At 42.1% G+C, this 144,179-nt stretch overlaps 3 long non-coding RNA genes across 6 annotated transcripts; 1 reads left to right on the top strand and 2 right to left on the bottom strand.

Annotated features, from left to right (window-relative positions):
* Positions 1–12,909: 12,909 nt before the first annotated feature.
* On the bottom strand, positions 12,910–93,383 carry LOC133258481 (uncharacterized). 4 transcript variants are annotated; one of them, XR_009740042.1, is made up of 10 exons: positions 93,059–93,383; positions 92,651–92,795; positions 86,226–86,515; positions 83,641–83,824; positions 83,062–83,292; positions 44,498–44,671; positions 42,274–42,514; positions 25,231–25,443; positions 19,137–19,952; positions 12,910–12,997 (listed from the first exon to the last, which is right to left on the bottom strand). It is a non-coding gene; the product is annotated as an uncharacterized LOC133258481 (long non-coding RNA). The 4 variants fall into 4 exon arrangements; XR_009740043.1 differs by lacking the exon at positions 12,910–12,997 and having other exon boundaries at positions 17,964–19,369; positions 19,830–19,952; positions 93,059–93,378; XR_009740040.1 differs by lacking the exon at positions 12,910–12,997 and having other exon boundaries at positions 17,964–19,952; positions 93,059–93,376.
* Positions 19,231–27,003, top strand: LOC133258482 (uncharacterized). Its single transcript, XR_009740044.1, has 3 exons — positions 19,231–19,272; positions 20,083–20,261; positions 24,927–27,003. It is a non-coding gene; the product is annotated as an uncharacterized LOC133258482 (long non-coding RNA).
* A 135-nt stretch (positions 93,384–93,518) lies between the features above and the next one.
* Positions 93,519–116,270, bottom strand: LOC133258485 (uncharacterized). The gene is made up of 3 exons (XR_009740045.1): positions 112,822–116,270; positions 96,989–97,173; positions 93,519–93,913 (listed from the first exon to the last, which is right to left on the bottom strand). It is a non-coding gene; the product is annotated as an uncharacterized LOC133258485 (long non-coding RNA).
* Between the last annotated feature and the right edge of the window lie 27,909 nt (positions 116,271–144,179).

Raw genomic sequence — 144,179 nt, forward strand, 5'->3', positions numbered from 1 at the left:
ATCAGCATCTCCAGAAACCTGTCCTACTTAATGGCCACAGTTTCTGATCCCTCAGGGCTTAGAGCATGGAAAGGAAGAAAAGACAAGGAAAGAAAAAATTTTGCCCAGTTGGCACCAATCTGAAATTTGTTTCCACAGAGATTGGCTGGTGTTTAAAATGGATTCTTTCTCTCATGGGTGTCTCTTCATAGATTCTTGGGCAGGATGCTCTAGGCCAGTCCCAGGTCTGTTTGCTGTCAGATTCATTTTTATCCCGCCTGTCCTGTATTTCAGCAAGCTGGTTTCTTTGGGTTTGGCCAATTAGGGCACTAAATGGGGACCAGAAAGGGGCTGGAGGGAGAAGCCAGGATAATTCTCCTCATGTCACTTGACCTCCAATGTCCTCTTCAGAAATAAATGGCTGTGCTTCCTCAGAGAGTCCATCCTAGCAAAGAGCCCCACTCTGATTCCACCTTCTTTCTGCTGGTCCCAGCCCATGGACTGCAATAGCACCATTCCTAACTGTTCTCCACCCTAAGGATGTAGTGGTTTCCTGCTCTTTCCAATTTCTGGCTCACCTCTCCAGCCCCTGTCTGGTTCTCAGCTCCTCTATCACCTGCATAGACAACTCCCCACATTAAGTTTCATTCACTGGAAATACAAGAAGGTATTTTTTATCTGTTTTCCTAGTTAGACCCTGATGATGCTCTTCAACACACACACACACAAACACACACACACACACTGTCTCCCCCAGTACTGGGACCTCATCTTCAATTCCCAGACATGGACATGTACTCTGGGTAGGCACTTGCAGTTCCTGCCTCCTTCTGATCCTTGAAGATACTTTAGTATCTTTCAGTTGAGACCTCCTTGCCCTCCTTTCCTTTCTTTCCTTGGCCAATGGCCATCTTCGATGGGATTTAAGACAGATCAAGCAAATCTGATTTTTAAGAAAACAAACTGTAGGAACTGTCAGAGAAAATCCAATTACTTCCTGTTTTAGCCTGGGTTCCCCTAAAAGCAGACTCTGAGACACAGGTGACTGTATAAGCAATTAATATGGGAATATGATCCCAAGGAACAGAGTAAGGGATGAGGGAATGAAACACAGATGCTCTATTAGTTTTCTGTTACTGCTGTGTCTTAAAACAATGAAATTTATTATCTCACAGTCCTGAAGTCAGATGTCTGAAATGGGTCTTACAGGCTAAAAGCAAGGTGCTGACAGTGCTGGTTTATTTTGGAGCTTCTGAAAGCAGAATCCATTCCCTTGGGTTTTTTATTTTGTTTTATTTTTTTCAGATTCTACTTAGATGCTGCCAGTATTCCTTAGCTCCACAACCCCTTTTCCACAAAACTCCAGCCTTTTGTATCCATCATCATACCTTCTATTATCTCTAATTCTACTGCCTCCTTCTTTTTTATTTTTTATTTTTACTTTTGGCTGCACCATGCAGCATGCAGGATCTTAGTTCCCTGACCAGAGATTGAATCCATGCCCCTGCAGTGGAAGCACAGTCTTAACACTGGACCACCAGGGAAGTCCCCTACTGCCTCCTTCTTACAAAGTCTCTTTTGATTACATTTGGTCCCTCCAGATAACTCGAGATAACCTACTCACCTCAAAATCCTCAATGCATTCATATCTGAAAATTCCCTTATGCCATAAGATAACATATTTACAGGTTCCAGGGAAAGAACATGATTATCTTTGGGGTATCATTTTTCAACCTACCGCAGATGCACTGGCCACTCCTATGTCAATTCATTCTGGTAGAACCTTCTAAGTAGTCATGAAATCCATCTCAAGCCACCCAGCTAGGAGAAGAAAGGAAGACAAAGTTCTCTGGCAGCTGCTGCTGCTGCTGCTGCTACTGCTGTCGCTTCAGTCGTGTCCGACTCTGTGCAACCCCATAGATGGCAGCCCACCAGGCTCTGCCTTCTCTGGGATTTTCCAGGCAAGAACACTGGAGTGGGTTGCCATTTCCTTCTCCAATGCATGAAAGTGAAAAGTGAAAGCGAAATCACTCAGTCATGTCCGACTCTTAGCGACCCCATGGACTGCAGCTTACCAGGTTCCTCTGTCTATTGGATTTTCCAGGCAAGAGTACTGGAGTGGGGTGCCATTGTCTTCTCTGGAGGCATCCATCCCTTATTGATCAAGGTTGTGCCCTGGGTGAAAACTCCCCCATAAGTCCAGAAGCTACTGCATTAGTGTGAAGTGGGGTCCTACAATGTCCTACAATATTCACCACAGCTTCAGAAAAACCACAGCACAGGAAGCAAGAGGTTCAAGGTAAGATATAGTCAATTTTCACTTCCCAAAATAGACTGAAGCCTGAATGGCTAAAGTAAGAGGTGAAACTAAAGAATGTGAAAAGATTAATAATAGGCATCCAATTCACTTCCTTGCTCTCATGGCAATTTTAGCCAGTTTGCTTCCCTTTCTTGGGCATCAGGCCACTCTTTCTTCCTTAGAACCCTTCTCTCAGGGCTTTAGGTAAAAAGGAAGCATCCCATGGCCACATCTCACGGGGGAGAAAAGCAGTCAAGAGTACCAACTCTTCAAAAGCCTAAAATGAAAGAATCAAAATATATCTCTAGTGACTATCACAAGGAAGTGACACAGAAAGAAACTCCCAAAGATTGCACTAAAGCACAAGAAAGGAAATCAAAGAAGTGTGGTTCCCTCTAGCTAGAGACAATTATTAGAGTTCAAACTCTTCTCAGAGAGAATCAGGGAGAGAGCATTTGTGTCCTGAACTGGCATATTTCTAAAATACTACCAAAGTGACAGAATCAGGAGGTAAACAAGATTTACGCCTTTGGGGTCATCCGTGTTCTCAATGACAATTCCCTTTAATGAACAAACATCCAGATTTCTTGCAAACCTTAGGGCTAACTTCACTCTTCTACCATCAGAAATGGGAGGAAAGTATTGGCTTGTGTATGGAGACTGGAGGTGCAATGAATAGCAACATGGTCACACTGATAATCAAGAGTGTGAACTAAGACCATACTGTCTTGCTTATCAGATGAGCAAAGATCCGGAGGAGAAAATAAATATCGTTTTGAAGAAAGGATGAAATAATGAATATTCTAAAAATGCAAAGTATAAATTGATAGTTTTTTGAAAGGCAATCTGGCCTTATCTATCAAAATATAATGGGTGCTAGTCATGTGACTCGTAATTCTACTCCAGAAAAAATATCTAACAGAAATACATAAACAGATGAGCAAAAACGTATATTAAGGCGTGCTTATTACAACATTGTTTTGAATAGCAAACCATTTGAGAAGCTATCTTAGAAAAAAAAAGAATGAGTTAGTTCTTTATGTACTGATGTGAAGGGGTTCATAATCTATAAAGAGAAATAAGCAATTTGCAAAACACAAGGTGTTACGATCCAGTTTATATATATATATATATATATATATATATATATAAAATATTTGCACTTGTGAAAACTTAGGTAGGACTTCACTATAATGTCACATCCTTAATATGTTAAAGGACAAACACTGTTTATATTGTCCCTATCATAGCCAACATCAAGTTCACGGAAAAGAAGCCGTGAGAGCTACTTCCTGTCTTTCAGAAAAACTCTTTTGCTTCTCAGAAGAATGGTAAAATGGGTGATCAAGATGAGAATAATGAATATGAGCTCTGTGTTAATGAGAGTGCTAATATCAATAAGAAAAGAAAATCTACTCTCTTGAACAAAAACTGTATATAATCAAATGTTAGATGTGCCCAAGGGTGTTTACATTTTGTTGCTATTCTTTTCAGAGTTACTCAAATTCTTAAAGATAAAAAAAAATTTTGTTTTAAAATTCCAAACTCTACAGTTTCAACTCCTTTTTCTTTTGAAATAATTTATTAAGTGAATTTTTAAAAAGCCAGACAGACTTCCTAAAGAAGAAAATAACAGCAGAACAAGTTTATATATGTTCATAAAAATCTAAAAAGTCTGAAGACTTCAGGCTAACATGGCAGATGGAATGTGAACATAACTCCCTTGCAAAACCCACTAAAATAAGAGAAGATATCAAATCAAGATTTAAACCCACCCCTGCAGTATCAAGTTTTATATAAGTTACATCTGAGGGTGTATTTATTTTCATTTTACTTTTAGGAAGATTTATTATATCTATTCAATATTTCTTCATATTGATATGTCTTTTTATCATCAACTTTATGGCTGTGATAGTAAATAATATGTTAATTGCTTTTATATACTATTAAATAACTTAGGCACAAAAGGCATGAAAATTAATGTTAAGCATTTATGTACTTTTGAAGTTTAATAAAAATTAATAATGCATTTGGAAAGAAGATTCACAAGGACTAAGAGAACGTAAGAGATAGTAGTGAAAAAGCAGTGTTGGGACATCCCTGGTGGCCCGGGGTTAAGACTGTGTGCTCCCAGAGAGGGGCACAGGTCAGGGAAGTAGATCCCACAGGCTGCAACTGTGAGTGCGAATGCTGCAACTAAAGATCTTACATACTGCAACTAAGACCCGGCACAGCCAAATACACACATACATTGAAATATTTTAATAAACACATTAATGAGCAGTGTCAAGACATTTTGGAAGATGGAAAAGTATTCAAGTTACCACAAGCTGAACAAGTGCTCCCAATGAGCACTGGAAAGGGAGGAAGAAGGGAATGAAGCAAGTGACTTCATTTCACAAAAACCCAGAGACTCAGGCACTGGCAGGGGAATAGTTGTCTCAAAAGCTGGGCAGAGAACCACACACAGAAGGAGTGTCTGAAAGCCTGCTACACTCCAGGTCCCCTTCCTCATCTGTCACCTCCAGACAACAGCTGCTGATCAGAGCTCAGAAACACATGGCTGTCTTGTTTCTGCATCCACAAGATACTGAAACGCCTAGATGAGAAGCAGGGGTAAGATAGTTTCTGGAGGGAGAATGGCAGAAACTTGGGACTACCGCCTGCATCTTTGTAATCCTGGGGAAACTGCCACCATTCCAGTAGGAAGGAGGAAAAATCCAGGAAGGAGGAAAAGGCAGAGGAAAAGTTTGAGATCTTGTAAAGGAGAAAAACAAACCCTTCTCCAGGCGAATCAGAATTGAATTCCAAGACTGAGAAAGTAAAACTGTTTAATGGACATGATATGAGAGGATAGGCTGCCCCTTTGTAACTGGTTTTCCCTCAAAGCAGCACGCCACAGTTTTCAGAGCACTTTTTTTAAAATGACCATTGTCTGCCCTGGAAGAAAGGGAAAAAAAAAGTTTAAGATGGCTGAAGATATCAAATTTAAATTCCAGACTTGTATCCACTAGAGTCAGCAGAAAACCCTGCCAATATAGACAGTTTATTTGGGAAATACTCAAAGCAGCAAAACTTAGAGAAAGTATGCAGAGATTTCTTGTCCTTGGAATGAGACAGAAAGAAATCCAGGGACATATTGTGGTGACCCACGACTTCAATCAGCATGCACAAGCCCATGACATAGTGGTTAGGAAAGCACTCAGAACTATCCAGTGTGACAGGAGAAATATTGTTTCACATATGTGATTTCTATCCAAATCCACTCAGATCCAGAGAAGGGGATAAAGAAGTGTTCATTAACTCGGATTACAAAGGTCTAAGACCACTCCCAAGAAGGCCCACAACCTGAAAAGTTCAATGAATTTAACTCAACTTATTGGTGACAGTGAACTTTGGGTCACCATCCAGTCCCAACTGTATTAGCTATTTCTTGCTATGACACCTTTACATAAACACACCACAAATCTTAAGTGACTCACCATCTTAAACATTTATTTTGCTCACAAGTCTATGGGCCATTTGGATGACCCTTCTGCAACGGGACAGGCTTAGCTGATGATGGCTGGACTTGCTCATGGATCTGAGTCAGCTGGGGTCTGGCTGTCTATGGCTTCAGTATACAGCTGGGATATCTCCTATCCCATTCATGTAGTTCCTCTGTTCAGCAGGTTAGCCCAGCCTTGTTCTCATAAAGGAGGCTGGGGTCCAAGGGAGGGAGCAATAGCACCCCAGGCTTCTTGGGATCCAGGCTTGGAATAAGCAGATCTTGATATCGGCTGCATTTTATTGGCCAAAGCAAGTCACAACATCAGCCGGATTCAAGAATGGGGAGGTAGAGCACTTCTTTATAGGAGATGCTAAGATTTCACATTGCAAGGAGCATGGATACAGGGAGGGGTCATCAATGAAGGCCATTAGGACAGCTAATCTACCACACTAGCAACTGATGTAAGAGAATTAGTTTTGTGAGTAAATCAAAGGAACTTGGTTAAAGACAATGTGATATCCTGGCACAGCAACAACAAAATCATATTGGTGAGAAAACTACTGAAATCTGAATGAAGTCTGTATTTTAGGAAAGAGTAATATTAATCTCCTAGTTCTGAAAAATTCATCATGATTATAAGATGTCAGCAAGAGGAGAAGCCAGGCAAAGGACATATGGGAATTATACCGTCTTTGCAATTTTTCTGTAAAACTAAAATTAATTTAAAATAAGGAAGCTTGTTTGGGGGCTTCCCTGGGTCTCAGCAGTAAAGAATCTGCCAACGCCTGGCAATGCAGGAGACACGAGTTTGATCCCTGAACTGGGAAGATCCCATGGGCCATGAATCTAAATTCATGCAGCTCAACTATTGACCCTGTGCTTTAGAGCCTGTGCTCTGCAACATGAGAAGTCAACGCGATGAGAAGCCCACACACCGCAAGAGAGTAGTCCTCGCTTACCGCAGCTAGAGAAAACTAGCCCTCGCCCCGGCCCATGGAGCAACAAAGACCCAGCACAGCCAAAAATAAATAAAGAAAATTATTAAATAATAATAAACGAAGTTCAGTTATAAAAAGGAAGGGAGGGACGTTATAAAAAGAACCTGGAACCTAAACCATGTCGGTGTGCAGCACCCTTACCTGGATGCATCTCTGAGAGTCACGGTGAATGCTCTTAACCCATATTCAGAAACCTCAGTGCTCTGGGAAAATTTGGCAGTTGGGGTAGGGGGGCAGGCAATGAAAAGCCAGAGCAGGTGGTTTGGCCAGGGCCACATCTCTGCAGACCTCCCAGGAGACAGCTACACTGAGCCTCAGGCTTCGGCAGGGGAGGTTTCAAGCTCAGCGGGGCCAGTGGTTGTGCCAGGATCCTTTCTCAGTATGATGGATGGGGTGGTGACCCCACTGGCACTGGTGGTTACAGCACACGGCACACGGCCATGAGGCTGCAGCGCTTAGGGAGTCTCTTTCCTTCCCTTTTCAAACAAATGAACTCCAGACTGTACCGTGGCCTCCTGACTTTGTGGGAGGGACAAATTGTGATCTTCTTTGCCATGCTGTAGCTCTGAGTCTAACACAGAGTCTCAGTGAGACACATAAACACACAATTACGGCACAATGGTTGTACTTGGTTGTTCAGAGCAACCCATCCATGTGGGCATTGAAATTGGGCAAGGGAGAGGCACATGAGTGGAAGACTGTGATTTCACCATTTTAAAGCAACTTCCATGAGGATAAACCCCATCTCATTATCCCAGCCTGTTCCAAGAACAGGGACCAAGAGGGAAACAGATAAATACATTGCTAAGAAACAGGAACTCTAAGTGGGCTGATCAGGCCTTCTCCACCACATTTGAGACACGGTCTCTGGGAAAAGAAGAGTCTTCTTTCTATGGTGCTAGAAAGTGAAAGGGTCAATTGCTCAGTCATCTCTGACTGCTAGAAGCAGTTATAAAAATATACACTGAAGCTAAAGACTACCAAAGAGAAGAGCCAAGATATGGAGAGAAAAAAAAAAAAAAACTCATCATAAGGTAGTTTAGGTCCCAGGATGCAGCCAACCCTGAGGTCAGAGACACCTCTTGGGTTTCCATACTTCTAACCATAGTCTAGTTTGAGTTGGGTTTCTCTAACTTGCACCCACAAGAATTCTGCCTAAAATAGCAATCAGTAGTGGGAAGTGGGGTGTTGAAACTGACAGGCATTACAACATGAGTCTGGTTGAAAACAAGCAGGATGCTGGGCAGTGAGAGTGGCCTTTTGTTCCTGGGAAGGTGACAGTACTGGGTAAGTGGTAACAAAGCAGCCTGGCAGATTTTTCCTATCTGTGTTCTGGGACTCAATCTAGTTCACTTACTTGTGTCTGGGGAACCAACCATGACAAAGTTAAAGTGGGTTGACTGTGTTTTAATCTTGCTTCAGTGAGGTCCTAGACGTTTCAGGCCAAGCTCACCCTCTGATAGGAGAAGGGAAGGTCCACAGAGTCTCACCATTTCTTCTTCCAGCAATCTTTATGTGGACACAAGAACTTATTTTTCTATTTTGAAAGGAAATCATATGGGAAGGCAGGAAGAGCTAGAACACCGAGGAAACCAAATTTCCCCAGACCTCACCAAGTACTTCAGGCTATATGCTCCCACCTGAAATAGACTATGATGTCATCATTTTAAAGCAACTTCCAGGAGGATAAACCCCATCTCATTATCCCAGCCTATTCCAAGAACAGGGACCAAGAGGGAAACAGGTAAAGACATTGCTAAGAAATAGGAACTCCAAGTGGGCTAATCAGGAACTCTGAAAGCAGGTTGGATTCAAGGATCAGGCTGTGGTATGACTGTGTCTTAGTTGCTAGCCTATTGGATTTCCAGACATTGAATAGGCTGACCTCCCTCTGAGATTTTAAGGAAGTGTTATTTCCAGAGACTCAGCAAGCCCTGCAAACAGGCTTGTGATTGATTGCTCAACCCCTGAGGCTGTCCCCAGGCCCCGTCAAAACCTCTACCAGAAGTTCTCCAGCAGCTCTTCCTGAACTTTATGGGTAAGTTCAAGGCAAAGGTTCCAGGAAGTCATATTTTAGCCCGCCTCTGGCCCAAGCCCCAGTGCAGCATGATCAGTAGTGAGCCGAACACTGCATTTTCATCTCCATCTGGCTTGTGTGTCGAACACACAATTGATTCTGAATCTGGAAAGGAAGAACGGTAAGTAAGCTTCTGCCTCAAACCCCAACACCGAGGAGCTGGTACTTTATCCCATACACTTTGGGAAACAGTAGGGACTTATCACCAGTTTTAAGCAGGCTTAAGGCAGATAAAACTTGTGGTGTGTTTTGTAAAGGTAACTATGGCAGCATGGTGGATTGGCAGGAAAAGGGTAATATTGGGGAAATGAACCAAAAAAATTAGCAAGCGATAGCAATAGGAAAACTTTTAAGGGCTTGAAGAGTTACAATGAGTAGGGGAAACACTGAGGGAGGCAGGAAGATGAAAAGCTAGCTGATGCAGGAAATGCAACAGAAGGAATGCATCCCAGCCAGTAAAGGGAGCACCAAGGTGAAACTCTGTGGCCTGTAAATGGATACAAGTCACTCGCTTTGTTTTTGCTGGAGGGAAGGAAGAAACCGACAGCTGGAATTCTGTTCGCAACAGAAGGGAAGATTTTTAAACCCCTGTTTATTTTACACTTGAAAAGGATTCATCCTGAAAACTGCCCGGCGGTAAAGATGCTCTTAAGGGATTTTGGCAAGATGTACACAAAAGAAACCCTCGGTTAGCTACTGAACTGTTGCCCCCTGGGACCTTCAACCATAGCAGGCACTCAGGAGTCTCCAGGTCCAAGGCACAAAGTTTGTGGTTAGATAATAAGGCTGAATGACATTCATTTTAGATCCCCTTTACCCTGGATGAGAGCATTGTGCTAAGCGATCCTCAAGGCCTCAGCAGACTATAGAAAACATGCAGACCAGAAAAAACTCACAACACACTTCCGTGATTTAGAAAGGCTCGAAGAGATGATTACTTGCCCAAGGGAGTTTAGCATCAGTCCTGTTTCGTCAACATCCCTTCTGTTAAACACTGCATTTCTCACTGCTGTGCCTTTCCTGCTTTGTCACAGCTTTATTTTAGTCCCTAAGTAATTCTACTAGGGGCACTGAATAAATACTCATCGGTCTCTGAGGCAAATGTAGATTCTGTTTGGCAGTTAGAGTTTGTTCATCTTGCAGGGTTTATGTGAGGTCTATCAAGTGGGCTGAGTGCTAGCTTAGATCCCGCCATATAGGAAGAAAATATGGCATCTATCCCCAACTACACAGAAAATTGTGGCTTTAGCTACAAAACTGTTTAGCAAAAAGACACTTTGCTATTACAAATATCTGGTAACCCTTCCCTGTTTTCACTCCCATCTGTACTTCCTTCCCCTTTGATGTTTCTCCAGAATTACATTTATCACAAGAATCCAGAAACTTAGTAGGTTACACTAAAAAAGAAAAAACTTAATGGTAATCAAAACACCACTCAAACATTCTTTGGCTGGCCCCGAGGTTATTATTCAACAGCATACTGCTTCTAACTCGTCACAAAGACTAAAAACTGTTTCTCATCATCAGTAAGAAGACTTAAGTTCTTTCCCAGAAACAGCTTAAAGTTCTTCCCCAACTTGGCCAGCTGCACTTGAATTCAGGGTTTCCGCCCTAGAAAGAATGTAGTTGTGTCCAAGTGGCATGAGTCACAGAATTCTAAGCAGGGGAGTTTTTATCTCTTTAAGAGGGGCAACGGTGAGTTGTTTTTTCTGGTGAAATAATGCTTAAAGTGGACCAGGACTCGAGCCGGCCCATCTCATAGCTTTTATCCATGCCTGAGAGATGTAAAAGAAAAAACTGATGAGAAAGAGAATATTTGAACTCTGGCTGTGGGCCAATCAACTTTGCAGATTTACCAAGTAATCTTAGCCAAGAGCAAAGGTTCTTGAGTGGCGGTATAGACGGTATGGCGGGCAACAGTCCATGGGGTCACAAAGAATCGGACATGACTGTGTCTGAGTACAGCACATGGAAGATTAAGCCCCTCTGGGATGCCCATTAAGGGCTTGCTGGCTGTCTGTAGGGAGCCCTATAGTCTGCTGAGTCCTTAAGGATCACTTAGCACAGTGCTCTCATCAAGTCCTGCCACCCTATTTGCTGCTGAGAGCTCCAAAGACAGACTGCATCCCAGCTTCACCTTCTTTGGACTTTCATCTGGAGAGCTCCGTCATTGTTTCTGAGATTTGCAACAGTTCATCATGACTGGAACATCATTTACATAAAGATGAGTTTTTATTCACAGAAAGAAAAAGTTTTCGGATGGACTTATGATTATGTGACTCATGCAGGCTTTTTTTTTTTAATTGCTGAGGATGGATCCATTTAATTTTACCGAAAGTCTTCCATACAATATTTCGGATTTGAGAAAGATACAATAGATAATATCAGTTCTATTTGATAGAATCACATAACACGCATGCAGCAAACACCTACTAGAATGTGAGCTGCTCTGCTAGAAGCTTTGGGAAATAAAAAGCTGAGTAATGCATAGGCCCCACTCTCTGATAGCTCATAATCAAGAGGCAAGACAAAGCAAAGGCACATGTAACCACAATACAAAGTGGGCTGTGAAAAGCTTTTGGTTACTTTCCATAGACTAATGGAAACGCACTGAAGGACTGCATGCAGGACTGTAACTGCATTTTACAAAGATCATCTGGCCAGCAGAATGGAGAACAGATTTAAAGGGAAGAACTGAAGCAAAAAGCATTAGGAGTTATGGCAACAATTGAGGTACAATACAAAGGAGACTCAACCTAGCACATGGAATACAGAGGAAATGCATGAAAAGATTTTAAGCAGAAGAAATTAATAGGATGGAGTGGCAAAGGATCAACTGGTGAGGGATGCTGAGGGAATGTAAAAACGAACAGCTAGGCTTCTGCCTTCAGCTGCTGGGTGGAAAGCAGTGTGTGCACTGTAGGAGAACACGGCAGAGTGAGAAGGACAATCAGGCCAGGCTGAGACGAAAGAGCCAGGGGAGCCCTAGGGAACCACGCCACCCACGACAGAGTAGGTGCCTGCCGTAGCTTCACAGCAGACCCGGTCGGGAAGGCAGGCTCTGGGCCACGGATGCCAAGCACAGAGTTGGACTTTAATTCAGCGAGCTGGGGAGAGGCTTGAAAGCAGGAGAAAAACAAGATTGAAGCAGTTCTCCTCTAAAACTAACCTAGTCAACAAAGAGACAAAGATTCCAAAAGGTGAAGCGGTATGAAGACACCTAGTTAGTGTCAGAGACAAATTAAAAGGCAAGTCTTTGGACTCCTGGTCCAGTCTGTGCAAAGACAAGGAACCCTGCCTGCTTCTCAGAACTCTATGTCCTCCTCTAGAACAGCACTGAAGCATGTATATTACCATATGTGAAACAGATGACCAGCCCAAGCTCAGTGCATGAAACAGGGCACTCAAAGCCAGTGCACTGGGACAACCAGAGGAATGAAATGGGGAGGGAGGTGGGAGAGGGGTTCGGGGCAGGGGGGACACATGTACACCCGTGGCTGATTCATGTCAATGTATGGTAAAAACCACCACAATATTGTAATTAGCCTCCAATTATAATTAATAAATATGTTTTTAAATATATAAGAAATACCAAGTGAGAAAAAAAAGAAGTCCTTCTCCCTTAATCTATCCCAGCCATGATATTTAGCTTGGACTAGAACATTTGGCACATTAAGAAAATGAATGGCTACTTCCACTATTTTTTGGTAACAACCAAAGAGCCCAGTCCAGTGTTCTAATAAAAAAAAAAAGCTTAAAAATACTGGTGATTATAAATGCAGATAGTGGCAATGCTCTTTAAGACTCTTTCAAAGTCTAGTGGGAATAAAAAGGGTAGAAAGACACTTTAAAAAACACTTTAAAAATAATAAAATGGCTTCCAAACACACATTAGTATAGTTGCTGTCGTTCAACCATCAAGTTGTGTCCAGCTCTCTGCAGCCTCATAGACGACAGCACGCCAGGCTTCCCTGTCCTTCACCATCTCCTGGAGTTTGCTCCAACTTATGTCCATTGAGTCAGGGATGCCATCCAACCCTCTCATCCTCTGCTGCCCCCTTCTCCTTTTACCTGCAATCTTTCCCAGCATCAGGGTCTTTTCCAATGAGTCAGCTCTTCACATCAAGTGGCCATAGTTCCCAATTGCAGCAAAACTGTTTGGGAAGAAGAAGTTCCTATTACCCAGGAAATAAAGATTGAGGAGGAGGGCAGAATGAGAGGTGAGTGGACTGTCATTAACTTCATTTGTCTTAAATAAGCACTTTGATGAACAAAAACAATCACGAAATCTCAATACACCAACTTCTAGTCAGCAGATGTGTTTCAGGCACACGTGAGTTTGCGTGCAGGCATGCACTCACAGTTCATCTAGAACTTGAGGGGAAACATTGGAAATCCAACAGCCAAGGTCAGGCTGAAGCAGTGGACGTTCCAGTGGACTTCCCAGAGCTATTATTTTCATGACATAAAATGCTGTGCATTTGTTCTCCCTTTTTATTAAGGCCTTTGGGTATATTTATTTTTTATGGTTGTTATTATTTGCTAAAGTGAACTTAAGAGAGAAATTCCATGAGAACAAAAGGATGAGTTTTTTAAACAAATACTTTGTAATATAACTTTACCTCAACAGCTCTCTTTACCATGTTTATTCATGAGCAGGCAGTGAATTTTAAATCTGCTCCTTCTGTAATCCATCTCCTGAGAAGAATGAAAGTTGAGCTTGATGAGAGAGAAGGCTCACAGGAGAAAATTTCTTACTCTGTGCTAGGCAATCATCCTAGTTGAGAACAGATTATGGGAAAGAGGAGCCATAAAAAATATCATGATCAAAGTAGCCTATGGGAAAGGAAAAAGAAAGAAGCAGAGTGATAAAAGAAAATAAAAGCAAGATGATTAGAACCCGCAAAAATTGATTCTTTTACATGTACTGATCCTTTTCTCCATTGCTTCACCTAATATTATCAGTTTCATAGTACTGTCTGGATTATATCAAAAGTGTTGGCCCACTGCAACATCAAATTTGGGAGCCATGTGGTCAATCCCATCAGCAGCAAAGCAATTAATTATATACAACTACTTCAAGGGTGGCTCAGGCAGTAGAGAATCTGCTTGCAATGCAAGAGACCTGGGTTCAATCCCTGGGTTGGGAAGATCCCCTGGAGAAGGGAATAGCAACCCACTGTAGTTTTCCTGCCTGGAGAATTTCATGGACAGAGGAGCCTGATGGGCTACAGTCCATGGGATCACAAAGAGTCAGACACAACTGAGCAACTGACGCTTTCACTTTCACACTCCCAAATAAACAAATGCTGATTCAGAGAAGGGATGTAGACAGAAGTAATGGATGACAATAGAAAGAAGTGGGGAGGAATGGGGGCAGGGGGGAAATCACTCAGAAGCACAAGACGTGATTCCTTTTGAAAGAAAATGCATGTTTAAATTTTATATTTAAAAAAGAAATGAACAGTAAATCTCAAAAATGTTATTACTACAGCTATTCAAAACTAAAATTAAACAGATATGATGCACACTGAAACTAAATATTAATATATTCAAAAAAGAGAAAATGGGGAATATAAACTAAATCCACAGATGATCTCAATAATGTACTGACTCAAAAGACTGTAAATCTAGATGAACACTTAAAGGCAATTTATTCAAGAATGGAAAAAAAGAAAGTGAAAATGCCAGCCACTTAGTTGTGTCCGACTCTTTGAGATCCATGGACTATGGCCCACCAGGCTCCTCTGTCCATGGGGCTGACTCTCCAGGCAAGAATATTGGAGTGGGTAGCCATTCCCTTCTCAGGGGATCTTCCTGACTTGGGTCTCCTGCATGGCAGGCAGATTCTTTACAGTCTCAAACCTAAAGGAAAGGTTATTTATTTACATGACAGAATTATCTGAGAGCTTATGAATACCACTGATCATGTTTTATAAGTGAGACCAATGTATTTAACAGAAAAATAAAAGATTTGTGCACTTAGTGTGTCAAATGAATTGCTAAAAAAAATTTTTAAAGGACTTGGTCTAGGATCACCAAAAATATTACAAGAAATTATCTACCATAACTCCTTCTTTCTTGGTTTTTCTATAAATAGTAATTTTACATTGGAAAACTTGGGGAGTACTTACCATTGAATCATAGATCTGGAAATAATCTCAGGAAGTTGTCTAAAAACCTACATTCTTCCGGACAGTAATGATTTCAAACTAGGCTAACTTATTCCTATTTAAACTTTTCTAACAAGGCTCAGAAAAGGAGATGCTACAATCAGCCTTGAAAATGCCCATTGGTCAATTCCCAAGAACCTCAAAAGACTGTTTTTAACTCTATCATGGAACAACAAAAATAATCAAGTTTCAGAAAAGACATTTTTCCTAAATATGATTGTCTTTGGGGTAGTATGTTGCTTTCTTCTTATGACTAAAAAGTATAAACTAAATTAATTTAGTCTATTTTGCTAAAATAAAAAAAAAAATTATTTAGGTTTAGAGCCTAGGCAGTCCAAGGAAGAGCCTGGGAAAGACCCAGACAAGCAACAATCTAGCTCCAAGGAGACCCCATGTCCACGATGGGCAAACTATATGACATGACTGGCCCACTGGGTGAATCACAACAGCGTATCTATGTCTGGAAATGACAATGCAGAAGTAATCAACTTTTGCGCACTATTTGTGGTTGGAATCTTCAGTCCTAGCCTTGGAAAAGGCCCTCCACATCCCCCCTTCCTTGTAACAAAAATGAAAAGCTAAGACAAATTTTCCTCCCTTCTTAATCAATGTCCCTAATTTCAGCTTGGAGCCTGTACAAAAGCAAAGTGTTGGTACCTTGGGGAAGTCACAGCCTCAACAACAGCAGTGCCCCTTTCTGGATCCTGCCCATCTCCTTTCACACTATGCCTCTTAGCCCTTTTTCTCAGCTTGCCACCCTAGAGAAACCCACAAAAATATCTAAAAATACAGAGGAAAACTCCCACTTCTGCAAAACATGGGCAGTATCACAACCACAAATCACACATCCGAGAGCCAACCTGCAGGCACTGTGCAATCTGGACTGAGTCAGTTAGCTGCGTACGTGCGCAGTTTCTCAGATGTTAGGTGAGATAAAGGCATCCCCTACAGTAAGTGAAGGTCGCAGCCAGTAATCTTTGAACTGAAACCATGTGTTCTTGACATGAAAACAGATGATGAGAGAAGCAGGGAATGGTCCCGGACAGTCATAGAGCAATATCACAAAACTGGAGAAAGGAGAAGGAGCTCAGAGTGAAAGCATGTCACCTTATCTTTTCTATGGGATGATCCAGCCTCTTACCCAAGGGAAATATGCAGAAGTGAAGCAGAGTAGAGGGAGGAGAGGAAAGAGTGATGGGCAGAGAACAGTGAGCCTGTGATCCAAATGACTCTGTTCACTATACTATTCTCTATATAGGGAAAAAACACAGGAAAATTGTGTCCCTAGGCAAAAAGGGAGTGTCAACTTTGGGAAGGGAGAAAGTCTCCAAGACAAGAAACCCTAAGGCGGTCAGCAGGTATCCATGACTTACTGCACCACTGCTACCCATTCAGTGTTACCCCCAACACCCATTCTCTACATACACACAAACACGCACATACGAACTAGGGCCAGGAGTAAGGTGAGGCAAGTAAGGAGCCCAGGGAGACCCTGAAAGTCTGTTGCTCTTGAATTTTGCACCCCAGGCACTTTGCTTGTCTCACCTTAACCCCAGTTCTGACACACAAATGCATCAGTGTGTCAGGAAACCACTGGCTCTATTCAGTTATGAGGAGTGAGTAGGGGAAAGAAAGATAATGAAGATAAGAGACAAACAGCTCTCCTTGGCCTCATAGAAAAGACAAAGTCATCATAACAGTACAAACAAGAGCTTGTTAAATTATAGAAGAATATCATATCCAAGAAAGCAGAGCTCAGAAAATAAATGGAAGTGGAAAACAACATTTCAGTGGTAGATGCTACACAAGAAGAAATTAAGAAAATGGAATAAGAACAACTGAAAATATCCTCAGGGACATAATAAGTAGTCTTGAGAAAATTAAACAAAATGAGATAGAAAAGAGGAATAATATACTTAAAATGTCTAGAAAAAGTGATACATAGGGAAGCTAGATTTAAAAATGAACATACACATAATTGTTGTGAAGACAGAACAGAAAAATGGAATAGAAGAAAATGTACAAAGATATCCTAGAAAAATAAATAAATTTCCTTGAACTAGATCCTTCCAGGTACAAATTATTAGAGTAAAACATGCAGTTGTAAAAACATTATCAGTATGATCAATGGCAGTATACATCCTGGAAAAGTACCTGGCTGCCATTAAAAATTAACAAACATTGTTTAAATCTAGGCATAAAAAGCAAGTAACTAATCAGATAGATTCCAAATTTTTCCACAAAATTTCTCAATTTCAGATAATATTTATAGTCTTGAGAGTCAGTTTGGGTAAGAACTTGGAAACTCTATAACCCATAAGACCTGAAAGGAAAGAAAAATGAAAAACTGGGAATTCCTTGGCAGTCCAATGGTTAGGACTTGCCACATTCACTGCTTTGGGCCCAGGTTTGATGCCTGGTCAGGGAACTAAGACCCTGCAAGTTGCTCCCCCCAAAAAAATTTTAATTTAATTTAAAGATTTTTTAAATATTGAAAGGTAAGATCCAGTCAACATAAAAATGAACAAAAATAAATTACTTTGGAAAGAACAGACAGGTGGTAAACATCGAATCAGTGTGTACATCAGATCAGATCAGATCAGATCAGTCGCTCAGTCGTGTCCAACTCTTTGTGACCCCATGAATCGCAGCACGCCAGGCCTCCCTGTCCCTCACCAACTCCCGGAGTTCACTCAGACTCACGTCCATCGAGTCAGTGATGCTATCCAGCCATCTCATCCTCTGTCGTCCCCTTCTCCTCTTGCCCTCAATCCCTCCCAGCATCATAGAACTATGCATAAACGTAAATCTCAAAAATCTTGAAAACAGAAAAATTATAATATGAATAATTTTCAAAACTGGCATCCAGGTGAAAGCTGGAGGGGGGAAGTGTGCTAATTTTCTAATATTCAGAGCAATAGATACTATCCAAAATTTAATTCTGTAGTTTTTAAAAAAAAGACTACATTCTCTGTATCCTCTTAGCAAGATACCTTGAGAACCAATTTGCCTTACAGTGAAAATTTATCTGAACTTCAGCAATACTTCATTTAATTCTGTTTCTTCCTTTTTTTGGCTAAATTATTAACAAGATAAAATTTAATGCATATCACTTTCAAGTAGCATATGGAGAATAACTCCATTTTTTATAAGTATTTATATCTCTATGTATCTATCTTTCTAATATATACAGAAAGGTGTCTGAAATAACCATAAGTTATTTCTGGTAGGTAATTGAAGATATTTATAATCATTGCAGTTTTATACTTTTCAGCATTGTGTGATATTTTATGGTGAGCAAGTATGATTTTTTTTTTAAAGATAATGTCAATATTTTTTATGTGACTTGTGGCTCTGTGGGTACAGAATCCATTGGCAATGCAGGAGACCTGGCTTCAATCCCTGGGTGGGGAAGATCCCCTGGAGGAGGTCATGACAATTCACTCCAGTATTCTTGCCTGGAGAATCCCCATGGATAGAAGAGCCTGGCAGGCTACCATCCATGGGGTTACAAAGAGTTGGACATGACTGAGCGACTAAGCACACAAAGAGAAAGAAACAGGAGGCGAGTGAGAAAAGAAGGGAGGGAGGTGTGGAAAGCAAGAAAATTTTCACCACATACACTCAAGCCAAGTGCCTTCTTTGAGGAAAACATGACTAAGCCACATTAAACAATTAGTGGGAATAACACTTCACTTGGGATGGAGTCCAAGGCAGAACAGCAATAGTGATGGGCAGGAAGAGGGTGTAGTAACCAGAGTTCTGCTGTTACCCTCTCTCTATCAAGGAGCCCAGGATTGCTTGTCTGCTTATCTCTCTCTCCCAACAAATACAACCAATTGCACTTCTTCATTTTGCTCTGATAATAGGGGCCGATGGGAAACAATGCACCCTTGTGTTGTTCACCCCTCCCCTTGAAATATGCCCTTGGTTAGCCTGTTGCTGGGCATAATGCCTTAATATAAAGCGCAAATTCCAAAGGTGAGAAATTTGTCAAATCAGTGCTAGGCAGTGGCAGGGACTTCGTCAGGAGAATTTCAGTTGAATTAAGCTTCTCAGGCTAGCACTTATCAACTGTTTGTCTATACCATCCTACCAGAAACAAAACTCTTTAACTCACAGTGGGAATTTTTGATGGTAAGATTCTGACATGAGGACATTTGTGACTTTTCCTCCATTCAGAAATATTACTCCACACCTGAGCAGTTCAGGAGAGGAATGGGATAAGCTCATGACTGGAAAGGATCCAGGATAAGGTATGTAGAGATGGAGTGAAGTATCTACTGCACACATTGTATAGTGATTTCTTTTTAAGATGGAAATTTAACATTCGTTTTGAAGGTCACTCTTGGCCTATTCAAGAGATAACTGTTTGACTCTTCATGCTTAAATGGCTTTCTACATCTCTGCCTGCGCTGGCTGTGGATCTTGGCAGGCTGGAAATTGCTCTGGGGTGGGCGGGGACACTCAATGACTGGGGGAGAGGAGTAGATGGATAAATACTCTGCAATAAGAGGATTCGGAGATGTGTTCCACAATCCTTCAGAAGCTCCCCAGAAGCACTGAGATCCAATTCCACATAGTCCAGTTCACTCATGACCACACTTTTCACTGGTTTTCCTTCCTTCTTTGTCTCACAGCCCCACCATCTCACAGTGCTTTCTGGCACCTCATGCCGAAGAAACTACTGGTGTTCAATCCCTTATCACAGGTACAGTTTTTTGGCAGAAATCATCTATGTTAATCATCTCAGGTTGCCATAACAAAATAGCATGGACTGAGTGACTTAAACAACAGATATGTATTTTCTCACAGTACTGGAAGCTAGAAGTCCAAGATCATGGTGTTGCGAAGGTTGGTTCTAGTGATGCGTCTCCTCCTGGTTTGTAGATGGCCATCTTCTTGCCATGTCCTCACATGGCCTCTCCTCTGTGTACTGGCAGAGAGAGAGAGATCTCATATCACCTCCTCTTCTTACAAGGATACCAGACCTATTAGATTAATCCCTACCCTTATGATTCATTTAATCCTTATGACCTTCTCAGAGGCTCTGTCTCCAAATACAGTCATGTTGGGAGTTGAAGCTTCAACACTTGAATTGGTAGAAGGAGAAGACACAATTCAGTACATTAAGACATCCTGACATGGGACTTTCCAGGAGGGAGACATCAATTCCAAGATGCTTCCGCAGGGACTCTCCATCACAAGCGTGAGAGCTGCTTAACCTCAGTCAAGAGAAGGATGGGTAAGTTGTCCCCTTGTCCAACTATAGGCTTAACCAGGTTTCAACAGGTGTTACCATCAGAAGCTGCAGGTGAAGTTTCAGAATGGCAAGACATCATGACCTGGAGGTTTCCAGCTCTTCTTGCCATCTTAGTTGAGATGAGTAGCAACCGAGTAGTGGCAGTAGGGAGTGTAGGATGTCAATATACTCACAGAAGGGAGGAGCTGACAATTTCTCAAAAGAAATCTCACAGCCTTGCAAGTCAAGTTATAGAAACCTTACACTTGACTCCAAACCCCAGATACCCAATAAATGAAAGACATAGTTTAAAAAATTACTTATGGCCCTTATATATGTTTTCCTAAGTGACAGAACCACAGTTTCCTCCTTTGCAAAACAGCAATAATAATGCTGAATTGCAGGGTTGTGATGAATAAATGAGATCGAACATGTAAGGTGTTTAGCCTAGTGTGTGGCACTCCATAAGTATGACTTCCCTTTCCCTTTCCACAAATACGAGCATCCTTCCTTCATCCCAGGAAACTGGGACATATACTGGTCTCTGGCTTCACTCCAGGACATTAGTCACACTTATTTTACTATTGTCATTAGGAGTTTTTAAAAACCACCTCTGGGTTCTTGTGTTTCCAATCAAATGATGTTAAATGAAAACAAAATCTCTTTTTCTTGGATTCCTTAAGCCTTCTGGTTTCTACCAATGTAAAATTCTGGATGCAAATCTATCTTTAACTGATTTTTTTAAAAAATCAAGCTTACTTTAAGTATGTTATCACTATGGTTTATCCACCAGGTTCCTAGATTGAAACAAGGAATATCACAAGTGCCTACTTCTAGAGCTTGGAGGTTGGCAGTAGACCAGATAATACATCTTTCAACAAAGGAGAGTTCTATTTCATAGGAAAGAAGAGATAAAGTTATTTCCATTGCTTCTTCTCTTACTTATTCAATATGCTTTGTCTCTATAAGTCAAGTTCCTTTTCAAGTTCTAGTTCTTTGATCTGTAAGCATCCAAAGAACATCTCTTTTTCTTCCTCTCCCATTTCTGTGTTTCAAATTCTCATCCTACATTGATTCCACTCCTTTCCTCTCAGTACATCTATGTATTTCTCATACCACTTCTCTCACTCTCCCAAGCTTACACTTGCCGTTTCTTTTCTTCCTATTAGCTACAACAAAACCATCACAGGAAAGGATGTCTATGATGCCTTGTGACAGAACAATGAAAGCCTCCAAGACAGTCAGGTCCTCAGACAACACACAGGTCCCAACTGATGTTCACACCATGCTCAGGGCTTACTGAGAAGGTCTATAGCTTTTAGGGGCTTCCCTGGTGGCTCAGGGGTAAAGAATCTGCCTGCAGTGAGGGAGAGATGGGTTTGATCCCTGGGTCAGAAGATCCCCTGGAGAACGAAATGGCCACACACTCCAGTATTCTTGCCTGGAGAATTCCATGGACAGAGGAGCCTGGTGGGGTCCATGGGGTCGGAAAGAGTCAGACACAGCTGAACAACTAACACGAACTAACTATAGCTTTTATAAGTGTTCTTTGACAACCTCCACAAAGGATTCCCAGGTGGCGCTAGTGGTAAAGAACCTGCCTGCCAATGCAGGAAACATAAGAGATGTGGGTTCAATCCCTGGGTAGGGAAGATCCCGTGGAGAAAGAAATGGAAACCCACTCTGGTATTCTTGCCTGGAGAATCCTACAGAGGACCTGGTGGGCTAGTCCATAGGGTCACAAAGAGTTGGACATGACTAAAGCAACTTACCATGCACAAATGCTTTGACCTTCACCTTCTCAACTTCTCTCAAGTTAACAAGAGGAAAGCTCTTGTGATCCCAGTGGAAAAACAGGGCAAGTCTGGTGTCAATAAACAAATTCCCTTATGAGTTGACCAAACCAAATATTCAGCCCCAACTTGCTGGGTGCTTCTCCCTGCTACCCGGTGTTCCAGTGCAGATTTGCAGACTTCCCTGTTGGCCACCCGGGACCTCAACCTCACAACTCACAGTACACAGGAGACAGGGGAACCCACAACAAGAAATGGGTTCACAGCCTTAAGCCATCGGAAACGCTCAGTGCAGACTACCATCAGCGATCTCAGTAACATCCTGCCTTTACGTCAACTAGCAACTTGGAGCTCTCCCCATATCTCATGCACAGACCACAGACACCATCCCCCATGCTCTCACCCAGAAAAAGAACTCTGTTTGTCATTTTCCAGAAGTCTAGTTGCTCAACCTTTGCTGGACTATTTCTAGAAGGCAACAAACCCAACAAGCCTGAAGGAACAATGTGGACAGAGTTTGCTCCCTCTTTCACATCTCATTTTAATCTCTTCTTCTGCAAAATAAACAGTCCAAGGCCCTTCTCTCATTCCCTGTTTATGGATACTTCAGTCCCTTAGTTGCCCTGTTCTTATTACATTTGGGTATCAAAGCTAGTTTCACCAAGGGTGTTTACCATCATCACCAAGGGTGTTTACAATTCTAGTTAATATTATTGATAATGTTATTGACACAGTACTACAGATAATGTATTATTTATCACTTGTCTCTATAATGGGAGGCAAATGCCTGGGCCTTTAGGAGTGATTATTTACTTTCCTCATTACATACTGGAGCACATAGTAACCACCACTTAGCTGCTACTTTCTGATTTTTCTCAAATAGTTGGGGAAGGGGTTTTTAAAAAATCACATCCATTTTTCTTTCAAAATCAAAAGATAGCTTCTAAAAGTCAAATTATTTCCCACGTATTTTTAAAAATTTAATATGATACCATTCCTGGAAAGAACCATCAACGAGAACTAAAGAGCAGTGAGATTTAATTCAATGAGGACTGGAGGGAAATGCATGTTAGAATATGTGGAAAATCTATGTGACACTGAAGAGTCGAGCTAAATATAGAAGCCAAATTTTTAAAAAATTCTGAGTTTGTGTCCATAAGCTAAAATGCTGCTAAATACGTCAATATTAAAGAAAGCAGCAAACCAAGGCCCACTGTCCTGCTTCCTATATGAAGTGGGCAAATATTAAGAAGACACTGGGAGGTCATTATACTTTAGAATCACTGCATAGCAGGCTGAGAATAGTGTAGCAGGGAAGGAGAAATGGAAGGCAAGAGGAGAAAGAAGGAAAAGAAGGATTAAATCTGTAACAGAATAAGCCAAGCCTATTTGCCTCTACAAATACCATTTCTGCCAAGAGGATAGAGGATGAGAATAGTGTTTCATCTTCAATAATCCATCTAACAACCTCTCATGTAGCTACTATAATGATTTATGCAGTAATTTGTAGAAACCATCCTTATCTGTATTATCTAACATGGATTTGAAAAAAGAACATCACGTATATACCCTGAAATAAGAAAACTTTAAGAGACAAGCACACATCCAAAGCTACTATTGAAGAGAGAGGAGTAAAAAGAAAGAATTGTTCTTTCCTGACATCAAAATGTGGCAGGTTTAAAACCAGGAGGAAGTTATCTATGGGTTTGTGCTGTTTTGTTTTGTTTAGATGATAGAATCTGCTGAGAGACTTTTAGAAATGGAAAGAAAAGCTACAGCAGATGCAGCTGAGACAACATGAAGAGCTGTCTTTCCTGAATCCCAAACAGCAGCAGATAAAAAGCAGAGAGTAAACGAAAAGGTCATCTCACACTCGTGGCCTTCTGAGTTTGGGGTTTTCCTTTTTCCTTTGGCCACTACCTTGCCAGTCATTTCCATGTTGTTTTTCTTATTTAATCAAGAAAAACAGGCAAGACAAAAGGGATTATTTTCCAGAAGCTCTGCTTGTTTAGCGTCATAGGAATTTGAGGTTGTTATCTAGTATATTTGGGATGATTCTTCAGGGGTAACAGCGAAGTCTACAGTGTTTATGAATTTATTTCCTAGTGTGATATTTCCACCACCTTTTACTCTTCCGGATGGGTTTCAACTGCATCTGTTTGCTTTTCCTGTTGCTTGTGAAAGTACACCTCGTGATCACTATCCACAGCTGCTTTGTATGAGCCTCAGAGAATTCTATGAGCAGGGAAATTTTAAAACATACGAGACCAGAGTTTTTCATAAAGTCTTATTAATCATATTTTGAAAGGGATAAACGTCTTGCCAAATTTGTCTGAATTTCTGGTCAAGTAAAAGGCAGGTCTTCAAACCATCAGACAAAATGTATTCAGTTTATATCTAGTGTGTCCAGAACTACACCCAGCTACCACATGGGATGTGGCACTTTTAAAATACAAGACATGGTCCTTGCTCTCCTACATGGTTTAAAGTTTAACTGAAACAATTTAGAGAGCAATGAAAAGGTAAAGCAGGAGGAAGAGAGGTCTCAGGAGGAACAGAAATGCCAGCAAGACCTTGAACTATTTAGGATTCGTGGAGAGGTAGAGAGAGGGGACTCCAGTCCAGGAATAGCAAGATTAAAGATATACAGGAGGGTTGCTTTGAGAATTTTCAGGAACACTGAGTAAGCCTGTGAGGAAGCAAGCAGAGAAAGCCAATTGACATGTTCAAAAAGTTTCAATTATTTCATTTCAGTTATTTCCAGGAAGGGGACATTTTTATGCTCATTAGAGAATTAAATGCTTTGATTAAATGGGTTTTTATCCCCATTTAAGTTCTATTTCCTTTAATGCACCATATTTTTATTTTTTTGTAGTAAACTAAATACAGGACCTGAAATAGTGCTTCTTCACAACCAAAGTATGACCTCTTCCCTGAAGAAACCACGTGTTAGCAGCACATGTTCCTCCTACCACCAGCCCACCCTACTGCCAACCTGGTGATAGTTGGGGGTGGAGGGAATAACAGCATGAGTGCCTTAGGACTGGGCTTGAATCTTCTGTTTTGGGGGTTTGGTGGGACTTGTTTGTTGGTATTTATATAGTGTTATACAGATAACATTCTATTAATTACTTAAGTTCAATTCCCCTGGAAATGGAAATGATATCAGAAACCCATACCTGGAGAGAAAGAATAATTATTTTGTTTGGCTTTGGTAACATCCATGAAAGAATCTCCTTCTTTCTCAAAGCAGTATATCTCAGAGGAGGCAGCCTATGTTTCTGTGTTCAATTAATATCCAGTAGATTACTGTGAAACTCTTGGTTCTGCTGTTTAATTTTAAAATTCCCCTTCAATTTCCCTCCTTCAATTGAACTGATGTTCAGGTAAAGCTATGAAACAATCCAAAGACAAATAAAAGGAAAGACAAACAGCAGTAAGTACCATTTGGTGGTATCTTTCCCATGTCAGATGTCTGCCAAGTGCTTTACCTGCATTATCTTATTTCATCTTTCCCACCATCCTATGAGATTGGCATTATAATCCCCATTCTATAAACAGGGAAACTGACAGGGTGGGTTGTTTGCAAAAGTCCCATTCTAGTGAGTGATAGAGCTAGGATTCAAGGCCTAGCTCCAAGAGGAGCCTGGTGTGCTGCAGTCTATGGATTCATGGCCTTAACCACCATGCAAATTTTAATATGGAATGTGGAAAAAGTGAAAGGGAAGAAGGGCTACAGAAGAGAACTGAAAGATGATACTGGGTGTCAAAATGACTGATCATTCTGAAGCAAGAAGGTAATTGAGGAAGTACTAGGATTAAAAACTTTAAGACTACTGAGAGATACAGAACTGATGAGCAATACCCGGATAGTTAATGTTTAGCCTCATCTATAAACACTCTGAACTGCTAAAATGCAAATTGAAACCACAGTGAGATACCACCTCACACCTGTCAAAATGGCTATTATCAAAAATACCACAAAAAACAAGTGTTGCCAAGGATGTAGAGAAAAGGAAAGCCTGTTAGTGGGAATGTAAATTGGTACAGTTACTAAGGAAAATGGTTTCCTTAGTATGGAGTTTACTCAAAAAATTAAAAATAGAACTACCATACAACTTAGCAATTTCACTCCTGAGTATTCATCCAAAGAAAGAGAAAATAGTAACCTGAAAAGATATAAACACCCCTATGTTTATTGCAACATTATTTACAATAGCAAGACATGGAAATAATCCAGGTATCAACTGAGGGATAAATGAATAAGGAAAATATGGCATATCCATATGGTGGAATATTATTCGGCCATAAAAAGGAGTGAAATCTTGCCATCTGCAACAACATGGATTGATACTAACAGTATTATGCTAAGTGAAATATGCCAAACAGAGAAAGACAAATACTGTATCAACTCACTAATATGTGGAATCTAACAAACCTGAACTCATAGAAACAGAGAGCACACTGGTGCCTGCCAGAAGCAATCTAGGGTGGGAGAAGTGGGTGAAGAAAGTCAAAAGGTACAAACTTAAAGTTACAAAACAATTAAGTCATGGGTATATATAATGTGCGTATGGTAATTGTAGTTAATAATTGTATATTTTAAAGTTGCTAAGAAAATAGATCTTAAAAGCTCTCATAAAAAGAAAAAAAATGTAATTATGTGAGATGAGGATGCGACAGAGAATGAGACGGTTAGATAGCATCACCAACTCAATGGACTTGAATCTAAGCAAACTCGGGGAATAGTAGAGGATGGAGGAGCCTGGTGTGCTGCAGTCTATAGAATTGCAAAGAGTTGGACACAACTTAGCAACTAAACAACAGCAATGTAAGGTGACATGCTAACCAGACTTATTGTGGAGATCATTATACATGTGGCAATGCATACAAATATTGAATCTTTATAAAACTAATATATGAATTACATCTCAATAAAAAAGATAAACTGAGCTCCTAAATGCTCTATTTTAACCATAAATTATCTATGTGGGATCTGCTCCATATGAATATAGTCAAAATGAAAGAAGACCTTCTCAGAAAAGCCAAAAATGGCATCTATTTTTACACTTGGGTGGTAACTACCTCTTATGAGGAAGTAAGATCAACAGAAGAACCAAAGAATTTAGGAATAAGTTCTGTCAGCAATATCATGTTTATCTTCAAAGCACACTATCTGGAACATTTTGTTATTTTTTAGACCACCAGTGTTGAGAAGAGATTATTCAGAAGGATAATAATTTAAATGTAACAGGATGCTGTTTTGTAAGCTAGACCACCAGTTGGGTTGGACCAGCATGTGGATTTAGGCAACACTTCTGAGAGTACTTATGATCTTCCCTAAGACCCTAAAAAATGTATCTTTCACTGTCACAATCCTCAGAGACATGCAAAACATGGAAAGGGCTCAAACTATGACAACGATGATATTCAGGTACATTAAAAATATGACTTCTGGAAATGTCCAGAGGAAACTAGATGGCAGGAAAGGACAGCCAAAGGAAACATTGTAAACAAGGAGAGAATGTGGGAGCAAATGAGAAGCCAAACAATACTTAAGTATCCAAAGCTAAAGTGCTGACTGGCCCAGAGCAAGTTGATACACTGACACTCACACTTTTCAGGAGTTGGGGATAAACATGTACACACTGCTGTATTTAAAATGGGTAACAGATAAGGACCTACTGAATGGCACAGGGCCTTCTGCTCAATGTTATATGGTAGCCTGGATCCCCTGGGAGGGGATTTTGGTGGAGAATTGAACACAAAAATCACTGCAGATGGTGACTGCAGCCATGAAATTAAAAGACGTTTACTCCTTGGGAGGAAAGTTATGACCAACCTAGATAGCATATTCAAAAGCAGAGGCATTACTTTGCCAACAAAGGTTTATCTAGTCAAGGCTACGGTTTTTCCTGTGGTCATGTATGGATGTGAGAGTTGGACTGTGAAGAAGGCTGAGTGCTGACGAATTGATGCTTTTGAACTGTGGTGTTGGAAAAGACTCTTGAGAGTCCCTTGGACTGCAAGGAGATCCAACCAGTCCATTCTGAAGGAGATCAGCCCTGGGATTTCTTTGGAAGGAATGATGCTAAAGCTGAAACTCCAGTACTTTGGCCACCTCATGCGAAGAGTTGACTCATTGGAAAAGACTCTGATGCTGGGAGGCATTGGGGGCAGGAGGAGAAGGGGATGACAGAGGATGAGATGGCTGGATGGCATCACTGACTGGATGGACGTGAGTCTGAGTGAACTCCGGGAGTTGGTGATGGACAGGGAGGCCTGGCGTGCTGCGATTCATGGGGTTGCAAAGAGTCGGACACGACTGAGTGACTGATCTGATCTGATATGTGTGGCTGGGCCTTCTCAGGTGGTGCTAGCGGTAAAGAACCTGCCTGCTAATGCAGGACAGGTAAGAGAACTGGGTTTGATCCCTGGGTCGGGAAGATCCCCTGAAGGAGAGCGTGGCAACCCACTCCAATAATCTTGCCTGGAGAATCCCATGAACAGAGGAGCCTGGCAGGCTACAGTCTGTAGGTTCACAGAGAGTCAGACACAAATGAAGAGACTTGGCACGCACACACGCATATGTATGACTGAGTCTCTTTGCTGTCCACTTGAAACTACACAACATTGTTAAGCAGCTATCCTACAAAACAAAACTAAAAAAAGAAAACTCAGTCTCTTGATTGGGTTTCAAGCAAAAGGAATTCACTAAAGAACATCTGGGCATCTTTGTCTCTTTTAAACCAAGACTCAGAATTTAAACACAGTCCATAAAGCCTACATATCTGCTCTCATTATTCATGTTGTTCAAGCCTCAGGGAAATTTCACATCTCTCATCCTGTCTTTGAAAGGATGACAACTGTATCCAAATGCCATGAAGGTTTGAGGGCTATGACCCTGCCAACTTCAGAGACTGACAATGCTTCAGAGTACAGGGAGGGTGTTAGCAGCTAAAAGTGCTTAAGAAAAGAAAACCATAATAAAGAATGTGTCACACTCACCCCCCAATATTATGAATATAATAACTTCATGCATAATGAGGTATCATTTCCCATTACTACTGAGCATTCAGTCTTCCTTCTTTTTATGTTTCAAATTGGGGGTCCAGAGGCACTCACAAATCAGCACACTGGTTATAGAAGTTGCATGTGCAAAATGAGTAACATTCTTCAATATTAAATAGTTCACATGACTCTTAAGTTATACATATATAAGTTCACATTTTAAAACAATGCATAAAGATCTAAACAAAACATGCATGAAGCAAAATATCTTTACAGTGGCAACTAGATGGACTTTGAACACCAGAAGTAGTAATAGTTTTATTTTTATAGATATATTTAAATTATTTATATCCAGAAAATTAAATATCCAGCTTTATTTTCAAAATTGATTAAAATTTATGATATTTACTAATTCCCACTTGAATTTTACATCTTAATTTTCAATAGAGTTTTTTTAATATTTCAGGAAAAAAATAAAAGAATCTTTTGGAAAATACAAAAATATTTTATTTTTCCATCTTTACATCTATTTTAATTTATGTTTTTAAAAAGTGTCTTCAAATTTAGTACACTATACTTTAGATCATCAAGGTTGAAAACAAGACAAAATTATGATAGAAAATGAGAAATGAGTTCAAAAAATGTAAAAAGGCTGAAATTTTTAAAATGGAAATTTCATTGAAATAAAGGGACATTTGTCATTAGGAGAATAAGATGTATTTTATATAACACATTCAGTTCAGTTCAGTTGCTCAGTCGTGTCCGACTCTTTGTGACCCCATGATTGAAGCACGCCAGGCCTCCCTGTCCATCATCAACTCCCGGAGTTCACCCAAACTCATGTCCATTGAGTCAGTGATGCCATCCAGCCATCTCATCCTCTGTTTTCCCCTTCTCCTCCTGTCCCCAATCCCTCCTAGCATCAGAGTCTTTTCCAATGAGTCAACTCTTCGCATGAGGTGGCCAAAGTATTGGGGTTTCAGCCTCAGCATCAGTCCTTCCAAAGAACACCCAGGACTGATCTCCTTTAGAATGGACTGGTTGGATCTCCTTGCAGTGGTTTGCTTGATTTATACTCAAGTATTTAGACTTTTACATGTGCATCTCCATTTTTTTACTCTTACTCTGGGCCTCAAAAATGTTGAGGGCAGGACTGCCTACACACCTTAGAAAAGAGAGAAATATGTTAAAAAAAACAACTTTCTTTAAATGTGCAAACCTGTCACAGTAAGACCCTAAGCCACTCTGCTGTATGAATTGCCATTTTGCCACTGGAGAGCTCGTAACATAACTGAAACTCATGTTAGCTCTTAAAGTCTGTTATGAGGCAGTCATTACTTCCAACCCACATGCTCAAGAAGGAGAGACCTGGACTCTAGAAGGAAGGCCATTTTCCCATTGACCAAAGGGTGAAATGAACAGCTTAGGTCAGGAGGCAGAATTCCAGACCACAGCAACTCAGGATAAACACTCCAGGCCACTAGAGGTCAAGAGCAAGCTGCACATGCCAAGCAGAGAGGCAGCAGCCAACCCACAGGACTAGAAAGGCCAAGCCAGGCAGCCTCTGCCCTCTCCTGTACTTCTGGAGGTTTCCCTGAATAACACAGTAGCCACAACGAATCAGGGCCTGCCTCTCAGAAGAAGTGGTCACTGATGGATGCAGTGAGAGGACTACTGCTGTGGGAGTCATCTCAGCCTGGGGACTTAAACAAGCTGGTGGAATCTAAGAACTATTCAACTTCTATTGATACAAGGGAAAATACTTGTATGAATATTATTAAGTAACAATATCCCAAGTTCAGTGCTTAAGTAATGTAAAACTTAGAAAAAGGACATTACTAAGTAAGACTAATCTGTTTAAAAAATTTCCCTAAATACAATAAAATACTATTTTGAGATATATATTTAAAAATCTAGAATTTTCAACTTTTTTTGTCTCAACCTTAGACTACATAATATAATACATGAGGTACTTTAAAAAACCAAAAATTCTCAAGAGATAACTTGGCAAACTTTAGATTGGTTAGTTTTTTGACAGCATAATTGATATGTTACACTCTTCTAGGCCATAAATGTCATAGGCACCACTTAACCAAAAGAAATAAACATACTTGAAAGAGAGACTCTCTGTTCTAAATAAAACATAGCAAATAAAATGCATCAGGAAAGGATTTTTCTCAAAGAGCTCTAAACACTATTATAATCAGCTTTTTCTGGGAAGATGATTCCATTCTTTTGCAATAAGCAACATTTCCTTGGAAAACAAACGGAAGTTACTCTCTTTGCTTGGGATATTTGCATCCAAGGGACAATTTTACTGGGGAATTTATCAGTCCAGTCACTGGTGAAAATGTGAGAACACTCCAGAAGAACCTGTTCTGTAAGCCTCCCATCAGGAGGAACCTCTAATGCCCTCAGCCATGTTCAAGCCTTTCTGGTGACTGAAATGCTGTGCAGGAGTCAGTCTTCCCAGATAGGGCTACTCTAGGCAGATGAGAGGAACTGAGGCATAATGTAATGGAACTGTCCATATAGTTAATATTTCTGTCTGCTACTAAGGGAGACTTTCTTCAGACCATTTAAATACGCATGATATTCACCACATATGTTAACTGCCTAGAAATATTTTTTTGGAAAATTCTTCCAACTGACCTCTTTTAAACAAATTATGCTGCTTTGTCTGTAGTTGGAAAAGCAGCCCACACCCAAATATCAGCTTCCCACTTGGAATACATAGGCTGAGGAATTTTCCCATTCATCTCCTCATTTTATTGGCTCTCTTATGTTAGCTGTGTTTCACTCTAAGCTATTAGGGCAAGAACTTAATGATCCAGCAATCCCAGTCCTCAATGTAAATCTGGAAAAGATGAAAATTGCAATTCAAAAAGGTGTATGTCCCTCATTGTTCATAGCAGCACTATGTACAGTAGCCAAGACATGAAAACAATCCAAGCGACCATCAACAGACAATTGGCTTAAGAAGTGGTATATACACAGTGGAATAGTATTCAGCCATAAAAAGAATGAAATATTGCTACTTGCAGCAATATATATAGACCTAGAAAAAATTATACTAAGTGAAGTAAGTCTAATAGAAAAAGACAAATACTATATGATATCACTTATATGTGGAATCAAAAAAATAATACAAATGAATCTATATATGAAACAGACTCACAGACAGAGAAAATAAGCTATGGTTACCAAAGGGGAAAGGGATCAAGGAACAGTTAAATCAGGACTATGAAATTAGCAGATACAAACTAGTACACATTAAGTAGATAAGCAAGAAGGATTTACTATCTAACACAGGGAAATACAGTCAATGTCTTACATTAACCTATAATAGAAAATAACATGAAAAATATAAATATACAACTGAATCAAATTACTATAAACCTAAAGCTAACACAATATTGTAAATCAAATATACTTCAATTAAAAATTTAGATAAAATAAAGTCACAAAAAGCCAGTATTTAATGAGCATTCACTACATGTCTGACACTGGGTTGTAAGCTATCCATGAATTATCTCACTTAGTCTTTTTCATAACACTGTGAGTTTAGAACTATTGTTATTATGCTCATTTTTCAGATGAAGGTGCTGAGGTTTCAGTTCAGTTCAGTTGCTCAGTCTTGTCCGACTCTTTGCAATCCCATGAACTGCAGCATGCCAAGCCCCCCTGTCCATCACCAACTCCCGGAGTTCACCCAAACTCATGTCCATCGAGTCAGTAATGTCATCCAGCCATCTCATCCTCTTACGTCCCCTTCTCCTCCTACCCCCAATCCCCCTCAGGATTAGAGTCTTTTCCAATGAGTCAACTCTTCGCATGAGGTGGCCAAAGTATTGGAGTTTCAGCCTCAGCATCAGTCCTTCCAAAGAACAGCCAGGACTGATATCCTTTAGAATGGACTGGTTGGATCTCCTTGCAGTCCAAGGGACTCTCAAGAGTCTTCTCCAACACCACAGTTAAAAAGCCAATTCTTCGGCACTCAGATTTCTTTATAGTCCAACTCTCACATCCATACATGACCACTGGAAAAACCATAGCTTTGACGAGATGGACCTTTGCTGGCAAAGTAATGTCTCTGCTTTTGAATATGCTATCTAGGTTGGTCATAACTTTCCTTCCAAGGAGTGAGCGTCTTTCAATTTCATGGCTGCAATCACCATCTGCAGTGACTTTTGGAGCCCAAAAAAATAAAGTCTGACACTGTTTCCACTGTTTCCCCATCTATTTCCCATGAAGTGATGGGACCAGATGCCATGATCTTCGTTTTCTGAATGTTGAGCTTTACGCCAACTTTTTCACTCTCCTCTTTCACTTTCATCAAGAGGCTTTTTAGTTCCTCTTTACTTTCTGCCATAAGGGTGGTGTCATCTACATATCTGAGGTGATTGATATTTCTCCTGGCAATCTTGATTCCAACTTGTGCTTCTTCCAGCCCAGCGTTTCTTGCGATATATTCTGCATATAAGTTAAATCAGCAGGGTGACAATATGCAGCCTTGATGAATTTGTTTTCCTATTTGGAACCAGTCTGTTGTTCCATGTCCAGTTCTAACTGTTGCTTCCTGACCTGCATATAGGTTTCTCAAGAGGCAGGTCAGGTGGTCTGATATTCCCATCTCTTTCAGAATTTTCCACAGTTTATTGTGATCCACACAGTCAAAGGCTTTGGCATAGTCAATAAAGCAGAAATAGATGTTTTTCTGGAACTCTCTTGCTTTTTTGATGATCCAGCAGATGTTCACAATTTGATCTCTGGTTCCTCTGCCTTTTCTAAAACCAGCTTGAACATCTGGAAGTTCACGGTTCACATATTGCTGAAGCCTGGCTTGGAGAATTTTGAGCATTACTTTACTAGCGTGTGAGATGAGTGCAGTTGTGTGGTAGTTTGAGCATTCTTTGGCATTGCCTTTTTTGGGATTGGAATGAAAACTGACCTTTTCCAGTCCTGTGGCCACTGTCGAGTTTTCCAAATTTGCTGGCATATTGAGTGCAGCACTTTCACAGCATCATCTTTCAGGATTTGAAATAGCTCAACTGCAATTCCATCACCTCCACTAGCTTTGTTTGTAGTGAAGCTTTCTAAGGCCCACTTGACCTCACATTCCAGGATATCTGGCTCTAGGTGAGTGATCATAGCATCATGATTATCTTGGTCATGAAGATCTTTTTGTACAGTTCTTCTGTGTAGTCTTGCCACCTCTTCTTAATATCTTCTGCTTTTGTTAGGTCCATGCCATTTCTGTCCTTTATCGAGCCCATCTTTGCATGAAATGTTCCCTTGGTATCTCTAATTTTCTTGAAGAGATCTCTAGTCTTTCCCATTCTGTTGTTTTCCTCTATTTCTTTGCATTGATCGGAGGAAGGCTGTCTTATCTCTCCCTGCTATTCTTTGGAACTCTGCATTCAGATGCTTATATCTTTCCTTTTCTCCTTTGCTTTTCACTTCTTTTCTTTTTCACAGCTATTTGTAAGGCATCCCCAGACAGCCATTTTGCTTTTTTGCATTTCTTCTCCATGGGGATGGTCTTGATCCTTGTCTCCTGTACAATGTCACGAACCTCTGTCCATAGTTCATCAGTCAGTCAATCTATCAGATCTAGGCCCTTAAATCTATTTCTCAATTCTACTGTATAATCATAAGGAATTTGATTTAGGTCATACCTGAATGGTCTAGTGGTTTTCCCTACTTTCTTCAATTTAAGTCTGAATTTGGCAATAAGGAGTTCATGATCTGAGCCACAGTCAGCTCCCACTCTTGTTTTTGCTGACTGTATAGAGAGAGATTAAATAAACTGCTCCAGAAATCTGATACCAGAATCCAAACTCTGAAGTATTTAATTGCCCTAATTCTAAAAGGCATATTTTTTTCACATTTAAACATCTCTGAAGTCTCTGGGGTTACCTGACAACATTAAAAAAAATACAATTAAAAAAATTTTAAAGATACAGTTAAAACTGGCAGTGGTTTTCTTCCTTAATGGTACATAAAATACCACTGTTTATAACCTATGACGTCTTCATTTCTCTGGCCAGTCTTGGTCACTTGTAATTTCTGTCTTAGTCATATTCTTGCCCCCATAGGACCTGACCCCATCCAGTACAGGGTAGATATTCAATAATTCCTTTCTTATCTTCCTCCTCATTACTGTTTTTCTCTCCATTTTACTGAGATATAATTGGTATATAAATTGTATTAGTTTAAAGCATACACTATAATGATTTGATGTATGTTTATAATGCAAAGTGATTACCACAATAAGTTTAGTCAACATCCATCACCTCACAATCAGTTCAGTCAGTTCAGTCGCTCAGTCGTGTCCAACTCTTTGCGACCCCATGAATCGCAGCACGCCAGGCCTCCTTGTCCATCACAAACTCCCAGAGTTCACTCAAACTCATGTCCATCGAGTCAGTGATGCCATCCAGCCATCTCATCCTCTGTCGTCCCCTTCTCCTCCTGCCCCCAATCCCTCCCAGCATCAGAGTCTTTTCCAATGAGTCAACACTTCGCATGAGATGGCCAAAGTACTGGAGTTTCAGCTTTAACATCATTCCTTCCAAAGAAATCCCAGGGCTGATCTCCTTCAGAATGGACTGGTTAGATCTCCTTGCACTCCAAGGGACTCTCAAGAGTCTTCTCCAACACCACAGTTCAAAAGCATCAATTCTTCGGCGCTCAGCCTTCTTCACAGTCCAACTCTCACATCCATACATGACCACAGGAAAAACCATAGCCTTGACTAGATGGACCTTTGTTGGCAAAGTAATGTCTCTGCTTTTGAATATGCTATCTAGGTTGGTCATAACTTTCCTTCCAAGGAGTAAGCATCTTTTAATTTCATGGCTGCAGTCACCATCTGCAGTGATTTTGGAGCCCAAAAATATAAAGTCTGACACTGTTTCTACTGTTTCCCCATCTATAGGATTCTTTAATGTACCCACCCTTTCAGGGTGATTCCAGGTCTCTCTTTCCATTGACCAAGTTGTCCTGTGATTTCAGGGTAAAAGTTGGGACATCCCTAGTAGCTCAGTATACTAGCTTGCTAACTGGCACATGAAGAACTAGTGTGTAGTCATATTTATAATTCTGACCCCAGAAAATTTCACATACCTCATATAGCTCAGAAAAAAATGACAAAATAACTGGGTGACGTGTTGTCTGTAGATCAAATGAGCTTATCACATTGCATCTTCTCTTCTCATGAAGCAACAGAGACCACGTGCTGTATAATCCTTTCCATCACCAGTTACTCAGCATCCACACATTATCTTCCGCATGGGCAAAGATCCCACACCCATCAATGTTTGCAGCTCCCTAACACAATCCTTTCAAATAGACTTGAGCAGCATCTTTTCTGGCCCCACGAAAACTTCACAGGTGCCCCACCACTCCTGCCTTTGAATGACCCTTATGATAGCTTTCATATAATTCATGTTAATATAATTCATTTGTTCTTATAAAGAAAGCTAGACTAAAAATCCAAGGCTTTCTTTGTGGCTCAGCTGGTAAAGAATCCTCGGGCAATGCAGGGGTCCTGAGTTTGATCCCTGGGTTGGGAAGATCCCCTGGAGAAGGGAAAGGCTATCCACTTTAGTATTCTGGCCTGGAAAATTCCATGGACTCTATAGTCCATGGGGTCACAAAGAGTCGGACAGGACTGAGCAACTTTCACTTTCGGACTAAAACTCCAAGCCTAAATATAATGAGAATAACCTGCAGTACCCCTCATTTGCATATCATAAAAATATCTGAAGGACAAACAAAATCATACTAACTAATTTTTAAAATAGAAGTGTTTATCTAGAGTAAGGTAGTAATTGCATGCAGCTGGGTTGAAGCCAAGACCAAAATTTCCGGTGGTGCCAAAGGTAAATCTGCCATGTATATACGGGCAGCTCCTTTTCCAGCTCTGGGTTTATGAGGCTTTAAAAGCAGGTGACACACACGTACCCCAGCACCTCCAAACTATCTGCCTAAATTTACATTTATGGAGGTTGCTGTCAGGTGAAACTTCTGCCCAAACCTAAAGACAAGCAAGCATGTCAACTAAATGGAAACCTGTAAAAAGGTAAAAAGGAAACAGCCCCTGAGGGGAAAATGAACAGGATTCAACCTCATTTTCAGAAACTTCACACACCTACTCAGACTCGCAGGCCTGTGGAGCATGCTCTAGTGCATATGGTGGGTAGAATGTCAGGGAGTGAAGCCAGCGTTCATTTGACCTCTGTGCCTGTCACCCTCCTGACATTATTTGAGGCTCTCTCCTTCCCCCAAGTTCTTGAGATACATCAGATCAGATCAGTCGCTCAGTCATGTCCGACTCTTTGCGACCCCATGAATCATAGCACACCAGGCCTCCCTGTCCATCACAAACTCCCAGAGTTCACCCAGACTCACGTCCATCGAGTCAGCGATGCCATCCAGCCATCTCATCCTCTTCTCCAGCCAGTCGTCCCCTTCTCCTCCTGCCCCCAATCCCTCCCAGCATCAGGGTCTTTTCCAATGAGTCAACTCTTCGCATGAGGTGGCCAAAGTACTGGAGTTTCAGCTTTAGCATCATTCCTTCCAAAGAAATCCCAGGGCTGATCTCCTTCAGAATGGACTGGTTGGATCTCCTTGCAGTCCAAGGGACTCTCAAGAGTCTTCTCCAACACCACAGTTCAAAAGCATCAATTCTTCGGCGCTCAGCCTTCTTCACAGTCCAACTCCAAACCATAGCCTTGACTAGACGAATCTTTGTTGGCAAAGTAATGTCTCTGCTTTTGAATATGCTATCTAGGTTGGTCATAACTTTCCTTCCAAGGAGTAAGCATCTTTTAATTTCATGGCTGCAGTCACCATCTGCAGTGATTTTGGAGCACAGAAAAATAAAGTCTGACACTGTTTCCCCATCTATTTCCCATGAAGTGGTGGGACCGGATGCCATGATCTTCATTTTCTGAATGTTGAGCTTTAAGCCAACTTTTTCACTCTCCACTTTCACTTTGATCAAGAGGCTTTTGAGTTCCTCTTCACTTTCTGCCATAAGGGTGGTGTCATCTGCATATCTGAGGTTATTGATATTTCTCCCGGCAATCTTGATTCCAGTTTGTGTTTCTTCCAGTCCAGCGTTTCTCATGATGTACTCTGCATATAAGTTAAATAAACAGGGTGACAATATACAGCCTTGATGTACTCCTTTTCCTATTTGGAACCAGTCTATTGTTCCGTGTCCATACATAGTCCTCACCTTTCTCATTGGCCCTTCTTTGCATTAATTTAATTGGTTAACTTAATACATCTCATCTTTTCCATCTTCAACAACACCCCCATCCCTTCCTGTCCCCACAAAGTACACTATACCTTCAGAGCTTGAAATGTTCCATTTCCCCTTCCATGTCTTCCCTACCAAACAGGCTCTCTTCCTTTGTCAAGAGAGCCACTAATCCTTTAAATCCAGGAAACAGAGATGCTGAGACATTGCCATATTCTCAGAGTAGGCTAAGTAACTCCAATCTTAATAAACAACCCATTAGTCACTCAAAAGACTTCGAAGCCAAAGACACATGAGCCCTACTACATCTGCCAGCACTGAAGTCTGAATCACACAGAAGCGTGAGTGAATTAGGGACTTGAAGTCAGCTTGGAAGAGCAGCCACACTTGGAATCTCCATGGTTTCCCATAGCTCCAGTTAAAGATTCCTCCAGCAGACCAAAGAATACATGTTGAAGCCTCAGTCTGGGATCCAATGGGCTTCTGAATTGGTCAGGGCTCTCTAAAGAAACAGAACAAATAGGATATACGAAGTGAAAGTCAAAGTGTCAGTTGCTCAGTCGTCTCTGACTCTGTGACCCCATGGACTGTAGCCCACCAGTTCTCCTCTGTCCATGGAACTCTCCAGGCAAGAATACTGGACTGGGTTGCCCTTACCTTCTCCAGGGGATCGAACCCGGGTCTCCTGCCTTGCAGGCAGATTATTTCCCATCTGAGCCATTAGGGAAGCCACTAATACGATGTGTGTGTGTGTGTCTGTGTGTGTGTGTGTGTGTGTGTGTACACATAGACTTATTTTAAGTGATTGACTCAAATAATGGTAAGGGCAAGTCCAAATTGTGCAGAGCAGACTACCAGGCTGGAAAGTCCAGCAGAGTCAATGTTGCACCCTTGAGTCCAAAGGCAGACTGGAAAGCTGAATTCCTTCCTCTTCCAGGGACTTCAGTCTTTTCCATGAAGGCCTTCAACTGATTGGATAAGACTTCCCTACATTATGGAGGGTAATCTGCTTTACTCAAAGTCCGCTGATTTAAGTGTTAATCACATTTGAAAAATACCTTCACAGCAACACAGCAACGTCTAGACTTGCATTTGGCCAGACAACCATGGCCTACCACCATGGGTTCCAAGAAACCTAATCTCCCCCCAGGATCCTCTAAGCATGATCCCCTCTTTTCCAGGCACTTAGCCTGGGAGCTGATCCATTCTCCATCGTATAAAGTCACCCCTTTGACATAGTCATATCCCAAACATGAAAGATCCCAGAGGCCCAGAGATTTCTCAGCCATCCCAGATTTCAGGGGCAGGTCTCTCCCCTCCAGAGCTCAACATTGTGTCCAAACATGTAAAGTGGGGTTCTTCTCTCCACATCCACAAAGATCAAAATGGAGCCTCCTCACTCTACCAAGAGAATTGAACTGGATGGTTGATAGAGTCCCTGAATCCACCTGTCACATATTTCTAGACTGTGTCTCTTAAGCATCCAAACCGAACACTCTTAAGTATTTATCCTTAAATCACTCAGAGATCTCTAGATTGGTATCATTTTACTTAAAAAAATGGGCATTTTTCATATATCAAATTTTATATATGTTAGGAAATGTGTTCATTTAATCTGTAAACTTACTCATAATTTCAGAAGTAGACTCATTCCTTACTGTTTTTGGCAATAGAAATTATAGCTCTGAGAAAACACAAATAAAAGAAGATACACCCCAGATTCAGAGACCATGTGAACTGAGTTCTTGAAGCCACAGAGTAAGTTAGGAGGCAGAGATCACTGAAAATAAAGCATGGCACCAGTTGGCATCACTTTTATATGCAGAGGCTTTGTAAAGAATTCTGGAAGCAAAGGGAGAGGAATGTCATTTAGCAGAGGGAAAAAGAAAATATGAGCAATAGCACCTCCACCAGAGAGTAGATTTTCCAAACACTTCTTCATTCTCTAGCCAGACAACTGCAAGCAACTGTAGCATCCTAAAATGAGTTACCTAAGAGCCTAGTAGCACTGTGGAAATGAAATTAGTTCCTCTATTCTTAGTACAATCAATCATTCAAATGGAGATGGGTGGCTGCAGCCAACCCCATAGAGCCTTGGGTTCAAGGAGGAAGTGGCCACCGTTTCTGCTTCATGCTGGTCTGTTCCTTCGCCTCAGAAGGAAGTTGGATGCTGTGAACAGCTGATCTTATCTGCCCTGTTAGCATCATTAGTATTTGACATTTACCCGGAATAGATAGTACGTAAGGGTCTGGCAGAGACTAAAACTACACGGTGGGCCCTCAGCCTGATTTCAACCCCAAAATGTCAAAAAGGTCAACCACCAAAAATTCATAACAAGAGGGAGGGGACTTGCCTCGTCAGACCGAGAATTGGCCAGATTACAAAACAGGAAAAAGAAGCAGCCGGGAAAGAACTTGAAAGAGGAAAGCAGATTTTTGGAAATGTGTCATTTCTTTCCTTCACTCATTGACCTCTTTTGTAGGACTTTTGCAATGAAGGGATAACTATTTACAGAAATAGTTTACAGCCATTTAGAGGAAAGGTAAGAAAATTATTACAGATTTCCTTTTGAATAGAGGAGGTTTTGATTTGGGTGAATATAAAAAAGTTCTTCTTCTTACAAGTTGTAGTTAGTCACAGGAAAACTGAACATTTACAATAGCCATGGTGCCACAAGTCAAATTTGACATACAAAGAAAATGTCCTTATAACAAATAGGAAGTGCTCATTTCTGTTTTACAGTAGGTCTTTTGGGCGTGAGTCAAATTTTTGGCATACTAGTCATGTGACTTTAAACTCAACTTTTGTGTCTCTGTTTCAACATTTGTAAAGTAGAGATAACAATGAAAGTAGTCTGAAAGTGTTATTGTGAAGATCCAGTGAAATAACACATATGAAACCCTGGAATGTAGTAGGTACTCAATAGATATTAACTACAATGTGAGAGCTCTTCACAAACCTCTAGTGTGTCACAAATGCTGGTCGCCTTATATAACTTGAATGGTTACAGAATCAGCTTTTGTTGTTGTTGTTCAGTCACCAAGTCATGTCTGACTCTTTGTGACCCCATGGACTGCAGCATGCCAGGCTTCCCTGTCCCTCACCATCTCCCAGAATTTGCCCAAGTTCATGTCCACTGAATCAGTGATGCCATCCAACTTCTGCCTTCAGTCATTCCCATCATCTGCTTTTAATTGCTTCCAAATAACATGTTTGCCTTCTGTAAACAGACCCATGTGGTAAGAAGTGTCCTGTCATGGTGTTTCCTGTCTGACTAGAGGCCAAAGTAACAGAGAGGTGGCCTCCTGAACTGGGGAGGAAGGTGAGGGAAGAGGTACTGATTTCAAACTCTACTTCTGCAATGCTAACTGGGCTGCAAAGTCCTTCTGTTGCTGGTGCAGCAACATTTTTCATCTTCTATGCATGTGCATGCTAATGTTACTTCAGTCATGTCTGACTCTGTGTGACCCTATGGGCTGTAGCCCACCAGGCTCCTCTGTCCATGGGATTCTCCAGGCAAGAATACAGGAGTGGGTTACCATGCCTTCCTCCAGGGGATCTTCCTATCAGCGGAGTTTGTAATTTCCTCAGTTCTGTCTCACCACAGCAAAAATTTGAAGTGACAGATAGACCAGTGTTACAGCTCAATTTCATTTGGCAAGCAAAGGAAAATACATCCTCGAGGTGTGAGGGCAGGCCAACCCAAAAGAAACGAAGAGAAGAGAAGCCTGTGGCTCAATTTTGGCTCCTCCTTTTGTATTTTTTTTTTCTCCTCTTCCTGAGCCTGCCCTATGTAAATTGGGCTAGCCAGCAGGGCTGTTTTCTTCACGTGAGTTCTCACCCCAGTCCTTGGACATTCCTTTCCTACTTTTGTGGGCTTTTTCTTTCTTTGTCTTTTAGCCACCACTATTTTAGACTCCTTTTTCCGATTCTAGTTACCTAATATTCCCCCCTCAAAAGATGGGAGGCCAAATTCTTTGGGAATAGGGGCATCAAGGTCTCTCTTGCTACTTCCTGCTGAACTGGGACAGCAAGGGACATTGGGCCTCTCCCTCTTGCTAGTCTCAAGCTTCAGAGTCCTTATAGTGGTGTCCATCTAAGGGTGAGTGATATCTTCCATGGTCAGGTATAGGTTTATATATCCTTGTTGAACTGGCACTGCATGTTGTAGCTTATGAACCTGGGCAGAGACAAAATGGCTTAGACAATTGACAATACGTGGAGCAATCATAAGCAGCATCAATATGGTGATAACAGGGATTAGTAAGGGCATTAACCAACTCCAAATTCCTGCTTGCCAGGAGAAAAATCCCCCAAGAGAGATTGTAGCCACCCCAAGAACTCTCCAGGTCATTCTTTGAGATCCTGTAGGATCTGAATGTTTTTCTTGAGGACTATGAGACTTTTTTTTAACTTGGCTGGAGGTATTTAGCCAGAAACAACATGTCTCATTTGACATGGCTCAAGTCCCTCCTTGTTTAGGGATCAGGAGATCTGTCTCCTGTCTATTTTGTGTTGTCCCTGCCAAGCTGTGTTGGCTCTTTAGAGCTATCCTCAGAAATCTTATCTCCAGAAACTTAATTTTGGGGGTGTTCATTAGAATGGCACTCATTTGTAGTCCTGAATAGGTATCTGAGATCTCCCAGGTGCTCACAGGTGTATTGAGTGTCCTCTTCTGTTTTCTTCCATGGCTTGACTCATGAGTAGTGAATCCAGGAGTCATGTCCTGGTACCTTAACTGCTGTGGGGGGTAGAAAGTATCAGGGTAGGGGCCCTTCCACATAGGCTGGAGTTGAGCCTTTGGGGACCCATCTCTCCAGACTTTAATCAGGGCTTGAGTCCCTGGGTAGCTCTTTAGAATCTTTTGGGTCCTGGTTGACGCCCAACAAGTATATATCTTGTTGGAATTGCCCAATGGCCATGGTATAAGACCAGAGGATCTGAGCCTCTGAATCTAGGAAAAATCATTAACATAAACAAAAAGTCTCCCATATAGCATCTCATAAGGACTAAGACCAACCTGTTCCTTAGAGACAAGATGGGTGTATTGGTAGGAGGAGAGCTATTGGTAAAGCCTCATTCCATCCCAGGGAGGTCTCCTGGGTTTTCTTTTTTATCACTGATTTTAAGAATTGGTTGGCTCTTTCTACTTTTCCTGAAGACTGAGGCCTCCAGGCACAATGGAGATAATAAGCAATGCCCAATGCTTTCGAGACCCCCTGGGTGACCTTAAAAGTAAATGATGTCCCATTGTCAATTTGAAATGACCTGGGCAGACCAAATCTAAGAATGATTTCATGGAGCAGTTTTTTTTTTTTTTTTTTTTTTTTTACCACCTCCTCAGCCTTCTCAATCTGGGTGGGAAAGCCTTCAATCCATCCTGTGAATGTATCTATCATGACTAGTAGGTATTTATACCCTTGAGAAACTGGCAACTGGGTAAAGTCCATCTGCCAGTTTCCTCCTGCGTAGGTCCCATGCTGATGGAGGGGCTGGGCAAGCTGGGGTCTTCAATCTCCTTGGGGGTTGTTTAATTGGCATGTGGGGAAAGAGGAGACTACTAGCTTTACAGTCATATTGGAGGCCTGTTCCTCTGAAGGACCTTTTTAGTAATCTTTGGAGGGCGTTTTTCCCTAAATGAGTGGTGGCATGTAAGGAGTTAACAAACTTCCATTGGAGGTTCCCAGGCAGAAAAAGAAGTCCCTACGTCTGGAACCACCCATAACATCTTCTTGAAAGCCCTCACTCTTAGCTTTAAGAGTCTCACCTTCAATATATGAAGGAGTTTCTGGCAAATTAGTCTGCAAAACTAGGGTGGCAACCCCTGTTAGGTCATTGTTCTGTAATGCTGACCTCTTAGATGCCTGATCTGCTGCTTGGATCCCTCCTGCCACTTCTGTGGTCCCTTTTTGGTGTCCTTTACAATGGGAGACTAAAAACTCAACAGGCAGATGGACTGCCTCAAAGAGCCTAAGGATTTGATTGCTATATTTGATTGGGGACCCTTGGGTGGTCAAGTGGCCTTTTTCTTTCCAAATAGCAGCATGTGCATGTAGCACCAGAAAGGCATACTTGGAGTCAGTGTAAATGGCTACTCTTTTTCCTTTTCCCAGCTCTAAAGCTCTAGTCAGGGCTATGAGCTCAGCTAATTGGGCTGAAGTACCTGGTGGCAGAGGCTTAGCCTCTATGGTCTCAAAATTGGAGACTACTGCATACCCGGCTCTTCTTTTTCCATCCAAGACAAAGCTGCTTCCATCCGTGTACCAGCTTTCCTCAGGATTGGTCAGAGGATCTTCTGACAATCCCTCTCAGTGTTTTGTCCAGTGGTCCAAGGTTTCTAGGCAAGAGTGAAAGGGGAGAGAGCCCTCAGGGGTAGGCAGGAGGTTAGCTGAGTTAAGAACCTCACAAGGGGATATAGTCAGGCCTGGATTTTCCATCAGCAGTATTTGATATCTGAGGATCCTTTGATCAGACATCTATAAATGGCCTTTCCCATTCAGGGGTTGTTTCACTTGGTGGTTGGTAAAAATAGTTAATTTGCCCCCAAGGGAGTTTTAAAGCATCTTCTATCAGAACTGTGATAGCTTCAAGATTTCGAAGGCAGGGGAAGATCTCTTCCCAATAAGGGAGTAGGACACTCAGGGGCCACCAGAAACTGGTGGAAAAATATTTGTCCACTCCAGCAACAAAGAAGAGCTCAGGTGAATCTTTTTGTAATTGTTTTTCCTGTAGCACCCAAAATGGTACAGGTTTGAGAGGAGAAGGCTCTGGAGTAGGAAGTCAGGACAGAGTAGGCAGCCCCTGTGTCAACCAAGAAATTCTCGGGCCTACCTGCCACATCCAGTTGCACCCTTGACTCCATCCCAGTGATGGTTATCTATGACAGGTGGGCTGGCTGGAGCAGGCCACTTCAGTCCTGTTGAACCATTGTGAGGGAAGGCTTGGCTCTTGACCTTGAGGCTCTTGGGACCTGAGGGCAGAGTGCCTCCTAGTGTCCCAACTGATGGCATTTATAGCAAGCCATTTTAGGATACTTGTCACAGTTTGGACACTCTTTGGCCCAATGTCACACCCGTCTACAGATTAGGCATTTGCCTTGCGCCTTGTCCTTCAAAGACTTGGGGTTTGCCATAGGGCTTCCCTGGAGTGTGGCCAGCATCTGGGCATACCTTGTCTCTTTCCTTTTCTCCCTTTCCTGAGCCTTGGCTTCCCTCTCCTGTTCTCTGTTACAAAAGTTACTGGTGGCTGTCTGGACCATCTTGTATAAAGAGGCAGCAGAGTCCTGCTGCTTTAGCTGTTGTAACTTTATCTTGATGTCTAATGCACATTGGGACAGGAATTTGTCCTTTAAAATCACCTGTCCCTTGTAAGAGTCTAAGTCCTTTAGTAATCCTTTGGAGGGTCTCTTTTAGCCTTTCCAGAAAGGCAATGGGGTTTTCAATGGGCTCCTGAGTTATTGCTGAGACGCGGCACAGTCCCACAACTAATAGGCTTTCTTCTATTTTTATGGGTGGACTTCCTTAGGAAGTGAGTCTCTCTGAAGCTTATCCTACCCAGTACTGTTGTAACCTGACAGCTGGGCATCCCCAGGTCAGGCACAGACCCCTGGGCATGCTGAGTCATGACAGCCTCCTGGAGTTTAAATCCCCGGGCAGGTCAAGGCATGTCAGCCTCCTGAGAACTGGGTCCCTGGGCAGGTCGTGGCCTGTCGACCTCCTGGGACCCCTGGCCTGGAGTTGGGCATCACCAAGGTCTCCAGTGTGACCAGTGCTGGGTAGGATTAAGGGATTGTAATCTTAACTTATTGCCAGTTTGTCCGCCATGGATGGAAATAGATACCATGATGTAAAGCAATCCAAGTGGAACCTGGTGAAACAGCCCTAAACCTTACCCTCTTTTTGTTCTGAGAGGATGTAAGTCACTGATTTTCTTCCCTAAGCCTCCATAAGAACAGTTTACAATGTCTCCAGTAGTAAACATTTCATTGTCAGAGACCCACTCTAGGTAATAACAGAAGCAATGACAAAGGAATGGGTTATCTGGTCCTGTTAGGGGCCTTAAGAGTATTTTAATAATAAGTGGGGTGGAATGATGTTGCTTATAAGGAGGCAGGGTCCTGGCTGTAGGAGTTAATAAGTGGCTTAAGAACAAATTGATAAGAAGCAACAAACCAGATGTTCCATAAAAGTGGAGTGGAGATTTGATCCAGGGGTATGTTTGTAACTTTAGGAGAAGAATGGTAAGGGTTTGGGCCCAAACAGCCTGCAGGGATAATTCCCAAAGTGGCAAATGTTATCCCTGGAAGCCCATTTTCCCTTGGAGGGATGCCACCAACAGATGGACTTCTAACAGGCATTGTGTGCCTGTTACCTGCCCTAGTAAGTTCACTTAGAGTTGATGTTTTTGTACATGTTGTTGGAAACATGGAAGATGAAGGCCTAAATATCTAGAGAGATTGGATATTATACAGTTATTTCCCTCTCAAGGGCCAGCTATTTTCTGGTTGTCCCTCCAGAAGATTGTAGAGACAAAATTGTGGGCCCAGACGGGGCTCAGGAAAAGAGCATGGAACAGGAGGGAAGGGGAGAGGGGACAACTTTTGAAAGAATGACATAGCCCAAGGGCATAACATAAACTAAAATCAAATGGGTCCAAAATGACAAGTCAACTTTAACTAAACCTTGGTCCTCAATCTGTAAGCTAAATGATGCACCCAAAGGTACCAGGACAGTTCCAAGGCACTGTCAAAAGGTGGAGGAGTGGGTGGTTCTCCAATTGTTGGATGACCCTCCCACTCATTAGCATATGAAATCACCCAGCTTGCTAAAACTAACCACACCACATTCCATGGCACCTTCACTCCCTTCTGTGATGGCCCACACTCTTGGAGTGTGGTTCTCTCTGAATCTAAACCTCCTACCTATCCCTGTGTCTCTCACTGATTTTTTTTTTTTCCCCAATGAGACATCAAGAACCTGAGCTTCATTAGGACCTGAAACCAGGCACTGTGGGTTTTGACCAGGCTCAAGTCCCAGTCAGATGCAACTGAGTGACTAAGCATAGCACAGAGTCCCTGCCATGTGGGTTTGAGTCCCAATCTTAGATAATCAGTTTCAAACACAACTTTAAGAAATGAAAAGATGATGACCTGCCCAATACTTTGTAAGCCATGGCATAGATGGAGAGAGGAGCTGAAAGATAGGAGGAAACAGTGGTGGGGAAAACATGGTGAGGAATCCCCTTCATAACCTGCTGGAAAATCTGCTAAATACCTGACCTGTGCTCATAGTTTTCATTGGCCTGATCCTCAGATCAAAGAAGATTAAGGACAGAAGAATCCCCACCCACCTGGGTGACAGGTACTAAGTAGCCCCTGCCAGAGTCCCTCAACTGCACCCACTGCTGCTCGCCTGTTCACAGAGAGTTTGAGGAAAAAAGAAACGAAAGATTGTAAAGGAGTTAAGATTTTGTTAGCCATATGTCCTTCCAGCCATAGGGGCGAGGACTTCCTATCCCAACCGGAGGTCTTCTGGAATCTGAGACTGAATCACATGAGCTTTCTGCTGAGTTTGTTTTTGCTGTCCTGATTTCCAGCATGCTGGGCTTCTTGTCATTTCCACTGTGCAGGGTTTTCTTCTCATTCAGCTTCCACCACAGGAGTCTTTGCTGAGTTGGGCTTCTGCTGTGCTTGGCCTCTGCCTTGAGCTGAGGTTATTTCAGCCAGGTTAAACCCCAGAAATGGCACCATATATTTCGGGGGTAATTTCCTCAGTTCTGTCTCACCACAGCAAAAATTTGAAGTGACAGACAGACCAGTGTTACAGCTCAGTTTTATCTGGCAAGCAAAGGAAAATACATTCTCGAGGCATGAGGGTGGGCCGACCCAAAAGAAGCGAAGAGAAAAGAATCCCACGGCTCAATTTTGACTCCTCTTTTTATATGTTTTTTTCTCTTCCCCCTGAGCCCACCCTATGTAAATTGGGCTAGCCAGGAGGGCTGTTTGCTTCACCTGAGGCTCTTAACCTTTGTTCTTCACCTTTGCTCCTTGGATGTTTCTTTGTTCTATTTTTGTGGGCTTTTTCCTTTCTTTGTCTTTAAGCCAGCACTATCTTGGACTCCTTTTTCCTATTCTAGCTACCTAACATTCCCAAACCCACAGCCCTTACATGTCCTGCATTGGCAGGCAGGATCTTCACCACTACCATCACCCAGGAAGCCCTCTTCTATGCATCAGTCGTCAGTCAGTTCAGTCGCTCAGTCATGTCCGATTCTTTGTGACCCCATGAACCGCAGCACACCAGGCCTCCCTGTCCATCACCAACTCCTGGAGTCCACCCAAACCCATGCCCATTGAGTTGGTGATGCTATCCAAACATCTCATATTAACCTCTAAAATTAAGTCCACTGACAGAAAGGGTAACTCCTGGCAGCATTCGATTGGGGAGCTGCCATGGATCTGCAAGAATAATGTATTCCCCAGCCCTCACCCTTTTTCCGTTTCCCCTCCTCTACTCGGAGAAGGTGATGGCACCCCACTCCAGTACTCTTGCCTGGAGAATCCCATGGACGGAGGAGCCTGGTGGGCTGCAGTCCATGGGGTCACGAAGAGTCGGACACGACTGAGCAACTTCCCTTTCACTTTTTACTTTCATGCATTGGAGAAGGAAATGGCAACCCACTCCAGTGTTCTTGCCTGGAGAATCCCAGGGACGGGGAGCCTGGTGAGCTTCCGTCTATAGGGTCACACAGAGTTGGACACGACTGAAGTGACTTAGCAGCCTCCTCTACTCACACCCTCCAGTGGAGCTCTGGAGCTCTGCACAGAGCTGCCATTTCTGTCCATGGGAGGCAACCTACTGTGATGCCACAATGTAAGCCATGGTCAGACCACATGGATTCAAGTGCCATGTACCTTTGAGAAAGTTACCTTGGCTCTTTTGTCCTTCAAGTTTCTTGTCTCTCAAATGCAAATAATGGAAATGCTTACACCAAACATTTGTTGTGAGTATTCAATGTAATAATATATGTAAAAAATAGGTGGTCAATAAACATTCTCTATTAGAATAACCATCTTCATCCCCATCTTCTTCATCATCATCCCCATCATTACCCTATTATTATTATATACTCCTCTCAGAATATTCCTCACTCTTCTCAGAATATCAACCCTCAAGTTTGACAGTCCATCGTCCTCTCTGTGAAAGGATTAAATCATCTATGGCAACCAGTATACTAAGTAAGGAGAATAAGAGGACAAATGCATAGGGGCCACAAATACACTGCCACAGCCTGAATTAGACCAGCATGAGAGAGGCACGCTGCCACAGCCTGAGTTAGAAGAGTTCATCAGCATGAGAGAGGCCAAGCACTGAGTGCAAAGTTGAGTGGGGAATGAAACAGGATATCCTTGAGATCACTAAATGTTTCATGTCCAATACAAGGGAGCATTCTTTAGGAATGACTCATCTGTGCTTCAGGCCCACTGCCTGGTTTCACGGATGAGGAAAACAGGGTCCAGGAGGAAATGGCTTGCCCAGGGAATTCACATCAGAGACCAGAACCCAAGCTTCCTGATGTCCAGCCCAGCTCTCTTCCATGGCTCCCCGGCTGACTGACAAATTGTACCAATTCTTATCCAGGTTGAGGGGGAGGGGAAGGCAGGCTAAGTACTGGGGCCTCATTCATCGTGGACAATTCCAGTTGCATCTACCAGTAAGTTGACTTTCTTCCCATCCTGTCCTTATTTCCTTGTTGGTCAGTTCCTCTTTCTCTCCCAGGTCACAGTCAGGCTTACAAGAAGATTCAACAGTCACAGTTCTTAAGCAATAAAATGAAGGTTCTCAGGGTCAAAACCCTTCTCAGGCCCCTCTCCTCCCTCTCTTACTGACCACACTTCCTCTGGGTTCTCATCCTTTCCATGTAGGCCCTTTGACAACTAGTCCTAGAGTCTCTCCCTCAAAGCCCTTATTTCCCTGTTTCTCTGTCATCTTTTCTCTCACCCTCTGCAGGAAATCCCTGTCTTCCCCCTTCTATCCAGTCACCTGGCTAGCCCTCCCTCCTGTAAATCTCAGTTCTGTGCTCCCTAGCTCTGCATCTTTCTGAATCACTCCCACCCACCACCAGATGAGCTCCAAGAATCTCCCTTTCTGGTTCCTGAATGTGTTTTTCCATCTCTGGCATTCTTGGCCTTACCACACTTTTTACAGTTTTGCTTCCCTAGTACCTACAGTCCTTCGAGGGCAGTGACCATCTGCTCTCACATCCCTGGGACGTAGCATAGTGCCTGATCCAATAGTGGATCTCAGCAAGCATTTGTTTGAATGAATGTAGCACAAGTGAAGCTCTCCCAGCTATGCCATTAGGTCCAACTGCCCCTGTTTGCATGTCAGTGACTTAAAACCCTTTCATGAATTCTTGAACACATTACTGATGAGGGGATTTTTGCAGAAACTAACCTGGGTGACCAGCTTGATTCGTTATGTAAGTGAATATTGAAATGTTTCTGGTCAATAACATTCAGGTAACAAAAGATGTATTATAATAATGTTTATGGTCAATATGCTGTTAATTGTTGAAACAAGCAGCAGTGTTGTGTTCTCTTCTCCTGACTGATTTCCAAACCTCCTCTAATGAGATATCCCCTCATTTCTTTTTCTTTTTTTCCCAAAACTTACCATTTCAAAATCATCCTTCCAACTCAAGTGGTCAAAACAGACTTGCGATTATGGGGGTTGCACAAATTGTGGAATCGTTGAGCAAATAGGAAGTATAATTTTTGCAATGACAAATACACAGAACTAGTGGTAGGGAGGTCTCACTGCATCAAGGCACATGCTATAGCTGAACACAGGTGCCCTGGAGAACCACACCTCCACACTTGGTCACTCACTCACTTCTCGCTGCCCAAGAAACTCTCAAGTTGCCTCTGATGCATTCCTCCTTCTGATTTCTACTTCCTCCTTTCTCCTCAAACCTCCAGCCCGCCTCCTCATTCTCACCCTCAGCAGCTGTGACCTTACTTACCCTTTCACTGGAAAGAGAAGCCACCCAAAGGGAGCTCCTGCAAGCTTGCACCTCTTCATATGTGCCCACCCTGTGGATACACTAGGGACCCTGGACCCTCCTCCTCTCCTGGAAAATGCAAAGTCTCCCACCCATGCACTAGATCCCAACCCTTCTTACCTCTTCTATGACATTCCTCCAGCTGTCTCCCCAGTCTTGTGCAACACCCATTTTTTCTCCTTATACTGAATATAGCCACCAGAAAACAACGTGTTCTCTTGTACTCATCTTAGGGGAAAAAAACCTCTCTCCCCAATTACTTCCACGTTTTCTCCTTCCCTTTATAGCAAGGTTCCCCAGGATCTGTCATGAGAAGTGTTCTCAACTCAATGTTCTCTGTTGTGACTTGAACTGACTCCAGTCATACTTTTGCCCTCCAAACTCCATCAACGTGAGTGCCCTCCACATTACTACAGCTATGGCCCAAACTCTTGTCTTCAACTCGCTGATATGTCGCAGCATTTGAGACAGGTGATAACGGTACTTTTCTGTCACTTCCTTCTATGGCTTTAAGGACCCCTCACTCTCCTGATTTTCTTCCTACCTGTCTGGATACTCCATTCTGATCTTTTTTTTCTGGTTCCTCTTCCTCTCTCAAATCCCTAATTGTTGGAGTATCCCAAGCTTAGCCCCAAATTCTCTATCTGTACTCAGTTCAGTTCAGTTCAGTTCAGTCGCTCAGTCGTGTCTGACTCTCTGCGACCCCATGAATTGCAGCACGCCAGGCCTCCCTGTCCATCACCAACTCCCGGAGTTCACTCAGACTCATGTCCATCGAGTTGGTGATGCCATCCAGCCATCTCATCCTCTGCTGTCCCCTTCTTCTCCTGCCCCCAATCCCTCCCAGCATCAGAGTCTTTTCCAATGAGTCAACTCTTCACATGAGGTGGTCAAAGTATTGGAGTTTTAGCTTTAGCATCATTCCTTCCAAAGAAATCCCAGGGCTGATCTCCCTCAGAATGGACTGGTTGGATCTCCTTGCAGTCCAAGGGACTCTCAAGAGTCTTCTCCAACACCACAGTTCAAAAACATCAATTCTTCGGTGCTCAGCCTTCTTCACAGTCCAACTCTCACATCCATACATGACCACAGGAAAAACCATAGCCTTGACTATATGGACCTTTGTTGGCAAAGTAATGTCTCTGCTTTTGAATATGCTATCTAGGTTGGACATAACTTTCCTTCCAAGGAGTAAGTGTCTTTTAATTTCATGGTTGCAGTCACCATCTGCAATGATTTTGGAGCCCAAAAAATAAAGTCTGACACTGTTTCCACTGTTTCCCCATCTATTTCCCATGACTCCCTTGGTAGTCTTATCTAGATTTATAGTTTGAAATACCATTTTCATGCTGACCACTTCCAAAGATGTCTAATTGGCATCTTCAACTTATCATGTTTAAACTCTTGATTTATACCCCTAACATAGCTCCTTTAATGCTAACTACAACTCAGTTCTTTCAGTTACTCCAGCTGAAACTTTTGGAGTCATCTTTAGCTCCCTTTTCTCTTTACATCAACTTTGTCAGCAAATCCCATTGACACCACTCATTTTCTGCCCCCATCAGCATCTTCTATTATTATTAAAAACTCAAAGCCTCACACAACTACAGAATTCAAAAGGAACCACAGATGCTGTCAAGAAGGCCAAGGAACATAGACAACCTTTATACACAACTCTGCCAGACCCTCAGAGCCTCCTCATTCCCCACCTACACTGACACTTCTGCCCTACCCTCACGTTAGCTAATAATATTGCTTAACTTTTTTTGTTTAGAAATATTTACAGATGTACAGGAAGTTGCAAAGTACAGAGATCCCACATAATTTTTAACCCACTTTTCAATGATGTTACATCTTACATAACCACAGCACATTATCAAAACCAGGGAATTGACATCTGTGTATATGTATTGCTCCATGACATTTAATTAGGTGGTGGCCCCTGTAATCACCACTGCAATCTAGAGACAGAATAATTCCATCATGAAAAAGAAAAAATTTCTCACGCTACCCCTTTAAAATAAAAATTTCTCATAATCCCATCATCCTTAACCCCTACAAAATTGCTAACCTGTTTTCCATCTCTTTGATTTTTTTCATTTCTTTAATGTCATATAAATGGAGCCAATAAAGTATGTGATCCTTTGAGATTGGTTTTCTCACTCATCGTAATACCCTTAAGGTCCTTATTGTATGTATCAATAATTTGTTCCTTTTTCATTGCTAAGTAGTATTTTGTGGTACAGATAGTCTGGAGTTGTTGAACCACTAATTTATTGAAGGCCATTTTGATTGTTTCCAGTTTTTTTTTTACCATTACAAATTAAGTTGTAATGAATAATCCTGTACAGGTTTTTGTGTGAATATACTTATTTCTCTGAGATATTGCCCAGGAGTGCAACTGCTGGGTTGTATGGTAAATGCATGTTTAGGGTTTTATGTCTGTTTGTTATTTTTGCTTTGTTTTAGAAACTGCCAAACTATTTTCCAGAGTGGTGGTACTGTTTTACATTCCAAAGTGTTTCCAGAATCCAACCACTTGTCCTGCTCTCTTCTCTCCCAGGGATCACTTCAATAGCACCATGACCACAGCTGCTCCTTGATGTTCTCTGCCCTACCCCTTCAGTCTGTTTCAATCCAGCAACCAGAGTGATCCTGGAGAAATGAAATTCAGATTGGGTGACTCTGTCTGAGACCATACAATAGCTTCTCATGTCACCCTGAGAAAAGCCAAACCCCTTACTATGACCTTGATAATGTGTCAGTCCTCTGACTCTATTTCCAGTTACTCTCCCCATCACTCACTCATTATCACTCACTCACTCACCATCCTTCCCAGCTAGGAAAACAGCCCCCTTGCCCTGCCCTCCACTTTTGTTGATTTCACATTTGCTGTGCCCTATGCCTGGAGCAGCCTTCCTACACACCTCATTCCCAAAATCCTTGGGTCTTAATTCAAACACCCCTCTCAGGGAGGCTTCCCCACCCACCCTACCTCCCTACCAACCTCCCCTGCTATGTTCTTCTCCTCAATATATTTATCACCCCCTGATATGCCACATGCTAATCTCACCTTCTTACCTCTCATCCTTCAAGCATCCTGAAGGCAAAGATATGTGTCTCTTTTGTTCTTGTGTTTACTGCTGGTCTAGAATAATGTCTAGAATAAAGGCACATGATAGATGAACAATGAACATGTTTTAGGGGAATGGAGGGATAAGTGAGTTGCCGGGAGCAAGTGTGAGGAACTCTGCCGTGGCAAAGGTCATGAGAAAGGAGGCTCGGCATACGCAAAGGTGGGATCGAGCCTCAGGAGTCCCCCTGGAAATTCTCGAGCACCTACCCCCAAAACCAGAGTCTGCCTACTTTACTGCTTTGTGCTCTCACCTACACCTCTGACTTTACAGGGGGCTGTCCCCCACCACCTCTCTTTGAAAAACAGTTAACTTACAGCTCCAGTTAATAAAGTTCCTGGGCGTGACAAGAGTGTTTCAACCTAAAAACTCCTTTGGAAGTCCTCTACCCTGCCTGAATAGGTTCTTCCGGCCACATGTGATTGTTCACAGCCTCCCAACCATGAGAGGCATGAGATGTTCTAAACTGTCTAAATACAGATTCCTTTGAGCAGTTAAAAGATTGATTAGAAATTGTATTGGTGAAGGGTTTTTCACTTTTTGGGCCAATGTTTGCTGCTAAGTTTCCATATCCCTTACCTACTGTGTCCCTGGCAGTGTATTGATGAATATAATTGGTGTATAGGAATGTAAGTAGTAGCTTTAATGTTTGTAACCTTGGACCCTTGAATTAATTCTTTTTCTTGCTATAGCCCACCACACCTTTGCCCTATAGGAATGCAACTTTATCTAATGCTTTTGGAGGGTGGCGCCTGACTTTAGAATAATCACCTTCAGAGAAAAATAAGTTTTCTAAAGAAAGGATCATAAAATGTTAACAGGCCTCTTGGCCAGAACATGATGTAAATCACCTAAACTTTTGCATATGATAAGTTTGAAAGCCTGGCTTCGATTAGGATCAAGGACTGCTGTCCTTGCATGACTCTACCCCTTCCCCCATTATCCTCTATGCACAACTTAAAGTATAAAAACTACTTTGGAAAATAAAGTGCGGGCCTTGTTCACCGAAATTTGGTCTCCCCATGTCGTTCTTTCTCTCACCTTCCGGCTGAATTCCCATCTTGAGCGTGGAGGCTCGTCAAGCCTACTAATTTTGCCTGGGCTTCTAAGATCTGACCGGGGAGGCCTTAGTGTCTCCTCCCCTTCAGGAAGACGGGAGGACACCTGCGGCCTACGTAGGTGACACAAATTCCTTTTTTGGAATTTTATTAGCTTTCCACATAAAGCAAGTTATTCAGCCTCTTTTCTCCACTGAATTTCCTCACTGAGCTATCCTTATTTGATCACTCTTTATATCTTTAATTCTATCGTATCCTGATGCTGAAGCCATCTCCCCTTCGAAACCTCTGACTCCACCGGGGCTGGACCCCAGTAGTGAGTCATCAGTCACCAACTGCAGAAATATGATTGCCAGCATTTCATGTTTGTTCACAACATCCCTGGGGGGAATGCCACTCAGAGCACATTGAAATGAAGGTCAGAATAAAGCACCAAGACCATTTAAAAATGTTCCTGGGAATTAATGACAAATATATGTTTGTAAATGGAATCATCAGTAGTGTACCTGGCCACTCAGCTAGAGTCCTGTGCATTTCTATGTCACTAGAATGCAACTCTGGAACTGACCCAGTTCTGAAGTGTCACACTGGTACACACAGCTCAGGAAGCTGAACAGGAAACCACAAGTTTATTTCCTGATAAGGTGGACAACAAAGCCGTGTAAATTTCACATCCACCCTTTGGTTGTCCATCCAAACACAAAGATGGGCTCCTTCACTCCTACAATGACTGTTTCTCAAAGCCCATTACACTTTGAACCAAACTTATATTCAGTAAGTGATAGCATTTAACCAAAAAACAACAGGCAAAGAAGAAAGTTCAAAGCCTATGAAAAAAGCTTGTTTACAGATTAGCAAGGCATGGCATGGACCTACTAGAAGAAAATCCTAAGGAGGCTAGTTTACACTTGCATGTATGTGTGCATGCTAAGTTGCTTCAGTTGTGTCTGACTCTTTGCAAAGCAATGGACTATAGCCCATCAGGCTCTTCTGTCCATGGGTCTCTCCAGACAAGAATACTGGAGTAGGTTGCCAGGCCCTCCTACAGGGGATCTTCCCAACACCGGAATTGAACCCATGTCTCTTGCATCCCCTGCCTGTAGGCAGGTTCTTTGGCAGTCAGGTTTTTTACCATTAGCACCACCTGGGAAGCACCAATTTATACTTACTGGTATTATTGCTATTTTTTTTTTTGAGTGCTTGCTCTAAAAATAGTCAATAATAATATAGCACAGATTACATACCAAGGACTATTCTAAACACCTCATTAACTCAACCAACACACCCCAAGAAAACACAATGAGGTAGATAGTATACTGGGTCCCCAAATTACACAAAATTTTACTAATGGATCCAAAAGCACACAGCCAGTGAGCGAGGCCCCCTAACCTTGAACCTGGGCAGCCTGGCCCTGGAATCTGCATTCTTCACCTTTCCTCTCCATTTTGTGCTGAAGTCTCTGTTAAAATGTTATCCTCATTATCTCATTTGATGTTTAAAACCAATTCAAGAGGTAACAGAAGAGGAACTGAAGTTTAAAGTAAGTAGACTGGGAAGTAGTAGCAAGGGTTTCAAACTCAGGTCAGCCTGACTCTTGAAGTCCATCCACCTGGCCTCTTCTGGCCCCTCCTACCTTTTCCTACCTGGCTCCCCCATTTGAGGACAGGTTGCTGTCGCCAGGACCACCCTCACTCCAGCCTATAAGGCTCCACACACAGGTGAACCTCTCTTTCCTATACATTTCCCTCAATTATGCAGTGTTAAATGAAAATATCTCCTGCTATATCAATAAACAAGAAATGCCACAGTCATCAGTGGTTTCTGGCCTCCAAATGTGAATGAGGGCCCCCAAAACTGTGATCTGTCAGATGCTGCCATGCCCCATGATGAATGCTGAGGAGCTGGGGGAATGCAAAAAGCAAGGTAAACAAGGAAACCGGAGTGGCCCTAGATAGCTGAGGTGCATATGAACGGAATGAATTCAGTGAGCCCAGGGGATACCTGATCTTTGATGTTCAGACTGCCTGCTCCCTTTGTTACAAACTAGTATATAGCCTGACTTCCCCATCAGAACTACTGAGATGCTGTCTCTCAGGCTTGGAGTCCTAAACATTCCCACCAAATAAAATAACTCTCTACTTTCAGGTTGTCACTATATGTTTTAGTTGACAGTAGGAAAGTAAATGTGACTTGTCTCTTTCTTGAGGCTTTCCTTTGAATAAAATCTACCCTCAACACTTAACTCACATGAAGCTTGTACTGATCAGGCTTCAGACTAAGATAAGAATCTCAGAGAGCATTAAGGATATATGCTTGACTAGGAAGGTCTCTTTCTGGTAGACATAAACCATATCCCATGAGGGGTCATCTTGATCTATGAGTAAAACTGGCAAAACCACAGTAGCCCACATACCGCTTGCATGATCTCTGACAAGTCTCGTCAACTCTGTACCTGTTTCCCACGTCCAACAACATACCTCCCTCGTGGGGTGTGAGAGGAGTCCTTGAGCTATTTACAGAACACAGTGCTTAGAACATTTCCCAGCACAAGGCAAGTGCTCTATAAGTGTTTGCTATTGTCTCAGTGAACTCCGGGAGTTGGTGATGGACAGGGAGGCCTGGCGTGCTGCGATTCATGGGGTCGCAAAGAGTCGGACACAACTGAGCGACTGATCTGATCTGATCTGATTGTTATCACGATTATTAAATGCCTGGGTCACTATCCCTACATGGAGTGAGGAGGCAAGGAGTGAAGAGACAGGCTTCTCATCACTTCATTCCCAATCTCCTCTCAATCTAGAAAAACTTTATGCCCCTAGTTTTCAAGAAAGCTTGATTTCTGCCTCATGGAGTGGAGAATTGGGGTTGATTTAATAAAGCTTGCTATTTATAGAGTGTTTTTCTTCCTTAAAAGACCTCTGTGCAACCAACAGTTCTTTGCGTGACACTGAACAAAGAAAGAATTTTTAACAGGAAATTTTTGAAACAAATGTCGTGGGCCTCATTTTCAGAAATGGCTGAGCCGGTTCAAGACTGCTTACAGTGAGAAGTATAACACAAACTACCACAAAAATGAGAACTTCTAGGGTACAAGAAAATGAACTTCATTCAAATGCACCCCCCCCCAAAAAAAAGCTATTTTTCAGCATTTGAGAGTAAATTTGCATTATTCCAAATGCATTGCATGCTGCTTCTTAGGCTTCTTTTAAAAGAAATTTTAAGAGAAGAAAAAGAAAAGGGAACAGTGCAATAAAAAAAAAAAAGCATCGCTTGCTTATTTGACTCACACTATCCACTGACGATTTCCACCTCTCTTGATGGAAACGTCTGTTTCCTCCTTCTTCAGTGGACTGTTCATCTTCCTCATTCAGAAATCTATTTCCCAAGCCATGGATTTTAACTTATTCACATTTAACTCTTTTCTGGGCTTCCCTGATAGCTCAGTTGGTAAAAAATCCGCATGTAATGCAAGAGACCCTGGTTTGATTCCTGGGTGGAAAGATCCCCTAGAGAAGGGATAGGCTACCTGTTAGGGGAAGTACACTGACTGAAACCACCCATGCTGGCCAGGCACCATAGTAACTATTTGCATGAGTTGCTTTAGGACAGGAGGTCCTGGTAAGGAACACAGAACTAATAAGCCACCACCAATCGGAAGAGTTCAGGAAAGGTCAAAAGGAGACACCACATGTCCGACCACCTCCCAGAATCCTTCTCTCTGGCATCCATCTTGGCTGAACAAGGAGTGCACCACCAGGAAGGGCTCTGAGTCAGAATGATTGGCTAAAGACAACCCAGAAACTAATCCTATCACCATAAAACCCGAGACTGCCATGTGGCAGAGCTGTTCTCCTGGGTTCCCTTACCCTACTGCTCTCCACCCAGGTGCCCTTTCCCAATAAAATCTCTTGCTTTGTAAGCATATGTGTCTCCTCAGACAATTCGTTTCCAAACATTAGACAAGAGCCCAGTTCTGGGCCCTGAAAGGGGTCCCCCTTCCTGCAATATACCCACTCCAATATTCTTGGGCTTCCCTTGTGGCTCAGCTGGTAAAGAACCTTCCTGCAATGCAGGAGACCTGGGTTCGATCTCTGGGTTGGAAAGATCCCCTGGAGAAGGGAAAGGCTACCCACTCTAGTATTCTGGCCTGGAGAATTCCATGGACTGTATAGTCCATGGGGTCGGAAAGAGTCAGACACGCTGACAGACTTTCACTTTCATTTTCAACCCTTTCCTGGCTTTGTGCACTAAGAAAAGCTCTGAAACATAGGCAGGAAATGCCTTCTGCTACCTACAACTTCAGTAACATCTGAATATGTGCTTGCGTGCTAAGTCCCTTCAGTGGTGTCCAACTCTTTGTGACTCCATGGAGTGTAGTCCACCAGGCTCCTCTGTTCATGGAGTTCTCCAGGCAAGAACACTGGAGTGGGTCACCATTTCCTCCTCCAGGGGATCTTCCCGATTGGAAGCCAGGTTCTTTATCACCACAGTCACTCTTAATATTGCAACTTCAGATGAAAGGATTTTCTCAGGAAATTATGAAAGAAATCAGATCAGGGGTTGAATACCTGCATGGTCAGAGATGAAGGGCTTTTCCTGGGTAGTGTCAGCTTGAGGACAAGACCTCCAGCCCTGGAGGCAAACCATTTCTGTCTGGCCAACAGTGACTCCCCTCAGCTTCCCAGTCTGATTAAAAGATCAGCATTTGTACCTACATGGCTTTCCTTTCTAGATGTCTGGTCTGTATTTGACGTATAAGACATTGGGCTATTTACAGGTGGGGGCTCTGTGATTCTGCCCCATGACTGAGATATGCTTCGCTGATGGCCCCATCTTGGATGACAACTCAGCAGGGTCAGTCTGGAGCTGCGGCCTCCTCATTGTCGATGACTCACACACAACCTTGACTGTAATGTAACCTCTGTAAACAGTGCCACCATCGCTTTGACTTCTGGTTATCACACACAGCCTGTTCATGAACACAGATAAGAAGAGCTGTGTCCAAATTAAGCAGATTGCTGTTGCATTTTCTTCATTAGATTGAGGAATTAAGTTGCCCAGTTATGGGTGCCCTGAAGTCCATGGTGGTCAGATTTATACAGTTGAACAGGATTTGTGTTGCTGGATGAATCCAGAGAACACATACACTCAATCTGCATTTTATTCCTGCAGCTTTCCTTGGTTCCAAGAACCCTCTTTGAAGTCAGTGCTCTTTAGTTCAGATGATAAGCACATTATTTTAATAAGGTCAGAACCATTAATCTATCCATTTGTCAATTAATGTCACTCAGTTCCATGTCACAGACTGTACTAGTCCTCACCAATTGTCTCAGAAACTACTGTAGGTTACTAAGAATACCAACTTATGAAAGTGCGGCCAGGTCAGCACAAATCTACCATCCCAAGAGATGAAACAAATCAAAGCATCCATTCCACCCCCAAAAAGTGGAGGGAGGGTCATAGTCCTGTGAAAATAGTTGCATTGAAGATATAAGTGTTCCATTAAAAGTGTCATTCACCCAGTGTTTATAAACAACTGCAAGCCAGCACCTATACTAATATTGCATATACAGTGTCCGAAGATCAGAGTCTCAGGTTCACACAATTAGTGACGTCATCATGACCAAAGCCTTCATGAATTTTCTTTACAGCCTTAAAGCATAAAGTGCAGTAGCACAGGCTTTGCCTCTAGAGTAACTGTGGCAAAGTTTACAATGCCATCAGAATGTATTATATCAATAAACTGAGCACGAAGTCTGTCCACCAATATAGATCATTTTAAACATGAAAACATAAAGAGCCTGAAGTTGTTATTTTCCCATATCAAAACAGCAAGAAAATGAATGTGCTGGCCCAAGGGCAGGCCTCATCCTGTTTCAAGGGTAGCTATAGCCCCATAATGAAGACAAATTGATCAAGTTCCTTTTTGCCAAATGCCACGGATTAGTCAAATCACACAACTAACTCTCCTGGTTCTAAGTAGAATTTTTATGGCTAGTCCATAGGAATAAGATGCACTCATATATTAACTGAATTCAATAAATAAGCATTAACCGTCTAATTCAGGCTTAAGAATATACTATCCTCTGGAGCTTGAATTCTAGACAGCCATTGATCAAAGAATTATACAAATACATATAAAATCCCAGATGTGATAAATACTAAGTGTGAAAGGTTTCTAGTCCTAAAAGTGCAGAAAATAATTGGGATGTATCAGTATTGTGACTACATTGATCAAGTAGAAATAAACGTAATATTTAATTTTCAGAATTCTTGTGGAGATTAAATTTTGTATATACAAAAATGTATTTTTAAACTATACATATTTAGATAAAAATAGGGATCATTTTACTAAAGTGGACAGACTATATTGCAATAATAAGTAATAAGTAAAATCTTCCCAACCCAGGGATCAAACCCAGGTCTCCCAAATTGCAGGAGGATTATTTACCAGTTGAGCCACCAGGGATTCCCAAGAATATTGGAGTGGGTAGCCTATCCCTTCTCCATGGGATCTTCCCAACCCAGGAATCGAACCAGGGTCTCCTGCATTGCAGCTGGATTCTTTATCAACTGAGCTACCACGGAAACCCATAGTGGAGTGGGTTGCCATGCTCTCCTCCAGGGAATCTTCTTCCCAACCCAGGGATTGAACCCACATCACTTTACATCTTCTGCATTGGCAAGCAGGTTCTTTACCACTAGAGCCATCTTGGAAGCCCCTTAGTTAAACAGATCAAAGGTTTATTCCTCACTCAAGTATAATCACTGTCAATCTGGAAGCTCTGCAGGGCAGTTCCATTCAAGCACAAAGTCAGGAATCCAGTCCACTTGCATCCTGGGGCTCCAGAATCTTAAGATGTGGCTTCTATATCATGGTGGCGACAAAGACCCTCAGAGCAAGGGATCACAGAGTCATGCACTGGCTCTCAAATGTTCCATCTTCCCATAAGGGCACTAGTAAATGCTGGGGAGAACTTGGATATTCAGTAAAGACTTCTGCCATGAGTGGAACAAGCATGATACTTGAGCAAGTCATCCAGCTTTTCTAAGACCATTTTCTCATTGATCAAGCGAAAAGGGTGATTTACCATCTCACAAGGCTTAATATGAAGACTTCATACATTGCAAGGAACCATAGAAAGGGCTCTTACTGCTATGTCTACCACAACCACCAATGACACCAACACCAGGGAGGAGAGTAAAAACAGCTGAAGAGTGATAGGCCTGGACTGCTTTCTGTTGATGAAACAGGCCTGCCAGCCTGGCACCTAAGAATGGATGGCATGGTAAATCACCAGGATGGGTGGGGGGAGACTAGGAAGGGGTGGGTGCAAACAGCACTGAGACAAACCAGTACAGACCCTGCCCTCCCACTAACCTCCCGGAAAGCACCACTTGATTTCTGGGTCACTGCACATTTACCTAATTTTCCTACTGGGCTAATCTAAAATTGTCTAATCCAGTTAACAGACCCAGTTTTAATTTTTTAAGAAAGCTAAATATATCCAGTTACCTGTATTTTCTCATCCGGAATCATACTATTCGAGGTCAGAGATGAGGTATATTACTTGTTCAACTGGCATTATTAGTCCCTATTTGACCATCAGAGAGTCAATGGCCCTGAGCTAAATTACAGACCCTTGTTTACCTAACTAAAAACCAAGAAACCTATAAAGCAGCAATTCCTGGTTATCATTATGGCTCCCAGTTGTCTTTGTGAAGATGGAAACTCAGGTGATATTTATCTGTTTGAGAAATATTGTGCTTATTTATACTCTCTTAAGCAACTATCCTCAGCACCAATATATCTGCTTAATATGCTCCCTTTATTGCGTTGGTGATAGATTCAACCATTAGGTGCACAGCATGACAAATGGATACTCGGGGCCTTGTGCAAATGATGTCAGCCTCTTCATCATGGGTTTTAGCTCTCTATCTGCTCACGCAGGCTACTCACAGCTAGAATGAAGAAAGCAGTGTGCTGTTACATTAAAGGCAGTACCAGAAGCAGAAAAAAAGGATATTTCTGTAAAAACAAGTTAGAGGTGAAAGAGAATGAAATAAAAGTAATTGATTGTAAGAAAAGAGTCTCAGAGAGTTCAAAGAGCAAAGATAAAAAATCTAAAGGCTTGGGAGATTAATTTAACCACTACAAAAAAGATGATTCTGAGAAAAACAACCTACAAGATCAATTGAAGAATAGATGGCTGTTTCAGAAAACAGAATACAATTGAAAATGCTGAGAGGATAGAAAGAATATGGTAAACAAAATAAGTAAACACTTATTTACTTAAGAAGTTGATAGCCAAAATGTGTGTTCTTGTTAACCATGGTGACCCAAAGCAAATTAAAAAGCCCAGTAACAGTACATTTTTGTTGCCTATTAAGAGAAGTTATAGAATCTTGGGGGCTTTCCCACAAAACTAAACCTTGAGAAATCACACAAAGAAAAGCAATTCACTCTATGATCTTGGTAGAAATTCATTCTTAACTAAGTAATAGAGAGTATATTTTTAGCCTATTTTATGAAAATTGTCTACATACATCATATTACATCATATTATGAAAATAAATACATTGGGATATTTCAAAAGGTGCTCATGCATATGTGTTTACATACATATGTTCTGTGGGAAGGACCACAGGCGGTCACTCACATTTTGAACATGTGTAGGCAACAACTTGTATGTGTTTGGTGTGTTTACTTATGTCTGTGTGACTTGAGTGGTTATGTATGTGGTTGTACATATGAATGATGTGTAAGTGTGTGCCATGTGTGTATGAAAGTATAACAGTGTATATGAGTATATGTGACTCTATGCAAGAGTGTCTGTCTGTTGGAGGTATAATTATGAATACATGCAACTCTATGTGTGAACATGGATGTACATGGGTGTATGTGCATGTATGTATGAGTGTACATGTGAGCGTGCTGTGAGTGTGCATGTATATGCACATGGCCACATGTAAGCACGTGTAAGAGCTCTTGCTAAGAGTAGATCACTTCTAATAAACCAGACAGTAAGGTGTTTCCATGGCTTAGAGGAGAGAAAGAGCACAGATATTTAAAGGGGAAGTAGCATAGCAACTGGCTTGTTATGAGATCACTGAGACCAGACCATATTCAGTACTGAAGTCATTTCCTAAATGGTCCCCTAGGGACTGAGGCCTGCTTTCCTCACCGAACTATTCACTGCACTCTTTATCCTTATTAGCTTAAGAAGCGGAGAAGGCAATGGCACCCCACTCCAGTACTCTTGCCTGGAAAATCCCACGGATGGAGGAGCCTGGTAGGCTGCAGGCCATGGGGTCACAAAGAGTTGGACACGACTGAGCGACTTCACTTTCACTTTCCACTTTCATGCATTGAAGAAGGAAATGGCAACCCACTCCACTGTTCTTGCCTGGAGAATCCCAGGGACGGGGGAGCCTGGTGGGCTGCCGTCTATGGGGTCGCACAGAGTCGGACATGACTGAATCGACTTAGCAGCAGCAGCAGCTTAAGAAGGCCAAAAGACTCCAGCAGTAGCCCTTATTCCCTCCTAACCAGGTCTTTCCCATTTCCAGGCACCCCACCTCCTCTGTGAGGAAGGAGCCAGGCTCCACCTGTTCATCCCTGCCCAGGACATCTTCCAAACTCATCAAAAACACTTTCATTCAAGAAGGCTTCCCTCCCCAGCAGTCCCTCACACTGACCTCCCTCTCTCTCAGCGTTAAGAACAGCATTTAGCATTTTAAATTACAGATTAAGTGTACAAAGAGATTAAATCACCTAATGAGCTACTCAGGGTGATTATAACAACAGTTAACTTTTCCTGGGGCTTCCCTGGTGCCTCAGACAGTAAAGAATCTACCTGTAATGCGAGAAACCTAGGTTTGATCCCTGGGTCGGGAAGATCCCCTGGAAGAGGGCAAAGCAACCCACTTCAGTATTCTTGTCTAGAGAATCTCCATGGACAGAGTAGCCTGGCGGGTTATAGTTCATGGAGTCACAAAAAGTTGGACATGATGGAGCAACTTTTATTTTTAAGCACAACTTTTATTGAGAACTTACTATATGTCTGGCACTCTGACAAGCCTTTTATATACACCTCAATTAATTGTCACAACACACCTTTGACAGAGCTACAAACAGGAGTATCATTTTAAAGGTGTTGGGGAGAGGCTTAGTCACTCAATCATCTCTGACTCTTTGAGACCCCACTGACTGTAACCCGCCAGGCTCCTCTGTCCATGGGATTTTCCAGGCAAGAATACTGGAATTGGTTGCCACTTCTTCCTTCAGGGCATCTTCCTGACCCAGGGATCAAACCTGTGTCTTCTGCATTTCCTTCACTGCAGGCAGATTCTTTACCCACTGAGCCATCGGAGAGGAAAGTGAAATCCAAACAGTTTGGGTAACTCATCCAAAGTCTTTTTATTTTCTGTCTATGTTCTCTGCTATTCATACTGATTACATAGCATTGATCTGTTCTCAAATTCACAGATTTTATCCTGTCTTCTCCACTTTACTATTGAGCCCATCCAATGAGTGTTGCAGTTCATGGGGTCACAAGGAATCAGACATGACTTAGCAACTGAACAACAGTAATAATGAGTTTTTACATTAGTCATTGTATTTTTTAGTTCTATAATTTCCTTTTGGTTTCTTTTAAAAATAATGTCTATTTTATCTCCTGAAATTTCCTAATTTTTTCATTTGCTCAAGAGAATTTGTAATTCCTTGAGAAACAGTTTCCTAATGCTACTTTTAAATTGTTGGTAGATCATTTCAATATCCGATTCATCTCAGCATTAGCATCTGTTGATTGTCTTTTCAAATTTATGTTTTATTTCTCCAGTTCTTGGTATGACAAGTGACTTTCTATTGTACTCTGAGCATTTTGGATATTGTACTATGAGACTCTGGATCCTATTGTATCTTGTTTTAAGCAGACAGTCCCCCTGGTGACAGTTTCCTTTGAGCTTTTTAGTGCAAGGGTGTATATATTTAAGTTCCCTCCAGGCCCTGCCAATACCAGCATGGGAAGAGTAGGGCATTGACTCACCCCTCCTCATTATAGAGTGGGTTCCTAGTCATCTCCCCCTCCTGCCCTATTGACACTTTCCTGATGAGAGGGGTACCAACTCCCACCCTGCTGGGCTCTGCTGCCACCAGGAGACGAGAGGGAGAGGGATGGAGTGTCAACAAGCCCACCTCCAGCCTCCTAATTCTATCTTGTTGCTATTGGATGGGGTGGAGGCTAAGTTCCCCACTGAGCCCAGGGGAGAGCAGAGTACTGGCTAGTCCTGGCGTGTACCATCTCCTTAAATTTTATTGCTGCTGAGTGACGATGAAGACTCAAGTCACCACTGGACCCCACTGACACTACCCCAGCAGAACTGGTTCCACTAGACAGGGAACAAAAGATGAGCCGCCCATCTGGTCCTGATGACAGCACTCAGTGGAAGAATGGGGGGTCTGCTTCTATCATGCATGGGACAGGTCAGCTTCCAGCTCAGCCCTGCTCATACCACCCTATGGAGTTAAGGGAACAGGCTGCCTGCCTGCTTCCACCCAGCAAAGGGGTGGAGGATAGAGGGGGCATCTTTCAGCTGGTGTTTGGCTACAGTAGGGGAGATGTTTTCAAATGTTCTTGGCCCTTTGCCCAGGGAGAACAGGCTTTCCTTGGAGCTTTTTATATCTGTGCCTATTGGTGGTTCTGGGTTGGAGGCTCGTGTCGTGCCTGTTCAAAATAAATATATGATAAGGTAACCCAGGGGCATCCCCAGTGGCTCAGTGGTAAAGAATCTGCCTGCAACACAGGAGCCACAGGAGATGTATGTTCGATCCCTGGGTTGAGAAGATCCCCTGGAGGAGGACATGGCAAACCACCCCAGTATTCTTACCTGCAGAATCCCATGGACAGAGGAGTCTGGTGGGCTACAGTTCATGGGGTTGCAAAGAGCCAGACACAACTGAGCGAATTAGCATGCACACACACAAGGTAACCCAGGAACGCATCACTGTGTCATTCCTCAAGGTCTCACGGTCTCAGGCAGCCCATTCTTTCACCTTTCACAGATTTCCTTTGCTTGTTTGTTGTATCAGGTCTGTTCAGTTGTAAAGGGGGGAACCTTGGAGGAATGGAACTACTCTATCTTGGTGGAGTCAGAAGTATCCAAGGTCTTATAAACTCATAACTAGTAAGGCCAGAGTCTGAGCCGAGGAGGTCTAGTCATAGAAAATATTATTTAAATCACCAAGCTAGCACTAGTCATGATAAAAAGTATTATGTGTATGAGTTTGCTAGGGCTGCCATGACAAAATACCACAGACTGTGTGGCTTAAATAACAGAAACTTATCTGCTCACAGGGGCTTCCCTGGTGGCTCAGATGGTGAAGAATCTGCCTGCAATGCAGAAAATCCGGATTTGATCCCTGGGTCAGGAAGATCCTCTGGAGTAGGAAATGGCTACCCACTCCAGTATTCTTGCCTGGAGAATCCCATGGACAAAGGAGCCTGGTGGGCTACAGTCCATGGGGTTACAAAGAATCAGACATGACTGAGCGACTAACGCTTTCACTTTCTATCTGCTCACAATTCTGCAGCCTAAAAGCCAAGATCAAGGTGTCGCAGGGTTGGCTTCTTCTGAGGCCTCTCTTCTTGGCTTATAGATAGATGCCTCTTCACACATCTTCACGTGGTCTTCCTTCTGGATGTATCTATCTTCAGATGTTCTTTTTTTATAAGGCTAATCACAAGGGACTAGGGCCAACACCATGAACCTCATTTTAATTTAATTACGTCTTTAAAACTCTATCTCTAAACATAGGTGCATCCTGAGGTACTGGGGGTTGGGACTTCAACATATGAGTTTGGGGCAGGGGGACACAATTTAGCCCATAACAATATATCATATAATAATATAGCATATAAAATAGTAGACCTCCATGCCACTGATTTTTTTTCTTCCTCTTCATTCACTTATGATTTGGATCACATTGAAACCAGTGGACACTCCCAACACCATCTTCCTTCTAGGAGATGTTCCTCTCCCTGTCCCTGCTTAATGCCTGAGCCCTTTTGATAGACTGACATCCCACCACTGATCCTGGCCAATGGAGCATGAAAGACTCTCTAATCCAAACCAGGCCAATGAGATCCTTCTCTAGAATTTTTAAACTCAATGCCCAAAGATTTGAGGCAGGGAAAAAAAAAAAAGTTTAGGGATTTCCCTCGAGGTCCCATGGTTAAGGATCCACCTTCCGATGCAGGGGACACAGGTTTGATCCCTGGTGGGGGAACTGAGATGTCACGTGCAAGGAGCAACGAAGTTACTGTAGTCACCACAACTAGAGAGCCCACACACTGCAGCAAAGATCCCACGTGTTGCAAAGAAAATCTAGCGTGCCACAACCAAGGCCCGATACAGCCCAACAATTAATAAACAGATAACTAACACTTTGGATATTGGTGTCTCGATGTCTGCCATGTGTCTTGCTATGGAAAAAATAGAGGCAGTGAGGGTTAAAGTTCCAGTAGACAAAAGAGGAGCATTTGAACAGAAAAAGGCACAATCAAGGACTGGGGAGAAAGCTCTGGTGGTCTTTGATTCCCTGTTTCTGGTTAGTTCCTGACTCTTGACTGAATTCCTCTTCTTGGGTTAGTGAGACCCCTCAATATTTAATAAATATTTATTACTTAAATGTATATAAATGGATCATTGCCGGGAACCAGCCCCGGCTGATCCAGGGTATTCGAAGGAGAGACGGCGTAGGCGAAGATCAGGAAACAATTGCTTAATTAAACGTTAATTAAGGATATAAAGACTAATAGAATGAGGATAGCTCAGTGAGGAAATTCAGTGGAGAAAAGAGGCTGAAATAAGGATAGCTCAGTGAGGAAATTCAGTGGAGAAAAGAGGCTGAATAATTCAGCCAGAAGGTAAGAGAAAGAACGACATGGTGAGACCAAGTTTCGGTGAACAAGGCCCGCACTTTATTTTCCAAAGTAGTTTTTATACCTTAAGTTATGCATAGAGGATAATGGGGGAAGGGGTAGAGTCATGCAGCAAGCCAGGCTTTCTTCCTGCAAACTTATCATATGCAAAAGCTTAGGTGATTTGCATCATCTTCTGGCCCAGAGGCCTGTTAACATTTTAAGACCCTTTCTTCAGAAAACTTATTTTTCTCTAAAGGTGGTAAGTCAAGCGCCACCTTCGAAAAGCATTAGATAAAGTTGCATTCCTACAGAGCAAAGGTGTGGTGGGCTATAACAAGAAAAAGAATTAACTCAAGGGTCCCAGGTTACAAACATTAAAGCTACTATTTACACCAATTATATTAATCAATACACTGCCAGGGACACAGCAGGTAAGGGATATGGAAACTTAGCAGCAAACATTGGCCCAAAAAGTGAAAATCCTTCACCAATACAATTTCTAATCAATCTTTTAACTGCTCAAAGGAATCTGTATTTAGACAGTTTAGAACATCTCATGCCTCTCACAGTTGGGAGGCTCTGAGCAATCACATGTGGCTGGAAAAACCTATTCAGGCAGGCTAGAGGATTTCCAAAGGAGTTTGTAGGTTGAAACACTGTCACACCCAGGAATTATTAACTGGAGCTCTAAGCTAACTCTTTTTTCAAAGAGAGGTAGTGGGGGACAGCCCCCCGTAAAGTCAGAGGTGTAGGTGAAAGCACAAAGCAGAAAGTAGGCAGACTCTGGTTTTGGGGGTAGATTGCTCGAGAATTTCCAGGGAGACTCCTGAGGCTTGATCCCGCCTTTGCGTATGCCAAGCCTTCTTCCTCATGACCTTTGCCAGGGGCAGAGCTTGCTCCCCGCAGATCATAAATTTAAATGTGTATAAATGGATTGATTCTTTGCATGAAAGTAATAGAAACTCCATTTAAACCCCTTTAGGTTTAGCTACTTTAAATGGGGTTTCTATTACTGTCATGCAAAGCATCTTCTTTATGATCCATTCTCCATGAGGCTGACCCGCCACACCTTCCCATCATTGTCCACCTTCCTGAGGCTTCTCTCAAGCTGTCAGTCAGGAAGAAATGCCATGAAGGAGATGACTAGTATTAATTAGTTCAGTCAGCATTTATTGAATACCCTGTGACCCTGCGGTGCTGGGTGCTAAAGATATCAGGCCCTAACCCACAGGAGAGGAAAGCGACATTAGACTATCTCTAAAGAAGAAGCTGACATCAGCCATTGGTGCAGCTCACCTCAACTTTGAGCTTTCCTAGAATCTCCTTTTGTTTCTGAAATGTAAGCTCCCAATATCTCTGGAACCACGCTTGTGGATCTCAGGATTGACCCCATGGACTGCAGCCTACCAGGCTCCTCTGTCCATGGGATTTTCCAGGCAAGAGTACTGGAGTGGGTTGCCATTGCCTTCTCCGACTAATTAAAAGAGAGAAGTGCAAATTTATATATAATTTAATACATTCTCTCAGGTTTGGCAAAAAAGGAAAGACTAAACCTTCCTCTTATCTCAATACAGGGAATAAACATCCTCAAACTTTACAGAACAAATGTTCCTTGATACCTTACTGTAGAGAACAATTCTTTTTTTTCTGGCTGTGCTGGGTCTTCATTGCATCATGCAAATCTTCTCTAATTGCTGTGCACAGGCTTCTCTTGTTGAAGCAGTCAGGCTCTAGATTGTGCAGGCTCTTAGCTGCCCAGAGGCATGTGGGATCTTAGTTCCATGACCAGGGATCGAACCCTTGTCCCCTCCATTGAAGGGCAGATTCTGAACCACTGAACCACCAGGGAAGTCCCCAGGGAACAAATTATTGACACACATATCAGGTTGCTCACTGCATTGACTATTTTTACTCCAAATCTGCATATTTATATAGCATATATCCCATGGATTTCATGAAGCAATGAGAATTCCACACATATTTAAAATATCCAAAATAAATTAACTTTTTGCTCTGTGACCAAAGCAAGGATTTCGCATTGCTCCCAGCCTGGGTTTCACAGATAACATTGTAGCCGGTGTCCCAAACCACACTGTGGCCATAAAGAAATGTTCCCAGTCACTTTGCACTGAATCTACAAAGCACACATATTTCTGCCTGCCAAGCATTCAAGCCTTTGAAAGGGTCTCCCTGTGTCAGAGCTCTGAATTCTGTGATACCAACGGAATTTCATCACACAAAATGAAGTTATTTGTGGTAAACGATTAGCAAGGGAAAACTGCGAGTCCCCTGGAAAAAAAAATAGAACAATAAAAAGTTTTAAAAAACAGTCCTTTGGACATTCCCAGGGTCTCTCTCCCTGTGGACCAATTAACTGACACATTCAGATGTTGGCTGTCCTTCTTGTTTTCAGAAATACAACCCAATTACCAGGCTCCACACAGCTATATTTTATAGCTGAGATGATTTTCAGCCCACGTTTTCATTGCACAGTATGTGTTCCTCTTTGTTAAACAAAAAGTTCACAGAGAAGAGCTGCAGTGGAGGAAGGAGAAAGGGAAACAGGTATGTGAAAGACCAGACCCAAAAAGCCACATGCAAATTAAGGGAAAAAACAGCAGTCTCTGGACTTCAGCCTCTGCTTTAGGATCTGCTGTCAAATGTGTATTTAAAAAAATATCCCCAATTTGGAACTCATTTTTTGTCTTTGCTGGAAGTGCTGTTCTGCAATAAGTTTTGTTGAACAATAAACCTAATTCAGTTACCAAAGGACAAAAAATGAGCAGTCGATCTATTTTGCTATTTTGTTTTATCCATGACCAAGTCAGATAGACTATGGGAGACCCTTTTCATTGTTAAATGCTCAGTCATTAAAACTATCTGGAGTGTAGGGCAGGAATTAGGCTTCACATTTAACACAGATGTGGACGAAGCCTCAAACCTGTCTCAAGCCATCGGCTAAGGAGGAAAGTTTGCTCACTGTAACAGATGTGGAGTATTTGGTTTAAGTAACTGAGGCATCCACCTCTTGCATGTGATTGTACAAAACCACTCTTCCCTGACCTGTGTCTTATAAATGAACTCTCTTTTCAAAGTTCTGTCTTGGGTAAGTAAGAAATTACATATAAAAGAAAGGAAACCTAACTCAGAGAATGATACAGATTTATCTGTTGTCAAACCTTTGTACTCGGTGGTTTCCAGTGAGGGGAGAGAGGGCTACCACCCTCCAGGAATCATTTGGCAATATCTACAGAGTGTTGGTGTCACAACTGGGGTGAAGGGGACTGTTGGCCTTTGGTGGGTAGAGACCAGAGATTTGGTTAAAGGTCCTGGAATGCACAGGGCAGCACCCCACCCCCACCCAAAATAGAGAATCATCCAGTCCAAAATGTCAATAGCAAGGAGGTTGAATAACCCTGCTTTATACTTCCATGTAAATTAATGACCCGATCCTTCCATAAGTTTAGCTAACAAAGATCAGGCTTCTGTACAGTTTTATCTCATGGAGCAAGGTGCCTCGGGTGGGGAGGAATAAAGAAAAGGGCAGGGGGTACCTCAAAGGGAAAGAAGAAAACTAAAAAGAGCAGTTACTGGAGTGAAACAAACCTTTCTTACATTTCACTTGGGCTTAAAAGCCAATTACCTAGTAGAACCTAATTAATAATCAGCCTTGTTACACCCTCATCTCTCTTCTAAAAGATGACTTGGCTCCACTCCTGCTCCCGCAGGTGTTCAAATTCATTTCTCCATTAATTTCTTCTCTACACCAGGAAACAAATTTCCCTTCTTTCTCTCTCACCCTCTTGGTTCTTCTTTCTGGACGTTTAGGTCTTAGAATTTAGCTTTTGATATTCCAGACAGAAAACAGGCCTTGTTTATAACAACCTTTGTGTGTTACATCTCGATTTCACATTAACTACCCAAAATTCTATATATTTTGTTTCTGAATACAATACCAGGACAGAGGTATCAGCCAACTTAATAGAGAATTCTCGTGATATAAGGGTACCGACCCTCTCAGTTCTTTAAAAGTATTGCTACACATACCAAGCTATTAGATCAGCATTTCTCATCACGTTTTCTTAGAAGAGTAGTTCCTTGTATGTTTCCCAGAAAACAAGTCATACAATCAAATAAGATAATAACATCATACTAAAAGTGAGTAACTAAGTATGGACTACTATTCCGTACTCTGCTGAATATTTTATATACCTAATATATATATTATATTATATATATATATTATATTATTATATATATATATATTTCCCCCCCCCCACAACAGCCTGAGCTGGGACTCATTTTCCCATTGTGCAGGGAAGAAACTTGCCCAAGTCTCAGGGCTAATGGTGAGCCTGGGATTTCAGTACAAGTCTACCTGTGTTCAGAGTGGTGGTCTTAAATACTGTGATCTACTACTGGGTTAAACAGAGTTAAGTAGAAATTCTTTACTGCAGAATATCTTAAACACTTTAATGCATGTGTACATGCTAAGTTGCTTCAGTCATGTCTGACTCTGTGACTCTATGGACGGTAGCCCTCTAGGCTTCTCTGTCCATGGGATTCTCTAGGCAAGAATACTGGAGTGAGTTGCCATGCCCGCCTCCAGGGGATCTTGGCAACCCAGGGATCGAACCTGTCTCTTATGTCTCCTGCATTGGCAGGCAGATTCTTTACCACTGGCACCACCTGGGAAGCCCCTTTAATATGCTACTAAGCATTTATAAGCTTATTTATAAGATCATTTATAAGCTGTAAATTAATTTCCCAAGCTAATTTGTCCCATGCGCCTTTTTCACCATGCAGCATCCTGTGTGGTCAGCTCTCCAGAGGACCCCTTCAGAACCAAACCATGTTCTCCGTTGGAGCAAGCTGGTCAGAAAAAGATCTGAAGAGAAGATCACACCATTTAGTTTTTCACTGAGTAACCTGAACCAGTGACCACAGAAAAACCACTGAAAAACTTTGAGAAGCACAAGTGTCACGGGGCTGAGGGGAAAAGATATTGATATATCTTCTGAGAGTAGAGGCTAAAGAGAATCAGACGTTTTGTAGAGCTGCTTTTAGAATTTAAATCAAGCACAATTTTCTTCCTATAAGCCTCATGTTAAGGTCTTTACCAATGAACAGCTGGAGAGGATTAAAGTTGTGTGAATATCTTCTTACATTCAAGAACAAAAGATGTTAAAATAAACTTCCAAGGCAGCTTTGGTGACTTATGAAGTGCCCTGCATTATGAGCAGTTTGGTTGACTGTGAGATTGGTTCATAAAGGCCAAAAATGAAGTGTTACCACTGAATGAGTTTCCACATATCCATAATAACATCGTTAGCTTATTTTGCTTTTCAAAACTTTCTTCTCTGTTCCATACTTTTATAGTCAATATTTAAGTGGAATCATAATTCTGGGAAGATTTGGGCTCTGGGAAACAAAGGATAGTCAGGTAAAGAGATATAATATATTACTTAGGGAAGCCAAGAGAGAGACAGCAAAATAAAACCAGATGTGAATTTGATATGATTATATCATCCCCTCCAATAGGAAGAACACTTTCAAATCTACATTTTTTATTTCTCTTGGAATCAGTTGCATCACTGAATTCTTTCAAATAAGTAAAACAGTGAGCAGCTCTTGCCCAGAAAGAAATTACATGAAGCTCACACAGGGCTTTGAATGTTCATTTGCATTTGAATGATGCAAATTGTAATTTGGGAAAATAAGGTCTATGTGACTGAGCAGGAGAAATTATATGAACAACCAGAATTCCATTCAAGTCCTCTCCTAGTTTTTATCCCAACATGCTAACTTCAATCTACATGTTCCATCAGAGATGTGTTTCTAAAAAACACACAAAATTCTTCCCAACCCTGCCACATTTGCCTGGCTTAATAGGACCAAATCATTGATTATTATGGGTTATTTTCGTTTAATGTACTCTCAAGGATTCCCCATGAACAATATGTTTCTGAGTCTTCTTTGGTACATCAGATACAGCATTATGGTGCCACAGTAAGAGTGAACCTAGCATATGTTCAGATTCTGATGTAGAATCAGCATAGTGGCAAATCTGTATTATGAAAGACCATATCTTTGCTGGAAAACCAATATTAATCATTTGACTATCAGACTACAAACCTCTATAGACATACTTCCTTACTTTCAAATACAAGTCGGATAACAACGCAAAACAATTTGCCTGATCTTCCCTCAAAATGGTTAATTTATGTAATTTCTAAGCCTGAATGGGCTTCCTTGGTGGCTCAGATGGTAAAGCAGTCTGTCTGTAATGCAGGAGACCAGGGTTCAATCCCTGGGTCGGGAAGATACCCTGGAGAAGGAAATGGCACCCCACTGCAGTAGTCTTGCCTGGAAAATCCCATGGACGGAGGAGCCTGGTAGGCTACAGTCCATGGGGTCGCAGAGTTGGACACGACTGAGCGACTTCACTTTCACTTTAAGACCGAATATTATACAAAGGGGCTTCCCAGGTAGCGCTAGTGGTAAAGAACCCGCCAGCCAAAGCAGGTAGACGTAAGAGACGTGGGTTCGACCCCTGCGTCAGGAAGATTCCCTGGAGGAGGGCATGGCAACCCACTCCAGTATTCTTGCCTGGAAAATCCCATGGACAGAGGACCCTGGCAGGCTACAGTCACACAGAGTTAGACATGACTAAAGTGACAGCACACATGCAAAGGGACTAAGATATGATTTGGGGAGAACATGAAGGAGAAATGCAATTTCTTTTCATTGTGTATGTGTGTGTTTGCTTTGTCACTATAGCATTATACTGTCCCCTTAAAACTAAGCTTAAATTTTGCAAAACACCTTCTTAAAAAAAAAAAAAGTATGACTTTTTTACATGAAGGGTTAAGTCCCAGAAATAAACTACATTATTTTTACCAAGACCCTACTGACTATTTATAGCCAATCAGGAAAACAGTGTCATGATTTCATTATAGTTACCCAGTATATCACCAGAAAGCATTGCTCACATAATGTGTCTTCATAAGAACAAGTTATAAATAAACTACAAACAACAACAGATCTTTTTTTTTTTTGAAGTATGACTTTTTAAAGATTTTTTATTGACTCAGACTTCAGAGAATCTTAGAAGTCATCAAGTGTCCCCACCCGGCCCCCTCTAATCAGGACTTACTTCTTCACTGATGGGCAGTAAGGCTCTTTAATGGGGAGGCAGCTAAAGATGCTTTGAGGTAGTTCCATTCCATGTTGCACGTTTCTGTTCTTTGAAAATCCTTGCATTAACATAAACAGAACTGACTTCCATAAGTTCCTCAGTGCCCTCAGGAGGAGCAACACAGGCTAAATCTAGTCCCTCTTTAAAAAACTAAAAGCCACACCAGTCCACCCTTGAAAGGACGTGCTCTCCCTAACACCAATTATGGCCATTCATTCAAGCATCCTTTGCGCGATGGTAAGGAGACTCAAGCATCTTTGCCTCCCTTCTCTGACACTCCTTCACAGCCTCCTCTTCTCTACCTGCCCTTGTATTTTCAGTTTTCTCGTTTTCCTTCTCTTTGTCTTATCAAACCCCACACTCCCCTCCCAACTGTCACATGGATGAAGACCACCGATTCTCAATCTCCAATACAGACTTCTCTTTTGAGCTCAACTCCTAGCTGAACCACATGCAGGTACCAAGGGCAGCTCAGTCTCAGAATGTCACAGCGGCATCCTTCCTCTACATTCCCTAACTCCATCAATGCTATTTATTAATGCCATCACCCAAGGAAGCGTTTTGAGTCATAATAAATCCTCTTTTCCCCTCAATAAATTTCTCTTCTAATAAATCTACTTCCTAGAATATCCTTGAATTCTGTTCCCTCTTCTCCATACCACTTCTGCTGCTGTCACTTCAGTCGTGTCCGACTCTGTGTGACCCCATAGACATCACCCCCCAGGCTCCCCCGTCCCTGGGATTCTCAAGGCAAGAACACTGGAGTGGGTTGCCATTTCCTTCTCCAATGCATGAAAGTGAAAAGTGAAAGTGAAGTCGCTCAGTCCTGTCCGACTCTTAGCGACCCCATGGACTGCAGCCTACCAGGCTCCTCCATCCATGGGATTTTCCAGGCAAGAGTACTGGAGTGGGCCTTCTCCCTCCTATGCGTCAATCTGGTCTCCCTGGTTCCAGTTTCACCTTATTTCCCTCACTGCAGCCAGAGTTATCTTCCCAAAACACAGCATGTTCCTGTCACATCCGTTCTAATCACAATGAAAGACACTGTATCTAACAAAAGCGCCTTTCATGCAAAAGCTTACCCTTAACTGGCCGGGGAACAAAATATATGCAAATAAATCATATTCTTTTTTTAGAGGAAGTTTGAGTTAAACAAAAGAAACAGTTGACAGAAAGGAAGAACTGCAGCTTTAAAAAGCATTTCCACTCAGCTCATCAGTTCTCCGCTGTTAGCTGACAATAAACATATGGGAGGAAACTACAGTATAAGTCAAAGATTTAAGAGCCCATAACAATACCTATGTATGTTTAAATAAGACATTTTCCAGACCCTCATACCTGGGTAAAATAAAAGGACACGTTCTGAGAGTCTTTCAGTTTTTAAGAAGTTAATCTTCCCTCTCCCCCATCGTTAATAACTCCACAGGACTTTCACGCCTTTCTACACGCACTGATTATAGGGGGTTCCTGATAGAGTGCTCTAGGAGGAATAAACGCACTAGTGAGAAGGGTTTGAAAGGATTGTGATTCAGTGGCAGAAACAGAAAACTTTATTACATTTTTTTTATGAGGCAGGATAGCTTCTATATCATACGAATTGTCTGTCACAAACAGCATCATGCTAGAGATAAAACTGGATTCTGTTAGTCTTCAGTCACTTTTATGAAACCAAGCAGACTGGTTTAATTATATATTTTTAGGATCCTAAAACTGACTCTCCCATTCTTGGCTCTTACAATTTTCAATGAATACACACTAAGAGTCCCAACCTTAGAGTTTCTTGATGTCTTCCAAACAAAATATTTCAGGTTTGTTCATTTGTCTAAATTTATTTAGAAAATATAAATATAAAGGATGATGATGGAATAGACCCAGATGAGTGTGTGCATGCTCAATTGCTCAATTGTGTCTGATTCTTTGCCACCCCATGGACTGTAGCCCACCAGACTCCTCTCTCTATGGGATTCTCCAGGCAAGAATACTGGAGTGGGTTGCCATGCTCTTCTCCAGGGGATCTTCCCAACCCAGGGATTGAACCTGTATCTCTTGCATTCCTGCATCACAGGCAGATTCTTTCCACTGAGCCATAAGTACAATGTCTTAAACTTTCAAATTTACTTACTTCTTTTTGAAAACATCCATAGTACAGTCTCATTGACAGTGGAGTAAAATGAAATAAAAAGGTTTTTTACTATTGTTATTTTTTGTTGAAATGTAGTTGATTTACAACATTTTGTTAGTTTCATTCATTATTGTCATTTGACCTTGAAGAGTAATGAACTCTGAAAAAGGAATAAATAAAACAGTAAATCATTAACAATAAATAATTCCAGTTAGGTCCCAGGCCTGAAGTCTGAATTTTCTCAGCTCAAAAGAACTGACATATACTCTAGAAACAAAACTGATTTTCTTGCATGTTTATAAGTGTTTATGTCAGTGTGAAGCTATGTGTTTTCTTCTTCCCTTCCTTCAAAAACAGAAGTATTTTCATTTAGATTTCATTTTCCATTTCCTTCCATACTTTGGAATCTTATTACGATGCTGGTGCAAATCTGCAAAGCCACAATCAGGTGTTGCCAGCAGCTTCTGCATAAGTTTATTTTTACTTGGTGTGGGTTTGAAAAAAACTTTTTTTAAAATGGCTCCATTGATAAACATTATCTGAATTGAACTTTCACAGTTCTGTGGAAAATCAAGCAGAACACACGTTTTGGTGGTCATATCACAAGGTTTTCACCCTCCCCAAAGATTTGTGAGGATAGATATGTTCATGGTCAAGTCACTGTCCTGTTTGCCTACTCAAATCAGATGATTTGGGGTCACAATTATATAGAAAAATGAGATTTTATTCTGTTTCATAGAAGGAAAAATAATTGTAATAGTTTTTGCTGTACCTTTTGCTATGGTTTTTTAATCCTCTCCCCAAACTAACAGATCATTTCAGATGCAACAGACAACTTAAAAAAATAATGGAATGGGAAAGAAGGAGAAAGATCCTGAAACATAATGTTTAAACAACAACAATCCCGTATCTAAATGCAACCAAAAAAAATGAGGACAATATCTCTCTACGGTGGACAAAAATAAATGAAACCTGTGAGTATAAAACAAGAGCAGTTGAGAAGATGTCATAGATGATTAACCTCGGAAATGCTAATAAGTTAGGGAGAAAATGATAAGGAAAGTAGATTGCATTTCTCCATGCTGAACCAAAAAGATAACAGTACATCATTAGCCAAAAATTTTGCTTGTGTTGCCATATATGAAAATCTGTATAGATTTTGCCCTATTTTTAAAAATGCATGTAGAAAAGGAACAATTTCAACCCCTCAAAACAGCACCAGTTGCAGATATTTTATTAACTTTAACCTTTTATCTGGACTCACAACTCATTGATTAAGAATTCATCTCTATATTTCAGCTCTTGGTTTAAGGCCCCTTATACCACATATGTCAATCCAGGACTATCTGGAGCATTAACTTAAAATGTCAAAAGTGTAATTTTTCTTTACAGCAGAAGTAGAATTATAAAAATTAGATCTTTCAATTACAGATGACATTTACCACTCTAATCAAGGTTAGCCTTACATGTGGGTGGGGTCAGAGGTTGAATGAGAATGATTCTCTATGCCAAAATAACTCTACCACAGGTCTGTCAAGGAGATTTTACTTCTACTTTTAGTAAATACTCCTATTATCTTGGGCTTCCCAGATGGCGCTAGTGGTAAAGAAGCTGCCTGCCAATGCAGGAGATTTAAGAGATGCAGGTTTCATCCCTGGGTTGGGAAGATGCCCTAGATGAAGCCATGGCAACCTACTCCAGTGTTCTTTCCTGGAGAATCCCATCGACAGAGGAGCCTGGTGGGCTGCAGTGCGTGGGGTCACAAAGAGTCAAACACAACTGAAGCTGCTTAGCTTTCACAGGCACCGATTTTCTTGGATCTGAGCCATGACAACCATAATCATAACTGTATTTTATCGTGGATTTCCTATGAACCAAATACTGCGTTCAGCCCTTAGTAACTAACATAATGGAGTCCTTAAGTATGGACACTAAAGTCGGGCGCCATATATTTGAAACCTAGATTTTGGGAAAATTAGCTAACCTAACTGAACTTCTGTTTTCTCAAGTGTAAAATGGGTATCAGTTCCGTTCAGTTGCTCAGTCGTGACTCTTTGTGACCCCATGGACTGCAGCATGCCAGGCTTCCCTGTCCATCACCAAATCCTGGAGCTACTCAGACTCATGTCCATCAAGTCAGTGATGCCATCCAACTACCTCATCCTCTGTCGTCCCCTTCTCCTCCCACCTTCAATCTTTCCCAACATAAGGGTCTTTTCTAGTGAGTCAGTTCTTCACATCAGGTGGCCAAAGTATTGGAGTTTCAGCTTCAGCATCAGTCCTTCCAATGAATATTCAGGACTGATTTCCTTTCGGACTGGTTGGATCTCCTTGCAGTCCAAGGGACTCTAAAGAGTCTTCTCCAACACCACATTTCAAAAGCATCAGTTCTTTAGCGCTCAGCTTTCTTTATACTCCAACTCTCATATCCATACATGACTACTGGAAAAACCATAGCTTTGACTAGACGGACCTTTGTTGGCAGAGTAATGTCTCTGTTTTTTAATATGCTATCTAGGTTGGTCATAGCTTTCCTTCCAAGGAGCAAGCATCTTCCAATTTCATGGCTGCAGTCACCATCAGCAGTGATTTTGGAGTCCCCAGAAAATCCATTGTTTCCCCAACTATTTCCCATGAAGTGATGGGACCAGATGCCATGATCTTAGTTTTCTGAATGTTGAGTTTTAAGCCAACTGTTTCACTCTCCTCTTTCATTTTCATCAAGAGGCTCTTTAGTTCTTCTCCCCTTTCTGCCATAAGGGTGGTGTCATCTGCATATCTGAGGTTACCAATATTTCTCCCAGCAATCTTGATTCCAGCTTGTGCTTCATCCAGCCCAGTATTTCTCATGATTTACTTTGCATATAAGCTAAATAAGCAGAGTGACAATATGCAGCCTTCACATACTCCTTTCCCAATTTTGAACCAGTCTGTTGTTAGGTATAATAACATCTAAATCTTAAAGTAGCTGTGAAAATGATGAGAAAGATGAGAATAGAGAAATTAAGCGATTTTCCTAAGATCACACACAGCTAAGTAGAAGAAACAAGTTTCGATCTAATTCTTGTAATTCCAAATTCCTGCAACTTTCCACAATATCACACCACCTCTCAGGGTGCCCAGGATGACATGCAGAGAGAAGGCACCAGAGAAGAGCAAGACACAAACAAAGGCAGTGTTTCTATTCTTGGAAGAAGACATGGACCTTTGGGGGTCCTGGGATAACCAAAAGAAGATGGATTCTGTTTGATTCTCAGAATTATAGGAAATCATATTTGTGACACATTCAGCTGGACATCATGGAAACTGACAAAGAGTTTCTAATCAACAGTGCTCGACATACCATAGAACTTAAAAAAAAAAAAAAAAAAAGAAGGAAAGAAAACTAAAAAACAAGATAGTGAAAAAACTGAGTCAGTTAATGAACTCTATGAACCATATGAGGCTTCCCTGGTGGCTCAGTGGTAAAGAATCCACCTGCCAATGCAAAAGATATGGGTTCAATCCCTGGGTCAGAAAGACTCCCCTGGAGAAAGAAATGGCAACCTGCTCCAGCTTCTTGCCTGGAAAGTCTCATGGAAAGGAGGAACCTGGTGGATTACCATCCATAGGATTGCAAAGAGTTGGACACGACTGAGTGACTAAAGAACAAAGAACTGTATACTGTATAAGAAAAGCTATTCCACCCAGTTAATACAGTTTACAGTCCACTCCTAGCTTCAGCCTCCTTCAAACACCTCAAATACTTACATTTTATGACAAAAGATGAAGGTTCACTTCAGGAAAGTTGGGATAAGTGATGTTGCCCCTTGGTTATAAGCTTGACCAGGGCAGGAAGACCAGCAGTTTTAGAGACCACTTTGTAACACTAGCTGGCGCATGCTGAGTTAACTCAATAAGTCTTTCTTGAATTGAATTCAGTCCAATTGCTACTATGACCTTCATCCATAATGCAAAGATATATGACCCTCCTGTTTTCTCCTGAGCTCTTAATTAACATCTAGCAATATTCCATTTGACATGCCTTTGGATCCCACCCAAATTAAGCATCTGCAAGGCAAAGTCCCAAAGTCACACAGATCAGACATATCAGCTCAAGAAAAATGGAAACAGTTGCATCAAAAGGAATTTTTGTGCCTTATTTTAAATGATTAAATATATAAGATAATTTAATATATAAGATAATTCATGTTGATAGAGGGATTCAATATTATGTGATACTGACCTGGATTTAATGTAAAACATTTTTCTTTCTTCGTGGAATCCAGAAAATCTCATGGTGGTTTTCTTTGTGAGATATTACAGTCATCTAAAGAACATGTAGTCCAAAAGAGCAGGTGGGAGGTACAATCTTGTAAGATGGAGTCTCAAAGCCACATGTCATCACTCTGAATCTTTGGTGTCACCCTGCAGGCTACCTCTCACAGCTTTCCTCCATAAAGCCAAGTTTTTGAAGCTGAAATAACATTGTTCATAAGACTATATAAGTACAACTACTTTTCTGTAAATCTATTTGGAAATGTATGTCAAAACCTTATAATACATCCATCGTTTGACTGAATATTTCCTCTTCTCGGAATCTATTGGCAAAACCAATACAAAATTGTAAAGTTTAAAAATAAAATAAAATTTTAAAAAAATTAGTACTGTAAAAAAAAAAAGAAAAGAAAAAAAAGAAATAATCAAAAATGCAAAGAAAAGTTTGTATTAAAAGAAAAAAAAAGTTTGTCTTTTATAAATAAAAGACTCAGAATAACAAAATGGTCAATTAAATTCAGGTGCATTCATTGATACTAAGACTCACCTGTCTCCATTTTAACATCTTTGAAATTGGAATATGTTTTATAGTAGCTGGCATCTTATTATCCCCATCAGCCAGGCAATAGCCACTAAGTAGCCGTCATTGGCAGGCAAGCCTTAACTTGGTCACAGATGTTCATCTTGTCATTACTTCGGTTGAATGATGGACATTACACATGTTGCTTTCACTGCCATTTAAAAGTAACACAGTGATTCAGTATTGAGATGAAAAGTTATTGTATAACCATGTAAACAGAACTGCAGCAGGTAAATTTTATATTGGTGAAGCAAATATTCATCATAGGAGAAATGGTTACTATTCCATATTTTGTTCCAAAGGAAATAAACATCATGTGTTTTATGGAACCTAAATAGATGAAACAGTGCTACATTTTGTTTTCTGAGGAATATGCAAAAGAAGCATCTCCTACATGCCAAGTAGTGCAACTCTTAGGCAAAAGAATGGCCAGATGCTTAGAAGAGATGAAAGAAATGTCAAAGCATCAAAAGGCTAGTGTAAGTCACAAATGTGTTTCAGGAGATCATGAAGGCTTTGTGTCATAGCTTAATTGAAAACATCTTTTTCCTTTCATAGTAGTGTGTAGAATAATGTGTTCTATAGTCAACAGCATCTTAAAATCATTTAAAATAAAGACTTCCTAGAGACAAAAAAAAAACTCTGGGCTTAAATAAAAATATAAAAAAAGAATAAAAGATTGCAAACTCACAACTATGTAAGATAACTTTTAAATAGTGTGGAAAAGTGAAAACAAATATGTTAAAATGTGTAAAAATCTGTAAAGTGAGACTATGATTAATCTTTTCTTCTTCCTTTTTATGTTTCCAAGTCGGTTTTTTTAACTTATTTTTTTGTGTAATAGGGTATATTTTGTTTCTAATAATAAAAGACAAAATTAGAGATTTTCTTTTTTATTAAAATATGACTTACAATGTTGTGCTAATTACTGCTGTATTGCAAAGCAATTCAGTTATATATGTGTACATTCTTATTTTAACAAGAGTGTGTTTTTTAATCAGCTCAAAATGATATTTAGAATATTAAAAACAAGGGTGGAAATTTACCCTCATGCACTCATCACTTCCTTTATAACCATTATTGTATGTGTCTAAGCCTGTTTTGAATCTGCTCATATTTTATATCCTTATTCTTCTGCGAGGATAGTTCTATAGATTCTATGAGATACAGTCAATAGATTCACAAGCTTCCACTTCTGTCTCCTGCCTGGTGTTCTTAAATCCGGCCCATGCATGTCAACCCAATCTATATTCTTCACACTTTAATTATGTTCAATCGAACTTTCTTGGCCTTTGCTATCCCAACCACAAAAGCTAACTTACTACATTTTTTCTAACTATTAACGCTCTCTCTGATAAAGGACCTTTCCAACTCATCTTTCTTAGAACTTATAATTATTCCGAGTTCACTACCCAAGGCTACTCTGAGATCAGATGAGTTTATTTCCAAGTTATTTATCCAGTTGTGGTATCTTTCGATTTCTTTTCTGTATGAAAGAAAACTAAAAGGAACAAAAGAGGAAACACATCTTTTCCCAGATATATTATTGATCAAAGGGCCTTCTAGCTGGTATAGTTTGCAGCCATGGGCTTTTGGATGGTAACCTTAATGTCATTCACTAGAATCTCTGAGGTCACTGAGAAGATGAATCAGGAGAGCATAAGGTGAAGGTGGAACAGAGATAAGAAAACATAGAGCCTGAAATAAACCTCAGAACCAGGGGACCCTGAACAAGCTGGATTCATGCTGGGGAATAATGTATCCCCAGGCCCAGCTCTTTCTCAGTTTCACTGTATTTACAAAATCTGTCCATTCTCTGGTCTCTCTCATTCTTCTACAGTTGAAAGAAATTGTGCCCAACTGCCACAGGCAGCCTTGGAGTGCAAGCGGGAAGTAGGATGAACCCCAACGTCATATGTTGGGGCTCTTCATCAGTCAGTGCTGAGATGAGACTTCCTCCCAAGCAGCATCTCTACTTGTCCCTGCAGTTACCAAGACTGCATCCTTTGTACCTCAAGCACATGTGTACTTCTGTCACTCATGGTCTGAGGGTGGCCCTCTGGAACATATGGCAAGACTATCAGAGCAACCAGTTCCACAAAGGAAGGCCCCCAAACTAAGTTCTCCACTGGCACCATCAATCAGCTGAGTCCTAAAAGGAAGCTCTGTTTTCATTTCAGTCCCCCCACAAGTCTATGTATTTGATGGTAAAATTATAAAATCATCAATGCATTTAACCTGTAGCCCATAATCATGTTAACTCCCTATTTGTACCTCATCCCACCCCAAACTGGGTTTCCTTGATGGTTCAGTGGTAAAGAATCCACCTGCAATGCAGGAGACCCAGGTTCGATCCCTAGGTCTTAAAGATCTCTTGGAGAAGGGAATGGCTATCCACTCCAATATTCTTGCCTGGAGAATTCCATGGACAGAGGAGTTTGTTGGGCTACAGTCTATGAGTCAGATACGACTGAGCAAGTAACACACACTCACACACAACCCCCAACTAGTTAAAATAATAAATAAATAAAATCTGACTTGATGCTACTCACCCACAACTTATAATAAGTATCTGAGATGTTCTGAGATTGAAGTTCAAGACTTGCTTTGGCTGGAGTTGGACTCTCCCTGGAGATTTGGACAGGAGGCTTGGCAGGAAGTGACAGGATGCAGAGATGCCATGGCAATCTAGAGCTTACCTCACGTCAGAGACACGACACATGGGGTCAGTGTAGGGAGGGGAATATCCATCCAGAGCAGAAATCTGAAGGAGGTGGGAGAGAGGTCTGCCACAACTGCCTTGTCACCGTCACATGAAGACTTAGACTCTGTCAAGTTGAATCTGCCAAAAATTGTAAAATAAGGATACGTCTCATTGCTCTGTCATGTGTGAGATGTTCATTAGCATTTCATGCAGGCAGGCAGAAAATTGCTGGGGAAGGAAGAAATCACATCCCGAGCTCATCCCCCATCTAAGCACTGCAAATTTGGCATTTATGCACAGGAGGAAATGGTACCCTGCTGGCAACAGGTTCTTCATCAACCCAACCTGCAGTGAAAACACAAAGCAAGAAAAAGACACTGCGTCTTGATTGCTCTCAGTACCTTGTGAGTACCCATCAGTCTTAGGAAGAGTTCCTGGAATTGTTACAGAAACTCTCTGCTCACCTGAAGCACTGTGCTCCCTACCTGAATTCTGTTTAATTCATTAGAATTATTAATAGAAATCTGGAGAAATAGGGGAAGAGGGAAGGAAAAGCATTATTGTATCCAGAGCACTAGAGCGAGGCTGGATATCATCCCTGTCCCAGCCTTGTTCTCCCAGGACTTTTCAGTAGAGAAGCTCTCTCTTGAATCATGTAGGACTCCACAGCCCCAAATGATAAACCAGCCTCGATGCCAGATTTGACTTTCATCACTCAGGTTATGGGGGTCCTTCCTACTCTGCAGGTTCCCAATTGTCCATGGCAACAGGGAATACACACAAAGCAAAGGAAGGCAAGCCCTTTAAACACTTTGTCTCATCTTTCAACACACCTTTTAGCAGAACTGATTGACATGGAACAAAACAGACTGTTTGAAATTGTACCCATTCCTCTTTTAATTGCCCTCCTTTTGATAGGAGAGTGACAAGCAGAGATGTAGTCTAAAGGCTGACTGTCCAAGGGGTGACCAAGTGGGCTGGATAATCGGTACCTTTCGCATCTGAGTCACTTCCCAGGTGGCGCTAGTGATAAAGAACTCGCCTGCCAATGCAGGCAGACATAAGAGAGGAAAGTTCGATCCAGAGGTCAGGAAGATCCCCTGGAGGAGGATCCAGGAGGAAGAAGACCCTCTGGCAACCCATTCCAGTATTCTTGCCTGGAGAATCCCATGCACAGAGGAACCTGGCAAGCTACAGTCCATGGGGTCGCAAAGAATCAGATACAGCTGAGCGAGTTAGCATGTAGGTACACACACTTCCAAGATGAGGACTTTATCTTGTGGGAACCTGGGCTGACCAGTCTGTGGCCTAAATGATGCTTAGCATTACAAATGGATGCTGAAGAGGAGGACAAAATAAGAAGCTATTACATTCTCTTAAGTGTGTGTCTTTGAATTGACTGTCATCTACCACTAAACACCCTCATGTTGCTGCTTGGAAGGGACTGACAGCTCTCAGCTGCTGCCGTCACCAATCCTTCCATGCTGACACCCCAGATCAGATCATAGCACCAAACCTTAGCATGCCTTTCTTTTTATTCTATACCAGGATTTATGCCACATCATCCTGTTCTAATGGTTCATCAAGTAACAAAAACCAAAAGGAACAACCAGAGAATATTCTTTAGCCATTTAAAAACCACAGCGTTGCAGAACATGCAATGATATGGGAAAGTGCTCATCATATAGTATGCAATGAAAACACCCAGAGATAAAATTATGCATGCAATATGATCTAATTGGATTATACATATGTATGTGTGTGTGATTCCAAAATACTAATCTTGAACATTTCTTGACAAAGTGGTTAAGGGTAATTTTGATTTTTTTCTTCATACTTTCAAAAGTGTACTAAATTGAGCATGTATTATTAATTTTTTAAATCTGGCTGTGCCTGGTCTTAGCTGCAGCATGCAGGATCTTTAGTTGTGGCATGCGGGCTTTTAGTTGTGGCATTCGAGATCTAGTTCCCTGACTAGGGATCAAACCCGGGTCCCCTGCATTGGGAGCATGGAGTCTTAGCCACTGGACCACCAGGGAAGTCCTGAACATGTATCATTTTTATAAGCAGAAAAAAAAATAATCTTTTCAAACTGCTACACAGAGGTAAGATGGTCCTCAGTTTAAACCAGCACGTTATTGTTTATTTACACCACATTCTACGCCACTAATTTCATTTCCTATTCTCTGGATTTCCCAAGACCCATATGGTTCAACTTTGTTTCTGGCGTCCAGGATGCAAATGAAGCAAGCAGGCTGACTTTTGGGTGACTTCTCAGTTCACCATGTGTCAGGAAGCAGAAGGAGCCAGAAGAACTGGCTCTGAGTCCCCATCCTGCCCCCCAAATGCAATCAGGGACCTTGGAAATCCCTGAGCATCTGGGCCAAACTCTCTCCACGTATGAACTGAAAGGTTGGGCCCTCGCTTGAAATGTCTGCTTTCCATGAGCTGCTAGATCCAATTGCAGCAGAAAGTTCTAATTGCCGTGAACGTGAGGGTGCTGCAAAGTTCCTTCACAGAGTGATTTTCATTCAACCGGAAGTGGTGAAAGCCAAGTCATCAATATTCAGGAGATCCAACATGCTGTTTTATATCAGAACAAACCTCTTAGGCAAAATATTCAATGCAGATGTAAATACAGTCCAAGTATCTACAGTATTGAAATAGGCAATGTGGTCTTTGAGAAACCTAAATCAAGTAGTATAGCAAACACAAATAAGGAGTTAGCTTTATATCCAATATTTAAGTTTGGGCTTCCCTGGTGGCTCAGACAGTAAAGAATTTGCCTGCAATGCAGGATACCTGGGTTCGATCCCTGGGTTGGGAAGATCCCCTGGAGAAAGAAAGAAATGGCTATCCAATCCTGTATTCTTACCTGGGAAATTCCATGGACAGAGGGGCCTGGTGGGCTACAGTCCACGGGGTCACAAAGGGTAGCACACGACTGAGTGACTAATATTTTCACTAAGTTTAATCATCTGAATTCACTTGAATCATCAGGTGACTCAGGTACAAATACGTGGAATGATTACAATGACCCGATCTGAACAAGTAGTTGGAGAAAATATAACCCTTCCCTTGAATGGAATTATTGACATTGTAAATTCTGAAAATTATACAAGCAATACATAAAATCACTGCAAAATAAAATTCATACCATGCAATATTTTCACAGAGTGAAAAATGGAAATTCTCCTTGAAGTCTCACTCTCTGCCCACCCATTCCTCTATCCACAGATAATCTGTTTTAGATCCTTTCCATTTTAAACGTACATATCTCTACATGGTTCCTATCACTTGCTCCCTAAGTTCCACAAGAATATCTATAAATACCTCAAATCTTTGTCCCATCAAATGTAACCAAAAACGACATTTTTTTTTTACTAAAATGAGATCACTGTTTTTCAAAGAAATGTTCCTTATTTGTAGCCTCTACAATTGATGCTGACCATTATTTTCTCTTTGCTCATTTGGTTATCTTTAAATAATTAGTAAATAAACATGAATATTAGAGAAAAAAAATGTTACTGGGACAGCAAGAACAGTCAAAAGCCCCTGCCTGTGCAGTTTTTGGTCTCCCAGATACAAGCATATGCCAACCTTTATCAGCTCAGACTCATAACTGAGCTCAACAGATGCCCCGGGTCAGCTCCCATGTGAAAACACATCCTGCCTGTGGGCACTGCCAGGGAATAGCATCACAACTCTTCCTTCTCTGCAAAACCTGGACAGAGCTTCGGGTCCAAGAGGAAGGATCAGATGATTTTGCAGGCGCTAGAAGTTCAGAAATGGCACTTAGAGACCAGTCCCTGAGGTTTCATTATTTAAATGCTGACATGGACAATTGACTGCTGGCAAAACCAATTCTGTGCAAAGATCACTTAAGTATAGAGCTCACCTAAGAGCAGAAGAAAACAAGCAGCGGTCTCCAGCCTATAGGTCATGAACTGATGCCTCCCGTCAGATGACCGAGGGCATTAGATTACAGCGCACAATAGATGTAATGTTCTAGGAGCATCCCGAAACCACCCCCTCCCCCTGGTCCAAGGAAAACTTGTCTCCCCTGGTGTCAAAAAGCCTGGGTACCACTGGTTTAAGGAGTTAAATATAATTAACCAGACAGCTCAGGCCCCCAAAACTGTTACACTGGGCTCACAGAGGGGAAATGATGCTTTTTGTTAAAGTGGAGGAAATACACTCTATCTGCTAATAAAAATGATCACTTATTGAGTATTTCCTGTTCTAAGCATCTTATGTAAGTTAAACAATGCAGTTTCACAACAAACCCAGACAAAGGTGCTATATTAAAGATGAGGAAATGCAAGAACTCAGAGTTGGTCAGCTTCATCTTGAGAGGATCTGGGCTCTCCCTCCTAGTGGCAAAATGGCTGCAGCAGTGTCAGCCTTTACATCTCAATCACCACACTATTCAGAGGAGAAGAAATTCTCTTCTGGGATCCACATTCTCATTGGCCTGATTGTGTTATGTGCTCATTTGTTATGGACAGGGAGACTGAGGTGTGCAGATTAGAACAAGCCAATCAGAGCCATCGGGTTATATACTAGGAGGTATAAGTAGGATTAATGTCACTTAAATTTCCAGGGGGATAATGGATGCTGGACAGGTGAACACCAAATGTGTACTACAGTATTCACGAGCCAGAAAAGAAAAATTTTCCTACAGTGTAACTATAATCATAGTTTAGCTTGAAACTCTTAATTCCTTATTGGTATTATTTGTTCTAAAACAATATTTTCTCCATGGAGTCACTTATATATATATATTTCATTCTATCTCCTCTTCCCCAGAATTTATTTTTCCTAAGGACAATACGTTTGCCATACATAGTGAGCACTCTTAGGCATATATGTGATCATTACTTTTATAATAGGAAATATGACAGTGGAAAACTAGGACTATCATATACTCTTTGATTAGAGGAAAATCAAGATTTCAAATCAGAAGCTTCTTCCTACCTAGTTATCTTATGTATGTGTTATTTTACCCCTAAGTTATGGATTTAGTGTTTTGCTTCAGTTCAGTTCAGTTTAGTTGCTCAGTTGTGACTCTTTGCGACCCCATGGACTGCAGCACACCAGGCCTCCCTGTCCATCACCAACTCCCGGAGCCTACTCAAACTCATGTTCATCGAGCCAGTGATGCCATCCAACCACCTCATCCTCTGTCATCCCCTTCTCCTTCTGCCTTCAATCTTTCCCAGCATCAGGGTCTTTTCAAAAGAGTCAGCTCTTCACATCAAGTGGCCAAAGTATTGGAGTTTCAGCTTCGAAGTCAGTCCTTTCAATGACTATTCAGGACTGATTTCCTTTAGGATTGACTGATTGGACTTCCTTGCAGTCCAAGGGACTTTCAAGAGTCTTATCCAACACCATAGTTCAAAAGCATCAATTCTTTGACGCTCAGCTTTCTTTATAGTCCAACTCTTAAACCCATACATGACTACTGGAAAAACCATAGCCTTGACTAGACGGACCTTTGTTAACAAAGTAATGTCTCTGCTTTTTAATGTGCTGTCTAGGTTGGTCATAACTTTTCTCCCAAGGAGTAAGTGTCTTTTAATTTCTTGGCTGCAGTCACCATCTGCAATGATTTTGGAGCTTAAAAAAAATAAAGTCTGCCACTATTTCCACTGTTTCTCCATCTATTTGCCATGAACTGATGGGACCAGATGCCATGATCCTAGTTTTCTGAATGTTGAGTTTTAAGACAACTTTTTCACTCTCCTCTTTCACTTTCATCAAGAGGCTCTTTAGTTCTTCTTCCCTTTCTGCCATAAGGGTGGTGTCATCTGAGTATCTGAGGTTATTGATATTTCTCCCAGCAATCTTGATTCCAGCTTACACACAAGCAAAGCACACAAGTGAAATCAGAACTGTAGGAGTCCTTATGAAGTGCTCAGAATTATTCCTCTGCTTTTATTCTAAACAGATAATTAGCTATCCAATTTAAAAGATGTTCTCAAATGGAGATGCCACAGCATTCTTTGGGAACACACTTTAAAGTTTAATGACCTTCCCTATCAGTGTGATGCTTATATTGAAACTAATGTTTAATTCAAGTTAATCCCACAAATATTTGTTAAATGTGACCATCTTGATGATGCCTATGTCTCAATAGAAAACATCCTCTATGTAGCCTTCATAAACTAGAAGACCACAGTTATACATAAGTTAATCAACACATATGTATTTGAGCATCTGTGCTAGGAATGGAGGCTTGCAAACAAGTATAAACATTATTCTCAACCTTACCTCTCCTGGATACATGGCTGAAATCCATTTTCCTGGTTCTTCATCGTTTCCATGGCTTTCCTCTGGACCTTCTGCTAGTTTTCCACAGCTATGATAAATGGATGTCTCACAATTGACTCCACAAATAGAAACAGCCAAATGGATTCTAGAGAAAAAAAAAAAAAGTAGCTTATTTTGGGAAGCAGAATCCCAACCACAACACTGGCATTAGGTTGTGCTTGCACTGGAAAAGAAAAACAAATATGAAATGGAAAATGTGAACATAATAGATATCACCTAATAATCCAGGGAGAAACACCTCATGTAATGGTTACTAGGGATGACTAATCCAATAAATCCCTTGGCTAACACCAGCTGTCCATAACTGAAACAGACTAGCAAACATTCCCAGTCCAACAACATACATACCGGCTGCTAAGAAGGACTAATTCTATCAGAGCCCAAGCAGTTCCAAAGTTCATTCAGTTCTGTTCCTGAAGAAGTTTCAGAAACATTGTAGACCTCTCCATTGTGATTTAAAGCTGCAGAAAAGGCATAGTAAGGGATGACTGAGGTCATCTTGTTTAATGCAAGAACCCCTCTATACCTGTGGTTATCCATCAGCCCAGCAACGGGAAACTGAGCATGGCTGTTCCAATGACAAATATTGGAAAGCCATTCTTCACACTAAGTCAAAGTCCTTACGACCCTCCACTCTGCCATTCTCACCAAAATATGTCTAAGTCTTCTCCCAATGACGAGCCTTTAAACAGGAAGTCAGCTATCATATTCCCTTCTTAGTCATATTTCCTCTGTCTTCTTCATAGAACATCCTATAGCTTGCATAAATTTTGCATTGTCTTTCTCCTTGTCACTTTGGTTGAGCAAGTTAAGTGACATAAAATCTAGAAATTCTGAAAAGCATAGCTGCTTCATTTTCTATCATATTGCTTTGGCTAAAGGTGTTTATGTTCATTTTGCAGTCACTCAGAATTGAACAAATAAGTGAACCAGTACACATACTAATAAGCATTTATCCTGAGGATGTCCATTTTGTCATGAGTCAACACTCATACTGCTTTGTGCCTCCTTAAACGATAATCTGCTGATTTTCTCCATCTTTGAGTCTTACTGTATTCAGCCTTCCCCATTCAGTCATTCTTGCCCAGGAGATTAAGGTCAGGTAGCAAATGCCTCTTTCCTCCGTCATTTAATTGATTACACTGGTGTGACAGTTCAATCCCTCCTTCATCTTGAAAAGTGGCCTTGTGTTAGATGGTAATTCTGTGGAGGAAAAAAACAAAAAGAGAAAAAGCCAATTAACCTTCAGAAAATGATAGTACAACTTGTGTTTCTGCACACCTGATTATTTTCTAAGCAGCAAAATTTTCAATTTATTAAGCCTTAGGTGGGTAAGTGATGCCTTTACAAACAGAGAATGTGAGATACCATTTTTCAGTGGCTCTGTGACAATCACAAACACTGGGAGAGATTGAGGTAATGAGCAGCTATGAGAACCACAGATCTGAGTTTCAAACACGAGATGCTCTGTCTGCACATGCTCTACATTGCTATTTAGAGAGATAACTCTAACATGTAACTCCAAAAGGTGGAATTCAGACCTCGTCCCAAAGACCTGGGTTACAATTGTAGGTCAGACCAAAGTATTCAGTATAGATTAGCTACTGTGTATAGCACCTTTATGCACCATAACTCAGTTATCATTCAAAACAGCCTATCAAGACCCAGGAAGATGGGCTCCAATTTACAGATTAGGTCACTGAAGCTTGGAGAATTATGACTTGATGAAACTCACATTAAGTGCCAGATGGAATTAAAATGGACTTCCCACGTGGCACTAACGGTAAAGAACCTGCCTGCCTAAAGCAGGCAGACATAAGAGATGCTGGTTCAATCTCTGGGTTGGGAAGATCCCCTGGAGAAGGAAATGGCAAGCCCACTTCAGTATTCTTGTCTGGAGAATCCCATGGATGGAGGAGGCTGGTGGGCTACTGTCCATGGGGTCTCAAAGTGTTGAACATAACTGAAGCAATTTAGCATGCATTCATGGAGTTAAAATCCGAAATCAACCCATCATTGATTCAGGATACTATGGTAAGAATTCACCATAGCAGTCTTCAGCGTTTATTGGAGCGCATCTTCCCTGAGACCTAATATAACAAAATTAACTTCTGCTTTGACTTGCCCTAGATTTTGACAAGTGACACAAGCAAAAGGCAGAGGGGAAGAAGGATTATAAGAAGGCTGCAAACATGTATCCTGAGGATGCATCCCCAGAGCACTACTCAGCAGCCAACCCATTCTCAGCTTCAGTGACAGGAAGCCACCATATACTCTGATCATGGTGTCTTAACATCTGCTAGTGGCCATGCCTCCTTCTGTTCCTTGCTACAGAACCCTGACTCTAGATACCTATTTCCAATAGGTGTATAGGACCTTACAAAATACTTGGTCTCAAGACAGGTGTACCCACCTTTTCACTCTCTCTGGATTAAGGTGTGTGCGTGTGCTAAGTCATCTCCGTTGTGTCTGACTCTTTGCGACCCTATGGACTATAGCCCTCCAGGCTCCTCTGTCCAAGGAATTCTCCAGACAAGAATACCGGAGCAGGTTGCCATGCCCTCCTCCAAGGGATCTTCCCAACCCAGGAATCAAACCTGTGTCTTTTATGTCTCCTGAATCAAGGTAGGAAAACCTATTTTTTAGTGTCCCAGTGTGGGAAGGACATTTTTTTTTTCTCATTTTCTGAGATCACTGGTAAGTTTCTCACTGAAACGATTTTAGGGGGAAAAAAACAAAAAAATCTTGGGGAGGATGCAATTTTCCAGATATTTCTAAACTTTCACACCACTAACTCTGGGATTAATCACACGAATATCGTGAATCTTTTTTCGGTAACTAAGCACAGAACAATTTTCTAATCTCTGCTTTGCCATTTTCTTTATAATTGTGGGCTAGTGACATATGTTCCTTCATCTGTAAAATGGTGATAATATTAGCCTACTCTAGGGAGACTTTGTGAGAATAATAGAAGAAAAGCCTTTAAGTTCAGGTATAGCAGCCACCCCCATGGATGAAGGTTTCAGGGGATTTGGGAGGAATGGGAGGGAGCACAGTGGGAGTGGGATGATATAAGAACCTCAGAGAAAGAAGTTCAGCCCACCCCTCCCAAAGGATAGCATCCCACCTTCTCTTTGTCTCTTATGTTCAAGCTCTCTCTTATGATCTTCTCCCTGCAGGTCCTAGGGAACTACTGATTTCATGTTAAGAACACTAGCTTAAGATTTTGCTTGAGATTTTCACATTTCTATATATGCATTGCTGCTTTTAAGACTACACAAAATATGTGAATGCCATGGCTGAAGATTCCTTCATTAAGGAAATTATAGTGATATGGAGCCTGTTGACTTTTCACCTTGGAGACCACCAAATATATTACCATCCACTTCCTGTTTTAGGCTTAGCTCATATAGCCGCCTATCAGTAAAGCAAAAGCTGGTCTCCAGGATAGATCATCTTGTCATTTCTTTCTTTTTAATGATTTTTTTTTTCAAATAAATGGTTCTTTTTTGCTCATTTATTTATTGGCTGTGCCACACAGCAAGTGGGATCCTACTTTCCCGACCAGGGATGGGACCCACACCCCCTGCAGTAGAAGCACAGAGTCCCAACCACTGGACCACCAGGGAATTCCCCACCCTGCCTTTCTTACATACCGTCAGCCTTATAGGAAATAAAGTAAGACCCACCACTGGAGAGCCAAGGAAAACAATAGAGACTAATCTCAACTGAACACCATTGTGGCAGAATTGTGAAAAAATAAAGCCACAACTTTACTGGATTTTAAAGGAAATTACATAGAGAAAAGCACATTTCTTTTTGTATACCCAAATAAATAACATGTAACTCTATTAGAAACTTTTACTAGTAGTGAATGCCCACACTCTTCTACTGAAAACATTTCATTTGCAGACAGTATGTATCAATGACTATAGGTCTTAAAGCACTGACAAAAACTCAAGATTCAAAATATAACAAGTTTGATTCAGTTTGTTTTAATCACAGATGCCAATGTTTTCAAAATGTTAGAATATCCTTTCATAGCAACCACTGTTTCAAAAAACAGACCTCTTAATTGTGTTTGTCTAAGAATTTAATGTGATAACCCTACTTTTTTAATTAAATAAAAATTCAGTATCTATATTGAATTTGATAATGATGTTTACCCATCAGTTCAGTTCAGTCACTCAGTCATGTCCGACTCTTTGCAACCCCATGAATTGCAGCACGCCAGGCCTCCCTGTCCATCACCAACTCCCGGAGTTCACTCAAACTCACCCACGTCCATCAAGTTGGTGATGCCATCCAGCCATCTCATCCTCTGTCGTCCCCTTCTCCTCCTGCCCCCAATCCTCCCAGCATCAGAGTCTTTTCCAATGAGTCAACTCTTCGCATGAGGTGGCCAAAGTACTGGAGTTTCAGCTTTAGCATAAATATAGCCAAATAACTACGGTCTCCTTTTTCTAGAAACAAGACAAAAGATATACTTGTCAAGTGTAAAATCTGATAATTTTTAGTTTAGCTTCACAAGTCTTAAAAATAACCTGGGACTTCCCTGTAGGTCCAGTGGTTAGGACTCCACTTCCCAGCGCAGAGGGTACAGGTTTGATCCTTGGTCAGGGAGCTAAGATCCCACAGGCCTCAAAGCCAAAAACCCAAAACATAAAACAAAAGCAATATTGTAACAAATTTAATAGACTAAACATGATCCACATCAAAAAAAGTGTTTATATAGCTATGGCTGATTCATGTTGATGTTTAGCAGAAACCAGCACAATAATTGTAATAATTGTAAAACAATTATTCCTCAATTAAAAATAAATAAATTTTTAAAAAATCTTTTTAAAAAAATGACCTAGACTAGATGATTACATATTCATTTACCTCTTCCTTTCCAACCATCTACTTTGTCTCATAGGCCAGATCCCTGCACACTTTCAATCTTTTTCATGAATATGTTAAAAGGGCTGGTGTTTCAGTAATCTCAACCCCTCTCTATGTGTTTCCATTCACCTTTTCAACAATTCCCTCGTGGCTCAGCTTGTAAAGAATCCGTCTGCAATGTGGGAAAACTGGGTTCGACCCCTGGGTTGGGAAGATCCCTTGGAGAGGAGAAAGGCTACCCATTCCAGTATTCTGGCCTGGAGAATTCCAGACTGTGTACTCCATGGGGTCACAAAGAGTCAGATGTGACTTTCACTTTCACTTATTTTCAACAATTAGCCAATTAATGATCTGTTCATCTCCAAGTCACTATTGAAGTACCCCATAAACCAGCAGTTGTACTTTTGAGTCAATATATTACCCTCATCCCTTCTCTGCTAGACTCTAAATAAGAAGTCATTCAAATTCAGTTCAGTCACTCAGTCGTGTCCGATTCTTTGGGAATGGCAGCACGCCAGGCCTCCCTGTCCATCACCAACTCCCAAAGTTTACCCAAACTCACGTCCATCGAGTCGGTGATGCCATCCAGCCATCTCTCCCTCTGTCGTCCCCTTCTGCTCCTGCCCCCAATCCCTCCCAGCATCAGGGTCTTTTCCAATGAGTCAACTATACGCATGAGGTGGCCAAAGTACTGCAGTTTCAGTCTCAGCACCAGTCCTTCCAATGAACACCCAGGACTGATCTCCTTTAGGATGGACTGGTTGGATCTCCTCTTTCAGATTAGGGAATATTATTTCCAAAAGACAGTCATCAAAGGAGTGTTTCATAGCCTTCAAAAATCTACATCAAATTTGTAAAACTTTGATTGTGAAGTATTAATTAAGCACTATCATTGCAAAGTACCATTACAAAGTGGCAAAAATCTATGCACAGCATATACACAAATGCATATGAGTAAAATAATCAGATACATAAATAGAAGTTATTTTGGTAGATAGTTGTGTGCATGTGTGCTTAATATTTTTGGCAGCTCAGCATCAACTTATCCTTTCTATAAAACACAAATTTTCTTTTGGAGAATGACTTCTTTCCAGTGGTATTGTTTTGGTGGTGGATTAGTCTCTAAGTCGTGTCTGACTCTTGCAAGCCTGCCAGACTCCTCTGTCCATGGGATTCTCCAGGCAAGAATACTGGAGTGGGTTGCCATTTCCTTCTCCAGGGGACCTTCCCAACCTGGGGATCAAACCCAGGTCTCTTGCACTGCAGACAGATTCTTTACTAACTGAGGGAACAGTGAATCCCATGCCTGCCTCTCACTAGGAATGTCAAATAAACCAGCATTCCTCACACTTTCAAGAGTCAGAAGCCCAGGGAATCAGCTAGTGTCTTCCAGGATTTGCATGTTATGTTAGAGATTCTGGGATGAAGGAAACTTGAAATCATTCTTTCCAGCTATGGTTCCCTGACATGATTGTGCCTTGTCTGGAAACATTCTCAGCCCTTCAGAGCAGCCTTAAGTAGTGACTATTACCAATCCCTGTTCTTAGCTTTCCAACTAATTTACTGAGCTCATGGTCAATTTCCAAGAGATTCCCTTCTAAAATTGCCCAAAGTCAGTTTCTGTTGACTACAATCCAAGAATTCTAACCATTCAGTTACTGATGAAACAAACTCTAAATCAGAACACAATTAAATATATTATTTAATTTGGGGCAATGAGTATATATGGATAGATGCATCTTGTTGATCAATGAGTAAAGAGGATTCAGGGAAGTTGAATTTGCAGGCAGGAAGGCTGCCATGAACTCTCTCCAGGGGAAATGACAAGTGCTAAGAAAACATCTTTTCCAGGCATGACACACACAAACAAGTATCTAGTGATATACTCTGAAATTTCGTTAACAGGGGTTTTCAGTGTATATTGCAACCCACTTCAGTATTCTTGACTGGAGAATTCCATAGACAGAGGAGCCATAACCCATGGAGTCGCAAAACATTCGGACACGACTGAGTAACTAACACTTATTCCAACAGCAACGAAGTGAGTTACCTCCCTGTGTTGAAAAATTTTGTATTTTATGCAGCCAGTTTAAAAAACATTTCATCCAACTATTCAGTGTATATGTAGCATATTATACTCAATGGCTCAGGAAATTTCATTGTTCACCCTTGCAATCTTTTTTAATAGTGACTTACTATCCTGATTCCCCTACATCACTCAGCAAAGAGGGGATTTCTTCGCTTTGTTGATCCAGAGCATTAACTTAATGTTGCAGAATTTAAAGTCTTTTCTTTTATAAACTTACAATATCCCTTCTCTCCCTGTGCTGTAAGTCTGATTTAATTATCTTCCAGAAATCAGTTTAGGTACTATTTTTGTCTTTGCTTGCCCTTAATCCTTATTTGATTAAAGTTACCACATTCTTAATTGGACTCCTCCATTAAGAGGAGTCCTCCATTCTAAATATCAAAGGCAACAGTGGGACTGCTGGGTTAGTTTTAACAGGCACCTTGGATTCAACAGACTTTTCTGGGATAATCAGGAAATTGATGTAATCTACAAAATGCCAATTCCTGTGTTCCATGCTCTCTGAACTACCAAGCCCTCTCATCTCCTCTGAGCACTGGTCCCCTCCTCTGTCACAGTTCTAGCCAGCAAGCGAAGGGGGATATTTATAGGAATGAGGAGGGTGTATGAAACCGATTATCCTCATTCTAGAAGGCTGGAATCTTTTTCAATCTTGTAGGTCTTTGAAAGACTTCAAATACCATTTGATTGAAGCCCTGCAGTATTGGCAAGAAAGGGCCTCACTAAAAATTTCAGCAATTGAAAAGGCAAGAGAAACCATAGATCCCTGTCAGCACATATTTTTAAAGAAAGTACATGTATCACTGTGATGCTTTTACCAATGACTGACCTTTAAGATGGTAGGAGAAATGGAGAAGGAAGGAGGGAAGGGAGAGAGAGTTGTCTTAGCTCCAAGAGGGAGCAATATTATAGCAAAAGCACTTTCCCACCAGCAGACATTTCCAGGGTTTCCATGAACACCAGGCACACCTGTAGCAGCAGGGGAAGACATTTCAGCACTACCCAAAGTGTTAGTTTCCTGCAGGACTGTCATAACAAAGCATAACAAACTGAGTAGCTTCAAACAGAATATTTTTCTTTCACAGCTCTGGAATCTAGAAGTCTGATATCACAGTTGGCTCTTTCTGGAGGTTCCAAGGAGAACCTCTGTCCTGCCTCTCTCCTGGTTTCTTCTGCAGGCTGGTGGTTCTCGGTGTTTTTTGGTTTACAGCTCTACCACTCCAATCTGGCCCTCCGTTGTCACATGGCACTCTCCTCACGTGTCTCTGTGTCCCTGTGTACAAAGCTGCTTCCTCTTATTAGGATACTCGTCATTGAATTAGGGCCCCACCAGAACCCAGGATGACCTCATCTTTATTTGATTTCCTTGTCAAAGGCTCTGTTCCCAAATAAGGTCACATTCATGGGTACCAGGGGTTAAGACGTCAACATATCTTTTTGGGAGATGCAATCAACCCACAATACCCTCTATAATTCTGACACAAAGTAGCCTTGTACTACTGCTTAGCTATTCTGTGCTCCTCTTTGTATATTCAATTCTTTTTTTTTTTTTAATTTGGCTGTACAGGGTCTTAGCTGTGGCATGCAGGATTTAGTCCTCTGACCAGGGATCGAACCCATGTGCCCCTGCCGGGGCAGCACAGAGTCTTAACCACTGGACAACCAAGGAAGTCCCTATTCCACCCTTTATTGAACTGGTTCTCAGTCACTGTGGGCCTTGCATGGATATGCCTTCGTATTTTAATTTAAATCTTATAGAGGAGAAGACAATTTGCTGTGAAAAAGAGGGAGGAATATTATCTGGATAAAGACTGTTGGTTCACTAGAGCAGGGGTCCCCAACCTTCAGTATCTCATGTCTGATGATCTGAGGTGAAGGTGATGATGTAATAATAATAGAAATAAAGCACACAATAAATGCAATTAGCTTGAATCATCCCAAAACCATCTCCTTCCTCCCAGTCCATGGAAAAATTGTCTTCCCTGGTGCCAAAAATGTTGGAGACCACTGCACTAGAACACACAAGAAGTTTTGCCTTGTGTGAATACATGAGAAGGAGTTCTGGGCAAGCAGTAAGTCCACCCAAACGGACACCACTGGAGCAAATCAGTGAGCAGTGTGATAAAGGGGCAGACATTCCTGGACCCCATGAAGTGTCACTAAGTAGTAATAGCAACTGCACTGCAATCGATGCTTGTCGTGTTGTTGGGAGACCCTCAACCTCCTGCACTGTGCTGTCAGTCTAGAATGCAAGAATGTTAAGAACCTCTGTTCTCAGTGTTGAGTGTAGATCAAAGGCTCCAACTCTAGCACCTCTGCCACTGAATAATCATAATTTACCAGGTGCTTAACTCAGTACATTGTCTAAAGATGAGACTTTCAGACCCATAAAGAAAATGATTTGGGGTAGCTGAGAACTTTTCCAAATTTACTCAGTGATTTGTTTCATGTATACAGGGAAAAGATGGGCTTCCCAGGTGGCACTGGGGTAAAGGACCACCTGCCAGTGCAGCAGATGTAAGAGACGAGGGTTCGATCCCTGGCTCAGGAAGATCCCCTGGAGGAAGAAATGGCACCCACTCCACTTTTCTGGCCTGGAGAATCCCATAGACAGAGGAGCCTGGGAGGCTACAGTCCATGGGGTTGCAAAGAGTCAGACACCATTGAAGTGACTTAGCATGCATTCACACGTAGGTAAAGCAACCCCACCCAGGGCTCAGATAAAATCACCCAGTGTCACTGGAAAAAGAAAAACTGATCTCAAGAATATGAATCTTCAGAATCCATCTATAGCTACTGGAGGGTACTTAGAAGGCGTTGCCCAGGCTGTAACTCCCAGCAAGTTGCTGAGGAGCCAGAAATCCTGTCACTGGGGATTTGCTCTGAAGATGTGTGAAGAGCTGCCAGACACAATACAAAACCCACCCCCATGTAACAGCTATCATCAGATAGTTTTCCAGCCAAGAAAGAGAGAAAGGGACCTATCTGGGACACATAACGAAAAGAAAGGCAAAAGAGACCCAAATAATGTCACCCATTCATAGCTGTGCCAGGGGGCTGGTCTTATAACTCTTCTCCCCATGGAGCTTCTGCTCAGCATGTCCCTAGCTGACATTTTCCATAACTTGGATCATGGAGGGGAATCCTTGAAGTAGGAGATCTGCACAAATATTCTCTCAGAGAAAGTTCATGCTCAGTGAAGAGAAATGAGGGAAAGAATAGAGATCTGGGGAAAAGGAAAAATAACATGCTCTGGTTTTGCTCCAAAGATCAGCTTCCTCATCCTTCCGCTACCCTAACCTGCTGACTGCCGAGTCCTGTGAGTCTGATCCTGAAAGGCCACGTAAACATTAGGCCGTAAAATGAGAGTCGAGGTCCCATCTTTCTGTCTTCCACACGAGATCCAGGTGGTCTTCCACAGCTCCGCACAGTCCATAGCAAAGCTACTCAGGAAGACACTCCCACACTCCTCTGAGAAGCTGTTTTAAGCACAGAGATATCAGCTAAATGCCAGCAAGAGCCTCATGAGTTTAGAGATGAGAGGAGGACTCTGGAAATGTGAAGGGTGCCAGATCTCACCTGTCCTCACCTTTCCTTCTCTCACCTTTGGAAATCTCCTCCCTACTTTTCCCTACAAAATCCTCCAGCCAGAACTTCCAGGCCACTATGCTGAGGCTATAACCAAGGTAGCATGCTGTCTTCCATAGGACAGCCTTGTGCTGCCGAGTTAGTGATGCTTTTTGGTACTGAGGTGCAGTGAGATCATTTTGTGGCAAAGATCAATAGTCATTTCCCTCTTCTCACCTGGGCACACATCTGGAACTCCCCTCCCAGCTCCCTCATAGTTACAGCCACAAGACTGAATTCTAATTAGTGGATTATGAGGGCTGAGCGGCAGTGGGAAGTCTGGCCCGTGAAACTCCAAGCACAGTAATCTTCACTCTTTCCCCATCCACTAGTCTGATGTAACAAACATAAACACCTGGAAAGCCACGTGGGGTGGATTGCAGAGCCACAAGATGGAAGGAGCCTGGGTCCCTGAATCACCACTAGGAGCCTTCAATCAAACCATTTCGGGTGTCACACAAGTGAAAAGTAAACTTCTATTGTCTTTGAGTGATTCTACATTCTTTACTCAAATTTGTTTGTTACAGTGGTAGATCTTAGTTAATCTTCTTTCTGAGGTGCCCACCATAGAGGCCATGTGCTTTCTTATTCCATCTATCACTAGAGCTTCTGAAACAATAAAGATGGTATAAGAGAACCTGTTCCTTATTGGTGATAAAACTTTACTCAACAACAGGATTTTACATTATTGTACAGAGGAAATAGGCCAGCTTTAGAGTCACACTGAGTTTGATCCTTTTCCAAAGTATTCTGCCCAAGTGATCAATATCAGCTCACTTTATTTCTATGACCCTAAACACTTCTCTGTAATTGGGATCACTAGTTCTAATTAAATATTAGGACAATGTCACAAAGCCTAACGTTTAAGGAGAAGAATCAAAGCATTTAGCATGGCATCTGGTACACAGTAGATCATCAGTCACTAGAAGCTATCATTATTATTTATATTTGTTAGCATTTACTTGATTGTACCCTTTAAGTATAGGACAGTATCTTATTCATGCTTCTATCTTCAACATCAAGCAAGAGTTCCTAGAAGTTATGGATTATGTCTAATTTATCTTTATAACCCCACATGCAGAACAGTGATGATTACGTCAATGAAAAGAAGCCCCCCTTTAGTTAATATTTTTTCACAAACTGTGACCTCCAAAGCAAGAATCATGTCTATACATCTTTCCCTAGAATTTGGAAGGGTGACCTGCACATAATAGGAACTCAACAACAATCATTAATAAACTAACTTCTTCCTGGTAGGCCAATGATGTCATTCTGGTCATAAGGCTAGTGGGAGACACTGACTGCTATATAGCAGATAAATTTGTGGAAGAATCTGGATTCCAAATCAATAGCAGCTTGAATTTCCAAAATCTCCTATACCAGGTATGTGGCATCACTCCCCACCACAAACAGAAAATTCTTTCAAAAGGAAGCATTCTCCAGTTCCCACTTACGACAAACAACGTAGCCTTCTCAGCTGCCTCACAAAGTTGTCCTGAAGGTCAAACACCATAATGGATGGGAAGTGATACACATATGGTTGCTGTTGTTTAGTCACTAAGTCATGTCTGACTCATTTGGGACACCATGGACTGTAGCCCACCAGGTTTCTCTGTCCATGGGATTCTTCAGGCAAGAATACTGCAGTGGGTTGCCATTTCCTACTCCAGGGGATCTTCCCAACCCAGAGATCAAGCCTGCATCTCCTGCATTGGCAGGCAGATTCTTTATCACTGAGCCACCAGAGAAGCCCAATATACATATATACAGGGACCCTATTATTGCTGTTATTGTTTTATCACAAAAGCCATCTTCTGTCATCTTTGTTATCAGTACTCTCATGGTCTAGATTCTTTCCCCTCATCTGGTAGGAGATTGCTTATCACATTCTTCCCCTGCCTGATACAGGACCGTAAAGTAAAATGCTACTATTAAGACAAATATATTACATAGTACATAAAGACAAACACCTTTGTTATTAAATCAACTTTTCTTGGAAACACACCCAGAAATGACTCATTTCTTAGAAAACAGGTTAAGAATGCATTTCATTTTGTCCAAGATAAGATTGTATCACACACAAGTCAGACTAGCAGGTGATAAGTCCATTTCACTTTCTCAAGTTGTTTCAACAATGAGTAGACCCACAGCCGGCTGCTGAAACGAAAAACAGGAATTGGGAGGAGAAAGGCAAAGAGTTGAAATGAGAAGAGTAGGGTGAAGTTAAGCTCTGACCAGCTGGAGGAAATGTAGCTCAGTTACCCTGCTGCTGCTGCTGCTAAGTCGCTTCAGTCTCGTGTCCGACTCTGTGCGACCCCATGCATATAAATAATTGCCCTGGTTACATTGAAAGGAGGTTAGAAATGTCACCAGGAGGGCTGCCAGGCTTAGGGCCAAACGACCCCTCAAAGTTACATTCCCTTGGGGGCTTTCTCCTTGAGCAAGGCCAAATCCTCCCCTTCATAGGTTCTGATACTTCATGTTCTAAGTGTTCTTAGAGTAACCGAAAGTGGGGTCTGGCTGCTTGCCACTCAAAAGTCAGTGAAGAGGCAAGGTTAATGGAAAGGAAAGTTTGCTTTAGTTTATATGCTGGCAGTTGGGGGAAAGGGGAATATTCCTGTCCAAAGGCAAGTCCCTTACCTCCCCACTGACAATTAGTGGGCAAGAGCTTTTATAGGCTGAGGGAGGGGGCTGCATGCAGAAACAGCACAGTCAGCTCTGACAGTCATCTTGAAATTGGTCATTGGTGGTCTGACCAGCATCATCTTGGTTGTTTTAAGTACAGTTAATCTTCAGCTCCAGGGTTGGTTTGTTTCCATTTCTTGAGGTCAGTTCTCACAAATGTAGCAGTTTATGTCATAGCTACAGTCTCATCATCAAGTAGTTAACTTCTCCCACCTGGTGGGGATTTCAGTATCTATAAGACAGCTCACAGGATATGGCTCAGAATATTATCTATACCCCATAAGAAGGAACTAAATGTCCTTGACTATGCTTAATGAGTAAACTATTATTACTTGGTCTCCTTTGACTGTTTTCCTTTGTTTCTTCATGTTCTCACTTCTTTGATTAAACTTACTCTTTGGCTACAGTTTTTCTACAGATAAAAGGCAGGCAGAGGACACTGGGGACAAGGGTCATAGGATCCTGCTCCTTCCTTAGCACACATAAGTGAATTCATCTCTTGGGGATTTAAACTCATGGGATATTGAAGGATAAACAAAAAAGCCAGCATCTGCATTTACACTGAGCCATGTAGCATTCAAGATCCTCATGAATGTCTCCTCTAGCCAGCCCAGCCTCTCTGATTTTGAATACCACATGGAATACAGACTGAAAGTAATTTACTTTTAGCCTTGAAGCTAGTACGAGAATTCAGATTATAGGATTTCCGGCCATTCATCACCACAACAGGAACACACATGTCTCTAGAAATCAATGCATTAAGTTGGGGAAGATGGGTGCCTTCTGCCTTCCCAGCATAGAGTCTGAAAGATCAGTACCAACATAGACCTCTCTTGATTCCCTGCATCCAACACTCACTTGTCCTTTACTCCCTCTCCCACACTTGGATGTCATACCTTTTCTCATTCTTCATCATGTTAATAAGGTCAAAAAAGGTTCTTAAGACTCATGGTGGTTGTATGTGAAATGTTTTATTTCTAAAGTTAATATTGCCGATTGTTGTTGCCATTGTTCAGTCCCTAAGTCATGTCTGACTCTTGGCAACCCCATAGACTGCAGCACACCAAGTCTGTCCTCCACTATCTCCCAGTGTTTGCTCAAATTCATGTCCATTGAGTCAGTGATGCCATCCAACTGTCTCTTCCTTGGCCACCCACTTCTCCTTTTGCCTTCAATCTTTCCCAGCATCAGGGTCTTTTACAATGAGTCAGCTCTTCGCGTCAAGTAGCCGAAGTACTAGAACTTCAGCTTCAGCATCAGTCCTTCCAATAAATATTTAGGATTGATTTCCTTTAGGATTAACTGGTTTGATATCCTTGCTGTCCAAGGGACTCTCAAGAGTCTTCACCAGCACCACAATTTGAAAGCATCAATTCTTTGGCATTCAGCCTTCATTATGGTCCAAATCTTACGTCCGTACATGACTACTGGAAAAATCATAGCTTTGACTATACAGACCTTTGTTGGCAAAGTGATGTCCCTGCTTTTTAATATGCTGTCATAGCTTTTCTTCCAAGGAGCAAACATCTTTTAATTTCATGGCTACAGTCACAGTCCACAGTGATTTTGGAGCCCAAGAAAATAAAATCTGTCACTTCTTCCACTTTTTTCCCCTTGAAATGATGGGACCGGATGCCATGATCTTAGTTTTTTGAATGTTGAGTTTCAAACCAGTTTTTTCACCCTCCTCTTTCACCCTCATCTAGAGGCTCTTTACTTCCTCTTCACTTTTTGCCATTAGAGTGGTATCATCTGCATATCTGAGATTATTGATATTTGTCCTGGCAATCTTGATTCCAGCTTGTGATTCATCCAGCCCAGCGTTTTGCATGATGTACTCTGCATATAAGTTACATAAATAGGGTGACACTATATACCCTTGTTGTACTCCTTTCCCAATTTTGAACCAGTCCGTTGTTCATTGTCCGGTGCTAACTATTGCTTCTTGACATGTATACAAGTTTATCAGGAGACAGGTGAGGTAGTCTGGTACACTTATACCTTCAAGACTTTTCCACAGTTTGTTGTGATCCACACAGTCAAAGGCTTTAGCATTGTCAATGTAGCAGAAGTATATATTTTTCTGGAATTCCCTTGCTTTTTCTACGATCCAACAAATGCGGGCAATTTGACCTCTGGTTCCTCTGCCTTTTCTAAACCCAGATTGTACATCTGGAAGTTCTCAGTTCACATACTACTGAAGGCTAGCTTGAAGAATTTTGAGCAAAACTTTGCTAGTATGTGAAATGAGCACAATTGCATGGTACTTTGAACATTCTTTGGCATTGCCCTTCTTTGGGATTAGAATGAAAACTGATTTTTCCAGTCCTGTGGCCACTGCTGGGTTTTCCAAATATGCTGACATATTGAGTGCAGCACTTTAACAACATCATCTTTAAGATTTTAAATAACTGTGCTGAAATTCTGTCACCTCCACTAGCTTTGATTGTAGCAATGCTTCCTAAGGCCATAGGACTTCCCATGCAAGAATGTCCAGCTCCAGGTGAGTGACCACATCATCATGGTTATCCAGGTCATTAAGACCTTTCTTATATAGTTTTTCTATACATTTTTGCCTCCTCTTCTTAATCTCTTCTGCTTCTGTTATGTCCTTACCATTTCTGTCCTTTATCATGCCCATTCTTACATGAAATATTCCCTTGATATCTCCAGTTTTCTTGAAGAGATCGCTAGTCTTTCCCATTCTATTGCTTTCCTCTACTTCTCTGCATTGTTAATTTAAGAAGTCTTTCTTATCTCTCCTTGCTATTCTCTGGAACTTTACATTCAGTTGGCATGGCTTCCCAGATGGTGCAGTGTAAAAATCTGCCTGTGCAGGAGATGCAAGAGATGAGGGTTCAATCTTTGGGTCGGAAAGATCCCCAGGAAGAGGAAGTGATAATCCACTCCAGTATCGCAGCCCAGAAAATTCCATGGACAGAGTCTGGCAGGCTACAATTCATGGCATTGCAAAGAGCTGGACACAACTGAGCAACTAAGCACAGGCATACACAGTATTGCTATTACACAATCTTAAGGACCATGCGATGTTTTCATTCAAGTTGTCACCTCTGCTTAGAGGAACTGGTGTTACTTTTCCTTGGGGAAGAATATATTTGGCCTGTTTTTGATGCAAATACTAATCATTTGATGGTCGCATCTGCAAATCCTGAGGTATTCAACTTTCTTCTAGGAGACAAATATTCTTTTTATTAAGATGACTTAATAAGCACAAATTCCTTGACAAAAGGAAGTCTGAAATGGCAGATTTTGTAACTAAAATAACAACTGGTACCTGAGGCACAGGCAGGTTGCTGAAATAACACTAGACTGGGATTCAGAATACTGGCTCCTTGATCTGGTGCAGCCAGTACAGCTCTGGGAAGCCTTTGTTTTTTTCACACTTTCATCCTAGTTCCTTATCTAAACAATGAGAGAGCTAGATGAGATCCTTTCCAGGGCTCTTTTCTGCTCTAAATTCTTATGATGCTAAGATACTACAGTAGTGTACTACTGAGAAACACTGCTAAGATGGGAGAAAGAAAAGAGCTACCAGTGATGACTTCTTTGCCAAGTCCCAGGCATTTTGCACATACCATCTCATCCTGTCCCCAAAAGCATCCTGTGAGTGGGTCTTATCATCATCTGCATTTCGAAGATAAAGAAACTAAGGCCCAGAGATGTCACACGATTTGCCCAGTGTTATGGATTAAACATTTGTGTCCCCAAAAACACATATGTTAAAGCTCTAACCCTCAACGTGATGATCTTTGGAGGTGGGGCCTTGGGGAGATGATTAGGCTTAGATGAGGTTATGAGGGTGAGGTCCTCATAATAGGATTAGTGCCCTTAAAAGGAAAGACTCCCCCTCCCCCAAATCCTCTCCCCTCGACCTGACCCTCCCCTCCTACCATGTGTGGACATAACACAAAAAGTAGGTAGTTGTCTGCACAACAGGCAGTGACTCCTTGTCATGTTGGTTGTTTAGCTCCTAAGTTGTATCTGACTCTTTTCCAACCCCATGGACTGTAGCCTGCCAGGCTCCTCTGTACGTGGGATTTCCTAGGCAAGAATACTGGAATGGATTGCCATTTCCTACTCCAGGGGATCTTCCTGACCCAGGAATCAAATCCATGTCTCCTGCATTGCCAGGTGGATTCTTACCACTGAACTACCAGGGAACAGGAACCAAATCAGCCAGCACCTTGACCTTGAACTTCCAATCTCCAGAATGATAAAAAATAAATGCCTACTGTTTAAACTACCCAGTCTGTTAAAGCCAGCCGAGCTAAGACACCTAACGCCCTATAGTTAGTACCACTTCTGAACCCTGTGCTAAAAATAGAGGCCAAATAAAACTCCATAAATGTCTGAAGAAACTGTCCCCAGGGCGGTCAGCTATATGTCAACAGTTCCCATTCTTGGGTCCTGCTACTCTGAAGGAAGGACTAAAATTATTGTCAGGGCTAACCCTACCCCCAATGTGGCAAATGACCTGATCAGAAGGACAGGCATCTGGGGGCAACCTTGTGCAACAGTATCTCATTGACCCTGCAATTAGTAAGCAGGGCACCTGCTAAACCATTAGTTCAAAAGTCCATTCTTCTGGAACAAGCACTGCCCTCTCCCCAGGGCTTTCTTTCAAACCATAAACTTCACTGGATTAGGAGACAGATGCTCCAGGTGAGCTGCCCATTGGCCCACTAGGTGCAATTGGCAAGACAAGAGAACACAAATGATAACAGGAGAGAAGGAGGCGATTGGGAGGAGAGAACTGACAAGAGGGAAGAAAGAGAAGGAGGGGGAGGGCAGATGAAGACAACCTCTTACTTCTCCCTTGCTGAGACCAATCTGAGAGCAGATGATTCTGCTCCAGGCTTAAGTGCAGATGTTAATGCCATTATTTATAGCTGCTGTTGTTGTTCAGTAGCTAATTTGAGTCCAAATCTTTGTGACCCCATGGACAGCAGCACGTCAGGCTCCTCTGTTTTTCACTATCTCCTAAAGTTTGCTCAAATTCATGTCCATTGAGTCCATGATGCCATCCAACCACCTCATCCTCCGTCACCCGCTTCTCCTCTTGTCTTCAATCTTTCCCAGCGTCAGGCAGGGTCTTTTCCGATGAGTCAGTTCTTCACATCAAGTGCCCAAAGTATTGGAGCTTCAGCTTCAGCATCACAGTCCTTCCAATGAATATTCAGGGTTGATTTCCTTTAGGGTTAACTGATTTGATCTCCTTGCAGTCCAAGGGACTCTCAAGACAGTCTCCCAAACCAGGAAGCTGCACTCACATGGGAAGGGTACCAGAAGAAGCAGGGAGCCATGATGGAGGGGACATTACGACAGCAGATGGTGGCCACACAAGCTGTGGCGGCAGCTTTTTCAGAGCAGATTCTGTTCTTCTTTCATGGCATCTGTTTCCCAGTTAGTTGAGCCTCGGGTCTGCTGACGCAGCTCCACTAGAATCCAAGTGGGTCTGGGGCTGTTCATTTGCATCTGGACCCCTCAGCCCTGGGGCAGACTGCATTGAGCTCAGGCAGAAAATGGAATTTCCCCTTCCTGCCTCATTAAAGGAACTGTCTAAATTCACTTCTCTAACTGAAGCGATTGGGGCTGAATTTAGCCTTGAGCAGTAATGAGCAAAGGTATAAAGTTCCATGATCCTTCCTACGTCTCAGTTAACAAATGCACTGGAGTAAGAAAGAAATCTCTACACACATCCTTACTCAGGGAGAGGGGGCGGATATGTGATTCCATCTGCCATCTCACATGCTAAGGGCCATGGGTGGCAGTCATTTCTAAGCCACCATTTTTAAAAGCTGTTTACAGGTCATATTTTACACGTTTGCTCCACAAAGCATATCACTGGACACCAGGCAGAATACCATGGGTCACAAATACAGATACATCTGTCTTTGTGTTCCTGAGTGCTGAGTTATTTCAGTCGTATCCAATTCTTTGCAACCCTATGGACCGTAACTTGCCAGACTCCTCTGTCCGTGGGAGTCTACAGGCAAGAATACTGGAGTGGGTTGCCATGCCTTCCTCCCGGGGATCTTCCTGACCCAAGGATCAAACCTATGTCTCATATCTCGTGCACTGGCTGGGGAGTGTTCTTTACCACTAGCGCCTCCAGGGAAGCCTCCTCACTGTCTTTAGATGCATTAATGTTCAAGGGAGCAAGCCTTTCTAGAGGTTTCATCTGGAATATCCAGATAATGCAGTTGCCACTTTAATGAGATGTTTCTTACAACATCTCTCTAATCCCTTCTCCATCTCCCATGTGTTGATCCAGATTTAACTTCAGCTTCTTCAGCTCTACCTCCGACACTAGATTTATTGCTCAAGTTTGGACGGTAAGGAGGAAAGTACGAGAATGAGATCAGAGGTCTTACCAAACCTCACTGCCCCAAAGCACAATGAGCCACTTTTGGCAGCCTGGCCAGTCCAACAGGAAGGCCAGCGTCCGAGGAACAGTGCCAAGCTTTAGCTAAGCACTCAAGTGTTGAAAAGTTTCATGCGAAAATCCTGAAGCAGGGCAGTGGAATTTTCAGGGAGTGGAGCCCCCTGACTCCTGCCCCGGAAATTGTGTTTATGGGATGCTTTCTGGCTCCCAGAAAACCCGGCTCAGTTTCCATCAGGCAAACAGAAATGAGCGCAAACTTTCCACTACCCCCATCCTCCCCATGGAGGGTTTGCAACAGGCTCTGACTCCTCTCACTTCCTGCCTGAGCACAAGCTCTCAACACCCTCTGCTCCACACGGGAGGTGGGTGGCAAACAGCCAGGATCTGGGAGGTCAGGGGAGCTGAGACACAAGCGGAGACCTGGTGTCCTGCGCACTAGGAACATGGGCCCCACGGAGGGGAGAGAGGAGGTCTTAAATGCCCTTAGAGTTCAAGGTCCAGGCATTTCAACACACACGATGTCCACTTTCAGCATTTACTGAAGAAAAATCCATGGGGGTTGGTGGGGACTGACGATGACACAAAGGCAGAGCCAGGACTAGAATTCAGATGACTCTCCATCCACTCCTCCTCACAGTCTCCTTGTTGCTGCAAGAACAGAGAAGAGAAAGGAATTAAAGAGGGTTCCTGGAGTGGAAAAGTTTGAGCATGGCCGGCTGAGGGTTTTCTGCAGCAGAAATTGTGGCATCTTCATCGGTTCTGCCCACAGCTCTCTCAAGGCATCTGGTTGGCTGTTCCCTGCCTCCTGGTGCCAGCTCTGAATGCGGGGGCAGCAGTAACGGAACTCAGCTGAGTGCCCAGGCGCAGAGAAAGAACCTCTGCATCCCAGGGCCTCTTGCTTGCGGGCTGGGCCGCCTGCAGCTACAGTGGAAATGTGTGGAAACAGAAAAAGGGAAGCTGTGGTTCGGCCTCAGCAGACCAAATGCAGAGAGGGACCGTGAAGGGCTCTCAGCTAACCCACAGCTACAGGGCCCCTGCCCTCCCGCCTCCACAGCCACTGCTCAAAAGCCAGTGTGAAAGCAGGCGAATTTCCCTGCAGAAACTGTCCCGTTAACTCATTTTAAAACGGGGCTTTGAGAGTCTAAAAATAAAGACACGGTTTCTTCTGCTTTAGATTATGGACGGATAGGCAACACAAAACCTAGATTTTAAGCCAGGGGTCACGCCATCTTTAGAAAACAGGTATTCATGCTGAAAGGCTTCCCAAAGTGGCACTAGTGGTAAAGAACCTGCCTGCCAATGCAGGAGATGTAAGAGACGGGGGTTCGATCGCTGGAGCGGGAAGCTCCCCTGGAGGAGGGCATGGCAACCCACGCCAGTATTCTTGCCTGGAGAATCCCATGGACAGAGGAGCCTGGAAGGTCACAGAGTCAAACATGACTGAAGCGACTTAGCACGCATTCATGCTGAAATGCAGGTCTCCAGTATTTTTCATGTGGGTCCTCCAGATGGTGTTGTTTTGTCCCTTCTGATGTGCTGAGATAACAGTAATCACTCTTTGTGACCCACGCCAGAGACCTCAGATATATTAGGCAGGGTACACGTTCCTATTCCCGCTTGACAGATAAATGAGGCTGAGAATTCCTGGCTGCGTGATTGGCCCTGGATCCTAAAGCTAATGGGTAACAGGGCTGCGATTCAAAACCAAGCCTGGGCCAGGAACCCAGCGGCTCTTTCCACCATCTCAGGTGCAATTGGACAAAGCTCACTTAATCTACTCAGTCTTACTCTTTGCTGAGCACACAGGACTTCCCTGGTGGTCCACCAGTTTTGAGTCCACCTGCCAGTGCAGGGGACATGGATTCGGTCCCTGGTCTTGGAAGACCCCACATGTAATGGGGCATATAAGCCCATGTGCCACAGCTACTGAGCCCATGTGCTGCAAGCACTGAAGCCTGCACACCCAGAGCCTGTACGCTGCAACAAGAGAAGCCACAGCAAAGAGAAGCCCATGCACCACAACCAGAGAGTAGGCCCTGCTCTTGCAACTAGAGAAAGCCCGTGTGCAACACTGAAGACCCAGAACAGCCCCAAAAAAGCCTAGCACATAGAAGCCCGGGACACCCATCAACTCCACACTCTCCTGGACTGCCGAGACTCAGCAAAGGTGAGCTCTCCTCCCACTGTCCCCTGAATGCTCACCAGAGACAGGTGAACTGCCTCCTATCCTCTGAGATACTTTAAAGCTCTTCTGATATGCCAATCAAGGACCTACTTTTTAAGTGTGCTCCTCATGCTGGCTACTAGCAGATGGGTTTCATCTTTCAGTAATATCTATACATTAGTGGCCATACCAGTGGGTTTACTTTAGATTTTAATCCTGCCCTTATATGCCCCAGGTGGCTCAATGGTAAAGAATCCACCTGCCGATGCAGGAGATGCACGTTCAATCTCTGGGTCACGAAGATCCCCTGGAGTAGGAAACGGCAACCCACTCCAGTATTTTTTCTTAGGAAGTCCTGTGAACGGTGTCCCTGGTGCCTCACATGGTAAAGAATTTGCCTGCAATACAGGAGACCTGGGTTCGATCCCTGGGATGGGAAGAACCCCTGGAGAAGGGAATGGCTACCCACTCCAGTATTCTGGCCTGGAGAAGTTCATGGACCGTATAGTCCATGGGGTCACAAAGAGTCGGATACCACTGAGCTACTGAGCACAAATGCACAAGTAATCCTAGATAGAAGGAATCTAAGCTGTTTAATTTTCAATTCAGTATCACATAGAAAAATCATCTAGAATTAGGTCTTTAATAAATGTTTGATCTCTAATTGGAGATTGTGAAGATGATGATGACGATGACAGTAAAAAGGCCTGTAGGCTTTGTTCTATATAAGCGTCTAGAGTGCTTTACCAGAGTTATCTCTAGAGATTTCCCAATGAGTTTCAGTAGGGGACTCGGTGGACATGGGAGAGACAGTCTCTGCGGACTGGTTTTCTCTGAATATACTAGATAATGGTTAGTGTCTCCTCTCTCCCAGGACACTGGATGAGGTGGCAGAAGAGTCTCAGAGGCTGTGGGAGGCAGCAGGTCAGGAAGAGTGCCTGTTAGCACACAGAAGCATCACCTGCTCGCACAACAGGGAACCAACCATGTCTGAGTCACCGAGCTCGCAGCCAAGCTGACAGGCTGGAGAAAGAAATCAACAAAACCTTCCCGTCGATGCATGAACTGCTGGTTTCCCTGATAACATGCTGAGCATGACTCAAAGCGGGGAAGCCGGAGGAGAGAGTCGGGCCCCTGGGGGCAGCCAACTGCATGTCGGGGTCTTCTCCAAAAAGGCTCTGCAGCCTGTGATCAAGCCACAGATTACAGTCAGTATGATAGCACCAAGCCTCACTCACCAACAGTTAACAACCACAGTTGAGGTGTGAACATAGAACAAGGGCAGAGGTAATAGGTGTTAGAACTATGGGACACTCGAGCCAGGAGGGGACTTCCTCCACAAGACACTCAAGCCCAGGACTGTGAATACCTTTCAAAATGCTCCAAAACTGTTCCTCCAGGTATTCTACATCAGTCAAAAATTGCCCTTAGATTCTAAAGTATTAGATTTAAGTGACCATAAAGAAAGAATACAAATAGCTTCTGTTATGCATCAAGTCAATATATCATATATCCCAAACCAAGAGGCATTGCACTGATTCTGTCTTGCATTTAGGAAATTTGTTTTTTATTGCATCTATGGTTTGCTGAGTACTTTCAGGGGAAATATATAAAGCTTTGAAAGTACAGCACATGAAATTTATAAATTGGAAGTCTTTTTTACTGTTAAAATAATTTGAGACATATAAGCGATTGTGTATCAATGGCTTACCATCTTTTAAGAAGATGTACTTTTTTTAGAAATAAAATCTTCTTTAATATGAATACTTTCTGGCTTACTTTGGAAATGGGACACAGAAATTAACCCGCAGATTCACATTTCAACCATCTCTTGTCATTTTTGTTATTTTGTTCCATAGCTCATGGAGGTGAGGACTGGAAAAGAATTAAAATGTGCTTTTTGACTCATAGATCCTTATTCCATTTTAATTGCAGGTAAAGATGACACACTATGGCAAAGACATTTTATTACAATTCAGAAGGAAAAAGGTTGAGTGAGTTATGAGCTGTAGGGGATTGGGGGCACTGAAAGAGGCATGACAATTAAATTCAGAAATATCCACCATTTCCTGTAAATGGTATTGCAACAGATTAAATAGCATTCATGTTATTCTTTGCATCTGCTTAAATAAATGGCCTTGGCTGACTATAAATATTGAATGCTGTCTTTTATATTAGGGTAAGCATCAGTAATGATATTACTGTCTCTGCCCTTGAGGTCAAATGAAGATGAGCATGCCAGTTGCTAAGATGATGAACTCCAAGCATCCCTTCTCTGTAACACCCACACATCCACAACCAAACAGTGAGCGCGCCAGCCACAAAGTCTCAGAGTTTCAGTCTGGAGCCAGCCCAAGCCCAAGTTCTGACTCTACCACTTATTAGCACTACGACCTTGATGACTGCCCAGTCCCCTCTGGTGGAAAGAGGGGCTAGTAAGACCTCCTGTGATGTGAGTCTGTTGAGTTATATACAAAGGGCTTGGAACAGTGTCTGGCATGTAATAAATGCTACATTGTTGTTGTTCAGTCACTCAGTTGTGTCTGAGTCTGCAACCCCATGGACTGTAGCACGCCAGGCTTCCCTGTCCTTCACTCTCTCCCAGAGTTTGCTCAAACTCATATCCATTGAGTCGATGAGGCCATCCAACCATCTTGTCCTCTGTTGTCCCCTCCTCCTGTCCTCAATCTTTCCCAGCATCAGGGTCTTTTCCAATGAGTCAGCTCTTCCCATCAGAAGGCCAAAATACTTCAGCATCAATCCTTCCAGTGACTATTCAGGGTTTTCCTTTAGGACTGACTGGTTTGATCTCCTTGCTGTCCAAGGGGCAGCTGTTTTTTCAATGACAATGATCTTTTTTTCTTATCGGTGCTTTCTTTAGTACTTCCACTTCTACTCCTCTCCAGCCCCACTTCTACACCCACCCAACCCCACCTCAGGTCGCCTGCAATAAGTAGGATCCTAACAGAGCTTCCTGCTCTAGTTTGTCTCACCTTGCCCACCTCCAGTTCATATCACACATCCCCTCCTTCATGGCTCACTCTACCCAGTAGACACTTCTCTTTTTTTAACTTTTTATTTTATATTGGAGTAGTGGCAATTAACAATGCTGTGACAGTTTCAGGCTGAGAGCAAAGGGACTCAGCCATACATACACATGTATCTACTCTCCCCCAAACTCCCCTCCCATTTAGGCTGCCACATAACATTGAGCAGAGTTCCCTGTGCTATACATTAAGTCCTTTTTGGTTATCTGTTTTGGAGAAGGAAATGGCAAACCACTCCAGTACTATTGCCTGGAAAATCCCATGGACAGAGGAGCCTGGTAGGCTACAGTCCATGGGGTCGCAAAATACAGCACAGTGTACAGCAACTACTGCACTTTTGACTTTATCTATCTACAGTAAGGTACTATGAAAGACATATTTTCAACATTTTTTTCTGGTCTATTGAGATATAATTGTTACACATGACCGTATGAGTTTCAAATGTACAGGATAAATGTATGACTTACATATACTATGAAATGATTACCACAGTAAGTTTAGGGACCATCTGTCATCTCATACAGGAATAAAGTAAAAAATCATTTTCCTCATGATGAGAAATCTTAGAATTTACTCTCTTAAAAACTTGCATATTTGGTTTACAGCAGCATTATATTAATCATATTGCATATTATATCACCAGTATTTATTTATCTTTTAACTGGAAGTACTTTAATTACCTTCCTCTAAGCACATATCTGATCTTTTATTCTGTGAGTTTGGGATTCTTTTTCCTTATTTTATATTCCACATGTAAGTGAGCTCATATTTTATCTGTCTTTATCTGACTTATTTCACTTATTATATGCCCTCCATCCTTGCATGTTGTCACAAATGGCAGGATTTCCTCATTTTTATGGCTGAATAATATTCCATTATATATGTACACATTAATATTTCTATATATATTCCACTAATATTCCAATGTAGATATACATTCCAATAATACGCCATTATATATGTGCACATATAATGATATATTTTACTTTCCTTATTCATCAATCAACAGATATTTAGGTTGTTTCCATTTCTTAGCTATTGCAAATAGTGCTGCTATGAACATGGCAGTGCAGATATCTTTCAAGTTAGTGTCTTCATTTCCTTTGGATATATTTCCAGGAGTGGAGTTACTGGATCACATGGTAGTTCTATCTTTAATTTTTTGAGGATCTTCCATACTATATTCCAAAATGGCTGTACCAATCTACAACTCCACCAACTGTTTACAATGTTTGTTTTTTTTTTTCCCTGGTGGGCTCAGATGGTAAAAAGTCTGCCTGAAATGTGGGAGACCCTGGTTCGATCCCTGAGTCAGGAAGATCCCCTGGAGAAGGAAATGGCAACCCACTCCAGTATCTTTGCCTGGTAAATCCCATGGACGGAGGAGCCTGACAAGCTACATACCATGGGGTCGCAAAGACTCGGACACGACTGAGCAACTTCACTTTAACTTTTTTCTCCACACCCTTGCCAGCAATTGTTATCTCTTGTCCTTTTGAGGATCATTCTAACAGATGTGAGGTGATATCTCATGGGGGTCTTGATTTGCATTTCCCTAACGACTAGATGTTCAAGCTGGTTTTAGAAAAGGCAGAGGAACCAGAGATCAAATTGCCAACGTCCGCTGGATCATCAAAAAAGCAAGAGAGTTTCAGAAAAACATCTATTTCTGCTTTATTGACTATGCCAAAGCCTTTGACTCTGTGGATCACAATAAATTGTGGACAATTCTGAAAGAGATGGGAATACCAGACCACCTGATCTGCCTCTTGAGAAACCTGTATGCAGGTCAGGAAGCAATAGTTAGAACTGGCCATGGAACAACAGACTGGTTCCAAATAGGAAAAGGAGTACGTCAAGGCTGTATATTGTCACCCTGCTTATTTAACTTATATGCAGAGTACATCATGAGAAATTCTGGGCTGGAAGAAGCACAAGCTGGAATCAAGATTGCCAGGAGAAATATCAATCACCTCAGATATGCAGACGACACCACCCTTATGGCAGAAAGTGAAGAAGAACTAAAAAGCCTCTTGATGAAGGTGAAAGAGGAGAGTGAAAAAGTTGGCTTAAAACTCAACATTCAGAAAACGAAGATCATGGCATCTGGTCCTGTCACTTCATGGGAAATAGATGGGGAAACAGTGGAAACGGTGTCAGACTTTATTTGTTTGGGCCCCAAAATCACTGCAAATGGTGACTGCAGCCATAAAATTAAAAGACGCTTACTCCTTGGAAGGAAAGTTATGACCAACCTAGATAGCATATTCAAAAGCAGAGACATTACTTTGCCAGCAAAGGTCCATCTAGTCAAAGCTATGGTTTTTCCAGTGGTCATGTACAGATGTGAGAGTTGGACTGTGAAGAAGGCTGAGTGCCGAAGAATTGATGCTTTTGAACTGTGGTGTTGGAGAAGACTCTTGAGAGTCCCTTGGACTGCAAGGAGATCCAACCAGTCCATTCTGAAGGAGATCAGCCCTGGGATTTCTTTGGAAGGACCGATGCTAGAGCTGAAACTCCAGTACTTCAGCCATCTCTTGCGAAGAGTTGACTCATTGGAAAAGACTCTGATGCTGGGAGGGATTGGGGGCAGGAGGAGAAGAGGACGACAGAGGATGAGATGGCTGGATGGCATCACTGACTCAATGGACGTGAGTCTGAGTGAACTCCGGGAGTTGGTGATGGACAGGGAGGCCTGGCGTGCTGCGATTCATGGGTTTGCAAAGAGTCGGACACAACAGAGCGACTGAATTGGACTGAATGACTAGTGATGCTGAGCATGTTTTCATGTGCTTAATGATCATATACATACCTTCTTTGGAAAAATATCTACAAAAGCTTTTTAGTTTCATGTAGTGCTTTAGGTACTTTAGGTGTCATACCCCAAAAAAATCTGTGTCAAGATTTTTCCTTTATATTTTCTTCTAGGATTTTCATGAGTAATATATCTTTTGAGAGCTGGTATCAGATGCCATCTTGGATAAGAAACTGTCTTCTTATCTATCTTAAAATTGAAAAATTTAAGCTATTTTTTCACAAGAAAAATACCTTGAGAGGTAAGTTTTGGCAGGAAAGATGACTCCCAAAGACTCTGACTGTAACAAGACAAAGAAAGAGAAATAAACCTAATTTCTCTGCAAGAGAAGTACACATATATTCAGGGATCCAGGTGGGCAGGGAAAAATAAGTTGGGTGAATGGGACCAAGACAGACAAACAACATGTAAAAATATTTCAGCTTGCAGAAAAATGTGGCCAGTGAGAGATTCCTGGTGAGGGGGGCTGAACAACATTTAAAAGAGGAATTGGTCATCTTTAAGTTCAAATTGTTTGTATTTCTGAGATGTGAGAAAGACTTAAGACTTCTAGTAAACCCTGATATGAACACAAAGGGGCGTGTGGTAAGTGGTTTGGGACCAAATCAAGGAAAAGAAGCCAAGTTCCATACAGGAGTTGAGATGAAGTAGAGGGAAGAGGAGAACCATGGATATAAGGTAGACGTAAAGGTAGGAGTTCAGAGGCTTACAGCTTGGGGCCAAAGTGAAAATATAAACCTTCAGGAAATTTGCAGAAGTCTTGGTCATGAGCTTGGGCTTCCTAGGATATGTGCATTGAATGACTCAAGGCTATATTATTTAAATCCCAAAACCTAAGTGCCTTGGCTTGGGTATGCCAAGAAGCAGATACAATTGGATGTGTAAGAGATTTACTGGGGAAGCACATGTGAAGGAGTAAGAGGAGAGGCTATAGAAGGTGAGAAGAGACTTCAGAGAGAGATGCAGATTTGACACTTATGAAAGGAGAGGGAGAGGGAAAGAAACATAGGTGGAAAGAGCCTCAGGTTACAGAGCAGTTCTGTGAAAGATCCAGCCAGACTGATGGAAAGTCCTTAAGTCAAAGTCACTGTTGGAACAATCTTGCAGTAATGGCCCCACCATGCTGGTAGCAGCCCACTGGAAGTGTGTACTTGGTGCAAATGTAATGGTGGATTCACTGGGGCAGCAACTGGGGTTGTCAATCAGCCATGACTGCAGAGCTGGAGATTGGAGGTGTGTATTTTCATCACCACCACCACCTCAGCTGATAGAGTTCACACTTGAATCATCACCGGAGTCTCAATTGCTCAACAAATGTTTGCTGAATCGATAAAGGGATCCATCCTGCACATCAAATATTCAACCTAAATAAACTTCAAAAACAAATGTTGTACACTTAAGAACTCATTATACTATTCTTTCTATTTTTGTGTTTAAACTTAATAAGAAGGTTTATTACATATGTTATTTAGAAACATTATGGTGTTTCCTCAAAAAATTAAATACAGAATCACCATATGACCTGACAATTCCACCTCTGAGCATATACCCAAAAGAGTTGAAAGCAGGGTCTCAGAGAGGCCTCTTCATTTCCATGCTTATAGCAGCACTGTTCACAATAGTCAAGAGTGAAAATAACCAGAATGCACATCAACAGAACAGGTAAACAGAATGTGGTATATGCATACACTGGAATGTCGTTTGGTCTTAAAAATAAAGTAATTCTGACACCCACTACAGCATAGTTGAACCCTGAAAGCATTATACTGCATGAAACAAGCCAATCGCCAAAATGCACACACTCTATGATTCCACTTATAAGAGGTAACCAGAGTAGTCAAGCTCCCAGAGACAGAAAGTAGAATGTTGTTTTCCAGGGAGAAATGGAGAGATGAGGGTTAATGGGTACAGAGTTTCCACTTGAGGAGGAGAGAAAGTTCTGGCAATGGATGGTGGTGCTGACTGCACAACAGTGTGAATGGACTTAATGCCACGAAAGCAGACACCTAAAAATGGTCAACATGTTAACTTGTGTCTTATGCACATTTTCCAACTCAATGAACATGAATTTGAGCAAACTCCAGGAGACAGTGAAGGACAGGGAAGCCTGACATCCTGCAGTTCATGCGGTCGCAAAGAGTCGGACATGACCAAGGGACTGAACAGCAACAACCACAATAAAGATATATTATTTAGAGGATATATCTTATGGGAGGTCAAATAGAACTACTCCACATGAGCATGAGCTCCCATGCCCCCAAGTCCACCTCTCCGCCTCCTGATCTCTAATCAGGACAGCTCCCGATCTCTCCGAATCCAGCCATGTGGCTGATGGAATGGTTCTAGGACTTTCCCTAGTGGTTTCCTTCCCAAAGTCTACTTAGGGCAACTTCTCAGACTTCATACAGGAGCTTCCTCTCAGCAGTCATTCTCAGACAGCCTATCCCCCCAAAGGCCACAAAGCCCAGGACTCTGTGGCTTCTTAAACCCCAGACACTGGTGCTGTCCTTTGATCCGTTTAACTGAGATTTTGCTTTTTTAAAAAAGAACAGTGAACTTGTTACATAAAAGTACAATAGCTTGATGGCATCTCCTCCTCAAAGACATTTGCCAGGATGATGGTGTGAGAAAGAAAACCCAGGCAAGGAGCTAACTGAGTCTTTGCAGTATATGCACCCTGAGTTAACAACAAAGAGGATAAATGGAGGTGGGGGCAGGAGGAGGCAAGGCAGGGCGTGCCCTTGGTACCTGCTTTCCACTTTTTTCCTCATGTTTCCAACCCCTGATCATGACACCCTTCTCACTTTCCACTCTGCTTCAGGCACTAAAAGATTGCCGATACCGTCCCTCTCTCCATTTCCATCTTCCATCCTGCATATCTGTCCACTCACTCTATTAACTTTATCATTCTAGAAGTTCAAAGTCATGAGGAACTCTGAGTTCAGAATTTGGGCTCTGCATTCCATGTGTTCAAAGCAGCGTAACACATCTGTCAGTAAGACAACTTGGGATTGGTAGGATTTGGAGGTACTGATCATTTCTGCTTCTAAAGGTGGCAAAGACAGCTAACCCAAGGCACCAAAAGGCCTATAAATCACCTAGATTGATTTATAGATCAAGGCGCCTGGGTCTATAAATTGTGCAGAAGGGCAGGGGAAGAGGACAAAGAGGGCACAGAATGTTCAAATAAAGGATGCAAAAGTGCAGCTCTTCCCTACAGTGATGGATACTAGAGTGCCTGGGCCCCTCCGCCCAGAGCAGCTTGCCATGTTAGTTTCATTTTACATGATCCAAAACCAACTATTCTAAATAGCTGGAGTAGAAAAAAATATGATTAAATGATATTAATTCACTTACAGAAACTTTGGAAGACCCCATCAGCAGGCTTGGGGACTAATTAGCCAAGTAAAAAAGTAAAAGCTTCAGTCACTCAGCTGTGTCCAGCTCTTTGTGACCCCATGGACTGTAGCCTGCCAGTCTCCACTGTCCATGGAGTTCTCCAGGCAAGAATACTGGAGTGGATTGCCATGCCCCTCTCCAGGGGATCTTTCTGACCCAGGGATCAAACCCAGGTCTCCTGCATTGCAGGCACTCTTTACCACTGAGCTGCTGGGGAAGCCTCATATATACACTACTATATATAAAACAGATAACTAATAAGGACCTACTATATAGCATAGGGTGACAATATACAGCCTTGACGTACTCCTTTTCCTATTTGGAACCAGTCTGTTCCATGGCCAGTTCTAACTGTTGCTTCCTGACCTGCATACAGATTTCTCAAGAGGCAGGTCAGGTGGTCTGGTATTCCCAACTCTCAGAATTTTCCAATTTATTGTGATCCACACAGTCAAAGGCTTTGGCATAGTCAATAAAGCAGAAATAGATGTTTTTCTGGAACCCTCTTGCTTTTTCCATGATCCAGCGGATGTTGGCAATTATCTCTGGTTCCTCTGCCTTTTCTAAAACCAGCTTGAACAACTGGAAGTTCACGGTTCACATATTGCTGAAGCCTGGCTTGGAGAATTTTGAGCATTACTTTACTAGCATGTGAGATGAGTGTAATTGTGTAGTAGTTTGAGCATTCTTTGGCATTGCCTTCCTTTGGGATTGGAATGAAAACTGACCTTTTCCAGTCCGGTGGCCACTGCTGAGTTTTCCAAATTTGTTGGCATATTGAGTGTAGCACTTTCACAGCATCATCTTTCAGGATTTGAAATAGCTCAACTGGAATTCCATCACCTCCACTAGCTTTGCTCATAGTGATGCTTTCTAAGGCCCACTTGACTTCAAATTCCAGGATGTCTGGCTCTAGGTCAGTGATCACACCATCGTGATTATCTGGGTCGTGAAGATCTTTTTTGTATAGTTCTTCTGTGTATTCTTGCTACCTCTTCTTAATATCTTCAGCTTCTAAAAAAAAAAAATATATCTTCAGCTTCTGTTAGGTCCATACCATTTCTGTCCTTTATTGAGCCCATCTTTGCATGAAATGTTCCCTTGGTATCTCTAATTTTCTTGAAGAGATCTCTAGTCTTTCCCATTCTGTTGTTTTCCTCTATTTCTTTGCATTGATCGCTGAAGAAGGCTTTATCTCTTTTTGCTATTCTTTAGAACTCTGCATTCAGATGCTTATATCTTTCCTTTACTCCTTTGCTTTTCACTTCTCTTCTTTTCACAGCTATTTGTAAGGCCTCCCCAGACAGCCATTTTGCTTTTTTGCCTTTCTCTTCCATGGGGATGGTCTTGATCTCTGTCTCCTGTACAGAGTCATGAACCTCAGTCCATAGTTCATCAGGCACTCTATCTATCAGATCTAGGCCCTTAAATCTATTTCTCACTTCCACTGTATAATCATAAGGGATTTGATTTAGGTCATACCTGAATGGTCTAGTGGTTTTCCCTACTTTCTTCAATTTAAGTCACAAGCTGGAATCAAGATTGCCAGGAGAAATATCAATCACCTCAGATATGCAGATGACACCACCCTTATGGCAGAAAGTGAAGAGGAACTAAAAAGCCTCTTGATGAAAGTGAAAGTGGAGAGTGAAAAAGTTGGCTTAAAGCTCAACATTCAGAAAATGAAATTCATGGCATCCGGTCCCATCACTTCATGGGAAATAGATGGGGAAACAGTGGAAACAGTGTCAGACTTTATTTTTCTGGGCTCCAAAATCACTGCAGATGGTGACTGCAGCCATGAAATTAAAAGACACTTACTCCTTGGAAGGAAAGTTATGACCAACCTAGATAGCGTATTCAAAAGCAGAGACATTACTTTGCCAACAAAGGTCTGTCTAGTCAAGGCTATGGTTTTTCCTGTGGTCATGTATGGATGTGAGAGTTGGACTGTGAAGAAGGCTGAGCGCCGAAGAATTGATGCTTTTAAACTGTGGTGTTCGAGAAGATTCTTGAGAGTCCCTTGGACTGCAAGGAGATCCAACCAGTCCATTCTAAAGGAGATCAGCCCTGGGATTTCTTTGGAAGGAATGATGCTAAAGCTGAAACTCCAGTACTTTGGCCACCTCATGCAAAGAGTTGACTCATTGGAAAAGACTCTGATTCTGGGAGGGCCTGGGGGTAGGAGGAGAAGGGGACAACAGAGGATGAGATGGCTGGATGGCATTACTGACTCGATGGACGTGAGTCTGAGAGAACTCTGGGAGTTGGTGATGGACAGGGAGGCCTGGCGTGCTGCAATTCATGGGGTCTCAAAGAGTTGGACACGACTGAGCGACTGCACTGAACTGAACTGAACTGAACTGATATAGCACAGGGAACTCCTCCCAATACCCTGTAATGACCTATACGGGAAAAGAATCTAAAAAAGAGTGGATGCGTGTATATGTATTACTGATTCACTTTGCTGTACAGCAGAAACCAATACAACATTGTAAATCAACTATACACAAATTAAAATTAATTAAAAAAAAACTACAGTAGTAACTATTATCTTATAACCCATTTGTCAGTAGGTCATGTACCATATGACATCACTTCTACCATTGTCTCAAACTCTTTGTGTCTTTTCTTACTTATTTGTTTACTTATTTACTTATTTATACATAAATCCATCTTATATCCCCAGTTAGCCACTAAAGCCCTTAATGGCAGAAGCTCTTGTTAGATTTCTTGGAATGTCCATGGCACTTCACAGATGGCTTTGTTCATTTCAGGCAATCCATAAAGATATGTGATTTTAAATTTACTCCATAGACTTATTTATTTGTTTATTTATTTACTGATTTATATATATTTGCTCCCCTGGTGACTCAGATAGTAAAGAATCTGCCTGTAATGTGGGAGACCTGGGACCAATTCCTGGATTGGGAAGATCCCCAGGAGGAGGGCATGGCATCCCAATCCAGTATTCTTGCCTGGAGAATCCTCATGGACAGAGGAACCTGGCAGGCTACAGTCCATGGGGTTGCAAAGAGTAAGACACAACTGAGCGACTAAGCACACATTTACTTATTTATACATAAATATGTCTTATCTCCCCCATTAGCCACTAAAGCTTTTAATGGCAGAAACTCTTGTTAGATTTCTTGGAATGCCCATAGCATTTCACATAAGGCTTTGTTAATTTCAGGCAATCCATAAAGATAGGTGATTTTAAATTTACCCCATAGAGTTTTTACCTATCAGAGTGACTATGGATGCCCTTGCTTCTTAGCATGGCTGTGCCCCACACGCTGACACTTGTGCTTTTTCTTAAATAGGACATCTTTCTTAGGGAATCCAGGTAGAAGGAAGTCAGCAGTTGCTTCTTCCCCATCAAGTATGCTGGCAGAGACAGAAATAACACCTCAGCATCTCCCATTAATTTGGACACACTGGCCCAATATTTATCTGAACAGTGCTGATTAGACATGTTAGGTACATGCTGAGAGCTCACCAATCCTTATGGCAACTCCATCAAGTAAATGATATTATTTCCATTTTACGGCCTGTGGAAAACTCAACTGGATCCCACGGCATATAGGGGACAGACCCAGGACTGAACCCAGACAAGCTAGCTCCAGAGGCAGTGCTTTTAACCATGGGTTAGTGACCACGACACTCCCTTTTCATATTGTAACTTAATCATGGTGTCTACAGAAAGAGTATATTCTAAGGATTTTTAAAGTTAATTTTCATAAAACATTTTGTTATAGCATGGAGATTGGATCAACAGAAGAAAACTTGCCAATATTTCTGTCTCGAATTTCTTTTGAGGGGACATCAGAAAGCATGCACTGTGTTTCCTCTCATCCTCCCTGAAGAGTCAAGTCAGATAAAAGAGGGGAGAGAAACTTCTGCCTCTCTGTGGCACAGAGACTCACGTAGAAACATCTCCTACATGCAAAAGTGGCTGTGAGGAAACCAAACGTGCCCTTAACCTCTTCAAGTGAGCGGTACGCTAATCATTCTATCTAAGACATGTCTGAGAATAAACTGCAAACCCTCAATTTTCAAGAAAATACTAAGAATGTGGTATAGATGGGAATCTATATCTTAGAAATCAAATACTAATTTAAACATTCATAAGTAGAATTAATGGGAAAGTTAACATTTTCTAGTGGTCTGAGCAAAAAAAAAAAAAAAAAAGCCTTTTCTTGCGCCTTTTTTTTCCATCCTATTTCTGCTCTGTTCATCCAAAGAAAGTATTATTGGTTATCTCTTGCTAGGTGTTCAACTTTCTTCTCTTATCAGAACTCTAGTTGACTTCATTTTTTTTTTCTACTTCAATGTTTCCTGCACAGGATGGTAAGCTTCTAAACATCAGTGTTCAGTAAAGTGTAAGAGCTTTCATCTTTTACTCGAGGAAAACTACAAAATTTCAAGAAATCCATTTGCTTTGGGAATGTCTTACCTCTCCCAGTGTCTTCTGGAAGCAGATACTACATGAGAAAACATCTCTAAATTTTTGTTCTATGAAATATTTTCCTTGAACTCATTTGTCTTATAAACAATGAAAATTGATCATGTTTTTCAGTTTACCTTGGCCACCAGGAAACTCAGCTTCACTTTCAGGCCCATCATATTTGGGTCTATTTTAGATCCAAACAGAACTGAAGCCATTTAAAATTTATGACTCAGTAGGAGAATCCCAGGGACAGGGAGCCTGGTGGGCTGCCGTCTATGGGGTTGCACAGAGTTGGACACGACTGAAGCGACTTAGCAGCAGCAGCAGGCCAGTTAATGGGCTTCCAGGCGGCTCAGCAGTAAAGAATCCACCTGCAATGCAGGAGCTGCAGGAGACGCAAGTTTGATCCCTGGGTCAGGAAGATCCCCTGGAGAAGGGAAGAGCTACCCACTCCAGTATTCTTGCCTGGAGAATCCCATGGACAGAGGAGCCTGGTGGGCTACAGTCCATAGGGTCACAAAGAGTCGGACACGACTGAAGCGACTTAACATGCACACAGGCCAGTTAGCAATGTATTGCCTCTCAGTTCCAAATGCATTCTTTGCGTCTACTCTGAAAAGGGGCATGGGCCCTTTAAATGTTTTCCCTTCATCAGCTGGCACTGTTAACCTTTATCAGCAGTGGGCTCTGGAGAGACATTTCAGGATGAAAAGATTTTGTTTCCTGGTTTGGTGCTGGTTCTCCAGACTCCTGCAGGGCGCACAGCTTCTCTAGGGCCCTCTGACAGCACACGTGGCTTCCCCAGGACCCAGCACCTGCAGCAGAAGCAGCCTCCCTAGGGCTGGACTCCTGCATAGCACAGTAGTCCACTTCACCCAGCAGCCAACCCCTTCGGGCAGATTTATGGCAGAGTTTCTCCTGTGAGACACCTCCCTGTGTGTCCACCTCCCAGTGAATAGCTTCCTCCAACATCCTAGAGGGCAGATTGCCAGTAAGCTCCTAGGGATGAATTTCTGGATAATTCTTACAGCACAGCATCACACTGCTGCTGTGCTACCCGGGCAGCCATAGCTGCGTGGTCTCCAGCCAGGCCTGGGTCTCAGCCCTGGGTCTCAGCCCTGGGGGAAACCTCCTCCCAATCACTCTCAGCCCCTGTAATAGCCTCTGCCCACGTCTCTGCTCTTCTGATATTCCATAGAGCTCTCCTGATCTCTTCCCAGGCAACACTTTGTTGTTTCAATTCCCTGTTACAATCAGTAATTCTCTCTATTCAACTTTCCACATTCAAATGACTGTTTCTCTCTCCTGATCAGTTCCAAACTGGTAAGTTTTAGCATATGTGCATTTTGTGTTTTCTTCCTACTCTGACATCTACCCCAAAATGTTTTACCCCTTGATTCCATTATTTTTCAATTCAGATTTCATTACTTTACTGTATGTGTGCATTCTTTAAACTGTTTGTGGAAATTAAAGATTATTAATTATTTGAAATGTATATGCAAATGAGTTTCATGCTTTTTTAACTTGCCATGTACCTTTTCCAGGAAATAGCTAGACTCAAGGCAGAAGATCAATTACTTCTGATGAAGATAATGAGGCTGATAATCCTGCTGATCCTAGGTTAGACTGTCTTATAGCAAAATAAGACCTCTGGAGGCTTCCAAGTTAGTACCAAGAATAACAAAGCTATGAGAGCATGCAAGCTAAGTTGCTTCAGTCGTGTCCAACTCTTTGTGACTCTGTGGACTGTAGCCCACCAGGCTCCTCTGTCCATGGGATTCTCCAGGCAAGAATACTGGAGTGGGTTGCCACGGCCTTCTCCAGGAGATCTTCCCAACCCAGGGATCCAATCCTCATCTCTTAGTCTTCTGCATTGGCAGGTGGGTTCTTAACCACTAGCACCACTGGGAAGCCCAAATTATGAGAGACCTATGATAATACTAGTTCATCATTGTGCTTCTCAAATCAAAATTTTCCAACAAGTGTAACAGAGTAGATGATAACAATTTCAGATGAACGCAGGAGACACTAGTGTGCTTTGTGATGTGAAGTCTCAGGCCAAATTCCCAGGGCGGCTCCAAATGAAAAACTTCCCAGGTTAACCATGAATTCCATTATCACTGTCTAGAAATTGAGAACTGTGGTGTGGTGAGTGGAGCTGGCTTCTTTTTGAAACCCCAGAGTCCACTGAATATTAATTATATACCCTTGAGCAATTATCTAGCCTAAATATCATAACAATGCCTACCTCCCAAGATTGCCATGAAGATAAAGAGACGCACTAACTTTGATGCCCTTTTCACAAAGCCTGTCACACGGGAAATATCAGCAAATGTAATTAGTAATAGCTTCTCCCCTGAGACTAGTTTCCGAGGGCATCCACAACAAATACCACAAACAGAGTAGCTCAGAACCACAGAAGCTTGTTGTCTCACAGTTCTGCAAGTAAGACTCCAAAGTCAAGGTGAAGCTTGACCATGCTTTCTCTGAAACCCATAGAGGAAGGTTCCTCCCCTGGCCCTTCCAGCCACTGGGAGCCCTGGACTCCACTTGTAGCAGCCTAATTTCAGCCTCTGCTTCCATCTTCTCCTGTGTCACTTCACGCAGCCATTCCTCTCTGCTTGTCTGTCTCTGTACCCAAATTTCCCCTTGCTATACAGGTATCAACCATATTGGATTAGCGCCCACACTAATGACCTCATTGTAACCTGACTAGCACTCTGAAGACTCTGTTTCTAAATACGGTTACATTTTGAGGTACTAGGGACTGGGACTTCAACATATCTTTTTGAGGGCAAGTGGACAAAATTCACCCCTCTTCAGTTTCTTGTCTAGAGGTCACAGCCTAGTTCCCTTCCTCCACAGCAAATAATCAATTAGCTCTTTAGAGTACAACTTCTGCTTGATCACAGATTTTAGAATATGGGTTTCTATAATACACCCATCAAGGTAAAGCATAAGTGAGTCCATAACTTAGAAACCTCCTAATTCTCCTCCAAGTCCCTCTTTCTGTCCACTGACCATGGATGGCTGCCCTCAACCTTGTTCCCTCCAGCCTCTCCTGGCCTCTACTCGCTCCAGTCATTGCCTCTCATTGTGCGTGTGTGTGTGTGTGCGTGTGTGTGTGTGTGTGTGTGTTAGTCATTCAGTTGTGTCCAACTGTTTGCGACCCCTTGGACTGTAACCTGCCAGGCTCCTCTGTCTATGGAATTCTCCAGGCAAGAATACTGGAGTGGGTGGCCAATCCCTTCTCCAGGGGATCTTCCCAACCCAGGGATCAAACCCGGGTCTCCTGCACTGCAGGTGGATTCTCTGCTGAGCCACTAGGGAAGCCCCTGCCTCTCATTAGCAGCCCTGAACTCACCAGACACTTTTCCTTTTTCCTCGTTCTTAATCTGGTTCCTTAACCAAAGACCATAACTATATATCAGCTGAATGAAAAACTCTATACTCTGCCAAACAGGTACAGTCTATGAAAAATGACCCAGATGGTGAGGAGGACATTTTAGTTCATCTAAAGGGAAGCTCTTCACAATTCTATGTTGAAATCCAAGTCCTTAATTGAAATGTCAGAACTCTGGGGAAGGGTGATAATTTTGCCACTAACTCCTTCATGTGAATGGTAGGGGTAGGGTTCATGTTAGGACATTGTCGACTCCCCTGTGGAACAAAAAGACCAGAAGGGAAGAAGCATAGACTGCACACATGTGTGGACAAAGACATATCAATGCATTCTCCAACTGGTCCAAGCCAAGAAAAACCAGCTAATTTAAGAGGGGTCCCTAAGTTGTTTCACAGTCCTAAAGTCTTGGCAAAAATGGGCCTGTAAACATTGTCTCTATGTCCTCACTATAAGCACCCAGTTTCTCCCACTCTATAAATTCCAAATTAAAAAAAAAAAGCGATGGGTGGCCTGTAGGAGGCAATCTCATTTAGGCAGACACAAGAATGTTCTGCTTTAAGGAGGAATAAAAGATTCCCTCATTAAAAATCAGCCCCCCATCATTCCCCTCAAGGTCTACAACTCTCATCATTAGGATTACTCTCAAGTTAAAGACATCCTATTTTTCCAAGACACGACAGAAGCAGAACACTAGCTGGGAGGTCCTTAGTGCCCTTTAGTACTTTCAGGAGCATTGGGTATTGCATTCCTGGTGGTCACTTTAGTCAGCTGTCCCAAGGGAACAAGTCCAACTGTAGACATATGTTCATTTTGTTCTCTGCTATATCCTCAGAGCTGTGCAAACCCCTGGATGTAAAATGAAATATGCATCTGCCTCTATAAAGCAGAGACAGGACAGCACCTAGCATTTCATGTTGTTTGGAAGAATTAATGATAAACACATCTGAAATGCTTAGCGTGGTTTCCGACACATAGTGAGCTCCCAGTAAATACTATCATTATTATCAGTATCATCATCGTCATCACCAATGACTGATAAAACATGGGAAGTAAAGATGGGAGAGGAAAAATATCTAGAAAACCAGGACAGGAAGGCCCCATGGGGTGATGTGAATAGTTGCAGCAGGGTAGGGGAAGGAAGTGGGTGGTGAGCTGAAACAAAAAGAGAGCAGACCAGCTTCCCCTACCATCCAAGAGTGTACAGAAGCCCCTGTGGACACTTGCCAGGTCCCAGGCACACAGCACTGACCAAGGCCCGCTGGGGGCCTGGCACTGAACTGAGGTCATCCTTTCCCTCCAGGGTTGAGCCAGGAGCATTCGCCTGTCTGCCCCACTGTGCACAGAGAAGGGTGACCAAATGCAGGAGAGCACTGAGGGGAGGAGCCTCCACACATTAGATTTCAGGACTCTGTCCTGAAATCTCTGAAAGTGAACCAGATCAACAGGGAGCACAGGGCGCTGGAAAGTAGGTGTCCCGGATTCCCAACAAGGGCCCACGGGACAGCATCTGGCCGAAAGGAGAGGCAAGGCACTGCAACAGTTTCCCAGAGCACGTTACTGGTGGCTCGTGAAAAGGAAATGTATTCAAATAGGTTTCTGGGTTAAATACAGTTCAATGTACTTCTTTAGAATAAGCTTTCTCAGAGCTTCAAATATGCCACAATGCACTGTACATTTCCAGAAGTGGACACTCTGCAGTTTCCCAAATGTATTTGACCAGAAAAGCCTATTTTTAACACAGTATCCAGAGGTTAGTGTCCTGCTAGAAAACCCTGGAGGTACGGACAATGCTGGACACAGTAAGCCTCACAGCAGCCCTGGGAGACCCAAGACTGGGGTCTCCAAGACCAGGTCATTTAGGAGCCCTTGCTTCCTCATCTGAAAAATGAAGGGATCTTAGTTCAGTGGTTCTTATCTAAGAAGCTGGTAAAAGCCATGGATCCTCTCCCTGAAACTAGGTACATTTATTTATATGCCAGACTCTTTTTTTTTTCCTCACAAGTTCAAGGAATCATAAGTCTCTCAACCATAAGACCTTCTAAGATCCCATATCCCAACATCTCGCAGATGGTGAAGGCACCTGAATTAGAGGACATCGTGGCAGACAACCATCAGTCTCGCCTACCCAGCACCCTTCCCTTTCCTTTTGGTAATGGCACTAGTTCCGCTTTGTGAAACCCCCTTTTTCCCATCCTCAGTCCATGTGTTTCAAGAAAAGTAGAATAACTCCCTCCAATTCCAGAAGTGGGCACATCACCCAAGCTTAACCAGTCAGAATACTTTCTTCCCCCGGTCCCAGCAAATAAATCATGGATGGCACAGTGTTCATGAGAGAGTTCTCTAGAGCATGTGCTGGAGCTATCAGATCAGAAAGGAAGGGGGAGGGATGCAGGGAAGGAGGGAAGGAAGGCAGACTGGAAGGAAAGGAGAGTGAGAGGGAGGGAGGGAGGCAGGGAAGGAGGAATTAAAGGCTTTATATTATGGCTACTAAACTAGCAGAAGAAAAGCTGGCAGTCTACACAGCCACCTGTATCTTTGAGACGGAGAGCAGTTCTTGATATTAGCTGAATCAACCCTAACATCCTCCTCCTCCCCCCAAATATCCCATTTATGTGAGCCAATAAATAGTCTCTTCTGTTTACACTACCTTGCAACTGCATGATTCAGACCTCCGTCTTGGGTCTCCCAGGGCTGCTGAGAGGCTCAGTTAAGAGGTTTACCATGTTAATGGTGAGACGACACTCGACAGAGAATAAGCCTGAAGGATATTTAATGGGGGACTATTTGTTGGTAGGTACCAGTAGGAGCTGACTCCTGTTCCATGAGATCTGTGTGCCAAGAAGGCTACAGAGACCTCAGCTGGATTCTTCCACCTACTATCTGCTGCCTGAAATGCCATCCTGGAGCATCTGGGATGCAGGGTGTGGCGGGGGGTGGGGGGGTGGGGTGAGGTACGGGGGTAAGCCGGAGGTGTGGGGGGATGGTTTAGCCTTTTGAGATTATAATGAATCTAATCAATCTTATTTGAAAAATAAGTGAACATATTTGCCTGCAATTTCAGGGCTTCCTTGCTGGCTCGGGTGGTAAAGAATCTGCCTGCAATGCAGGAGACTCAAGTGACGCTGGTTGAGTCCCTAAGTCGGGAAGAGCCCCTGGAGAAGGGAATGGCAATCCACTGCAGTATTCTTTGCTGGAGAATCCCAAGGACAGAGGAGCCTGGCAGGCTACAGTTCATGGGGTCTCAAGAGTCGGATTCGACTGAGAGACTAATACTCAGGGATTTACAAACTCCCTGAAGGCTGGAAGAGACTTCTCCCTCAAGGGGTCCCAGGACTGTATGACCTCACTTATGTAGAGAAGAGTGGCTGGACTTGTTCCATGAAAAATCCCAATTTCTGCAAGGCCTGAAGGTGGGAAGGAAGAAAAAACGGAGATTACCACCAGCATAGGAAGAGAAAGGAAGGTGGCCAATAGTCCACAGACTCTGGCATTTAAACAAACAACGCGAATTAGTCTCACTACCCCCATCAGCCCTTTGAGGGCTTTTCCAATTCATGGAAATGGGAAGCCAGCATAGCTAGAGAGCCCCTTAGTCAAGTCTGGAATTAGCTTGTAGCCTAAGGTTTCGATTCCTGTTAAAGCGATTCCTGGAGAGAGAACATTTTAAACTTCTGTCAGTCCTTCGTACCTTTTCCCAGGTAACATATTCTAATAAGAAGAATCAGGGCATCTGAACAAAAGTAGGAGGGAGAAAAGAGACGACAGATGTCCTCTGCGGGCGGCTTTGTCTGGGCGGTGGTGGAAGCACTAGTCTCTAAAAAAAGCAATGGATCCTAACTTTGAAACCTTTTGCTGAATAACTGCTTTAAAGGGCTTTGTTCTTCCAATTGTGAGAGATTTTTTCTAAAAAAGAAAATTAGCCAAGATCTTACAACCAGGGAACTACTGAGTATACAGTTGGCCTTACATTTAATTGCAAAGTTACAGGCTGATGATTTAACAGAGCCTCACCTATTTTTCTTCTTATCCTGAAATTTTTTTCTCTTTCTGATCTTTTATTGTTTTAAATTATGAAAGTATGATAACACATTCACAGAAGACTTAAAAACTACACAACAAGGTTACATATAGCTCCACTATATATACAATTCTTTTTCTAAGTAGATAAATTCTCAGTTGGAGCTTCAATAGCAAACTTTAATAATAAAGTTTAATAGAATGAATTAATAGAATTAATAGAAAAAAATTAATGGAATGAATATACAGAGAAGTAGAAGGATATAGTAGACCTGGAAAAAGCACTGTGAACCAGTAGTATAAATCTTAATTATGTTGAGTTGGCTTAATTTATTCTTTATTAAAACTGGCCTCTCCTACGGGAGTCCAACTGTTCCATTCCCAGCCCTCCCCCCAGCCCCCTTCCCCCACAACACTCCCAGCAAGCCTGTGCTTGTGACCCTCTTGAGAGCTCCTACACAGCCAAGGTCCCAGGTAGGAAGAGGAAGGTGACACTGCAGCTCGGCTCCTGACATAGTCCTGCCACCAAACTGTCTGGGACCTTTATCTCCTGCCCGCCAAGATGCAAGAAAAACACATTTTACAATCCAGAGCCTTTTGCTAAGAACAAGAATGGTCTCCCCTGTGCCCTATTTCAGTCTCAAACAGAGAGCAGATAATAATTCACATTTGCCAACTCCTCCACAGTGTGGAAGTGCTTTTCTCTATCTTTCTGCCTGTTTGTTTGTTATACCTGGGACCCCAGAGGGGAGCCAAGATGTCAGATCTGCTCCACAGTAACTGCCTCCCTCTAATTTCAACAGAGCTGGAGTCAGCATCACAATGGCACATGCGGATGCAGCCTGAAACCCAGTTCATGGTGTGGCTGGCTGCCGGGAGATGTGAATGTTGTTGAATGTTTGCCTCCATAAATCCTTGAGAAATAAGAACAACTCATTTCTTACATGAAATAAGATCTTTACATCTAAATAGTCAAGAATTAAACCAAGCCATCGAGTTTCACTTTGTTTTGAAAGGCTGGTTTCGGTACCAAACTCACTCAACTTGGCATATTCCAATAGGAAGCTCATTGTACTAAGTGAGTGCTAAGTTGCCTCAGGCACATCCACTCTTTGCAACCCCATAAACTGTAGCCACCAGGCTCCTCTGTCCATGGGGATTCTCCCGGCAAGAATATTGGAGTGGGTTGCCATGCTCTCCTTCCAGGGGATCTTCCAGCCCCAGGGATTGAACCTGAAGCTCATTAAAACCTAAGAAACAGCTTGGGCAAAGGCTTTACACCATCAGCTCAGATTTGATACAAGCACAGGTCGAAACAACCCACTCCAGTCCATACAGTCCATGGGGTCACAAAGAGTTGGACATGAATGAGCAACTAACACTTTCACTGTCACTTTTCAGGTCAAAAATCTGGCCACCAGGACCTGTGTTTTATGAATGATAAGTCAGTGGCACAGTCTTGGGCACTGAATGGGGGATTTCACCATAGCACCACTAAGGAGGATTAGAAAGAATGTGATGTCTTGTGGGTTGTCCCCTTCTCTCTCTTTTGCACCCTCTTATAAATTCTAGGATGGACAGGAAGGCCTGGCGTGCTGCGATTTATGGGGTCTCAAAGAGTCGGACACGACTGAGCGACTGAACTGAACTGAACTGAATACATTCTAGAATCCCTTGGAAGCTTCTCCTCTGTCCTGCATCCACAGACACTATTTCACGTTGCCTGTCCATATCAAAGGGCTCTGTGCCCTGAACCACCTATCCAGGAGGGGAGTTTGAAGACGGAGTTGCAAGAACAAGCTCGCCCCAGGAACAATTCCATGCCATGGAGATGGCAGCACCATCTGGCAGGAAGCTTTTACCTTGCTCCCTAGCAACTGCTCCTACACCCATGCCTCTGGCTTCCCTAGCTACCAGGGCTCCCAATCACCAGCCCACCTCTGACACCACCCCCCATCTGTTCGCAGCTTCCCCTGTGAACTCCTAGAACTACAGAGGTGGGTCCCAGGCCTTCTGCCTCCTGGACCACAGACTAACTCTCAGCATCTACTCCAATTTCAATCCTGCCAAGTCAGCAATATGTTAGTCAAACCGCCCGAGTTCCAGTGTTTTAATTCAGTGTCAGGCAGTCTGGTCAGATAATGCAGTGGATCTCAATCCTGGATGCATATTTGAATCTCCTGGAAGCCTTTAAAAATGACTAAGCACCAGATACTAGCTCCAGAAATTCTGATTTCATTGGTCTGGCATTGAGCAGTGTTTGGTTTTTTTTAAGCACTGCAGGTGGTTCAAAGGTGAGTCAGGGTTCCAAATTAAGGATCCAACCCAAGAAAAGCAGAGTACCAAGCTTGTGTGCAAATGCAAAAAATAATGTCTTGCACAATTATGACTGGACAAATACTAAAGAATGTTGTCCCAGTTTAATTTAAACAGATTAATTTCACTAATTAATCTAGTGAAATTTTAAATTTAAACTAATTTAAAATTTAAATTAATAAAATTTAAACTAATTTCACTAGATTTTTTAATTTATCTAACACTCAGTAAAATACATATTTTATAATTATATTTTATAAAAAGCCAGTCCAGTTTTTTCTCTTTCAGGATAGCTCCATAAAACTGCGTTACCAGTTGAATGTAAACTCTGTCTATGTGACCCCCTGGTTGAATATTATGCACCTTTAGATATAACTCTTTCATGCCTCTGAAGTGCTATGTGAAACCCTGAAATAGTCAGGTTATATAATATATAATAAAAATATCATTAACCATTTTTCCAATTAAATCTACACATGTTTTCACTTAGTCCTCCTGACTGTTGCTGTTCAAGGTGAGGTCCACGAAGCATGGGAGAAATGCAGAGTCCACAGCTCCACCCCAGACCAACTGAATCAAAATCTGCATTTTAACTGGATCCTCAGGAGAACCCACAGCTACATTCACATTTGAGAAGCACTATCCTATAAACTGTTCATTGGATTCTCCAGGCAAGAATGCTAGAGGAGTTGACAAGCTCTCCTCCAGGGGATCTTCCAACCCAAGAGTCAAACCAACATCTCTTATGCCTCCTGCATTGGAAGGAAAGGTGGAAAGTTCTTTACCACTAGCAACAGTGGACTGAGGAGCCTGATGGGCTACAATCCATGGGGTCATAGTGTCAGACACAACTGAAGGGACTTAGCACACATCCAATAAACTACTTTTATCAGCCTTGATGTTAGAATAACTTCTTTGAAGGTCCTCCCTTTGTGGCCTCAGCCCCCCATGAATACTCTGCTCCCATTAAATCAAACTACCCCAGTTTCCAGACCTCTCAACCCTCTTCCCCACCAACTGCAAAGCCCTCTCCCCTACTTTTTGCCTAAAGGTAGAATTTGCTTTTCTCAAAGTCCCAGTTGAGTCTCTCAACTCCAAAATCTTCTCAGATCTCCACAGCCCAGAATTCTTGCCTGCCTGAGAGTCCCTTGGACAGCAAAGAGATCAAACCAGTCAATCCTAAAGGAAATCAACCCTGAATGTTTACTGGAAGGACGAATGCTGAAGCTGAAGCTCCAATGCTTAGGCCACATGATGTGAAGAACCAACTCATTGGAAAAGACTCTGATGCTGGGAAAGATTGAAGGCAGAAGGAGAAGCGGGCAGCAGAGGATGAGATGGTTACATAGCATCACTGACTCAATGATCATGAATTTGAGCAAACTCTGGAAGATAATGGAGGACAGAGGAGCCTGGCCTGCTACAGTCCACAGGGTCACAAGGAGTTGAACACAAATGAGCTAATGGACAATAATCTGACAGCACTTACCTAGCTACACATTCACCCAGCAATTCACAGCGGTTCTTGTCTTATTACTTAACCCTTATTCTGACTTTAATTTTCCTGGTAACTTCTGCTTTGTGTCTTCTGCTAGTCCATCATTTACATGTTTTTGCACCTGTCATGGGACTTTGCACATAATAGATTCAACAAATACGTGGTGTTTGGCTTTGACTCAGATCTCTGATGGCAAACTGTATGATACAAAAAAAAAAAAAACTATAAATATGAGTCTAGCAACTAGTAAAAAATTTACAACATCTAAGCTTTGCTGGTATTAAACCTTCCAACATGCTGAACAAAGGAGTTGCAAAATAACATACTGTGCAGATACTGAACTAATTCAAATACTGGAGAAAATAAATATCAAAAATGAAAATAAGACATAATATGAGGTATCAACTAACAATGTAAGTATAAACATTTCATATTATTGTTTAGGACAACTAAACAAATAAAATCCCTTAGCTACCAAGAGCTGCTATCAAGCAAAATGCATTGAAAGCCAACTCTAGACTATAATGTACAAAGAAAAACCTACAGGGCTTTAAACCAAAATTGTGTTTACCAGGATACAGGCAGTCTCAAAACTCATTCTGTTCCAACCCTGGATATCACGACCCCCATACACTGTGGCAGGAATATTCAGGGGTGTTTTTTCCTATTCTTTCAGAAAGTCCATAAGTATTACTGAGAATTTAATAATGTGTCCTGTAGGAGGTCCCAGAAATACAAAAAGTGGCTCATACATGTCCTTACCATCAAGATGCTCAGAGTCCTAGTGGGAAGAGGCACAAACAGATCCTTTTAACACAGTGTGGGACTCACAGTACTAAACTATACATACACGGGACATTATGGGAACACAAGGAAGGGCAGCCTAACTCAACCTGAAGCAATCAAGAATATGGGCTTTTTGGAGTGGGAATACTGGAGTTGAGACTTAGAGTTGGCAAAGGAATTAGCTGAGTGAAAGATGAAGATTGATATTCCAGGTCAGAGGAAATCTGTAAGGAGAGGGAAGAGGACACTGACCACAGGGTATGTGGAAGGAGCCTAGATAGTTCTGCTTACTATGATGCTGGAAGTAATGAGATTTTCTCTACAAAGGCAGCAACCACCTGCTAGTTGATAAGGTTGGAGGTAAGAGACTGGACTTTATCCGAAAGGCAAATGGAGAATGTCTAGGCTTTAAAGACTTCGTGCAGCTTCTGAGATCTAATTAGCAAAATAAGATCAGCTTAGATTCTAGATGAACTACACTATAACAAATGCCACAAAAATCCTCATCAACACGGCTGCTGAGATACTGATTCAAACATTTCATGGGTCATCTCTGTCGGTGGGTACTGGAGGAAATGACCTCTGAGATAAATTCCGTCCAGTCAAGATTCTATTTTCTGATTTTAAATGGCCAACACCCCTATGGTCCTATAACATGGAACTATCCTTCTGAAGGCAGTTCATACCGCAGGACATATACCACAGTGTTATTAAGACAGTAAAATGAAAAGAGCCTTAAAAGTGCCATAAAATAGAGGCCTTCTCACTCCTAGCTAACTTCTCTTTCCAGCAAATCATATTTTTCTCCAAGTATAGCCTGTCACATCAACAAATGTATATAATTATTATTTCTTTATCCTTAGTATTTTAATTTATTTAATAGGTTTTTTTCACTTGCAAATGTGTTCAATTATTTGCTTCATACCTACAAACGCACATGTACACACTGACTGTTACTCAATTTTGAGAGGTGAGAAGCTAGTTTATTTGAATGCTGGCATTTTGTGAAATTTTGCCTCAGTATAAAAAATAAATTGCTTAGTCCTGGATGTTCAAAACCATTTACACCGAAGAAAAGCACTAGCAGGAAATAATCCTGTTTGGTTCAGGCAGGTGACAAAATACATTATACCCAAAGTTATATATGAGCTGGAATCATCCAGCTGCCTGCCTTTTAAATATGCCATGTCTCCAACCTGAACTGTGCACACTGCTTTCTCTAATGGCTTCTAATCTGGGCCAGACTTCTCAAAATGGATAAAACTGGACTCACTCAGTCAACTTCTGCCAGTTCACCTATTTGGATGCAGTGTCTCATCTTTCCGTCTCACCTGTGTAGGTATTATCTTCCTAGCAGTGATTTTACTTCTTGGAGATGGGCAAATGTTCGTATTTACATTTTTAGCTTTTTCAGGACCACAAAATTCAGCAATCATTAGGAAAAATAACAATGATGATAAAGTTTAAAATAATATTAAAGAGGTAAGTGTGATAGTTAAAAAAAATAAAATTAAAAAAGCAAGTAGACCAGAGATGAAGAACATGGGCCCTGGGGCCAGACTGCAGAGTAGTTCTTGGTTTCCTCAATTGGTAAAGAATCCATCTGCAATGCAGGAGAACCCAGTTCAATTCCTGGGTTGGGAAGATCTGCTGGAGAAGGGATAAGCTACCCACTCCAGTATTCCCGGGCTTCCCTTGTGGCTCAGCTGGTAAAGAATCCACCTGCAATCAGGAGACCTGGGTTCAATCCCTGGGTTGGGAAGATCCCCTGGAGAAGGTAAGGGGGTTCAATCCCTGGGTTGGGAAGATCCCCTGGAGAAGGTAAGGGCTGCCCGCTTCAGTATTCTGGCCTGGAGAATTCCATGGCCTGTATAGTCCATGGGGTCACAAAGAGTCGGACATGACTGATCGACTTTCACTAACACTAGCTAGATGTCTTTGGAAAGGTCATTTACTCATTCAGCGGTCTCAGTCATCCAGCATGTAAAATGGAGCTAATAACGCTTGTTCTTATATCATAATGTTCTTGACAAGATTTTTAACAGTACTTTACACACAGCATATAAATCAGAGTTTGGAACATAAGAAGCTGTATGTGCTAGTTATTATTAGTATTATCATCAACAGCAGCAGCAGCATTATGCTGTGCTGTGCTTAGCTGCTCAGTCATGTTCACCCCACAGACTGTAGCCCACCAGGCTCCTCTGTCCATGGGGATTCTCCAGGCAAGAATACTGGAGTGGAGTAAAATCCCTCCTCCAAGGGATCTTCCCAACCCAGGGATCGAACTCAGGTCTCTCGGCTTGCAGGCAGATTCTTTACTGTCTGAGACACCAGGAAAGCCCCAAGAATACTGGAGTGGGTAGCCTATCCCTTCTCCAGGGGACCTTCCCAACCCAGAAATCAAACCAGAATCTCCTACATTGCAGACGGATTCTTTACCAGCTAAGCTACCAGGGAAGCCCCATCATCATTATAAGGTACCACAATCCACTAATCTAAATTCTCAGAAACGGTTTCATGGAATGTCACAGCGTATTTCACATTCACATAGCTTCTTCTTTCCCAGCACTTCCTGGGATGTTTGAAATACAAGAGAAAAACAAAACAAAAACAACTCTTCTCAAGAGATTATATTACAAAAATTAGTTAGCAGAAAAGTACTGTTGGCAGACATTGTTGGTTGAATGGCCAACCCCAGTTCCCTAGATCCTCTTCCAGCTTGCAGTGTCCACATGGCACAATGCAGCTTTTCCCTTCTTCCTACTGAAATGATCACCAGCCAATGAAGGAAACCCCAAAAGAATCAAAGACCTTAGTGCTAACTTGCTGAGCCCCACAGCCTGTGCCAACAATCCCCCACCCTCAGATTTGTCTTCATATATGGAAAAAAAAAGTCCTTTACAATTAAGATGTCATATTCAGATTTTCTGCTGCAAGCAGCCAGATGCATTCCTGACCAAGATAAGTTTATAGACTCCATGCTGCTCTTGAGATGACCTGAGCAGTCATCTGACGACCAGTCTGCAGCAGTCATGCTTTCCCATTGCCACTGATGTCTGATTTCTTTTCAAAACTAGGGTAAAACTAGGTCCCTGGTGCTCCTGCTTGTTTTTTCAGGGTTCCACCTTTCCCTGAATAAGCTGCATCCTGGAAGCATCCAGGAAGCCCTTCCTTCTAGGTCTTACCCATTCCATCTTCCTGTTCCCAGTGGCTGATACACTTCTGGCTGCTCCTGCTGCAGGCTTTTCATTTCTTGCCCTCCTGGAAGCCACATTCTGGGTAACCAGCCTCCTGATCCTCGTGCTCCTCATTCCCCCTGACACCAGCTTCATAAGTTTTCTCTTCAGTGTCACCTGGTAATGGGAGCAGACATCTTCCCATCACTTGTCTCTCTCCACCTTACCAGTTTTATTACTGTGGCAAATTTTCCTGGTGCCCTGCAGTTCTCAAAAACCTCTCCTGTCCAATCACTCCTCAGCCCCTTCCTACCTCCTAGCAAAGTCTAGTTTCAGCTGAATACACAATAAAACTGGTAAAAGCCACACAGTTTGCAAATAGCATTTCCAATTGTCATATTGTATTATTGTATTTAGACAATCAAACTGTTCACTGAAATACTTACATTATCAAGACATTTTTGAATTGTCTATGGGCTTATTTCAGATAGTACTTCTTCAGATCTGAAAGTATTCACCATTTCCATAACAAAGGAAAAAGCTGGAACTTGGACTCAGTGATTAATTTTTTCCTTCATCAACTTAGTTCACATTTTGGAAACAAAGGTTTGTCTGCTTAATATTATATGAAAGATTACAGTCATCTTGGATAAACAACAGTGTCAATAAATAACATCTACACAAGGATGAAAAAAAAAAAAGCC

Source organism: Bos javanicus, chromosome 12, assembly GCF_032452875.1.
Source record: "Bos javanicus breed banteng chromosome 12, ARS-OSU_banteng_1.0, whole genome shotgun sequence".
Lineage (NCBI taxonomy): Eukaryota > Metazoa > Chordata > Mammalia > Artiodactyla > Bovidae > Bos > Bos javanicus.